This window comes from Pecten maximus, chromosome 10 (genome assembly GCF_902652985.1).
Source record: "Pecten maximus chromosome 10, xPecMax1.1, whole genome shotgun sequence".
NCBI classification, from domain to species: Eukaryota; Metazoa; Mollusca; class Bivalvia; order Pectinida; family Pectinidae; genus Pecten; species Pecten maximus.
In genome coordinates, this window is record NC_047024.1 from 5,323,037 (window position 1) to 5,452,410 (window position 129,374).

At 36.1% G+C, this 129,374-nt stretch overlaps 5 protein-coding genes across 6 annotated transcripts in view; 1 reads left to right on the forward strand and 4 right to left on the reverse strand.

Moving 5' to 3' along the window:
* Positions 1 to 21,741, reverse strand: part of LOC117336024 (transmembrane protein 117-like) — a 22,353-nt gene extending 612 nt beyond the window's left edge. Inside the window, exons 1-6 of one of the 2 annotated variants that reach the window (XM_033896350.1) lie at positions 21,529 to 21,741; positions 18,425 to 19,163; positions 9,699 to 9,934; positions 8,946 to 9,203; positions 8,116 to 8,239; positions 1 to 7,031 (exon numbers count right to left, since the gene is read on the reverse strand). The exon at positions 1 to 7,031 is cut by the window's left edge and continues 612 nt beyond it. In XM_033896350.1, coding sequence (XP_033752241.1) covers positions 6,445 to 7,031; positions 8,116 to 8,239; positions 8,946 to 9,203; positions 9,699 to 9,934; positions 18,425 to 19,163; positions 21,529 to 21,597 — 2,013 coding nt within the window. In that variant the 5' untranslated portion in view covers positions 21,598 to 21,741 and the 3' untranslated portion in view covers positions 1 to 6,444. Of the gene's footprint in view, positions 7,032 to 8,115; positions 8,240 to 8,945; positions 9,204 to 9,698; positions 9,935 to 18,424; positions 19,164 to 20,514; positions 20,757 to 21,528 lie in introns of those variants that run through there. The other variant, XM_033896351.1, reaches the window with a different exon arrangement.
* A 16,041-nt stretch (positions 21,742 to 37,782) lies between these two features.
* LOC117336245 (excitatory amino acid transporter 2-like) lies at positions 37,783 to 40,493 on the reverse strand. The gene is made up of 3 exons (XM_033896720.1): positions 40,303 to 40,493; positions 39,767 to 39,901; positions 37,783 to 38,688 (listed from the first exon to the last, which is right to left on the reverse strand). Exons 1-3 carry the CDS (start codon positions 40,491 to 40,493, stop codon positions 38,481 to 38,483), a joined length of 534 nt encoding a protein of 177 aa, XP_033752611.1. The 3' UTR covers positions 37,783 to 38,480.
* Positions 40,494 to 41,143: 650 nt separating this feature from the next.
* LOC117336294 (excitatory amino acid transporter-like) lies at positions 41,144 to 105,146 on the reverse strand. The gene is made up of 11 exons (XM_033896783.1): positions 104,827 to 105,146; positions 84,600 to 84,674; positions 83,536 to 83,658; positions 80,332 to 80,419; positions 65,430 to 65,472; positions 65,027 to 65,120; positions 46,747 to 46,873; positions 45,942 to 46,175; positions 43,664 to 43,858; positions 43,128 to 43,262; positions 41,144 to 42,049 (listed from the first exon to the last, which is right to left on the reverse strand). Exons 1-11 carry the CDS (start codon positions 105,017 to 105,019, stop codon positions 41,842 to 41,844), a joined length of 1,515 nt encoding a protein of 504 aa, XP_033752674.1. The 5' UTR covers positions 105,020 to 105,146; the 3' UTR covers positions 41,144 to 41,841.
* On the forward strand, positions 52,683 to 60,570 carry LOC117336293. The gene is made up of 2 exons (XM_033896782.1): positions 52,683 to 53,033; positions 57,520 to 60,570. Exons 1-2 carry the CDS (start codon positions 52,968 to 52,970, stop codon positions 59,410 to 59,412), a joined length of 1,959 nt encoding a protein of 652 aa, XP_033752673.1. The 5' UTR covers positions 52,683 to 52,967; the 3' UTR covers positions 59,413 to 60,570.
* A 3,986-nt stretch (positions 105,147 to 109,132) lies between the features above and the next one.
* LOC117335939 (carbohydrate sulfotransferase 13-like) lies at positions 109,133 to 112,133 on the reverse strand. Its single transcript, XM_033896224.1, has 3 exons — positions 111,588 to 112,133; positions 111,210 to 111,556; positions 109,133 to 109,869 (listed from the first exon to the last, which is right to left on the reverse strand). The coding sequence occupies exons 1-3, from the start codon at positions 112,129 to 112,131 to the stop codon at positions 109,651 to 109,653; spliced, it is 1,110 nt and encodes a 369-aa protein (XP_033752115.1). The 5' UTR covers positions 112,132 to 112,133; the 3' UTR covers positions 109,133 to 109,650.
* Between the last annotated feature and the right edge of the window lie 17,241 nt (positions 112,134 to 129,374).

Sequence of the window (129,374 nt, forward strand, 5' to 3'; positions counted from 1 at the left end):
CTATTTTAAGTACCATGTATTTCTAATAAAGGACTGGCATAGTATAGGACTAAATAGTTAGTATGATTTATCACCGGAAACATAGGCTGGTATAACGTAATTGTGTCAGCACCACATATACAGGACGCAACAGGGTTATACTTCAACATTTATATATTAGAATACGAGATGTACTAGTATGATATATTAATTCCTTATACAATGATTATAAAATATTTCTACTGATTCAGCTAATTACTTTGATTTGAGGGTCCACAGGTATTTATTGCTCATAGTAAGCATAAATAACAGCTGAATAATTAGTTTAACTTAAAACAACAAGCACGAAAGATGACAATTGTTTAACAAATGTGTAATGTAACAGAACATTATACACTTTTTTAAAACAAGTTTACTACAACACCAATACATTCCCTAGAGTAACACATATACTGAATACAGATAATGTGGTATGACAGTGACACTAGCTAGGCAAGGAAAAGTGGACAATATATTCTACTGATATTTCTATGTATTCTCCAATATCATTTTGATAAATGTCAGACTCCAGCATATTTTTAATGATATAAATAAATGCATTATATACAATAAAACAGGGAGACAACTCTGTGCAGTGCTGTGCAAACTTTCCAGGCACTTTTACTTGCCATTTCTCCTTGGCATCATAATGTTTAGCAATCCAGCAAAATCAAAAGTGAGTCGTCATATGCTGAGTGAGGTTATCTAGCAGACAGTCATACCCGACCACCATACCATTACCCGTGTGCATCTGCACTTCATCAAAAAAGTATATAAATTTTTCGGTTAACATTCAACAAAACGTTCCTGGGATTTTAAGTAGACACACCAAAGTAGCTGTAAGCAATGAACAATAAAATAATCACAGATAAGAAAGTCAAGATTACCTACAGCAGTGCGACATAATTTAGTTTGCAATGTTGAATTTTGCAATGAATTATTTGAATTTTCAACTTGTTTCTATAAATTACCTTGACTTCATTCATGAATATCGATTTTAATGAAATTTTGTGAGTTGAAAAAGAAATATCTTGAGTTTCCAAACACAATTTACAGGTGAAAATGTTTGAAGATATTAAAATTAACAACCAAACTATGGCATTGTGTTCCTTCATACACTTAGTAAATAACTTGATTTCTCTGGTTAGTGAAAACAGAAATTAATGAAAAATTTATGAAAATAAAGTTTAAACCAATATCTTTAAGGAAAATTCATTGAAAAAGTTCATACTGTAATTAAAATTTTATAGAATTAAATTTTGCAAACTCACTTTTGGCGTACAATGTGTAGATGTGTGTGACTACAGCTATCATGATTAAAACAATGATGTTGATACAGTTATATTGATGTTATGTTAACAATTCATTTGTAAATAAATGATCTCTGAAATAATTACATGACAAGAGGCAGTTTTCAGCAATCATAAGATGTATGACCATCAATCAATGGTAATCAATATTGACTTATGAACACAAAATGTCATTATAAACACATTGCAATATCAAAATTATACATTGTACTATATAATATGATTACCTAGTACATTTACATATCTCATAACAATATATATACAATAAACTACTTATTCATATCTAACAAATATATAGCATGTCAAAAACAGGGTAGATATTACCAACAGTTTATAGATTCTTGTTTATGTGAATTACTCATAAGTGTGTACAGAAAATATTAATTATCCACAAATGTACAGTACCATAGCCGATTAATTCTGGTCTGTGAATGATCCAGTAAAGGATACCTAAATGATCCGGAGAATCACTCGGGGACATTGTACCAATACAAATCGTAATAGTCTATATATACAACATGTTGAATTTCACCTCAGTTTTTAAAATAGCTTGTGGGGATAATGCAAAATGTCCGATTACTTTTTTACCCTTGGTTATTTTGGAGAAGTGAAAGATAAGAAGAGGGAGTCTTGATCACAAGACCCCCACCCCTTACCTCCCCTGTAATCTCTTGGACATTACCAAAATAGGGAAAAGGGCTGAAATGAAAACCAGTTGGAAATTTTTTTTAGAGCATTGTAACATTGTTAAATGAACAGTCATCTACTAGATAGACTATTACAGTAGTAATGGAACATCAAATTTCTGTGTTAAAAACATGTGAACATCAATCAGATTTTTGTTATAACTCAAAAATACGTGGGTATCAGAACCTGTTCATCTACCTAAACTGGTATTTCTATCTGATGTATATTTGAAAAACAAACAAAAAAACAACCATTGAATCATACTGTAAAAATCCCCATAACTTTGAAGTGATAGTCAATATCAATAAACCTTTACAGATGAAGGACAAACATAGGCTAACACTGCACCTTGTGTAATACATAGATTTTGTACAAAAATATTGTATGATTGACTGGTTAGATACATGCACTTCAATATTTTGGCCTATACACTCAATACATCCATACTATTGTATTAACATGAAGATCTTAATTAAAATGAAGATATTAATTAAAATCAGTCATTTTTGCAATAACACAAAGCATATATTTATAATAGTGACAAATATACTGTATTTATTCCAAAATAAGCTATCAGGTGGGCCTAATACAGTGATTTTGTACCCGGAGAAAAACCACCGGCCTACGGTCAGTACCTGGCAACTGCCCCACGTAGGTTTCGAACTTGCAACCCAGAGGTGGAGGGCTAGTGTTAAAGTGTCGGGACACCTTAACCACTCGGCCATCGCGGCCCCAGTACTGTGACACACATGGGTAGGCCTATTACCAGTAATACACATGGTTGGGCCTATTACCAGTAATACACATGGTTGGACCTATTACCAGTAATACACATGGTTGGACCTATTACCAGTAATACACATGGGTAGGCCTATTACCAGTAATACACATGGGTAGGCCTATTACCAGTAATACACATGGGTGGGCCTATTACCAGGAATGAGCTGCTGCAGTTAAATGTCTATAAACACAGCTACAACACATCACTAGTTAATGTCACAATGTGTGATGTTGTTGTTATGAGAATCCGATGTCTCCACACTTGAGTAAAACACATGACTTTCTCCAACCTTATACATGTGTAAACTATGACTATCTCCAATCTTGTGTAAACGATGAATATTTCTATTTCCAGTTTATCACTTAATTATTCCCAGGATCAATTAAATCTGTCAAGATTTACAACTTACATGTAAAAAAGCTAAGGTATTCAAAATAAATTTGTAGAGTTGGAATGACAGGAAAAACTTCCAAACACTGCTATCAAGGATTTTTTTTACAATATTTCAACTGGGTCAAGGGTCCAATGAATTGGGAATTCCTACGCGACAAATTGGGAAATTGGGAAAAACAAAAAATGGGTCCTTTTAACAGACCCTGTTTCTATTGTAGGAAAATCCCTGACTATCGAAGATACCAACATGATATTATACAGTCAATGAATGATAACATAGACAACAAACAGATGTAGTTATGGTATTATCACATGGTGCCATGACGGATGTTGACTGTGACAACAAACAGATGTAGTTATGGTATTATCACATGTTGCCATGACGGATGTTGACTGTGACAACATAGAGACAACAATCAGATGTAGTTATGGTATTATCACATGTTGCCATGACGGATGTTGACTGTGACAACATAGCGACAACAAACAGATATAGTTATGGTATTATCACATGTTGCCATGACGGATGTTGACTGTGACAACATAGAGACAACCATCAGATGTAGTTACGGTATTATCACATGTTGCCATGACGGATGTTGACTGTGACAACATGAAGACAACAATCAGATGTAGTTATGGTATTATCACATGTTGCCATGACGGATGCTGACTGTGATAACAGGACAACAATCAGATGTTGATATGATGTTAAGCATTACAGTTGATAGACTGTAACATACAACTAAAAATTCTTGACAATTAAATTACATTGTGATAATTAAAAATAGAACTACATGTACCACTACAAGTTGTCATAAATTGTCATAGCGATGCAATGTTTCATCATATATTCACCATATCCCGACACCAAGATCTGGCCAACCTTCTCGTACAAACCAGGGATGGAATTATGCCAATAAAGAGCAGATATATATTGGACTGTACAATGTATTTAAAAATGTCACAAAGAGGAGGTTCATACTTCATGCTATATATATAATCATAATTTTGCTACAATGTTATATCAATTAATCTAGCAAAAATTAACAGAACACCATGCTTCACTTGGCTCCAACAGTCTATTCCCTACACGGTATATAAACAGGACAGCATGCTTAACTCTGGCCAGACCATAACTACGATTAAAAAGTGCAATTTTTGAAAAGTGATTTGAAACCTGTTTGAACTTCAATAAGAACAGATTAAAAAAATATCCAGCAGAAAATACAGTACATATCATGGTAAATCAAGGGACTTGTATATCATTTCTATAAAACATATTATCTGTCTTCTATCCATAAAAAAATACACAGGAAATCAGACAACTTGTAAGGCATCTAGGGTACTCAAACATTATGCATTTTAATGTTCAACTATATGTCTGACGATTAAAAAACATAACCGCAACACGATTTAAAAATAATCAGTTTTTCTCATAACATCCATGTACAATTCTATGGTAATTATAGTATACGACTTAAACAATGTACACATACTACCCAGGGTATGGTAAATATAACACTCAGAAAGTCGGCCAGAGTAAGGAAGTGTAGAAAAATAAATGTTCACATCTGGTAGTAAAATACACAATCTAGACACCAATTTGTTTCATCACTGCTAATGCTGTGCTTCTAGTCTCTTATGGGACGATTGCTTAGAATTCCAATTACTGTATGTCTACTGAACCAATTACTGTATGTCTACTGAACCAATTACTGTATGTCTACTGAACCAATTACTGTATGTCAACTGAACCAATTACTGTATGTCTACTGAACCAATTACTCTAGGTCTAATGAACCAATTACTGTATGTCTACTGAACCAATTACTGTATATGTACTGAACCAATTACTGTATATCAACTGAACCAATCACTCTAGGTCTACTGAACCAATTACTCTAGGTCTAATGAACCAATTACTGTATGTCTACTGAACCAATTACTGTATGTCAACTGAACCAATTACTGTATGTCTACTGAACCAATTACTGTATGTCAACTGAACCAATTACTGTATGTCAACTGAACCAATTACTGTATATGTACTGAACCAATTACTGTATGTCAACTGAACCAATCACTCTAGGTCTACTGAACCAATTACTCTAGGTCTAATGAACCAATTACTGTATGTCTACTGAACCAATTACTGTATGTCAACTGAACCAATTACTGTATGTCAACTGAACCAATTACTGTATGTCAACTGAACCAATTACTGTATGTCTACTGAACCAATTACTGTATATCTACTGAAAACTAAGTGGTGACCACAATTGGGTCACAATGTTTGTTTATTGAAAGATAATAATCATATAAGTAGTTTCCATCACTCATATCAATTAAGACAGACATTAATTAAAACATGACCCAACCTTTAATGATTAAGAAGTTAACCAACAGCACTAGTATACGCGGTAGGTTGAACTATTCCTGATCTATACTAGATCCTAGATGATTCTGAGGACACAACATAATTATGAAGTTCTCACATATCATAATTTGATACAAATTCAAATGAACACAGACTGATTAATGTGGCTTGAATTTTCTCTCAAATTCTCTCTCTAATATGAAACAATTTCTGTTTCAGTATCGCTTTGGTTGAAGCTTACAAACTTTATATTGTGTAGATAGCATAGTAACTACATAGCACAATAATCTAATTAAAACTATAGACTATATTATTGACCTAACTACACAGTCACCATACCAAAGGTATTTAATTTATAAACTCATCAAGGACAATTATGAATTCAAACAGATGAATATATTTAATTTTCAGATAAAAATAATTGTTATATTTTAGGAGTGTCAAAATAATTCCATGATGATTTACCAATAGACAATTCTACCTGATAAAGTGATGAATGGTTACAAACGGTACACATACCAGTTATACGTATTACCATGGTATGAAAATACAGATAGTGTTTTCATTGCTTCTAAAGTGAACAAGGTATATATAAAATGGTATTTCAAAGATTTCAATTTCATTCATTATAAGAATAATATGACCTATGCTTCACTGTTTTGCAAGTTCTTGATTAATTATTGTAGTTGATTTCCGATATGTTGATTTCCGATATTTCAATCATCATAATCTATTGACATGTTAGAAAATATACATAAATCACCATGATATATGTAATATACATGTACATTACAATCAAAGTAATAATACAGAAATGTCTCAAAAATATAATCAATATCAAACAGGTATAAAACTGACACCAGCTTTAGGTTTCTCTATTTGTTGATGTCTGCTGGTGCCGACCAGTTTTCAGGGTATCCTGATCCATTTGAGGAAGGGTCATGATTAGGGCTTTGTTTACGACGGAAATGTAGCAGTTTGGGTACAGCTTGAACTTTTCTCCGCAGTTCAATTTTTCGGAAGGAACTAGATAAATTTCTAAGGGAGAATCTCCTCCTCTTTCTGCGCTTCTTTAACCGACCAGCATACGGATCATCCTTCGATGGCTTAAAACGGCCAAACATCCAAACAGTCACACCTAACACAATGAACGCCAAAAGGGCTGGGACGAATGCCAATCCCTTCAATGCTAGGCTGTAGTCATAGTAACGAGTGCTGACGACCATATCTCCCTCAAGGTAGGACGCATTGGTCACAGGATTTATTGTATTATTTCGGTACGACCAGGTTAGCAGACTCTCGTTAAATGTTGTAAGGCTGTAGTCGTCCAGCACTGTGTGGATTCTCCCCTCTGAATCCACGTACTGACCATAGTCATAGGGCTTGTAAAAGATCTGGTTCTTCCACATGTTTAGGTCAAGCAGCATAACGATAAACAAAATCCCGTAGTTAAACCATTTACCTATAGAAGTAGAAAACAAAATCCTGTAGTTAAACCATTTACCTATAGAAGTAGAAAACAAAATCCTGTAGTTAAACCATTTACCTACAGAGGTAGAAAACAGAGTTCTATTACCACTCAACAACTATGCCGCTCATCAAATATACAAGTATTAATCTGTAGATATGCTCTTCTACCAAAACTTGTAAATACAAAAATTGCAAAAAGAAATCAAATACCAGTATAGATAGTACATCACATCCCTGTGGTCTCCCATACAATTTTGTCACATAATCAGTCTGTTATCCAGTATTCTCCCATACAATTTTGTCACATAATCGGTCTGTTATCCAGTATTCTCCCATACAATTTTGTCATTTGCCCGTATGTCACTAGCGAGATATACCCTGGATCATTTTTCATTAGGCTGCGCAGTCAAGAGATCAATTGTAATGTCATAATATGGACTGTAACAACGACATTACATCATGAATGTTGAACAAAATCACTACCTTGATTCAATTAAGTCCTCCACATTTTGACTTTAAAATCTTCCAAAATTTAAGTTTTCTGAATTATGTGATAAAAGGTATTTTAACTGTTTTCATTTTATATGAGATTTTATGAAACTCGTCTCAAAATTGTGATTTTTACTCGCCTTAAGACTTGCCCCACAAAATCTCATATGAAATGAAAACTCCAAGACCCTATATGTATTGATTGCTATTCTGACTACATTTCTGGAGTTGTAACATTCATTTATAATAGGTAAATGATACTTTCATTTTACATTACTTTAGCAGTTACATACAACAATGTACATGTTGAATTGGAACAAAAATAACCACCAAAAGTATGATTTGAGTACTAAACAATCCTATCTGTACCACTTAAATATGATATTATGTGTCTCTGTTGACAAGTACTTTTATGATGTACCTAATAATTTTTGTAGAATTTTTTCTGACAAGTTCTGAACACTATATCCATAATTTTGACAAGTCTCAATGCTAATGGATATTTAGAGGGTCCCACAGGAAACCACTAGTCCCGGACTCAAACATCAGAGTTCCGAAAATCACTGATGGACCTACTTCCAACTCACCTGTAATATGCACCTGCCAAACCTCTTTCTTGAGACACTTGGGGATGTCAAACTTGATGTGTGCAGTGTTAACACCTGGCATTTTGATGTCAATGGCACTCATAAAATGAGGGAAATCCCAGTCCTGCCAACATTTATTTTATTGAAATGATCAGAAAAAAGTACCATGTCAGCTTCATGGGAATACAGAAAACTTACAACGTCAACTTCTAAAAGCTTAGTCAACAGAATAACAGACTAAAGGACACCCTGCTCCTAGTAAACCTTCCCTTACTTTGTTACAGGTAATGAGATAATTGTATCTACTTTAAAACAGTAAAATGTATCTACATTAAAAGATTATACAAATATCAGATAAATATCTGTATAAAACATAAAAATTGATCTAAAACTTGACGTAAAGGTAACATAGATACATCATCTAGAGTATACTAAGTCTTATCATTATAAAAATCACGAGATAAAATGTCAGTATACTTTCTCTTTGTGTCATGATTATGAATGCCTGTGAAACTTTAGGATAACGGTAGTAACGTTGATTCTGTATACATTTCTTTGTTTTTCAATAGATAACAAAACTGGGAAGATCAGGTAATGGAGGCTGTATAGAGAACTGTACGACATGAAGCGTTCTTTGTGTATAAACTCTTGTAGTTTTCATGGAACCACAAATATATATACATAAGACATTGTTGTATGTATTACTGTTATATTATCAATGCATAGCCTAACCATGAAAGCCTGTACCAAGAAAATAATATGAAATCTCCAAACCACAAAAGACAGTACACACGAACATTTCATATTATACAGAATACAATGGACATTACCTGACACACAATTAAGATATCCATAACCAGAATGAAGGAGGCCAGAAACGCCCTGGACAGTTCGTTAGTCGGCAGGAATCCATGGTTCAGCTTCTCCCACTGTATAAAGTCTGTGGCTATCACAAAGATCACGACGAGGGACGTTACTGAGGTGACCACCCAGAATAAGATGATACGATTGTATCGGTGGTTCCACCAGGTCCGCACTGGTTTGGCCCAGCCTGGGTAGAGCTTCTCTTGTAGCATCATATCAGTCACCTAAATATTCAACAAAAACATAGTTGTAATGAATCTAGTTTCTATGTCCAAAACAGCTGCTGATTAAACCAGTTTTTCTGTATTATTTTTTTCTTCCTTCATACAGTTTCACCTGCATATGATAGCTTCAATCCAACATGGGTGTATTCCTGGCCTTTACTAATTCTGACATTTAGATGATGTAAAAATATTATACATATTTAAAAACCTGTCAAAATAGTCTGAATATTCATGGGAGATCTAGTCATTATGAGCAATTATTTAATAAATTTAATGTGTGCATATTTAATTTAAAGTATATCATAATAAGTTTTTCGGCTCTAACACTCTATTCCCTATGCTCTTTTTCAATATGGTCTTATTTCATGTGTATTTTGTTTAGAAACTGTGTTAAAACCAATCATCTAGACAGAAAAAAGTTACCCTGTGTTAGTAATATTATAAAAACCTACTTTTGAGGCAGTGGAAAGTCTCCATGTTGGCACAAAAACCTACCATCCAAGCAGTGAAAAAGTCTCCACACCAAGTACCACAGGCAGCAGCCTTCATAAAAATAGAGTTGGAGAGTCCAAGGTCACCGGAAATCCGATAGGATTCTGTGCTATCACCTCCGGCTGTCAGGAATCCGTTGTAGATCCAGGACATTATAAATATGGAAATGAGACTACACAGGAACATTATCATCCATGATCCCTGGTCCTCTGTGAACATCTTCAGACGCAGCAGTTTGTCTAAAAAGGAAAATCATTTTCATTATAGATAGCCTGTTATCGGTACAACATAGAACATAGGCATATCTATATGTATGTACATGTAGACTACTGTATATGTTAGTACAGAACAATATCTACAACTAGCAGCCTCTTGGATATATAATACATGCAAATTATGAACTTGATGAATTTAAACAACCGGTGATCAGGCAAACAATTTTTCCTTCATCTCTTATGTTTCTGACAATGCAGTATCTATATCCACAGAAATAAACATACCAAGTACATTTTGATAACTCATTTACATTTATTTCAGGGCTCAAACCTGTGCTAAGTACATTGTACATGCAATTATAGATGTGTAATATATACATTGTATGTACATTAAGACACTGCTCAACTCACCTGGATCTTTTTTACGAATAATAATGAAATATTCTCCTGAAAAGTAATATTCCCAAAACAGGTAACCTACAAGGTTTGGACCAGTCCTAATCCTAGAAAAGCCACTAGCATTAGAACTGTAGTGAGTTACTGAGTTTGCGTTTCAATGCCGCACAGCAAATATAGGTATGTTTATAGGGATGCTGATCATATCTAGAGAGGGAGAGGGCTTACATGTATATATAGCCTTAATGATATTTTGTTTACTAAATAGTTGTTTGTACACAACATTTAAAAACCCCGTCACAGTCTTCATGTTAGTAAATATCTATTTCTAACCTCGCGCCTTTGATCACGTGATGTTCTTGACCAATGGGAATACGTCAGGGGATAGCGCCACCTGCATTCATTTTCAAGCAGCGTGATTATTTGTAGCAGCAGTGTTTTATTCATCATTATTTTCTCCTATTGTTTACTTTCGTCGCAACAACTCCTATTGACTTTTTGAACTTACGAGTGTTTTGCCTGGAGTTGTCGTCTCCTACGACAGGGAAGTACACACCAATAACGGTATTTACACGTGTGTTGTGTTTGTTTACATTTTTATCGACGTGTGTCGAGGACATTTCCTTTAGTTTACATTGACGAATGTCATTCGTCATCGAGCTGTGTATTTCCTATTTGGATCCTAACAGTCTTTATGCAACCACAATGTGTTCTCTTTGCTATCGGGATCTAACTTTGTGTGTGACTTATTCGTGCTAGTGGAAATCGAAAGACATCAGTTTGTAAACCGTCTCGGGTCATCTAACATGGCGGCCAAGCAGGTCAGGAACGCGTCACTACCAGCAGCTTGGTGCGCGATCCCAGGATTCCGTGCGGGATTCAAGATGGCAGCGCCCATGTCTTGTCGAACACTGTAGGGCATTGCATCGTCTTCTTTGGCGTTTACGGTTAATTTTGTAGGGGTAATTATCTGATTTAAGGAAAAATAATTAAGGACCTACACGTACAACATTATTAGTCTAGATTTCCATCTCGCGATATTACGACATGCAGTGTACTCGGAACTAACCGAACAACTTAACTAGTCGGAATTTCAATCTCCCGACGATTACGACATGCAGACTCCTCGGATAATCAACGAACAACTTTGATAACTACATACAGACGAGTCGGAAACTCACCGAACTACATTATGCGTTTCCATCTCCCGATGATAGCGACATGCAGATAAATTGGAAATCGTAGCATCAGCTTACTATGCTTCCAACTCAGTTGTCTTGGACTTTTCAGCGGTGAGATTACTCATCAATCTGTCTATTTTGACTTTGTACCTGACCAGACTTTGGTTACAGCGTGGATATCAGAGGAGCATTCTCGATACTTGTTACTCTAGTAAACATTTATATCTTCGCGTTCACACCTTCTATCTGTATCTAGCGTTACTGTTTTCTATGTACTTGTCACAGATATTTCTAAATAATTGGTTTACGGCATAGCTGTCACACCTTTTATCTGTATCTAGCATTATTGTTTTCCTTGTACTTGTCACAGATTCTTGTTTATACTTGTGCGGAATATATTATGCAACTGTTAAGGAGAGCTTTGTCATAGATATATATAGAGATGATGTTTCTTCCTCACTTTATTTAGTCTGTTACTAGATTGTTATTATCATGTACTAGGTTTAATTAGTTATCAGTCAGATCAAGCCTCTTCTATTACAAGTCAAGTCACTCATCTCATGAGTAATCACAACTTAAAGTCTAGGATCTTCTCAGCAGCCATAAGAAGTGAAGTTTTTCCTTACAATAGCCACCAACCTATGCCATGTTTTATTTGTTTATTTTGTGGGTAATCAGGTCATGTCTTCAACCACAATCAAGTCACTCTTCTCTTGAGTTGTCATAACTCGAAGTCAAGGGTCTTCTCAGCTGTGTCTGCGAGTCAAGTTTCTTCTCACGAGTCACTGAGACTCAGAGCCAAGGGTCTTCTCTGTAGCACTTAGGAGTCAAGTTTGTCATGCCACCAGCTACTACTTCGCTGTGTTTTGATTCGTTAGTTTATGCAGTCATGTCATCGCTTCTCCAATCATGAGTCAAAACTCTTCTCATGAGTAATCACAACTCAAGAGTCAAGGGTTTTCTCAGCTGTGTCTGCGAGTCAAGTCTCTTCTCATGAGTCACTGCGACTCAAAGTATGTAGTCTTCTCAGTAGCACTTAGTCAAGAGTGTCCCGCACTAGCTACCTACTACTTCGCTGTGTTTTGATTCGTTAGCTTACGTAGTCAGGTCTTGCTTCTCCAATCATGAGTCAAAACTCTTCTCATGAGTAATCACACTCAGAGTCAAAACTCTTCTCAGCTGTGTCTGCGAGTCAAGTCTCTTCTCACGAGTCACTGAGACTCAGAGCCAAGGGTCTTCTCAGTAGCACTTAGGAGTCAAGTTTGTCATGCCACCAGCTACTACTTCGCTGTGTTTTGATTCGTTAGTTTATGCAGTCATGTCATCGCTTCTCCAATCATGAGTCAAAACTCTTCTCATGAGTAATCACAACTCAAGAGTCAAGGGTTTTCTCAGCTGTGTCTGCGAGTCAAGTCTCTTCTCATGAGTCACTGCGACTCAAAGTATGTAGTCTTCTCAGTAGCACTTAGTCAAGAGTGTCCCGCACTAGCTACCTACTACTTCGCTGTGTTTTGATTCGTTAGCTTACGTAGTCAGGTCTTTGCTTCTCCAATCATGAGTCAAAACTCTTCTCATGAGTAATCACACTCAGAGTCAAAACTCTTCTCAGCTGTGTCTGCGAGTCAAGTCTCTTCTCACGAGTCACTGAGACTCAGAGCCAAGGGTCTTCTCAGTAGCACTTAGGAGTCAAGTTTGTCATGCCACCAGCTACTACTTCGCTGTGTTTTGATTCGTTAGTTTATGCAGTCATGTCATCGCTTCTCCAATCATGAGTCAAAACTCTTCTCATGAGTAATCACAACTCAAGAGTCAAGGGTCTTCTCAGCTGTGTCTGCGAGTCAAGTCTCTTCTCATGAGTCACTGCGACTCTGAGCCAAGGGTATTCTCAGTAGCACATAGGAGTCAAGTTTGTCACTACAGGGGTACTAGAGTCAAGTCGCTTCTCTATGGCTCAGTAGGGTCAAGCTTCTTCTCTAGTAGGACCTTTCAGTATGAATGATTTAGAGTCAAGTTGCTTCTCTTCTGTCAAGTAGAGTCAAGCTTCTTCTCTAAGTCAGGCATTTTAGAGTCAAGTTGCTTCTCTGCTGTCAAGTAGAGTCAAGCTTCTTCTCTAAGTCAAGCATTTTAGAGTCAAGTTGCTTCTCTGCTGTCAAGTAGAGTCAAGCTTCTTCTCTAAGTCAGGCATTTTAGAGTCAAGTTGCTTCTCTGCGGTTCAGTAGAGTCAAGCTCCTTCTATAAGTTTCGAGTACTTCATTTTCTTTCTTCACCGTGAAATACCTGGAGTCAAGTTGCTTCTCTGGAGTTCATCAGAGCCAAGTTTCTTCTCTGGGTGTTTCTCCAAATACTCAAGTCTTGTTAATTTAAGTTAGCTGTTTAAGCCCTGTACACCATTCAGTATCCTTATTGTATTTCTGCTGTTCAGTAGAGTCAAGCCCCTTCTTTAGTTTTGAGTACTCAATTTCTTTCTTCACTGTGAAATACCTGGAGTCAAGCTGCTTCTCTGGAGTCCGACAGAGTCAAGTCTCTTCTCTGGGTGTTTCTCGGAATACTCACATCTTGTTTATTTAAGTTAGCTGTATAAGCCCTGTACTACATTCAGTATCCTTATTGCATTAAGTACTTATAACTTTAATCGTATCTCCTTTTATGCATCGTAATCAGTTTGAGTGTTGGCAGGTTCATTATAACTACCTGTTCTGTGTATGTAAGTTCCTTAGTCTTGGCAACCAGTTTGTTGACTTTCTTAGGACATCTGCAACCCTTTCTTTGTCTATTATTAGTAGATATAGTTGACATACGGAGCTTGTTATCCTCTTACATCTTCAGGGTGCGTTCCCAGTACCTAATTATCATCCTTAACACTTTATCATTGGCACTGTTTCCTTAATTAGACCTCCATCAGAAGGATGTAGTTCTTGCATCTGTCTCATTCACAGACGCAGAATCTAGTGCTCCTTTAAATACTATCTCACTTTATAGTATTAGGTATGTTTTTCCTCTCTTTTTCAGCTTTATTCCATACGTGATATAACCTTTCAATCATTTGAACTCTTGTCATTACTTGGTTTATCTGCAAGCTTTATACCAGTTACTGTGCCACTGACCACATTTAACTTCTTAATGTCTCATTTTAGAGCATATGATAATTATGTGTGTATATATGTAATACGGTGCATTAATTTCTATAGGCAAATTTGTGCTTAGTTGTACTGATTATAATCAATAATTTTCTAGTTCATCATCGATTCACTTTATCTACACTCTTAAAAATATTACATTGTCATATCCTTCTTGCACATAATTTCTTTCTTGGGGGCTCTCATTCGGTTACTTTATTGTAACCTCTTCGATTTGGCCTTTTAAATTCGGGGAATTTCTTGCCCCCAATTCATTATATCATATTTTGTGTATTTATTTCTTATGTAGATGATATGCTTGGGATCGCCCAAGCTCGGGGGTCGCCCCATCTGAAACAGTCTTAGCAGAACTGCCTGCTTTTTAGCTACCAACTGCTTACTCTGTGGCTTGAGGTCGCTCAAGCTAGGTTTCTCTCCTCTCTATTAGTCATAGCTAGCTAAGCTATGATCGCTCTAGCTTGGGGGTTGCATGCCCCTATAGTATAATTAGTATCTTAATTGTTTAGGTGTATCTTTTGAGTAGCGAGTAAAAATTTATTATGTAATATTGTTAGTTGATGTTATTTAGTTGTAAGAATGAGCAGCCCCTAAGAATGCCAAAACCTTTAGATAATATTTAATATGAGCCTGAACAAGTTATTGGTTCCATTCAATAAATTTTTGACTTTCATACTGTTTTGGTGTGTTGTGTATAAAATGATATTTTGTTTACTAAATAGTTGTTTGTACACAACATTTAAAAACCCCGTCACAGTCTTCATGTTAGTAAATATCTATTTCTAACCTCGCGCCTTTGATCACGTGATGTTCTTGACCAATGGGAATACGTCAGGGGATAGCGCCACCTGCATTCATTTTCAAGCAGCGTGATTATTTGTAGCAGCAGTGTTTTATTCATCATCCACCATCCGCCCCACCTCCACCTTTGATAATTTGCAGTTTTCTTTACTGTGGTTTGTGTATAATTGTTTATATTATATTATAATTACCTTTTAATATTTATATACTGTTGTTTTGTTTTGATTGCCTGTACTTTTCATGTGTATATGTTGTTTTTATTATATGTGTTTACTTATAATATTTATATTTATTACATGTCTTTTTTACTTGTTTCGGGCTCATTTGTTTAGGGGTAAGTAAGGCCTCATGGTGAGACAACACCTGGCAAGCTGGTCTGAGCATTGGATAAACCTACCTCCCTGATTCAGGTTGGGGCAGCCGGCTCGCAGCACCTTTTTGTACATCTGTGTTGGTTAATTATAAGCTTTATTTTGTTACAATGCAAGCTGTCACATTTTTATTTTTATTTTGGGCTGCTCTTCTTAGTAAGGAATAGTTAGAGGATATCACTCACAGTAATGAATTTATCACGCCGTGATATTAGCACTTTTAAATTCGGGGAATTTCTTGCCCCCAATTCATTATATCATATTTTGTGTATTTATTTCTTATGTAGATGATATGCTTGGGATCGCCCAAGCTCGGGGGTCGCCCCATCTGAAACAGTCTTAGCAGAACTGCCTGCTTTTTAGCTACCAACTGCTTACTCTGTGGCTTGAGGTCGCTCAAGCTAGGTTTCTCTCCTCTCTATTAGTCATAGCTAGCTAAGCTATGATCGCTCTAGCTTGGGGGTTGCATGCCCCTATAGTATAATTAGTATCTTAATTGTTTAGGTGTATCTTTTGAGTAGCGAGTAAAAATTTATTATGTAATATTGTTAGTTGATGTTATTTAGTTGTAAGAATGAGCAGCCCCTAAGAATGCCAAAACCTTTAGATAATATTTAATATGAGCCTGAACAAGTTATTGGTTCCATTCAATAAATTTTTGACTTTCATACTGTTTTGGTGTGTTGTGTATAAAATATAATTTATATTCAATAAAATCTTTATGAAATTAAATGATCATATCTAAATTAAAACACATGGACTTTTACGTACATTTAGTAGAAATGAGATCTATAGATTCAGCAGTAACCTCTGCCAACCTTGGTCACATCAGGGTGAAGACTCTCCCTTGCCATATATATATATAGAAACAATAACCTTTTGAAGAATTTGTTGACAGGTAGCTGTAAACAGAGTGATGAGGCTGATGGACAACATGGACGAATGGTAGTTAATGCGTTGGGCCAGTGAGATAAAACATGACATAAGTGTGATTTTACTGCATGACACAGCGATCGTCATGCGAGACGTATAAATATGGAGCCAGTGAAATTGAGGGCAAAATGGTGCAATACACTAATAAATGGTGAGAAAAAATGTGAACGAAATACTACAAAACAGTATTTCACTTCATAAATGTATAAACATTTTAAAAAATGATGCAAACATTGTTTACAATACATGTTATGCGTAAAACAATGAATATTAACTGTAAAAAGTGTGAATGCATTATTATAGGTATATAAGGCAATGTGATGATATTAAAAGCAACATTTATATTGTCCATGACAAAAATGTATCAGGTTATATAATAATAGCATGTAAGCATTCATAACAAAGGGAAATAATCCACTAGCAAAGTCATTCCAAGCCTGGAAACCTTCAGGTGGTTATATGTTGAGTATTTGTATATTCACCCTGTCTATATGACCAATAATTAGCACAAATTGTTAAAGCAATACATATTTATTAAGATTATATATATACATGGCTGTAACCACATGTACACCTCAATATGAGGAGTAAATATATAAGGATGTACCGATTTTTCATTTTTTATCGTCAATTACACTATGTACAAGGTATAGACAAATGACACAACCGTCTTTACTGGTTTAAGGTTTGTATACCAACACTCAACATATATTTTCCATTCCAAGCTGCTTTTAAAGTCTTTACCTGTCACCCTAAGCTTACTGGAATGGTAAAATTATAAAATCTGTAGAGCAAGTGTCACTGACTGGTTCAAATCATACTAACAAACAGGTCATTTCTAATTATATTGTATTTAAATGTAATATATGTATGTTAACCTATATATTCAGAACATTTTTTTACAGAATGACATAAAACAATTGTCCGTTTTAAAAACTACGAATTCCAACACAAGGGATAGTCTTTTAAACAGAATAATATACCCAGATTAGTTTTGTAATTTTAAATTAATTTACAAAATTGAAATGTAGCTAATACTTATCAATGATACATATACACAGATGGGTGACCACTATATAATTATTTAATCTTTATGATACACATATCAATAGGCTTATCAAGATGTGTCTGGTAATTAATTTTGACAAGACATCACTGTATATTAATATATCACATGAAAATACTGATGATTGAAGATGGAATTTATTACCAACTTATAGGTGAGGGTCTACAGGGAAATCTATCGACACATCGATCACTGACCTTTTTGTAACATTAGCATATATGTAAGACCTATTATGTAGTAAGTTACACAATCAATTAGGCTGTATAATAGCTGATATGTAATCAGTACATCTACGTAGACATGATGTTCAAATCTACAAGTAGATCGGCATACAGGATTATGTGTACATTAATCAGTTAAGAGTGCCAAGTTCAATTTAACAAATAACTGGAAATTTGGAAAAAAGCAAAATCTTTTCAATAACACTGTATTCTTTGTGTTTGGAAGGGAAGTTAAGCTGAGGTAGGCCAGATAATTATGCAGTTATAATGTTCATTTCTATTCACTATCAATTTCTACAGGTTATATGCTTTTGATGTTTATTTTGTTAAACTGGCCAAAGCAGACAGAATGAGTATTGGCATCAACTGTATACATGAAGCATTTATATATGTAAATTAATCAATACTTACTCAACAGTAAGACATGTATGAGGATCTTCCCAAGGATACAGCCGATGATAATGGCTCCAAGCCACATGACTACTTTAAGGAGGCTGAAGGCATTAGGGGGATAGCGGGTACACACAAAAGCAAAGTCGTTTCCAATTAGGGGGATGTTACATTCCTTCATACTGTGTGCTACAGGATCTTCAGCATAGATCAGAAAATTGCAGAAGGTCACAAAGTAGGCTATGAAGATTCTAAGAAAGGGGTGCTGGAAATAATATCGCAAATCTCTCTCCATGAACAGAGATAAAACGCTAATAGCGTCTGTGACATCTTTGCCATCAGGTTTGTCAGTCTTATCAGCACCTGTTGTTTCTATGGTAACAACATGGTCATCCTCAATTGGTGTTATTGCGTCATCGTCGCCCCCTTTAGCATTATTGTTATCTACTTCTTTTCCAGTTGCTTTATCTTTCTTCGTGTCTTTTTCTTCCTTTTTCACCGGTTCTTTGACATTTTCAACATTTTCAGATTTTTCTGTTGGATTCATTTCTAGCTCATTGTTATCTTCCCTGTTTGAAGTTTCCTTCACTGGTTCTTCAGGTTTTTTATCCTCGCCTTCGTCCATTTCTAGGAGATGTTTAGTATCTTCACTGTTGTTGTCACTCTGGACTTTGATTAAGATTGGTTTTGGGGATTTGCGTACCTGTTCTGGGGTTTCTGCATCATGCTTTTCAAAGCTTCTTTCAGGATCCTCTATGATCTAAAATAAAATAAATTGAAAAAATACAATGACCTCATACAACTTACAATGTTCTCACTGGATTTCATATTAGATAGATTTTCAGAATTTTGTACTTCTACTATATACATGTAATGCTTTAATGGAACAGTGACGGGAAATTCTAGGAAAATGAAGTTAAGGTACAAGCAAAATTTGACTTTGGAATGGGAATAAACACTTACAGGTTGAATATAAGAGAAACTTGAACTTAAAACACAAATATAAGTACCCCCTGATATTGAACTGCCTTCTTTGGAAAGTCATTATCCCATCATTCTCCCTGGGTTGCAGACAAATTAATCATATTTTGCTAACGTGCATTATTCAATTATAATCCTGTGAGAATTATATATAGGACCAAAACTTTCCAAAATCAGCAGTTTAATGCTTAGTAAGGTATAGTAGTTGGGAGGGTACATAGGGTAGGCACTTCAAGCAAGGTGAAGTAGCAGGGCTTTGTTTGACAGGTTTAGTTGTGATGGTGTAGAAGCTTAATTAAGGGAGGGATAATTCTGTGACCAAGTTATTATAATTTAATCGTGATCAGGATCAGGCAGGGTTCTGGGGATAACTAACAGTTTCAACACTTAAATTAAGTTCCTGTACCCTAAATTTATAAAATGGCAATATTGTCAGTATTTAATCATAAAAGCCCATATTTGATGACAGTAATCTTAGGACTAATTTGTAAAGGGAAGCAAAGGAACAATAAACTATACACCTTCACTAACTGGGGCGCCAGATTAAATCCAAACTTCACACGCATAATTCAAGTAAACATTGATTAAGCAATATATGTGTTAAAAATAATGACAGTTTAGCTTCACAATTTAACCCGAACCTTTTCAGTACAGAAAATGTGGAGTATAGCTTTGTTGTAAAAGAGGGTGGGGTCAGAGACCCTTTGTAAATAGGCTGTAATCAGGCAGGTGTAATCTAAAGGCCGTGTTACATTGTATCATAGATAGGACAACATTTACTTAAGAGTTTATTAGTAAAATCAAGTCAAAATACTAGACACGGTTTAGGGTAAAGTCTGACAAGGGTGTAGGGAGCAGGAAGTTATGGCAGGCTGCAGGGGCTATCAAACAATATATATTACACTGTGGTATATACCAGGTTTACAAAACCAGCTTCACAGCATATGTGAGAGTTATTCTGAGGTAGTCATGATCAAAGTTTAAATGTAATCTTATTTTGGTCAAGCTCCGAGCCTTGTATTATCTATACAGAAAATGTCTGGATATCCTGGATTATGCATACATTATACATTCATCCAAAACAATGCATGATTCATAGTAATAAATTTATACACAGAATAAAAAGATACCTGACCGCAATCTGTCAGAAGGGGTTCCATTGCCGTCAAATTTGTCAATGAAAGTGCAGGGCTCAGATAAGAGAAATACCCTCCAATATCAATCAGTTTACATTACGTTACAATTCTTGTGTTTATCAACATTGGGCAGGACCTCACTCGGACTGTCATAAAATATGTTGTCAGTCAGCTTTATACACACAAAGTGTGTAGTTCATGATATGTTCCTTTTCATTGTCATGGTTCACTGATCAGACGGCCTACATACCTGTGTGATGGTCTATATAATACATACAACCAATGGTATCTGTATGTGTATCAGATTCTATGTAAAAACTTTCATTCAGTGAAGATATATCATGATCATCCAAAATTCTAGTTACAACTTACCGAAACAAAAATCCCTTGGGACAAAAACGTCCTGCCTTTCCTATTCCACTCCTCCCTTGTAAATGTCAACAGGTAAATGTGAACCGCATACGTAAGACATTATACTGTAATTATTTATAATATTCCTCGGTGTGGAGTTCTAGTACCGATAGCTAATATACCTGCGAGACCAGATCTAGAGTGACTGTTATATTAAAGTTACATAGATATAATGTACAGTTGTAATTATATACTTATCTAAGCTTACCTATAATCTGGTATCACGTCACGTGTACTATGTTTTAATAACATGACTACTTATCTTAGCTAACCCTGGTATCACCGTGTCAAATAAACATACACATTTACATGTCAGCCTTGAAACACACCTTAGGTATGACATCTACCACACAGCTATACTTCCTGCAGTACGATTTGCATTGTAATTGCAACTGGTTGAATATATGTATTGTCTACTGAACAATAATGCTCACTCTAAAACAATGGGTTAAGGTTACCTGGCACGCCCCGATTAAATGTTTACACGGTGTCAGATGTACCCGATTACGAGCGTCTACAATGTACATAGGCCTATTTTATTTGGGTGAGGTGTTTTATTCTTGGACATTAAATATCCAATGACCTTATTATAACCACCTGTGATTTCTCGGTGTCCTTTTTCCTTTCCAAGAAATTGATTTCTTCTTTTTTGCTTTTGACCGACATGATGATGTTCTATCGCCATTCCACTTCAGCTATGCAGGCCATGTGAGTCACGCGAGCGTAACCGACACCCGTGGGCGGCCTACAGGACTAGTACTGTCAGCGGGTCACCAACAACATCAAAATAATAATTGGCCTGAATGATTCAGTCGGTTTTCTTTGAGCGAAGAGCGAGAATCTACTGGAGTTATGTCCTTATTTAGACGTAGTTTCGTATTTTTGTCTCTGTCGATGTTACTTTAGTGTTAAGCTAGGCCTATTTCATCACCAAAGAATGGAAAAATAACATTTATAGTAAATTGCGACCGTATCAATGCAAACTAATTGCAATTTTAACAAATCGGTTATTTCATTATTTATACGAGTTAACTCCCTTTAACCACATTAACACGCACACTCACAGCACAGGTAAGGCTACTTGTGGACATAATTATGATGTTTTTAATTAAAATGTTACATTATAGACGAGTAAATTATGGTATTACAACCGCATGCTTAATTTGTAAATATATATATATATATATTGTACCTTGGTCTGATAAATATTCATACGTATCATGCGTATACTTTCGGTGCACATGATGTACTTCAGTACTTGATGGAGAGATTCTTAGCGCAGTATTATCATCATTTATTTGAACTTGCATGACTTCAGGGATACTTTTGAACTTGGACTCCAGTAAGCAATCATGTTCATGTGTCAGGACTATAAAAGTTTCATTCAAATTTGTTAATATGTTCAAATTTCATGTGTTTGTTTATAATGGTTTTAGTTTTATTATGATATTTTGAGCCGTGACATTTTTTTATAATGCTATATGTAACTGAGACATACCTGGTATACATAATTATTTCATTTTAATGAAAACATTCAAAATGAATGTAATTGTTATAACCATTTAACATAATCTATCATTGTTATCTGTGTTTCATATATTTATTGCTGATTTCTTAGGATTCATGGCGTTTTACAATTAGATATTTTTATTCGCGTTTGCGATCGACAACAGGCTAACTGTATCGTTGGTGCCTTTGACCAGAGACATATATACAGAGAGATTGGCAGCTCTCTATTTGCCCTTGTGTTTACATAGTGGCCCCTGACCTTCCCACAATCCTTTGCGGTCGCTCGGTTCAGTCTTCACTAGATGCCATATTGGAGAAAACTTGAAAACCAGACACATAATTATCGATAATTTCTATTTGAAATCATCACCAAGATCCAATTATGTGCTTTAATTTTATTAATATCAAAGTGCAGAAGTGTCATCAATATGAAATATATCACAATTTGCTGTCCAAGTGTTTGTATTTTGAGTATGAAAGTCAAGCACAACGCAGGAAAGATCGGCGGGAATCTCCAATTTTCGAAAAGTCCCTATGGGGTTTTCGAGAATACGGATAAATGACAACAATGTGCATGATAATCAAGACCACATTCCATAAGTATGATGGTTTTTGGTTAGTGTGGTAGCTTTTGAAGTGGCCTACATAAAACAATGTGCTTTTTGTGTGCGTTTAAAATTGACGATGTTTTGGTCGGACGTAATGGCTGCTTAATTACAAAACTTGGACATGTCGAATAGGACCCAATGGATTTTCGAAAATACGGATAAATGGCAACAATGTGCATGATCAATAAGACTATATCCCATAAGTATGATAGTTTTTGGTTAATGTGGTAACTTTTGTAGTGGCCTAAATAAAACGATGTGCTTTTTGTGTGCGTTTAAAATTGACGATGTTTTGGTCTGACGTAATGGCGGCTATTTACAAACTTGGACATGTCGAATAGGACCCAATGGATTTTCGAAAATACGGATAAATGGCAACAATGTGCATGATCAATAAGACTATATCCCATAAGTATGATTGTTTTTGGTTAGTGTGGTAACTTTTGTAGTGGCCTAAATAAAACGATGTGCTTTTTGTGTGCGTTTAAAGGCCGGGGACGGGGTATAAAAGGGAGACAACTTGGGAAAATGGAGGTTTATACAAATTTTTGGCAGCCTTCACTTCAGAGAGAGAATTTCCTCAAAATCATGTTTAACAAAAACTTATCTGACATAGATTTTGTTATGGTAACATATTTTTTTGTGAGGAATCTGAATATGTATACCATGTTATGCAAGAAAATCTAATTTGTTTGTTTTCTGATTAAATTTGTTTTTCTGATTCAATTTGCAAACTGTCAATCAAATTTTAATTTGCCAGTTTGCCTACCGGATGTAATTACCGGAAGTTGTGTTGTTGCTAAGGCCCTAGCTACGCATGCTGATTAAATACATTTTCCTACCTTATCAACATTTTGGCGGCAAGGTCCAGAAATAAGATCCCATATGCACACATACAGGAATTTACATTAATCCAATTAGCAGAGTCATATATAACAAGACATGGCACTTCCCTTGCACACAAGTAAAAGATAACTTACTCCCAACAATGACCAAAAAATTCCATATCATCAGGATTTGGAAACCAGAATCTGACCAGTTTGATAACACAATCTGGCATTATATCCCGCCTATGTCACACAGGTTCCCCTTCCCTTGCATTAATCCCCAATGCCTGCCTCTTCTTTTCCTGATATCGGGGATCTCCCCAGGCTCCTCTGTGATATAACATTGTCCAAAATCGTTTGTAAATTTCTTTCCTGCGAACATTATTTTTCTTGTGTTTTGGATTTGCTGTTAATTCCCACCATTGCTGTTTGTTTTTCTCATTTGTAATACAAGGTCTACATAAACAATACCGACATTCATCCAACTCGTCATCCTGGGGAATAGAAAATCCTGAACTTTCTATACTATTACTTATCACTGTGCTGTCCTGATTAATTTCTTCTGAGTATTCCCAATTTTGGTCTTGAAACAGTTGCCTTATAGCATTTCTTTGGTCCACATTCACAACCAAGGTAAGTGTATGTGTGTCCTTCGCGGCCATGTTGGCTAAAATCGGATGATGGTTGGGGGTATGTGGTGTTGGGGTGGGGGGTAAGAGAGTAACATGAACCTGTGGGAGAGTCATATTGCCCTCTGGGCAGAGAGTGGAATTGCGCAATTTATCAAGATTCCATTGACTAGAAGGGGCAATGCATGGGGAAATAAAACAAAATTAATATCATTTTAGGCCTTTGATTTTAAAATGGATTTTAAAGATATATTTTTATTAGGCTTAGAAAATGTTTCAGTTTCACATTACATGTTTTCTAATAGTATCATGACAAATGAAATACTATTAAAATGCAACCCCAACAGATCCTCATGTGGTCAAGATTATGTTAGATGATGGAATGCTGTAGAAAATTCCTGGGGAGTACCAATTTACTTATGCATCATATTATACTCCATAGTCATTGTAGTATTGGACATACAAATAAAAGTGTTAGAATGGAAAGAGGAAGAAAAAAGCCCCCAAATTTCAGGATAGAAATACCTGGGGATGAAAATGTGAAGATCAGAATTTTAGAAAAATTACAAAAAGTGAGATAGCCTCTTTAGACAGCTGGGTCATCCAGTTAATAACTGTGATATATTAGAAAGCTTACTGGACAAATATTTCAATGAGAAGGAAGGAAAAAACCGTGAAATGCCAAACTTGTGTAGCTATAAACAGGCAGAGAAGAAGGATGTTGATGAAAAAATATTTGTGACAGCAGAATCTTCTGTGGCAAAACTTTGTGAAGTAGCCGGGAACCATTCCAAAATTTGTGAGGGACAACTAGTAAACAAAAAAGTAACTCTTAAAGGTCATGCAGCTTCCATTCGACTTTCCTGTACCAAAGACAAACACCATTCTATACTTTGGTCATCTTCTCCGTATTTACCTGACAACGAATTTCTGGTAAATTATAGAATCTTTCATGGTATTGAATGCAGTGGGATGTTGCCAGTTCAATACAAAAGATTTACATAGGGAGCCGGTCTTGGTCAAATAACACAGGAAAAGAAAAGGAATTATTTCAGCAGTTACAAGGACCATGTCTGTTCAGAATATGAAGAAAGTGTCAGTCATGCATTGGATGAAGAGTGCTTCAGCTATGAAGACCGAGATCAAGGGATTGAAATCATGACTGATGCAAGGCACGGCTGGCGTAAAAACGCAAAGGATTCAAGTGTGGTGGCAATAGGGTACAAAACTCACAAAGTTTTGAACCATATTCATGTGACAACAAAGGACGATCCAGTATCTCAAAGACATGAAAAAATTGGAACCCAGATACTGTATGAGAAAATGACAGAAAAGGATGTCACAATAAATATTCATGCCCACGACAGAAATTTATCCATCAACAAACTTGTCAAAGATGCCGGTGTTACAAACCAAAATGACCCGTGGCATGCACTCAAGGCATTAAAAAGGGAATTAAAAGCAGTATCAACTGGCCCAGCTTACAAAAAAGGGAAAACATGGTCCCCTCTTCTGCAGGACAAAATAGAACCTGTTACTACCCATGTCCATTGGTGTCTAAAACATAGTGAAGGTGACCCTGCAGAGTTGAGGAGCAGTCTTGAAAATGTTGTAAAACATTACCAAAATGACCACTCAGCATGTCATCGTACCAGCAGGTGTAAAACAGACACTAATTATGAACCCTCCAGACAAGTCATCGATGATGTTGCATCAAAATTGTTGTTTGGTGTAATAAAAAAATCGGTTCTGTACAAGTACCCACAGGATTATATTTTAGTTCGTGATACTTTCTATGTAGAAAGTTTTAACAATGTGATGAACATTTTTCAAGATAAGAGGATATGCTTCAGTGATGATCAGTACTTAGTGAGGTCCAATTTGGCTGTTCTTCACTGGAATGACAATGTGGATCGGAAATACACCTCAATTTCTCACCCACGTGTACCCAATGCATGGAGATCATGTAGGGAAAAAAAAGCATATACAGAACCCGTGTATCACTATAGAACTAACATTTGGAGACGGTTTGTGGGTGCATTGTTCAACTATTAACTTTATACTAACTAGCCAAGTGATATATGCATTAGTGTATATACATATAATTGAGAACATAATTGACAAATCAATAGGCAAAAAAGTGACTTCACAGTTATTTGTATAGTGATATTTGGACTTGTTTACATCTCGGCTCTAGACCATGTGGTGGGTGAGTAACAGCCTAGCAACCCAGGCTACAGATAAGCCCCGCCTCCCTCCTCCCCCTCTTTAATTGCTGTCCGGTGGGATATTAAACTAGGTCGTTCTTGGCCTTTAAAATTGACGATGTTTTGGTCTGACGTAATGGCGGCTTAATTACAAACTTGGACATGTCGAATAGGACCCAATGGATTTTCGAAAATACGGATAAATGGCAACAATATGCATGACCAATAAGACTATATCCCATAAGTTTGATAGTTTTTAAACGAACATTAATGTTCGGTTATTGCCATCAAGAACTGGACTGAGAAATATGACCATATTTGGTAGCCACATTCACCAATACGCCATCTACTGTCTGTTTCAATGAAATATGGCTGCCCCCATTGCCTTACGCTTCAAATAATTTACTTGCAAAAACATCTTCGTTTTATGTAGTAGTTTTACCGAAAATGTTGAAATGTATTCAGTAGATGTTTTCAAGATGCATACGATTTGAGAAATGCATAACGCTAGCGAAATGTGAAGACTAAATGAACCTGAACTTTGCGAATAACTCCAGGTCAAAAGGGCCTATATTTATGTTAACAAATATTGCGCAGGCGCATTCGTCTCCGGATGTTTAGAAAGTTTTGCTCTTCCGTGTTCATTCCAAAACGGCTGACATTATAGCATCGGTCTGCAAATATGTCCGCGATTTACTTAAATGTGTATTATATATATTCTAGAATGTTACATCATTATCAACTAGATGAGTATTTATATAATTTAGAGAAAGAAAATCAATAACGGCATACGAGACGATACATTGTATCATACTATATAGGTTACTGTACAGTACATGTTTGCGAGAAAGGTGGATACTAGGTGGCATTTGTGGTCAGGGTGACTGGTCATAGCGTTAACATTGTCATCGATTTCCATATTCCATTTTCCTTTGACGAAAACGACCAATAAATCGAATGCAAATGATAATATCTTGTTGCCATGTGCACGGGATTAGTTGTTGTAGGCGATACTTAGAACGTATTTACTGTTGTAAGGGAGGTAACTGCAAGATTACGGAAATCAAACGTTAAACCAATTTGATTGGTCGATTCTTCCATGACTTTGGCAATGGTTTACAATCGAAGTGACAGATAACTACGGCAATATTCAGATGATATAAACAATAACACTTTTAGATACGTGTGGTCGGCAGTTGTCATGATTATATATATAGCTTGTTTTTATTTCGGCAAAGTCGAGAATATTTACTGAAACGGACCACAGGTGAAGCAGACTTGGAAATACCGAAACGAAGAAAAATGGGGCTTAATTATAATATAAATTGGCATTATTTTCAGAGAATTGACCCACATATATGTTTTTCAATGCCTAATTGTATCATATGTAAAATATTAGAGGTTTACGAATTTTAAATTAATTTTTCATTTGCGAATCGCGGCCCGATTGTCGTTAGAGTTGAATTACCGAAATGGCCGATAGTGGACCCAAATCGATATTTTAAGAGAGAATGGACCCAATATAGGATCTATTAATCTTTGGTGTTTGTATAGAGACCATATGCATTTTTTTCCTTTACCTGGAAGTATTTTGAAAGAATTTGCAAAATACCGAATTCACGATCAAAATTTTCGATTGTGACGAACTACTGAGACGGTGTTAAGTTCATGTTAAGTCAATCTGATTGAAATCAGCTGTTACATATGTACACTGTACACATGGCTACGTTTACTATGCAATACGCCTACGTATTTTTTTTTCAAAGACGGAAAACGGAAATACGGATTATCTAAAAACAAATGAAAAAAGACTTGTGATATTCACTTTATTTGACATTCAGCCATTAATTATTATTTGTAGTTTTATAACTTCTGAAATAGTGTGATCGATTCTCTATATAATATTGCTGTGGAACTTGTGTTATTTTTCAAACAAATTCATTTTGATAATTTGTTAATTTAGAACGTTCATCAAGTCATGATCAAGACTTTAAATTCTCGCTACACCATACTTCAAACACGGAGTAATCAATGAATTGATCAATTGAAAATTGAAGTCAAGCAAATGAGTTAATATTTACCTAAATAATTTTTCAATTATATATATACAACTTTTTGTGCCATGCTGTTACAAGATTTCAGTTACAATTCTAAAAGTCAAGCAAATGAGTTAATTAAATATTTACCTAAATAATTTTTCAATATATAACGCATGTTCAGATGACTATTTGTGCCATGCTGTTACACGATTTCAGTTATAATTCTAAAATTGAATTAGTATGTAAATATATGTTATACTGTCAATATCCACAAAGCGAGTGTAGTCTACTGTACTCGGTCATGCCGGTAGATAGCGGTACATATACGTACTGCTTACATCTCGTGCTTACTTGTGTGAACTATAAATCAATAACAAAAATGGTTCATATATTTCTATATATGACTTCACAAATTATGCGGTGTCTGAATTGATTTGATTTAAACATATTTTATTGTATCTTAATATATACATGGGAATTGGGCACAAGTTATCAAACTTATATTAAGCCCTTTCCCTATATAATTTTACATACATATAATACATTTATTTTACAAGATGACATATATTTACATATGAGAGAGAGAGAGAGAGAGAGAGAGAGAGAGAGAGAGAGTTATAATGAAGATATAATTAAAAAAAAAATCATTATGACTATAGATTATCAAATGAATAAACAATTCAAGTAAACTATTCCAATAAACTATTCCGATGCCGATAGCAGAAGTTCACACTATTCACTTTTCAAAACACTCTGCTGTTTCTAAAGTTCATCACATCCTGTGCCATGGTTAGCTCTCTCCGTTCGCTTCCTATGCCTCCTGGAAATTCGATTCTCTTTTGCCATCGGCATCGGAATAGATATGATAAGCACACATAAATTTACACAGATATATATAGAGAGATAAGGGGAATTAAAATCTATACGAATCAAGAATGTACTTCTGAGTGTTTTTACATATTGTAACATTATCCTCTATGGATAAATCACTGCTTCCATACAGTAATAGCTGCAGATCTAGCGGTATGAAATTGTTCAGATTTCGGTACAATTCGATTCTCTGTTCAACATAATTATTACAGACGAAGAAGAAATGATATGTATCCTCAATAGGATGACCACATTGACAGTGACTATAATCAATCAGATGAGATCGGAAAAGGTCATTATTTAAAGTACTACAACTATTTCTTAATCTTGCATGCAATATATTAGATTTTCTATTTCCAACAGAGTAATAATAAGGTACTTTTGATATATTAGTGATAGACTTTTTAAAAACTAAGTATGAGTTACTTTGCCTAGTTTCTAAATCTAATTGGTTCCAAAGTCGAATAGTAGCCGGGAAAAACGAAATATTGGTCAAATGAAGTCGGAAATTTGGTAAAGAGTAGTTATTGGCGTCTCGGAGGTTATAGTGAGAGTTTTCAGATACTAGAGGAGGCAGTAGAGTGGATAAATAGTTTGGTGTTAGGTGATTTGTGACTTTATAGAAAAGTTGCAGTTTTCTCCTAGTACGACGAGTTGCAAGTGGTTCTAAACCACTTTCAGAATATAATGAAAGTCTGCTAGCAAAAGATGGTAATCCAGTAATTATTCTTGCTATTTCTAAGTTAAGTTTTTCCAATTTGTCTGCATCACCGAGAGAACAACCGTCCCAAACCTCACAACAGTATTCAAATAATGGCAGAATATAAGACTTGTAAATTTTAATTAAAGTTTGTCTGTTTAAAAGATATTTGAGCTTTCGGAGGATACTTACCTGTTTTGATACCTTTTTACAAATGTTGTCAATATGAGTGGACCATCTGCAATTTGCATCTAAAGTAACTCCTAGGTGTTTATGATTATCAACAAATTCTACATCCACATTATTAAAGCTTATATCTACAACATGTTCGTGTTCATTGTTTGAAATAAGTAAAGCTTCCGTTTTCAGAGGGTTGAATTTCACCAGCCATGTTTCTGCCCAATTTTGAATTTTAACTAAGTCATTATTTATTTTCGTTTCAATTTCCAAGAGCGATCGACCAGAACATAATAAGGAGGTATCATCAGCAAATAATTTGGAAAGACTTTCAAGGTTATCTGATATGTCATTTATATATAGGATAAAAAGAAGAGGACCCAATACTGACCCTTGCGGAACGCCAGCATTAGTAGTTCTGACGGAAGATTTACTAATTCCTACGAAAACTTGTTGTTTCCGGTTTCTGATATAATTATTTAACCATTTTAAAAGTTTTCCGTTTATTCCATAATTAGCTAATTTTACATTTAGTCCCTTGTGCCACACACGATCGAACGCTTTGGAGATATCACAAAAAACTAGACACGTTGGTTGCTTTTTTTCCAAATTTTCACAAACAGTATGATAAATTTCTATCATTTGATGAACGGTAGAGTGACCAGGTTGGAAACCTGACTGGTATTTATATATAAGTGAGTTTTCAAGTAAATAATTATTAAAAAATTTCACAACTAAGCGTTCAAAAACTTTACCAATAGTACTGAGTAATGATATAGGTCTATAATTTGAAGAAACATGTTTATCCCCATTCTTAAATAATGGCATAACTATTGCTAATTTCCAATGTTCTGGAAAGACACCAGTATCCAACGAGTATCTAAAAATTAATGATAAAGGATAAGCTACAGATACTGCAGTATTTTTTAACATACTGTGACTAATCCCATCATGACCTACAGCTTTGTATATAGATAAAGATTTAAGTATGTATGTCTGATATAGTAGCGTCCGTCCTAAGTTCGACCCCTGGCTCGTCGATGTTTGTGTCGTCAATAGTAGAAATGGAAACAAAGTAATCATTTAGTATATTAGCTTTATCTACATCTGTCATTACAAGATCTCCGTTATTATTTACAAGGGGTGGTATAGTATTAACAGTTTCAGTAGATTTTATTAATCTGCGGACAACTTTCCAAAAATTTCTAGGATTCGAATCAGAAAAACGGTCTAAAATACCATTTATGTCCGCATAGAACTGTTCTTTTATGTGCTTTTTTTAGATTATTAACGTGATTACGTTGTCTCCGAAAATTCGTCAAGTTTCTTATAGAGCGATTAGATTTTAAAAAAAATTAAAAGTCTGTCTCTTTTCCTTATTTCACGTCGAAGGTCAGAATTAAACCAAGGCTTGTCATTAGGTCGTATTGTAACAGTTTTCGTAGGAATGCACTCCTCAGCTATGTCCAAATATTTTTCTGTAAACTTAACACACATGTCATCTGGGGAGTGCGAGGTAGAGAATAAATCAACCCAGTCTGTATCGTCAAGTTTACTATTAAAAAGTTCGTAATTAGCTTCATTGTAACATCTTGTGGTTCGTTTAAACGTCCTGGTAATTACTGTGCCTACAGTCAGTTCTACAGTCGTCGCTTTATGGTCAGATACCTCATCGCCAATGTCAATTACGTCAGAAAAGTTAGAAGTACACGTGTCGGAGAGTAAAATGGGGTCAAGTAAGGTAGAGCTCGTGCGTCCTATGCGTGTCGGTTTGTCGATTACATTAGTTAGGTGAAAGGTGTGGATAATATCATACACAGCGTGCGTGTTTTCTACAGTTAAAAGATCAACATTTATATCACCAACTAATACTATATTTGGGGTTTCCTGAATAGCAGTGTCTATAGAATTCTGTAGATGATTCCAAAAGGATTGTGCGATATTAGGAGGCCTATACAGAGTACACAGAAGATATTTTTTATATGGAAAATTGACCTCCGTCCAAATAACCTCACCCACATGAAATTCTAAGTCAGCTCTACGACGGGTGCACAAGAGACTGGATGTAAATACTGCTATCCCCCCTCCCGGGGTTCCCCGGTCCTTACGGTATAACTCGTAACCACCCAGGAGTATATCAGCGTCAGAAATAGAAGGATCAAGGTGAGTCTCGGTGACGCAAACAATATCATAATCAGAAGCCAAATTTTCTAAATGTGATAACTTATTTCTTAGACTACGAATATTCAAGTGGAAAATAGATATACAGTTATTATAATCTGGGGGGCCTGGGTTAGGATGGACATCATTACAGGACAGGAGGAGGAGCTGAAGTATCAAGAGAAAACTAGAGTTATCTGTTATGCTGCATAATAAAACACGTGTTACTAAAAATAGTTTTGTAAACATAAACATCACGCTAGATCTACAGCCATTGAGAACATGGGACATTTTAATATAGACGAAAAACGTCTGAAGATCTGAATGAAGTGAATAAACGATGTATTAAATTATTTTTATGAAATATTCAAGTCATAGATCATTCTTTTTTTTAAAATACTGATTTCAGGTCCATTTTGGTAATTCAACTATAACGGCAATTAAAATACTTCTCGTTTTTTTTTAAAGCCAGAAAACCGAAATCCGGATTATCTAAAAACAAATGCAAAAAGACTTGTGATATTCACTTAATTTGATATTCAGCCGTTAATTGTTATTTGTAGTTTTATAACTTTTGATATATTGTGATTGATTCTCTATATAATATTGCTGTGGAACTTGTGTTATTTTTCAAACAAATTCATTTTAATAATTTGTTAATTTAAAATTTTCATCAAGTCATGATCAAGACTTGAAATTCTCACTACACCATACTTCAAACACGGAGTAATCAATGAATTGATAAACTGAAAATTTACCTTAAATAATTTTTCAATATACAACACATGTTCAGATGACTATTTGTGCCATGCTGTTACAAGATTTCAGTTACAATTCTAAAATTGAATTAGTATGTAAATATATGTTATCCTGTCAATATCCACAAAGCGAGTGTAGTTTACTGTACTCAAAGTCATGCCAGTAGATAGCGGTACATATACTTACATCTAGTGCTTACTTGTGTGAACTATAAATAATAACAAAATGGTTCATATATTTCTATATATGACTTCACAAATTATGTGGTGTCTGAAGATCTGAATGAAGTGAATAAACGATGTATTACATTATTTTTATGAAATATTCAAGTCATAGATCATTCTCTTAAAAATATTGATTTCAAGTCCATTTTGGTAATTTTACTATGACGGCAATCAGGCCTAGAATGGCGAATAAACCCCTAATATTTTACATATGATTAATTTTGACATTGGAGAACATAAAATTGTGTCCATTCTCTAAGAACTGGTAGAATGTACAGAATAGAGCTTCATAAATATATTCTCAAAATTACTAATTACCCCGGTAAATATAACATTTTACATAAACCTCCCATGACTGATGGTGAACTTAAACTTGCAAATCTCCTGTGTCATTCCAATTTTGATATGTGTAAATATATACACGTACGGTATATAATTATATAGATATGGAATGCTTCACAATTTGCATACAGTTATGGAATCTTATAACACCTCCAAAAATGTTCTCTCCACATAAAAGGTGTGATTTGTGCAATTACATTGCTGAATTGTGTGGTTCAGTATGATTGGATGATCAACATTGGAAAAGGACAATAAATAGGGAATGTGTCGTCCCATCGAATGGACTGTAATCTTTGTGATCAGGTTTGAAGTTGAAAATGAATCTTGAAGTTTTCTTTTCCTGTTTGCTGAATTATTCGATGAAGATAGTCTTTATCTGGTTGTTATTCTTTATCACATTGTTTACAATACTGTAATTATAACAGAAGTTTATCTTCTCATATACAGATTTATTAACATCAAATGATTCCTGAACAAAAGGAGTCAGGTTTTTTTGTTTTGAAGTACCATAAATGCTTGAGTACAGTTTCAATAGGATACATTCCTAATTCGGGCCTTGATTAGCAGCTCTGGTTTTGGTTTTCAGTAATTCTTTATGTGTGTTTCATCATATTTAGTTGAAATACAACTATGTATGCCAAATTAACGATGGAACTAGCCAAAATTTAGTGCATATTAGAAGTTGGCATCAATAAGGTCACAGAGTCCTAGCTGTATTATAACTGATGATGCTTTCCCGAAAGAAAGAAGACATATTTTATTTTCATCGATCCAAGATAGATCAACAAACTTCCAATTTCAATTAGGACGTTACAGAAACATGCATGTGTACAATCAAATCAGAACAGCTGCAAACATTTCAAATTATTTGCAATTAATTCCTAAACCGATATCAGTAAATTTATCAACTTAAAACTAAGAAGATTACTGATTTTGCATTAAACAATAATGTTCGTTTACAGTACTTCCAGTACTTTGATTGGTTAATGTGGTAACTTTTGTAGTGGCCAAAATAAAACGATGTGCTTTCTGTGTGTATTTAAAATGACGATGTTTTGGTCTGACGTAATGGCGGATTAACCAGAACATGTCGAATAAGTTCCAATACTACGATACACACATGCGCATAGCCCGATTTACCTGCGCTCGCGTGTGTTTGATAGGAGACAGGACGCTCTCGATAAGGGATATGCTTGAGTGGTCACGAATAAAGGGAGCCACTATGTGTACGGGGAAATAGCGATGTTACTGATCTCTCTGTATATATGTCTCTGCTTTGACGACGTTCTGGAAAATTAAAAAAAAAGCTCTTTCCATTGATTAAGATAATTATTGGTCCAAAAGGAAAAGTAATAAGCTGTCATTTAAGCATTGAACGGCTTGTTCAATGCTTATATTTACCATCTGCGATTTTTTATTTGTCGTGCGATTTTTTTTTTTTGAAATTTTCAAATTCAAATTTCAGTTGGCAGTTCATAAGCCGGTGAACTCGCAACGGAATTGGTAGGGTTATACAGTGGCAGTGCCATACAATGGTAAATATAGTAAAATAATAGCCTTTTCATATATGTATCTGTAACAATCATTCCGAAAATTGTACATGTACACTATCAGATAATCAGTGTTCCTGAATCTACATTTCACGCATCGTGCGGACATCGTGTAATGTTATGCGATCACAACTTAACATTTTGCCCCGTTCCGACTGGACATTATTATGTATTTAGATCAGCAGACAAGCCTCAGCAGTACGACGTCATTAATATACGACGTATGTCGAGTCGCTGAACATTCAAAATCAAAATCTGAATGTCGTATGTTGAGGGGCTGAACATTCAAAATATGAATGTCGTATGCCGAGCCACTGAACATTAAGAAATTCCCTCGTTGGCTAGTGAAAACACAAGATATTAATATTTTGAATGTTGTACGTCGTATGTTGAGCGGCTGAACATTCAAAATCAAAATCTGAATGTCGTATTTTGAGCCGCTGATCATTCAAAATTTGAATTTTGTACGTCGTATGTCGAGTCGCTGAACATTCAAAATCAAAATGTGAATGTCCTATGTCGTATTTCGAGTCGCTGAACATTCAAAATAAAAATCTGAATGTCGTATGTCGTATGTCGAGCCGCTGGACATTCAAAAGTTCCCTCGTTGGCTGGTAAAAATACAAGATATGATTTTTTTTAAATGTTGGATGTCATAATAATTATGTCGTATGTTGAGTGGCTGAACATTCAAAATCTGAATGTCGCGTATGTCGAATGTTGAGTGACGAAAAGGTGATATCACTTATTGAAACTAATAGGTGATATCACTTAAAAAAAGTTCTTAAGTGATATCACCTATTCGAATAGGTAATATCACTCATTTGAATAGGCAATATCACCTATTTGAAAAGGTGATATCACCAAATGGGAATAAATAGTAAAACGGCGCTTCATAGTAGAGTCAATGCATTCTCTCCAGAAAGCTGGCTCTGGCAGCCATACTGTTAGTCCTTCAAATGTTTATACTTTTGTATATATGCAACAAGGAATTCGATTCGTCTGTTATTTTAGTCATTTTAATGCGTTAAAATAAAAGCTACGACTTTTAACGCGTTAAACTAACGAAGCTGTTTATCACGTTAAATGCTAAGTAATAAATTTAACGCGTTAAAATTCCAAGAAAACATTTAACGTGTTAAGATTTAACGCGTTAAGTTTTAACGCGTTAAATGGTAACGCGTTAAAGCTTTACGCGTTAAAGTAGACCGACCCTTCTGTGACGTCACAGACATGAGTCCGGCGATCCGGCGTCCGGCGATCCGCGATCCGGGCCCTTGATTATATTCACGAATAGTTACATCTGGTTTAATTTTCACAGGGTGCGGTCAAGAGGTAATATCAAGTCAGGAAGAGGTTAGCACATCTCCAATTTATGGCAATGTAGAACAAGAGGACACTTCATGGCGCACGGGCCGACGCATAGTGGAGTTGGGGACTTTGGCCGATGCTCTAAAATCATGTGCACTTTGCGGCAACCAACAATTATGTACTCCATCTGTCAGATTGTATATATTGTTATGTATGGGGCGCCGTTTTACTATTTATTCCCATTTGGTGATATCACCTATTCGAATAGGTGATATCACCTATTCAATCAGTTAAAAGTCAGTCATTAAAAAGGAAGAGAATGACGTGTTCATAAAATAAACCGTTACTAAATACGGTAACTCGTTTGAAAGATAGGGCTAATCTTCTTCAATGAATGTCCAAAGACCTTGAATGGTATTGTGGTTAACATGGACTACATATCTTGTAAAAAGGATTTAAAGCGGCTATTCGGGGACATAAACTTAGCCTAGATACTAGGCTAGAACAAAGGTTGTAGAGATATACTTAATAAAGCAATCATAATATATTGTTATTCATTTTACAAGATATGAGCAGATTTCTGTCGACGTTGCTTTGTTGTCAAAGTTGTTAATAGTTTTAGGCCGAAATCTCTTGGCTTAGGAAGCCATTTTTATCCCGCCAATGTTTAAATTCAGCAAATCGGGATTTTGCGCATTCGCAAAAATTTGTCGGGAAATTGCATGTTATATCGTCGATTGACATTGAGAGGATTCCTTAGTAATTTTTTTTTGATTCTAGGGTTTACATATCACCAAAATTTCAATCGGTATCTTCAAAACAAGAGTATTTTCTTCATTAATTTGCCGGTTTTTTAAGCATGACATATTTCCCCTGAATAGCCGCTTTAACAACAGTACACGTTTTTAGTCCGTCTAATACGTCTAAAGTTTATAAACATTTAAGATTGATCCGGTTTTATTTTTTGTTATTACAAGATAATTTGGCACTGATACGATGGCTTCTCAATGCATACCATCAACTAAAACACTGGTACGATAGTGGTTCTCAGTGTATGACATAAACTAAAACACTGGTATGATAGTGGTTCTCAGTGTATGACATAAACTGAACACTGGTATGATAGTGGTTCTCAATGCATGACATAAGCTAAAACACTGGTATGATAGTGGTTCTCAATGCATGACATAAACTAAAACACTTGTATGATAGTGGTTCTTAGTGCATGGCATAAACTGAACACTGGTATGATAGTGGTTCTCAATGCATGACATAAGCTAAAACACTGGTATGATAGTGGTTCTCAATGCATGACATAAGCTAAAACACTGGTATGATAGTGGTTCTCAATGCATGACATAAGCTAAAACACTGGTACGATAGTGGTTCTCAGTGCATGGCATAAACTAAAACACTGGTATGATAGTTGTTCTCAATGCATGGCATCAACTTAAATATTGGTATAATTGTGGTTCTCAGTGCATGACATAAGCTAAAACACTGGTACGATAGTGGTTCTAAGTGCATGGCATAAACTAAACTCTTATCAGGATGTACTTGAATGAATACAGTCAATGATTCACTTTCATTTCCTGCTCTCTCGAAATGGTAATAAACAAATTGTAAATTGGAGATATTTAATGTATCTTTAATAGAACAGAATTCGGGCCATCTTTGCTATCATCAGCCAGATCAGAAAAATCGCCATCGGTGTCAGCGCCACCTTCTCCCGTCGATGTTGTTTTACCAGAAGTAACCACTTCTAGTTTACCTCTACATAGCTTATCCACTAGCATTGTACATATAGTACTGGCCATGGCATTACTAGTTGATCGCAATCTGTCCCTGAAAAACGTATATGTATATATCAGGTTCTCGACATGAATATACATATCTTATAGAGCAAAACACTAAATTTCACATTGACCCTTGCCGATTTAATATCACAAAAGTAACATATTTTTTTTTCAGTTCTGCGCACATTTACTGTAACGTATATATTGTACAAAGATAATTGTGTATATCGTATATCAAATACTTTCCGTATCCAAATGTATATATGCATGATGTTGAATTTTCCTATTGTTATTTTTATGCTTGTTCATAGTTACGCTTTGAAATCTCAAAAAAAACTTTGTATTGGTTGACAAAGTAGCGCCAACTATGAATAATTCGTCAACGAGACGAAGTTTGATGCAGTAAACGTTCAGGAATTCGACTAAAATAGTATTTTAGAGACAGAGAGAGAGAGAGAGATAATTTAAACTCTAACTTAAAAGTGACATTCACTTCTTTTACATACATTCGATATGATAATCTATCAATAAATCATAAACTTGAAACTGTAAATATTTAGAGAAGAAGAGAGGTTCCTAATTCCATTCAAAAGATAATTCCGCCTGTATAACGATACCTCGTATTTTGTAGTATTGGAATATCTAACTCAGTGACGCCCACAATTACTTCAACTACACTGTACAAATCGTTTCTGTAATTCGACTCATGATCTGGACTTGTATTTATTATCATTACATTACGATCATTGCGTTCATATACTCCAGACGATTGGTCGCTATCATCATGCCAATGTATCATGGTCTTTATCACTGACACAGAAACGTTCCTTTTTAGGAATTTAGTCACGACGAAATATCATTTTTTAGATACTTAAGAAAAGTTGATTTGGTACCGTACATCTGTACGAGTCCAAATTGTCTTCCTTCGCCAAGTGTATATAAAGTTGGTTCGAGGATTGCATACAGCCCAAAGACAACAAGATTATTTCCTCGTAATATTTTCATTATTTAACATATACTTGTTTTAAATTGTAATTAATCATATAGAGTAAAGTCACTGTTTGTCCATTAACACACAGACCTTGTTAAACTCTGCAGTGAAGGTGTCATTGCACGTCAACACTTACGTGAACCACTCTAATGTAAAGAGGATACCCATCGCTTCCCCGTCCACATCAACTGACGTCAACAGGATGAGGACTACGACAAGGGAGGAGCTTGGAACAGCAGGAACAGCCAGTGAAGACAAGGAACACAATATCCTTCACCATAGAAATGTCCAAAGTCATGCAAAAAGAGGGCACAAAATATATATTACAGTACAGCGATACAGTATACAGGAAGCATACCATCAACTTGACTGCATCAGCAAACAAGATCATTGTCAAAGCAACAGGACAAGAGTTAAGCAGTTGAAGTCATTTAAGGCCAAATCAATGACAGGTGAATCATAACCCGCCTTATAACCCGTCAGGGTTTCAAGAATAATGGCGGCTAGCGTTGGTTAAAACAAACATTTATTTTTCAGTATTCAACCATACTGCACATACATAAAGCTTATACCAATTCCTTACATTCTAAAAAAAATCTCACATGTATGTCCGATAAATTTGATATGCATCTGCATCTTTTTTATTACCAAACCCAAGAACGTGATACTAACCAAACAATAGCCACTTGTAGAGGACTGAGACTGACACCCTGTACTGCGGCGATGAAGAGGGCAGACAGAGCAATGAAGTGCATGCTGCCGATTCTACACTCCGCGGCTCCAAACGGCACTGTAAACCGTGATACTCTCTTATCAACGTGGAAATCTTCTTCGCAAAGTCGTAAAATCTCTGGAATTCCCATGGCTCTGGAATCACATTTATTAAAAGAAGTTATATTATTCGTTATATCTTAGGAATAATTTCTAATACATTTAATATATAATGAAACTGTGTTTAAACGGTTTTTAAAATTTCCCCGGTTGAATGGTATTGTGGTTAACATGGACTACATATCTTGTAAAAAGGATTTAAAGCGGCTATTCGGGGACATAAACTTAGCCTAGATACTAGGCTAGAACAAAGGTTGTAGAGATATACTTAATAAAGCAATCATAATATATTGTTATTCATTTTACAAGATATGAGCAGATTTCTGTCGACGTTGCTTTGTTGTCAAAGTTGTTAATAGTTTTAGGCCGAAATCTCTTGGCTTAGGAAGCCATTTTTATCCCGCCAATGTTTAAATTCAGCAAATCGGGATTTTGCGCATTCGCAAAAATTTGTCGGGAAATTGCATGTTATATCGTCGATTGACATTGAGAGGATTCCTTAGTAATTTTTTTTTGATTCTAGGGTTTACATATCACCAAAATTTCAATCGGTATCTTCAAAACAAGAGTATTTTCTTCATTAATTTGCCGGTTTTTTAAGCATGACATATTTCCCCTGAATAGCCGCTTTAACAACAGTACACGTTTTTAGTCCGTCTAATACGTCTAAAGTTTATAAACATTTAAGATTGATCCGGTTTTATTTTTTGTTATTACAAGATAATTTGGCACTGATACGATGGCTTCTCAATGCATACCATCAACTAAAACACTGGTACGATAGTGGTTCTCAGTGTATGACATAAACTAAAACACTGGTATGATAGTGGTTCTCAGTGTATGACATAAACTGAACACTGGTATGATAGTGGTTCTCAATGCATGACATAAGCTAAAACACTGGTATGATAGTGGTTCTCAATGCATGACATAAACTAAAACACTTGTATGATAGTGGTTCTTAGTGCATGGCATAAACTGAACACTGGTATGATAGTGGTTCTCAATGCATGACATAAGCTAAAACACTGGTATGATAGTGGTTCTCAATGCATGACATAAGCTAAAACACTGGTATGATAGTGGTTCTCAATGCATGACATAAGCTAAAACACTGGTACGATAGTGGTTCTCAGTGCATGGCATAAACTAAAACACTGGTATGATAGTTGTTCTCAATGCATGGCATCAACTTAAATATTGGTATAATTGTGGTTCTCAGTGCATGACATAAGCTAAAACACTGGTACGATAGTGGTTCTAAGTGCATGGCATAAACTAAACTCTTATCAGGATGTACTTGAATGAATACAGTCAATGATTCACTTTCATTTCCTGCTCTCTCGAAATGGTAATAAACAAATTGTAAATTGGAGATATTTAATGTATCTTTAATAGAACAGAATTCGGGCCATCTTTGCTATCATCAGCCAGATCAGAAAAATCGCCATCGGTGTCAGCGCCACCTTCTCCCGTCGATGTTGTTTTACCAGAAGTAACCACTTCTAGTTTACCTCTACATAGCTTATCCACTAGCATTGTACATATAGTACTGGCCATGGCATTACTAGTTGATCGCAATCTGTCCCTGAAAAACGTATATGTATATATCAGGTTCTCGACATGAATATACATATCTTATAGAGCAAAACACTAAATTTCACATTGACCCTTGCCGATTTAATATCACAAAAGTAACATATTTTTTTTTCAGTTCTGCGCACATTTACTGTAACGTATATATTGTACAAAGATAATTGTGTATATCGTATATCAAATACTTTCCGTATCCAAATGTATATATGCATGATGTTGAATTTTCCTATTGTTATTTTTATGCTTGTTCATAGTTACGCTTTGAAATCTCAAAAAAAACTTTGTATTGGTTGACAAAGTAGCGCCAACTATGAATAATTCGTCAACGAGACGAAGTTTGATGCAGTAAACGTTCAGGAATTCGACTAAAATAGTATTTTAGAGACAGAGAGAGAGAGAGAGATAATTTAAACTCTAACTTAAAAGTGACATTCACTTCTTTTACATACATTCGATATGATAATCTATCAATAAATCATAAACTTGAAACTGTAAATATTTAGAGAAGAAGAGAGGTTCCTAATTCCATTCAAAAGATAATTCCGCCTGTATAACGATACCTCGTATTTTGTAGTATTGGAATATCTAACTCAGTGACGCCCACAATTACTTCAACTACACTGTACAAATCGTTTCTGTAATTCGACTCATGATCTGGACTTGTATTTATTATCATTACATTACGATCATTGCGTTCATATACTCCAGACGATTGGTCGCTATCATCATGCCAATGTATCATGGTCTTTATCACTGACACAGAAACGTTCCTTTTTAGGAATTTAGTCACGACGAAATATCATTTTTTAGATACTTAAGAAAAGTTGATTTGGTACCGTACATCTGTACGAGTCCAAATTGTCTTCCTTCGCCAAGTGTATATAAAGTTGGTTCGAGGATTGCATACAGCCCAAAGACAACAAGATTATTTCCTCGTAATATTTTCATTATTTAACATATACTTGTTTTAAATTGTAATTAATCATATAGAGTAAAGTCACTGTTTGTCCATTAACACACAGACCTTGTTAAACTCTGCAGTGAAGGTGTCATTGCACGTCAACACTTACGTGAACCACTCTAATGTAAAGAGGATACCCATCGCTTCCCCGTCCACATCAACTGACGTCAACAGGATGAGGACTACGACAAGGGAGGAGCTTGGAACAGCAGGAACAGCCAGTGAAGACAAGGAACACAATATCCTTCACCATAGAAATGTCCAAAGTCATGCAAAAAGAGGGCACAAAATATATATTACAGTACAGCGATACAGTATACAGGAAGCATACCATCAACTTGACTGCATCAGCAAACAAGATCATTGTCAAAGCAACAGGACAAGAGTTAAGCAGTTGAAGTCATTTAAGGCCAAATCAATGACAGGTGAATCATAACCCGCCTTATAACCCGTCAGGGTTTCAAGAATAATGGCGGCTAGCGTTGGTTAAAACAAACATTTATTTTTCAGTATTCAACCATACTGCACATACATAAAGCTTATACCAATTCCTTACATTCTAAAAAAAATCTCACATGTATGTCCGATAAATTTGATATGCATCTGCATCTTTTTTATTACCAAACCCAAGAACGTGATACTAACCAAACAATAGCCACTTGTAGAGGACTGAGACTGACACCCTGTACTGCGGCGATGAAGAGGGCAGACAGAGCAATGAAGTGCATGCTGCCGATTCTACACTCCGCGGCTCCAAACGGCACTGTAAACCGTGATACTCTCTTATCAACGTGGAAATCTTCTTCGCAAAGTCGTAAAATCTCTGGAATTCCCATGGCTCTGGAATCACATTTATTAAAAGAAGTTATATTATTCGTTATATCTTAGGAATAATTTCTAATACATTTAATATATAATGAAACTGTGTTTTTCTTACTAAATTTTGATGCATTATGTTATTTTATATATGTCTTATAAACTATTTAATGTATTATGTACTTAAATGCATTTTTATTGTATGATATATAATGTACTGGTATTATATACAGTATATCATTTGTATTTTGTATGACCATGTGATATAGCTAGTGTTCCGTATCGACCACCTTGGTATATCATTTGTATTTTGTATGAACCATGTGATATAGCTTGTGTTCCGTATTTACTACCTTGTTATATCATTTGTATTTTGTATGAACCATGTGATATAGCTTGTGTTCCGTATCGACCACCTTGGTATATCATTTGTATTTCGTATGAACCATGTGATATAGCTTGTGTTCCGTATTGACTACCTTGGTATATCATTTGTATTTTGTATGAACCATGTGATATAGCTTGTGTTCCGTATTGACTACATTGGTATATCATTTATATTTTGTATGACCATGTGATATAGCTTGTGTTCCGTATTTACTACCTTGGTATATCATTTGTATTTTGTATGAACCATGTGATATAGCTTGTGTTCCGTATTTACTACCTTGGTATATCATTTGTAATTTGTATGAACCATGTGATAAAGCTTGTGTTCCGTATTTACTACCTTGGTATATCATTTGTATTTTGTATGAACCATGTGATATAGCTTGTGTTCCGTATTGACTACCTTGGTATATCATTTGTATTTTGTATGAACCATGTGATATAGCTTGTGTTCCGTATCGACCACCTTGGTATATCATTTGTATTTTGTATGACCATGTGATATAGCTTGTGTTCCGTATCGACCACTTTGGTATATCATTTGTATTTTGTATGAACCATGTGATATAGCTTGTGTTCCGTATTGACTACCTTGGTATATCATTTGTATTTTGTATGAACCATGTGATATAGCTTGTGTTCCGTATTTACTACCTTGGTATATCATTTGTATTTCGTATGAACCATGTGATATAGCTTGTGTCCGTATTGACCACCTTGGTATATCATTTGTATTTTGTATGACCATGTGATATAGCTTGTGTTCCGTATTTACTACCTTGGTATATCATTTGTATTTTGTATGACCATGTGATATAGCTTGTGTTCCGTATCGACCACCTTGGTATATCATTTGTATTTTGTATGACCATGTGATATAGCTTGTGTTCCGTATTTACTACCTTGGTATATCATTTGTATTTTGTATGAACCATGTGATATAGCTTGTGTTCCGTATTTACTACCTTGGTATATCATTTGTATTTTGTATGAACCATGTGATATAGCTTGTGTTCCGTATCGACCACCTTGGTATATCATTTGTATTTTGTATGAACCATGTGATATAGCTTGTGTTCCGTATTTACTACCTTGGTATATCATTTGTATTTTGTATGAACCATGTGATATAGCTTGTGTTCCGTATTTACTACCTTGGTATATTATTTGTATTTTGTATGAACCATGTGATATAGCTTGTGTTCCGTATCGACCACCTTGGTATATCATTTGTTTTCGGTATGGACGATGAAGTGTTTTTTCTTTTGTGTATTGATAACCGTGGTCTATAATTTGTTTCTCGTTTGGATGTTGTAGCATATTTTCTTTTGCTTTTGACTAATTAGGTACATCATTTGTTTTCCGTATGGACGATGTTGTATATTATCTTTTGTGTATTGGCTGTCTTAGTGTAGCATTTGGTTTCCGTATGGACGATGTAGTATATTTTCTTTTGTGTATTGGCTGTCTTAGTGTAGCATTTGGTTTCCGTATGGACGATGTTGTATATTTTGTCTTTAACAAAGAATCTTCGTTTTTTTTACTGATTTCGTTTGATAGCACTGTTGAATATCGTTTATATATTTAAATATATTGTACAAAAGACACGGGCAAAATGAAGAATTTACAGATTAAGATGGCCAATGCGCTATAAAACATATCGGTAAACAAGTACAATGTTGACAAATGTATCTGTGCAGTGCAAACATATATTTACGAGCTGGGAGGACCAAACACCGCCATCCAAGCCTTGGCTGCTTTGAAATAAAAATATAGAGGGTTCATTCTGAAGATTATAAACAGTGCGGACGGATACAGGACAAGTTGTTGGAAAAGAATTCCTATTAAGAAGGCGGCCACCAGGAGACCTAGGCTGTTGAAGGTGTCCTCAATGTCATTGACCTGCGCCACTGATACGGCTATCAGACTAGCCACGCCTACTGGTGTCGACCTGTTTGAATGTAAATACCATGTATGTATGTGTAATACTGCATGTGCCATTTAATGCATTACTCTTTTTCTTACATAATATAACAAGTCCCGTGATTAGCTTATCATAACCTATCATTTCCATTAAATTCAAAGTAATTAATTATGAGTACGTTAAATCTAAAATTATTGTTATACAGTGTATATCGTGTTAAAATATGTTACGAAATCAACATTTAGTTAACTTTGCATTGACATCTATTGTGGTATTTATCTTAAACTTCCATTTATTAAGTGTTTAACTTAAGGGTTACATCTACTATGGTATTTACATTTCGATAACCATACATCCACATCTATAATGTTATTTATATTTGCTAACTTCACACCCAAACCTGGAATGGTATTTACATTTTGTTAAACTTACACTTACATCTATTATGGCAGTTATATTTTGTAAATATTACATTTTCAACTAAAAATAAGAGGTCAGATAAGAAAATGTTAAACTGTTGAAATAATATCACGCCTTTGATACAAGTATTAGTGCCAGAATGGATAAGGATATCATGATCAGAATATTATGTACTTACCACATAAACCAAGTGAGAATTTTAATAAATATCAATGAGAAAGCTTCGAACAGGTCTACAACGATCTTTCCTTTCTCGCCCATCTTACTGGTGGCCATTCCAATAACAGTGGATAGAAAAAGAATACCTGAAACGACATAATTGTGTACAGGAAACGCATGCTAATCCACACGACATCATTGTATACACGAAACGCATGCTAATCCACACGACATCACTGTGTACAGGAAACGCATGCTAATCCACACGACATCATTGTATACACGAAACGCATGCTAACCCACACGACATCATTGTATACATGAAACGCATGCTAATCCACACATCATTGTATACATGAAACGCATGCTAATCCACACGAAATCATTGTATACATGAAACGCATACTAATCCACACATCATTGTATACATGAAACGCATGATAATCCACACGACATCATTGTATACATGAAACGCATGATAATCCACACGACATCACTGTATAAATGAAACGCATGCTAACCCACACGACATCATTGTATACATGAAACGCATGCTAATCCACACGACATCATTGTATACGTGAAACGCATGCTAATCCACAGGAAATCATTGTATACGTGAAACGCATGCTAATCCACACGAAATCATTGTATACATGAAACACATGATAATCCACACGACATCATTGTATACATGAAACACATGATAATCCACACGACATCATTGTATACATGAAACGCATGCTAATCCACACGAAATCATTGTATACATGAAACACATGCTAATCCACACGACATCATTGTATACATGAAACACATGATAATCCACACGACATCATTGTGTACATGAAACGCATGCTAATCCACACGACATCATTGTGTACATGAAACGCATGCTAATCCACACGAAATCATTGTATACGTGAAACGCATGCTAATCCAAACATCATTGTATACACGAAACGCATGAAAATCCACACGACATCATTGTATACATGAAACGCATGAAAATCCACACGACATCATTGTATACTGGAAACGCATGCTAATCCACACGACATCACTGTATACGTGAAACGTATGCTAATCCACAAGACATCATTGTATACATGAAATGCATGCTAACCCACACGACATCATTGTATACACGAAACGCATGCTAATCCACACGACATCACTGTGTACAGGAAACGCATGCTAATCCACACCACATCATTGTATACATGAAACGCATGATAATCCACACGACATCACTGTATAAATGAAACGCATGCTAACCCACACGACATCATTGTATACATGAAACGCATGCTAATCCACACGACATCATTGTATACGTGAAACGCATGCTAATCCACAGGAAATCATTGTATACGTGAAACGCATGCTAATCCACACGAAATCATTGTATACATGAAACACATGATAATCCACACGACATCATTGTATACATGAAACACATGATAATCCACACGACATCATTGTATACATGAAACACATGATAATCCACACGACATCATTGTATACATGAAACGCATGCTAATCCACACGAAATCATTGTATACATGAAACACATGCTAATCCACACGACATCATTGTATACATGAAACACATGATAATCCACACGACATCATTGTGTACATGAAACGCATGCTAATCCACACGACATCATTGTGTACATGAAACGCATGCTAATCCACACGAAATCATTGTATACGTGAAACGCATGCTAATCCAAACATCATTGTATACACGAAACGCATGAAAATCCACACGACATCATTGTATACATGAAACGCATGAAAATCCACACGACATCATTGTATACTGGAAACGCATGCTAATCCACACGACATCACTGTATACGTGAAACGTATGCTAATCCACAAGACATCATTGTATACATGAAATGCATGCTAACCCACACGACATCATTGTATACACGAAACGCATGCTAATCCACACGACATCACTGTGTACAGGAAACGCATGCTAATCCACACCACATCATTGTATACATGAAACGCATGCTAATCCACACGAAATCATTGTATACATGAAACGCATGCTAATCCACACGACATCATTGTATACGTGAAACGCATGAAAATCCACACGACATCACTGTATACGTGAAACGCATGCTAATCCACACATCTTTGTATACATGAAACGCATGCTAATCCACACGACATCATCGTATACATGAAACGCATGCTAATCCACACGACATCATTGTATACTGGAAACGCATGTTAATCCACACGACATCATTGTATACATGAAACGCATGCTAATCCACACGACATCACTGTATACGTGAAACGCATGAAAATCCACACGACATCATTGTATACATGAAACGCATGCTAATCCAAACATCATTGTATACATGAAACGCATGATAATCCACACGACATCATTGTATACATGAAACGCATGCTAATCCACACGACATCATTGTATACATGAAACGCATGCTAATCCACACGACATCATTGTATACATGAAACGCATGCTAATCCACACGACATCATTGTATACGTGAAACGCATGAAAATCCACACGACATCATTGTATAAATGAAACGCATGCTAATCCAAACATCATTGTATACACGAAACGCATGTTAATCCGCACATCTTTGTATACATGAACCGCATGCTAATCCACACGACATCATTGTATACGTGAAACGCATGTTAATCCAAACGGCATCATTGTATACTGGAAACGCATGCTAATCCACACGACATCACTGTATACGTGAAACGCATGTTAATCCAAACGGCATCATTGTATACTGGAAACGCATGCTAATCCACACGAAATCATTGTATACATGAAACGCATGCTAATCCACACGACATCATTGTATACAAGAAACGCATGCTAATCCACACAACTTTGTATACATGAAACGCATGCTAATCCACACGACATCATTGTATACATGAAACGCATGCTAATCCACACGACATCATTGTATACATGAAACGCATGCTAATCCACACGACATCACTGTATACGTGAAACGCATGAAAATCTACACATCATTGTATACGTGAAACGCATGCTAATCCACACTACATCATTGTATACATGAAACGCATGCTAATCCACAAGACATCATTGTATACATGAAACGCATGCTAATCCACACGACATCATTGTGTACATGAAACGCATGCTAATCCACACGACATCATTGTATACACGAAACGCATGCTAATCCACACGGCATCTTTGTATAAATGAAACGCATGCTAATCCACACGACATCACTGTATACATGGAACGCATGCTAATCCACACATCTTTGTATACACGAAACGCATGCTAATCCAAACGACATTATTGTATACACGAAACGCATGCTAATCCTCACGACATCATTGCATACACGAAACGCATGATAATCCACATTACATCATTGTATACATGAAACACATGAAAATCCACACGTACGCGATCTATACTTGATTAAGTGTACGGGTTTTAAAATGGCATACATACGGAGCCCCTCGACTGACATGCCACACACTTATTTTATTTCGTTTTATCGAAATAACAATTCGTTTTAACGAAATGTTATTTCGTTTTATCGAAATATTATTTCGTTATATCGAAATGTTATTTCGTTTATATCGAAATATTATTTCGTTATATCGAATTATTATTTCGTTTAATCGAAATGTTATTTCGTTTTATCGAAATAATAATTCGTTTTATCGAAATATTATTTCGTTATATCGAAATGTTATTTCGTTATATCGAAATGTTATTTCGTTTTATCGAAATATTATTTCGTTATATCGAATTATTATTTCGTTTAATCGAAATGTTAATTCGTTTTATCGAAATAATAATTCGTTATATCGAAATGTTATACCGTTTTATCGAAATATTATTTCGTTATATCGAAATGTTATTTCGTTTTATCGAAATATTATTTCGTTTTATCGAAATAATAATTCGTTTTATCGAAATGTTATTTCGTTATATCGAATTATTATTTCGTTATATCGAAATATTATTTCGTTTTATCGAAATGTTATTTCGTTTTATCGAAATAATAATTCGTTTTATCGAAATGTTATTTCGTTTTATCGAAATAATAATTCGTTTAATCGAAATATGATTTCGTTTTATAGAGGAACTCTTCTGCATTGAAAACAAAATTTACGCGCTGTTTTCATCTCTCGCCGGCCGCGGATACGAGCTAGACCATCAGGCAGGCTTTCAGGTAGGTAATATTTGATTTGTTCAACATCGTTTGATGCAGGAGGTTTAATTATCGGTTATTCCTAGGAGCTTCAATGTTATTTGCTTGAAGTCATTCGTCATTTATTTATGTGTTTACGAATAAACGCCACATGATGCATTTTCGAATTTTATCGCTGATCATTTCTTAACCTACATTGTAGGTAAGATCTACTTTATTTTACGCTGTGTGTTTCAGTATAGACTGCATTTAATTGCTATTGGTTTTAAGGTTGTAGCTGGTAGCAACATGTAGTAGTAGGACAAGGTAGATATAGTAGGCCTATAGGGCCACGGTCGACGGACGTCCTGTCGGTTGGCGTCAGAACAAAACAATAGTCGGACATCAAGCTACAGTAGCTACAGCCTACTTGTACTGGTAGGCCATGGCATGGGTATAGATATTCCTCCGTCGGACAATTGCCAGAATTTTGTCCAATATTTCATGTCCATATAAACTCTAGACTACAGTATGCATGATGGCATACATATATAAATACAGTGCATCATGCATGCTTTTCTTTTAACAAATAGCCTAATCAGTAGAAGATTAAAAAGAGGCAAAACAAATAAAAAGTATTGTATTTGTTTCCATGCAGGTGTCATTTATTTTACTGGTATCCCCCATCCATGTAGCTACTTTTTCTGTCCATCAAATAATTATTTATTCACAAAATGTGTTTGATAATTTTAATATCCACAAATGCGCTAAGAAAAAACTACTTTTCAAACAGAACAGTGTCAATCTGGAATGAATTGCCAGAACAGGTTATATCAGCATTAAATGTAAACTCCTTCAAAAACAAGCTAGACGATCACTGGAAAAACCAAGAACTTTTCTTTAATTACAAAGCATCAATTAAATCATAAAAACAATGTACAGTAGACCGGACAGAAGTACTATATCAATCTCATGTATTATTTTGAGTCTGGTATAAGGACTTTAAAAGTCCTGAACCAGAAATAAACTTATCTTATCTTATCTTAATAAGATACCTACTCCAAAGGGTGTTCAGAGTCAAATTTTATTATAACTTAATGATGAAAGAGCTGTAACAAGTTACTATGCTACAAGTCTTTTGTTTTTATAGCATTTAAATTGATTCAGTTTAAAGGATTTGATTTTTTTTACTTAAAATCAGTAAACCAATTACACAACTGCAAAGAGAAACTGTTCTGATGTTACAATTGTATGTATTGCTTCTAATTACTGACACAATAGATGTAAGCATGTCAAATTAATGTATACCTTGTCAACTGTTTTGGGGAGGATGCAAAAATATGATAGCCATCATCAGACATCAGGGTATCAAGGGGGAGGGGAGATTGTGAATATATAGATATCAGGAGGAGGGATACATGTATGATATAGCTATAAAATGGGAGTGTCTGGGGTGGGGTGTGTGTAAGTTATATTAATGGGGATACATATAAATATGATAGTCATATCATCATAATCAGGGGGAAAACATTCATGTATACGTTACCATCCCCTCTCCCCTGTATGATAAACAGCTGTGTATAATGACATGGCCTTATAGATGCATTTTTGATGGACTTCATATTATGTCCTACAATATTAGATACTCCCCTATAGATACACAGAATTTAAAGTAAATCTTAATATTTGGAGAATTATGGGGGGGGGGGGGGGGGGGGGGGGGGGTCAAATATATTGTGAGTGCTATCATATCCTGAATTTTTTACTTGTTCAACAGACAACAAAGCTAGTAAAATTCCATTGTCTGGTGGCCAAATCCACTCAAATGGTCAAGTACATCCCTCAGCCCCAATAATAGCATATTGTATACTATACTGTATACCACAGTGCCACACAACACAAATAAATTCTGAAATTGCCAGTTCAAAATAGATGGATATAACCTAATATTTAACTTTTAATGAGACCACTGATGTTGCTAATGATTGTTGGTTTAATATCAACTTTAACTGTACAACATTTTTTATATATACAGGATGGAAGACTTTTTAAAAGATAGAGGTGTGGAAGGAGCAATAATTGAAAAAATGAAAGAAGAAGGTGTAAGTACTTTGTAGAATACTATTCAGTGGCAGATCTGTTGGCTTACATGTAGCTGGGGTACAATGTAGGTAGGGGTGATCCAAAGGCAAGGCGAGAGCTAAAAAAGCATAAAAGACTACACATATTCCTAATAGCAATTCAAATACATGTATACCATAAATATTGCATAGTGGATACAGTTTTAAATTTTTTTTTTGAGTTGAGATGAATTTGTCCACACAATAAAAAGACATTTTGAAGAAAAGGGGCATCTGCTGCGACAAGCTTATCATATGTTATAAAATGGCAGTAAATAAAAAATAAAACATACTGATTAATTGAAATGTATTAAGTTCCCCACCAGTACCTGAAAGGAGACTAGTAATTCTGTGTAGCATCCTTCCCCACATTATTGAGTCCTGGTTCAAGTCCTATATGTCACTGGAAATCACAGGATTGCTCATTGAGTGGTGTGTCATGTACCAAAAATAGGTCAGCAAGACCTAAATTTTGAATTTTGACCTATATCAAAAGAAATGTTTATCCAGAATCTAATTTCACATCCGTTGACAGGGAATTATATTAATTGTCTTCTTGTATATTGTATATTACTTATGTGTGTCTTATAGTCTTTAGCTCACCTGGCCTAAAGAGCCATCCCTTGTCCCTCATCGGTCAACAATTTCTACAAACAAATTCTCCTTTTCTCTTCTTTCTGAACAACTTTCTTCTTCCTAATGTCTCCCTTGACAATGCCTCACTTTTGGCCTTTAGTTGAGCGTTCGCCCCTGTGAGGAAGGCTTTGGGTTCTGTCCCCTAGCCGAGACATACCAGAGTCTTTAAAAATGGTAGTTGCTACTCCTGCTCAGCGCTCAGCATATTTGGAGTGGGACGACTGGTTCGCTCGTTGTCAGTATAATGTGACCGGGTGGGGTGTGCTGCTGGGTGTCTTCGGCAGTATGCTTCAGTGAGGTAGCACTATAAATCGGCAAAAGTTCCGGCCTATCACAAGGAGACTTAACACGAACATACCGCAGCCTCCCAAAACACACATACGCACTCACCACACGCATACATGTCGCACGCACGGGAGGCCGTCCTTAAATGACCTTAGCTGTTAATAGGACGTTAAACAAAATAAACCAAACCAAACCAAACCCTCTGGGGCTGAGAGGGGAGGCCAAAAAGGGACAATTTGACAATATTTATATACATCTTGTACATGACTTTTTTCTCTGAAATTAGGCAATGAATATGGCTCAGATTTTGCTTGTAGCAATCTCTATAGGGTGGGGATTCAAAATTATACAAATGTTGTTGCTGATCCCATGGGGACCTGAAGGGCAGGGTCAGTAGTCGTCAATTTGGCCAAATTGATTGAAGCAAGGCATATAATATAATGAAATCAATTGCATTGTACTTTTGTGGCAGATTGTGTTATAAATATACTTTAAATAGAAGTTTTGTTGGCAATGGGTATAAGTTGAAATATTCAAGTGAGAGATACAGGCCCTCTGTGTCTCTTGTTCATAATCTTTGTAGATTTAAACTGTTAAATTGTTAAAATCTAAAAATGTTTTATAAATATTTGAGATCCCTACCCAATACAGTACTTTGTGTTTTACCCTTTGGGTTCAATGACTTAGCTGGACTTTGGAAATATCTGAGATACCCAACCTATACTCATATTACTGTGCTTAATCCAGGTGAGCAATACAGGACTGGACTTCTTGTTAAATTGAATGACCTTGATCCTTATAATGTCTGCCAGACAAAGTTGGGGGACATGTTGCTTTTGCTATGATATCACGATTCTTGTTATTGTTATTATTATTTTTCTTGTTTCTTCTCATTTCTTCCGCTGCGGAGGTTTCCTTCACTTTTTTCAGAAACGACTTGGATGATGTTCATGACATGCATACTCATAAGGGGTGGGGGAGGGGTGCACATGTTTCTTTTTTTCACGATCAGAAATCTAAGATGGCCGCCTGAGCCGATTCAAGTTTTTTTCATTTTGGTCTCCAATTTCAGTAAAAATTGGTACATTGGGTTTTTTATTGATGCCGACTAACGCGCTAACATTTTCTGAAAGTTTGGTTGCCACGGTTACGGGATGGAGGCCTCTGATTAGTTCATACTAAGAAATTGTCAGACTAAAGTGAAAACTGGTATAGATAGGTTATGATGGATACCAGACACATTGGTATGAATGTGAGAGTGTTTGGGGGACATCTGTAATGGTCCCCATTACAATCAGTGCTTGTTCAAAACATTGACCCTCATTCAAGGTCACTGTAATAAGATGACTGTATCCAAATTGGATCAGAACACAAAATGGATCATTTTTAATAAAGAAATGTTTTCAATCAATACTTGTGTTTGTAGTAAGGAATATAGGTTTAAATTGCATGAGTATCTGCACTATAGATTATAGTTTATGAGTTAAAGGCCCACTATACATATCTTTGTGATTTTTTTTATGTCAAATTCAGATAAATTCTGAAAAAAAATCCAGTTAATAGCCACACAGAAATAAGACTAAAATGAAGTAAAGCTGAGTGGTAACTATTAGAGACTTTTAATGGAAAGGTCCAGAGGAATATAAGATATTTCAGGTAGGTCCCACTTAAAAATCACCAAAAGATAGAGTAGACGACCATCTCAAGAAATCTCCAAAACATACCACATGACTATGTATAAAGGCTTGGTGACAAACTGCATGTTCAGGTAAATTCCTCAAACAGTGGGTAATTATCAGGTCAAGTGGTGATCTCCTAAGTAAGAGTGTACCAGGTATTTAATGTATTTTAAGGTAATGATATTACCTACTTTTCAAGGAATTTACTCTTAAACTAATTAAGGCCACGCATGAAAGTGCAAGTGTCCTATCGTAATCTCTCTGTCCATCTGTCCGGCCTGCTGGCCGTTTGTCAGTCTGTTCATTTTTATTACCATGCATTAACTTGAGTTTCCTTGGGGCTGATCAAACTCAAAGTTCATACAGTGCTTTCTTATTGCACGTGTTTGATTGGGATTGCTTTTCGGTGTCTAAGGTCTAAGGTCAAGGTCACTGTTAAAAAAAAAAGTAAATCAGTTTTCAAGTAATAACTTTAGTTTCCTTTGGCTGATGTAACTCGAACTTCACGCAGTGCTTCCTTATTGAAAGAGCTTGCTTAGAATCGCTTTTTAGCATCTTGATGCAAAGGTCAAAGTCACTGTTACTAAATATAGATAAACAAAATCACCTATGCAGAATCTAGAGTTTGCTTAGGCCAATCTATTGACTCATGTAACTTCTTTCAGTATTTATACCATACCTAAAGTGTTTATTTAGAATTGATTTACAGTTTGAAAGGTCAAAGGTCAAGACCACTGTTACTATGATAGAAAATTTGTTTACTTGCAATAACATGAGTTTCCTTTGGGCCGATTGAACTCAAACTTCATACAGTTTTATTGAAAGTGCTTGCTTGTTCATGCTAAACATCAACCTTGGTGAGGGCAAATGGTTTTTGATGACTATGGAGGATAATTAATAGCCACATGGCAGGGCCTTTGCTGACCTGTTAGTGTTTTAATTCCTATATAGTGATGTTTACTTATAGCAAATTTCAACTGCTGCTGTACTAATACTCATGTAAGATTTCTTAAATTTTGCCGATACAAGTTAATCTGAGCTACATTTATAAATGTAATCAATATTATTGTGGGATTTTTACTTCAATTTCAACAAAAATTACGTACATTTGTATATTGGGCATTTAACATCGTCAATAACTCTACAATGAACACTTAAAAATTTCTGAAATAATTTTACGGTGCTGACATTTTAAAAATAACACAGTAGAAGCTTATGCATGATATAAATTCCAAAATCTTTTTATAAATAAAATGTGCAAGCTAAAAATCCCCCAAATTTTTTATCGGAAATGTTCATTATTGAAAAATAAAACATCCATATTATATAAATGCTAGTATTTAAACAAATGAATTCCTGTCTCATTTCAAAGTGTTCAAAATAGTTCACACAAAATAATTTTATTATTTGAAAAATCCTGTAATATCTTTTTTCGTGAATTAACTCAAAATGGTTAAGCAGCATAACAAAATCAAGCTTGAGTACTGTCATCTCATAATCAGCATGTATAATACATTGTACCCTTATTCAATAAGCACCCACAATTCATACATCTATAACAAATCATCAAAGTATTGTTTCTTTTGTTTAATTGTTCACTTTAATGGTTTCTACAAATGTAATATTCTTTTTAATTAATCTTCAAATTAGATTTTCCCCCAACGATGAATGGTAATCAAGATGGTAAGAAATGTTTATCATAACTGACTGTATAAGACTAGAATGTGTCCTTTTAAGGTCAAACACATTCTGTATTTCACTGCAAAAGGGTCCTTTCTGCCATGTTTGATTTCTAGCTTTATATAATTTTTGTAACACATGCACTATTTTTTATAGAAAGCTGATGATGATCTTTACATTTTTTACAGATTGATGAGGCTGTTGTGTCCACAATGACCGTGGATCAGCTCAACAAATACATCCCTCGATATGGAGACTGTTTAGCTGCTATTGCATTTTCGAAAAAACAACTGACAAGCAGCGGTATTTGTGAATCTGAAACTTCCAAAGGTCGCAGAATGTCACTGCGTGACAGACTCATGGCAAAATTGCAAGGGAAAAAGGGACTGGATGAACATACAAGAAGGTCAGTTCCTCAAGAAGGAAATAGAAATGCAAAAAAGCATACCAAGAAAATTGAACTTGGATGGCTTCATTCATATGGATCTTGTAACATTCTGAAACAGGTCAGGTCACCAAGTGGAGGTGGTACTAGAACAATAGACATTGATGTGAATTCAACAGTGTCAGAACTCTTGAATACAGCTATAGCCCTTTTTTTCCCTAATGGAAAGTCTAAAAAGGGTAATGAAAATGATTTCAACTTCTATATTGCGAATCAGACTCAGGAAAAACAGGAGGGCAGTTTGACTATAAAACAAATATATGAAAGTACCAAACTGAAGATCCTTCGATTTTATTTGGTAAGTTCTGCGGTTGTTACTACCTCAGCAGACATTTGTGGACATGAACTCCTACAAAAAGGCGAAGAAGGCTCACTGAAATGTATCCCTGATACAGACCCTGATAGAGAAACAAAAGGTAACAATTTGTCCAACGCTTTCGAGGAGTTACCAGACATTTGTGATACTGAGACTACATTGTATGTGATGGAGTCAGATTTACAAAGTCTTCATTCATTTACGATGAATGCAACTCAAAACGACATGCTAACAAGTCCTAATGCCAGTAACGAAACACTTTTTGACACAGATTTTTTGATTGATTCTCCTGTATCAACAATTCCTGCCCAAGAGCAACCACTAATTTCAACAAAGGTCGACATCAAGATACACAGAACTATTGTACAAGATGAATTGATCATGTTTTTTAAAGATCCAAATGTGATCAATCAAAATTTAACATTTTCGTTTGTAAATGAGAAAGGCCAAGATGCTGATGGAGTGTCCAGAGATGCATATTCAGAGTTTTGGACATCCTTCTTACTAAGGAATACAGATGGTGAGACCTACAGAGTCCCAGTACTAACAAATGATTACAGTCATGAGGAATGGGAAGCTATTGGTCGGATACTCTTGAAGGGATTTAAAGACCACAGATACCTTCCTATTGGCTTGGCACCAGCTTTCCTTATTGCAATTGTGCACGGGGAGGATGTTGTGACCCCACAGCAGTTGAAAAATTCATTTTTGCATTACTTGTCCTCATCGGAAAAAGACATCATTGAGTCTGCATGTAATGGTTCTTCATATGATGAAGATGAATTAATCAGTGTGCTCGACCGTTTCCAGTGTCACAGAATTCCCAATCAAGAAGAAATGAGTTCAGCAATTATTCAGATTGCTCATAGGGTCCTTATTCAAGAACCTAAATATGCACTTGATGCTATGAAAGGTGTCTGTGGGAATGCACTCCAGTTATTTCTACCGGATATCGAGTCTGTCAGTGCCTTATATGAAAGGTTAAACCCAAGTGTAGCAAAGGTGATTCGTTTGTTGAAGGCTACACCATCAACCAAGGAAGAAAACGCAAGCTTTGGATTTCTTCAGAGATTTATTCGTGGAAGAAATAAGGAACAGTTGAAACTCTTGCTCAGGCTGCTGACTGGCTCAGATGTTGTATGTGTTGACAAAATAGACATCACATTTGTGGTTCGCTATGGTAAAGGAAGGATACCCACCATACATACATGTGGACCTTCCCTTGAGTTACCATCCACTTACATAAATTTCCCAGATTTCAGAAGTGAGTGGGAGTCCATTTTGAGTGACAAGGACAGCATGAAAATGAGCATTGCTTGAGAGTCTTCTCAGAGTAGTGTTACTACACGTGCATCATTTATGATGAAGACATCCTTTACACTTGATTTAGTATTAATTTGGTTTTCTGATCACAACTGGAACTTTTTACTAACAGTAGGTAGAACTTTCATTACATTGGTGCTCTAATTGTTATTGTTTGTTTTTATCCCACGCCCAACAAAGTTGGCGGGGTATATATACAAATGGGTTCCATTTGTCGTTTGCCCAGTTCCCTCAATATTCCTAAACATACTTTATGTAAGAAAGGAAAACATTACAGAAGTGAAGGAATTTTCCTTAAGATTTTTTCTTAAATCCTGTTATGCTTTTCTTTGGAGAATTTTAAGTAAAGGACTTTCCTGAAGTTCAGAAATATTGATGAAGCCAGAGCCTGATAGTTTGTTCTCCTCCAATATTTGTTTAGATATGTTATTTTTTACATTAATGTTTTTTATCTTTGTTTCTTTCTGAGTGTCAACAAATGATTGCAAGTGTTGTTGCTGTTTGATCTTGTCACAGAGCCGTGAAGAACATGGATAATACAACTCTGTCTTAAAAGGCATGGTCACCTATTACATGTATATTACATACTACACATGGTATGATATGATCATGGTCCTCTCAACAGTCATTGAGTATCAACTATTTTGTATATGTTATCAATTTTTCATTCAAGTTTTTATGTTGTTGGATGTTTTAGAGTCACCAACTATAGTTTCAATAATTATTTACTTTATGTATTTTTGCATTGCATATTGTTTTTTATACTGTAAGATCATGTTATATTTTGACAGTGTTTATAGATCAAAATGAATGGTGGTGTTCTGATTGATATTAAGGTGCAAAATAAATAACGTGACTTGGAAGTATACAATATACATAAGGGACACTTTTAGAGGAAGTCAGTGACTCAAAGTTTCATAAATTACCATAACATAACTTTACATGCATGTAAATTTTAATGATTGACCTAAATTGTATAGGTACATTTGACATTGTATTATTTTAAGAGGACAGAAAGTATGATAGTCCTTTTCCAACCTGCTTCAAGTAGATGTTTTATTCCAAAATTATTTTCAAGTGATCTGTATTAATAAAAAATGGAAATCAATCTTGTTTGCCTTTACTTGTGATTTAACAAAATCAGTTTATTTTGTCTTTTCATCCCGGACTTTTTATTATTCTGGAATGATTTTGGTGTGGTGTGTTAATGATACAAAAAAAAAATAAAAAATATCAACACATTTGTCTATTGTGTGTTGTCACCAATCAACATGATAACTTTAGTATTCACAGATATATTTCCTAAAATGATCCTGAGATTAGTTGGAATGTTAAGGATGACAGTCAGAGCGACCACTTTAACATGATTGTGTAATATTTTAAACCTCTAAAGTTCCACCCAAGCTCAAATTTACCTTATTTTTATGAAATCCAAGATGGCAGTTAAAACCGCCATGTTGGAAAACATATTTAAAACTTCCTCAGTTCCACTAATGCAATTGATCTGGAAAGTGGTACTGAATGAAGTAAAGTGTTATCTTATAACATGGTTGCTCAATGAATGTTTGCCGGAATATCACCGATGAAAATTCTTTTTAAGTTCTATTAGAGATATTTATCTTTGACATATTTGGAAATGATCCTGAGATGGTCCTTTCCAAGTGTTGGTATTTTATCAAATCCGAGGTGACTGCATCCTTTGGAAAAAAATCTACCAAGTCTCAAGTGATCTAATCGTCCTTTGTCCGTCCGTTGTGCGTACTTAAACAATTTACATTTCGACTTCTCAATAGATGTAAAGCTCTGAAGCTGATACTGAACTGTACTATTCTTGGACAAGAAAATTGGACAAGTTTGTTCAGATGAATGCCATGTATTCAAGGTCATAGTGGCCAAATAGGCTAGAAAAATTCTCAATATCCAAGAGACCAAGAGAACTGACATTGGGCCTGTAGCATGCTGGGATAAATGGACACACAGTTTGATCAAATGATCACTTTGACTTTGACCTATTGTTGTACAGTACTTTTCACGGCCTCTTGTTAAGTAACAAGCTTGTTAACATTTCTTTTGTTGAAAAGAGCACCACATTAACTGGTATGTTCATCACTTAAAGACATATGGTTGGTGCTCAATTAAAAAAAATCAGGGTCTTGTCACCATGATAAAGTTTCCAAGAAATAAATAAACTACCCATTCCGTAGTCCTGAGATAGACAGCCTGCAATAGGAGAGAATTGCGAAGTTTCGTCATTTGAAAAAAAAAAAAAAAAAAGAAAAAAAAAATAATAATAAAATAAAATTATGGATTGATAATATTGATATTTATTCCATATTGATCTAATCACGCGTAGTCTTTTTATCGACATACTGTATGTAAACGTATCATATGCCTGTTTTTTTCTTCAATGAGTCCCTTTTTCCCATTTGGTAATTTTATCTATATGAACATATTTGCTTAAAGATATACATGTGTTAAGTTTGCTGTTTACGGAAAGCAGATGCTTAAATTTAAAACACGTCTGACGTTTACTTGAAGTACTACTTCTCGAAAAGGAATGCGTGAAGTATGTGTTTTTTCACTGTCAAGTTGTACTTCATCACGATATGTTACTATAGAAAATGTCAAGCTTCATTTCGAACATCTCCAAGAGTTCTTCACAGAGAGTCTATATTAAGATATCATGAATACACTGTCTTAAACTAGTGTACAAATCTACAGCCTGATAAGCGTCATCTGCAAGTGCAAATCCATTTTCGGACATAAGAAGGATACAAATATCGTACACATCTTCATCACAAGGTTTCTCACTTCGAAATAACGCATTGTTCTTGCATAGGAGAAGATCATTGTCGTCAACAACACACGAGTAATCATCAGCAGCATACAGTTCTGGAACTGCAAACATGATATTTGGTCGTCCACTAGGAACGAGGGGATTCGAAGATGGTCGAATAACATGGGAATCCCAAACCTCCGCAGTCACATCAAGCTCATTCTGAAGAGTTAAAAGGTTCCACGGATTAAATGTTTTTATATAGGTATTTTGTAATATTACAATGATACTTAAAACACTTACAACATGAGTTAATTTGTGAATCTCCTAAAAGAACTACGAAGTCGAATAGAACCTTTTGACGCACAAATCGTATTAATCTTTCACTTCATTTGAGAAAGTTTGATTATTTAATTACTTATCTATTAAAGTCATGTTTTCGATATATAACAAATGTAACGTGATTGTGCCAGATCCACTATACACCATTTACTTATAACTGCAACCGGAAGAAGACAAATAAACGTTTCACTTACCTGAATAAGTGGCAGAAAACAAAATAATATGAGGTTTTTATCGAGAAATCCGCCATCAAAATTGCCATCTGTTTTGATTTGGTCAAACAGAGCAAGCCAAAACTCCATACATTCTCTCCGCAAGAACCCCCACCAGCTTTCGATTCTTTGATTGCTGGTGCTGCGTCCATACATAAAACTACGTTCCCCATGGAAACTGTCATTGCCATTTCGTCGAAGAAAACGTTGGAACTGGCAAACATGTCCGTTTTCTGTGCCTCTATCACCACGAACGATCAGCGGACAGCTACCCAGCTTTTGTAATGCTTTTAGATAATATCCACCAATGACTCTAGGGTCACTACTTGTATGATAGGCGTTAAGCCAAATAATTTTGCGCGAAAATCCATCAAGACATCCGTTGATACAAATTCCGTATGGACGCAGCTTGTCATAAGAATCAAAATGCCATATGTAATTTGGCCCTTTTGAACAATAAAGTCGTCTCCTGAGTTTATGTTTTCGGCGAAGTTCTGTTCCTTCTGGGTCCAAAATACCCATCAAAATTCTTACTTCTTCCTTTCTTGCATTGATCCCATGACTTTTCATTTTTTGATACATCCAGCGATATCCATGCATTATTCCTGATCCATTATGTTCAGATTGTATAAAATCCACAACGTCCATAACGTCTGGTCCATGTTTATACCTGTACAAACCTTCACGGTGCAATATCCGTATCAGCTGTCTACTACTGAGGCTAAATCCATGTTTATGATTTAAGATCCAACAAATTTCATCATGCTTTAACCCTAATGAGAAATAATTTCTCAACAGCTCCAAACGAGAATCCGCCATGATAAAACATGTAGAGTACAAGACAAAATGATATTTCGATAAAACGAAATAACATTTCGATAAAACGAAATAACATTTCGATAAAACGAATTATTATTTCGATAAAACGAAATAACATTTCGATAAAACGAAATAACATTTCGATATAACGAAATAATATTTCGATAAAACGAAATAATATTTCGATAAAACGAATTATTATTTCGATAAAACGAAATAACATTTCGATTAAACGAAATAATATTTCGATAAAACAAATTATTATTTCGATAAAACGAAATAACATTTCGATATAACGAAATAATATTTCGATAAAACGAAATAATATTTCGATAAAACGAAATAACATTTCGATAAAACGAAATAATATTTCGATAAAACGAATTATTATTTCGATTAAACGAAATAACATTTCGATAAAACGAAATAATATTTCGATAAAACGAATTATTATTTCGATAAAACGAAATAACATTTCGATAAAACGAAATAACATTTCGATATAACGAAATAATATTTCGATAAAACGAAATAACATTTCGATATAACGAAATATTATTTCGATAAAACGAAATAACATTTCGTTAAAACGAATTGTTATTTCGATAAAACGAAATAAAATAAGTGTGTGGCATGTCAGTCAAGGGGCTCCGTACATACACCTTTGCCAAGCAACATACATGATTTTTATGAGCATATGAAATAAGCTTTAAATCAAATATGTACACTGCTATAACTTTGGTAGAATGTTTTTGATCAATTATCTAAAATTTAACGTGATCAATGTTCAGCAGCATATCATCCGCAAACTAGAAATATCAAAGACCAAAAGTTCAATAATCCATCAATAAAAGTACTTTTTACAGGGAATGTGCACTGACGATTAATTTTTTAGGATTAAGTTTAATATACAGGAGTGATAACAGAAAAAAATGGAGTGTACTCTTATAAAAACCGGAGTGTGCTCTCATCACAAAGCGCTTTGTAGTTTATTTAGAGTACAACCCATTTTTATCGGTTATAGCGAGACATGAATATTAAAAATGTATATCAGTACTTTCTCTAAACTTCATCATAAAAAGGGAATGTAAATAAGTGATTTCTCACAAATTATCATTAAGTACACTTCTCTTTTGTATTTACATTGTAAGCATCCATTGATATGAGATTAAAAAAAAAAATGATATCAGTTAAATGTCGTGACAAATATGTTTACGTACCCACTTTAATAACACAAGTTTATTTTAGGTATCATGTTTTTTTACCATTGTGGTGATATTTTTGCATAAGCCTTATCTAAGTAATCAAACCTTTTTTTTGAAATTAATAAGAATTAAATTAGTACTATGATTTTTGTGTAATTTTGAAATCTTTTTACTACCCATGCAAACATATCTTTATGCGAAACTAAATGTCTCTTCCCGTGTCCCAGGCTGATACTAAACCAGATCGGTCCACTTACCTAAAACATTTGTGCCAGCCGCTGTACCAATAGACCGGGAGAGCGTTGTATTGGTCGAGTTAAATTCTGTTTTAACATCGTATCTTGTCTGAGTCTGTTAAAAATCACACATACTTTAAAACAAAGTACAATGTATATGTGTGTGTTTGTTATTGTGTTACGCATGGATATATATTTCTTCCTTTTACATACAAATCGGATTGTGCAATTGTCGAAAACATCAATATCTATAAACATGTATATATATGGAGTTAGGGAGCCTTTCTCGTATTGCAGTGCTAACGAGAAGAACATTGTGAAAGATATTTTTTGTCTTGCAAAGTCTTTTTATATAACGGTCCTACGCGGTGTCTTTAAAGGATAAAATTATACGCAATGCTTCATGTAATTGTATACTTAGTACCTTTTGGAAACAGGCCGTCAGTATATTGTCTGGAATAATGTTTCTGTAAATATAATAATATAATAATTTTATTTGTAATATAGTATATAATATTGAATTGAAAAAGACAAACAGATCTGCAGATATCAATTTAGATATCGTAAATAACATATGCTGCCGAATTAAATAACGCTGAACCATAAACTGTTTCGTCCATGGTGGTCTTGTCACAAATGTTGTGCTTTAACCCTATGATTTGATATTTGCTTAAGACATTTTTGGTTATTTTGTAATTATTAAGCAGCATGGGTTACGTGTGTATATTCTGAACATATGCCACGATTGGTAAGAAATAAAGAGGGGCATGATAAATAACACAATAGAACCATATCTCGCACTTTAATCAAATATATACACATATCCCTGGTGTTCTTTTACTGATAGCTACTTCTAATCATTGCTTACCCTTCTGAAATGACGTTAAAGGATTTAGGCATGTTTAATTAAATCAACGATATACTTGTTTAAAACTTTCAACTAGAACAATTAAGGGGTAAGGCATACAGTGACAGTTATACGTTAAGTTAACTATTTTGACAAATATCCACCACCTCCTGGTGCATTGGTATCGACAAAACACAAGGTATCACCAAATGTATACAAATATCCATGTCAAAGGATTTTGAAGATGACGGAACTATGCGTTATATGACGACGATTCACCGTCTCTTGAAAACTCAAACTACAAGTCTCAAAGAGTTCTATGATTGCAATATCTACCTTAGCTGTGGCAGTGAACCCTAATTGTGAAATCTTTCTCAAGATAAATACACCTATTCTTTCGATGTAGACACTAACATACAGCTGAGTGGTATGGATGGATGTAATAACGAATTTGATAATGTGGTGGCAAACCCAAGTTTTGACAATATTTATCACAATTTTGATGAACACAGCTAAGCGGTATGGATAAATGTTATAACGAATTTGATATCAATTAACTTAGGTGTGGCGGCTAATCTTAGTTGTGACAATATTTCTCAAGATTTTAATGAATACAGCCGAGTGGTATGGGTGAGTGTTATAACGAACATGATGGTACAAAACTCGATTTTTTACTGTCCCTGCCGTTCCCTTCTCATGGACGGATGACTGTATAACTAGGCAAAGTTATCGTACCAGATATATTTCTTAACTGCTGGAAGTGATACAACTCACGAAACACAGTTAACACAGGAAGTCTGCTTTGATTCACCTCTAGTTATAGTAATCACTTAAAGGGAATGCTTTTTGTATTGAAGGGATATTTTTCCTTTCTGTTCTTCTTTTAATCCACCTAAAACATTTTCAGCCAGGAAGGTAAGCCAGAGCTAGGGTCCTAGCTGGGATCCCTCCATATTTACAATCGCCCAGTTACAGTAATCAAGTCATACTTCCATGATATAATAATACTATTCTTCATACTTTGATCATATAGATTTTTTCCTCTTCCACAAGAATTATGATATGCAATATGTTAATTTACTTGCAATTTGATAACTTTAACTTTACTCAATGTTTATATCAGACATGTTCCAACATCATTCTATATCAGACTTTAATTTCACAACTTGTATACTTGTACAAACTTACAATGAATGATATTTCAAATATCCCACACTTTTCCGTTGAAAAATACCATGTACAATGTATCACATATTCTGATACTGTAGTTCAGCATAAATATTATGCATACATAATTTTTTTTTGTTATATGATCTTATCTTCATAAAAACGTTTGCATCAAATAATTCCCCCATCATTTGATATTATGATATCCATATGATATTGTTTACTGGTCAATACCTTTATTTTCAAATTTTACCTCAATTCTTTGACTTCTGAAGATACTTTTGGGTAGGAAGAATGATGGAACTGAAGTTTAAATAGTGGTAGGAGAGTATGCACCGGTTAAAAATAAATGAATGCGATGTTGTTGAGACATACCAAACATTTATTTAAGATGGTACCATACAAATGTTTTTGTAAAACCTGACCTGTAAATTAAGATAAACTGAGCAAGTTTTTATTGGTGTATGATTTGTGACGAGACCTACAAGGATGTTATGATATCATGTTATGATGACAGTAAGATATGTCACACAGGGCTCCAGAACAGCTGACCAGGATATATGTCCATACATATATGTATAACATTAAAATCTGTCAGATTTGATTTGGTAGTTAAGAGTTCAATATAACTGACTACAAGCATAACTTCATCATTCAAATTAAAACTATGAACAATATAAGCGGCAGCTGTTAGGTCCTATATTGTTCAATCCTTTTATTCGACTTATTAACAACTGATAAATCAAAAGGGTGTACAATTTCTGGAAAACAATTGAAACCGTGTACAAAGTCAATACAGACCAAATGACTGATCAATGACTAGGCAAAATTAACAATTATATTATGTTGTAGATTTTATGATGAGCCAGATGTTCACACATAATCCCAAATAGGTAATTTGAGAAACAATCATTTGAAAAACGATACAAAATCACCTTAGCTATCCCTGACATATTATTTGTAATTCTACCACGTTTGCTATGCAACGGCAATTTTGATCGGCTTAAAATCGTGTATTATTTGCCAGTAATACACTCTCGTTTCAATAATACACGCTCGTGAGTCACGACTGTTACAATCTTTCCCCTCCAAAATCGTGCATTTGTAAACAAACACTGTGGCGCCAAAACGTTTGAACGTCGGAGACAGTGTATTTTACAACGGAGAAATGTGTTAATTTCTATCAACCCAGAGCAGACTTTCCTAAACAATATGTTGTAAGGTCAATTTCCCAAGGCAATCTTTAGAAAGCATTTCTTCATGAATTGTTGGGCGACATCCATGAAAGTTCTCGTAACGTTGCCGTCAACTTGCTTGGGACTGACGTCAGTTTTTGAATATTCATTAGTACGCGCTAACGATATCTCTTTATGTGAGCAATTATCGGCAATTAGTGAATGAAGGTGGCGGAATGCACCAATTGTAACATTCATGAATGCATAATTTCATAGTAACCCCATGATGAACAAATCATATGCATGTGTGAATTTTAAGTGTACACGGAACGATTTGCTATATAAAGCTTAGGTCATTTAGGATGAAACTGAAAATGCTGAAAGTGCTAAATGAAAAAGACTTTAGTTTTAGCGTAATTGCGATTTTTCTCGGAAACACACTCGAAGCCCCAAAACCGTTGACCACGTTTCGGTGACACCCCCCTCACGTACCTGCGATTAATGAACATTAGACAACAATCATGTAAGTGCTGAATAGATATTTCGAGTTACATTTTGTGAGTAAGTTAATAACAAGTGTTACCAAAACGAATCCATCAGGAGTCTTAAAATGCTAATATATTTCTAACATTCGGTACATCATTCGTTAGAAATGGATTTGTTATATGAATACCATCAACTTAGTTTATGTTTGCGGCATTTTCTATAATAACAGGCCGTATATAACATTTAAATTTTCTAATATAACGGGCCGTAAAGAACATGTTATATTTTAATAATATACTATTCTAACTTATAACGACTTGCATCACCCTGTTTATAGCCATGATCATGAGGTCATGGGCTGTTGCATACCCTTTTTGATTTCGACTATAATACTTCTAATAATAGAAGTTTAGAATTCATACAAGATGTGAAAAAGCAATTGATATGTTGCAAATCCACTTGAAGATACCGCTATCTTGGATTTTCCGATAGTTGTCCGAAATTGAAAACTTACCCATGAAAGGATAGTAAAACAGAAAAAAATACAAAGCGTGAACCATTTGACTATAGTGGTTTTCTTACCGTAATCCATGGTATATATGTGATGTTAAGGAGCCAACTTATGATAATTGTTTTAACTTCAAACTTTTGAGATACGAATTCTGATTGCTTGTAGAGAAAACGAAACTCGCTGAATCTAAATGTAAATATGTTTGATTTAAATAGAATATGAATTCCCTAAAGTATTAACGAAATTGTAAAAGAAGAAGAAAAAAAACAAAAACAAAAAACAAAAAAACAAAAACAACTCAAGCTTATTTATAAACAACTTGCAAAAGTATCAATTCGGAACAAGTTTGATGTGCAATGAATAATTGGTACGTGGCGATTAAAACGCCTAAAAGCACATACACCTGTGATGTTGTGACAGGTGTGACGAGCGTCTGGACCGTATTTTCACAGCTTGTAATTGATTAGCGGTATCCTAGCCCACTCGTAGTCGAGTACGCGTAATTGTCAGAACATGGTTGTGTACATATTTTTATACAGGGCAACCAGCATGGCAAGCTTGGTAGATATTTTACTAAGTATAGTAATAATTATAACAAAGACACTCAATTTGAATCGAATATGTCCGTTTATTCTATTAAACGACAAATGCTTCAGAGAATACCTCTTTCGATAACAACATATCATCTCCAAAAAGTCTTAGATGGCGGTCGAAGCCCGCAATAATGATTTCTGTAAATGCTTACAGTACACATGTTGTGTGTTGTAGAAATCATCCCCCATCCGCAGCAATAGTGGTCAGCAATATCTTTTTAGAAAGGTGAATGACATGGAAAATGTAAGCGTTTATTCCAGAACCAAACAACAAAATAAACTACCATGTATCGAACACAGGATTAAAGAACTCTGTCATTCGTTACTGCACACAAATCTGTTCATGTATAAACGTACGTTCCCTACCCAATGCCCACAAGTAGTGGATATACAATTCTGGAAGCTGAACATATTAATTTCCATGATATACCACCTTTACTTCCCGACCATATGCCCGGAAGAAATGGATGCTAAGTTAACAAAACAGATAGGAAAATGCCGAGTGTATACTACATCATGACAACTCAAGGTGGGTACAAAGTAGCATACAAAAATACCATGTTGCCTCCTCGACCCTGTGACGGTGGGTACAAAGAAGCATACAAAAAGACCATGTTGCCTTCTTGACCCTGTGACGGTGGGTACACAGTAGCATACAAAAAGACCATATTGCCTCCTCGACCCTTTGACAGTGGGTACAAAGAAGCATACAAAAAGACCATATTGGCTCCTCGACCCTGTGACGGTGGGTACACCGTAGCAAACAAAAAGACCATATTGCCTCCTCGACCCTATGACGGTGGGTACAAAACAGCATACAAAAAGACCATATTGCCTCCTCGACCCTATGACGGTGGGTACACAGTAGCATACAAAAAGACCATGTTGCCTCCTCGACCCTGTGACGGTGGGTACAAAGAAGCATACAAAAAGACCATATTGCCTCCTCGACCCTGTGTCAGTGGGTACAAAGAAGCATACAAAAAGACCATATTGCCTCCTCGACCCTGTGACGGTGGGTACAAAGAAGCATACAAAAATACCATATTGCCTTCTTGACCCTGTGACGGTGGGTACAAAACAGCATACAAAAAGACCATATTGCCTCTCGACCCTGTGACGGTGGGTACAAAGAAGCATACAAAAAGACCATGTTGCCTTCTTGACCCTGTGACGGTGGGTACAAAACAGCATACAAAAAGATCATATTGCCTCCTCGACCCTGTGACGGTGGGTACAACGAAGCATACAAAAAGACCATATTGTCTACTCGACCCTATGACGGTGGGTACAAAGAAGCATACAAAAAGACCATATTGCCTCCTCGACCCTGTGACGGTGGGTACAAAGAAGCATACAAAAAGACCATATTGCCTTCTTGACCCTGTGACGGTGGGTACAAAACAGCATACAAAAAGACCATATTGCCTCTCGACCCTGTGACGGTGGGTACAAAGAAGCATACAAAAAGACCATGTTGCCTTCTTGACCCTGTGACGGTGGGTACAAAACAGCATACAAAAATATCATATTGCCTCCTCGACACTGTGACGGTGGGTACAAAGAAGCATACAAAAAGACCATATTGTCTACTCGACCCTATGACGGTGGGTACACAGTAGCATACAAAAAGACCATATTGCCCAAGCAATAGGTAAGTGTACACAATAAAAACCTGTAAAATAGTTCTTTGCAAGAACTCTTTCGACCCTATCGCCAGATTGCACAATTTAGAATATATTTATGAAATACACCTTATATCAACTTGACTACGACTCTGTGTAAAATAACACGTTCTGGTGCAAACAAAAATGAGGCAAAAATACAAAATATTTATCATTGTGAAATATGCAAACAATGCACAAAAAATTACTACAGTACACTTCTCGACCCTATGCCCAAAAGCTATAATGCCACGTCCAGCTGGACCTATTACAACGGCTAAGAAGACCAAACTTCCTGACCCTATGCCCATAACCTTGATAACACAGAAATGGTCAAATATCATAGAAGGTTGGCATCTTGATGTATCGTTTAAAAGCTAACGAGTGCCAATTTGGGGTTTTTGTCTGGTGCACCCATTGCAGCTGCATGACTGCCTGCACCTCTTCTGAAACTGTGGCTGGAATATGGAAGAAGTGCTACTCCTGTCCAAACAATTACTAAATTATGAATAATTTGTATACAGTTCGGAAAACAAATGGGCCAATTTTATGACCGCGCAGCTTTAAAAAGTCATGGAGGGCAGCGACTGGGCAGATAGCAACATTAGTTGGTTTACATTGTACTGCTAAAAGGAAAATAGACCGTATGTTACAGCGACCCTTAAATGATTGGAAACGTGAATTCGAGTTCGGAGGGACAGCCATTGGAATTATGCAAGATTCTAGCTGAATGACGTGAGAAGCTGACTTATTATAAGGGTCATTTTTCCAACACGTAGTAACACATGAAATGCTAGTAGAAATATATACCTAAGAAGGTAAATCTGATAGTTTGTTTGACATACAAATGGAAGTGATGCCACTGACTTAATTAAATAGGGTTAGAGGTGAACGACTTTCTGATCGTGACTCTTTGTTAATAACTTATGATTAATGACTCTGTCGGATCAGAGCAGCCTGTCAGTTTATTCAGATAACCAATAGCTGCAATATACGCAGAAATCGTGGATGAAGATAGACCGATTTCATACAGATGGGTAACAAAATAAGCCAATGTACCCACTTTAGTAGGTATGATAGAAATAGCTTGATTGGTATTCACAAGGAACTGTTGTAACAACTGGGTACGCTCTGTTGTACGTGTGCCTTGTTTGGGGTGATGATGCTTTGGACAACAGATGTACTAATGACCTACTCAAATTGTCAGGAGGTGATCCGGAATTTGCGTGAGATGCCGTTCCATGTGAGGTGCCGCTTGTCGGAATAAGTCCACCTGTAAACGAGACAAATGGTCAGCCAAAACTACTTTTACCAGGAATGTGCCTTGCTGGGGTGCCAAAGTGGGATCTTTGCTGGTCTGTTTGTTGATACTATCGACCACAGCCATATTGCCACAGTGCAAACGACACATTAATTGCATTAAGACGGCCCCTAATTAGTCCCCTGCTGTTTGAAAAACGGGGGGACTTTAGGTTTACCCTCCGTCCGTCCGTCCGTCCGTCACGCAACAGTTGTCCGGACAACTTCTTCTAAAGTACTACTCCGATCTTAACGAGACTTGGTATACATGATCAGCATAACATGCAGTTGTGCATCCCACATTTTTTTTTTTCGAAAAAACCATTTTTCAAAATGGCCGCCGGCTTCTAATTGGTTGAGGCTTGTCCGGACAACTCCTCCTAAAGTACTACTCCGATTTTAACGAGACTTGGTATACATGATCAGTATAACATGTAGTTGTGCATTCCATATTTGTTTTCACAAAAACATTTTTCAAAATGGCCGCCCGCTTCTCATTAGTTGAGGCTTGTCCGGACAACTCCTCCTAAAGTGCTACTCCGATTTAAACGAAACTTGGTATACATGATCAGTATAACGTGTAGTTGTGCATCCCAATTTTTTTCCCCCGAAAAAACATTTTTTTCAAAATGGCCGCCGGCTTCTCATTGGTTGAGGCTTGTCCGGACAACTCCTCCTAAAGTTCTACTCCGATCTTAACGAAACTTGGTATACATGATCAGTATAATGTGTAGTTGTGCATTCCACATTTTTTTCCCGAAAAACCATTTTTCAAAATGGCCGCCGGCTTCTCATTGGTTGAGGCTTGTTCGGACAACTCCTCCTAAAGTACTACTCCGATTTTAACGAAACTTGGTATACATGATCAGTGTAACATGTAGTTATAAAAATAGGAAATAAATAGGTGCAGTCCTAGCTCAGGCAGGGGACTTTGTATTGCTGTTGCAATACTATCCATCCTTGTTTCAATTGCCAATACAATGGCAAACATTTTTTCACTGTAACTTTGGTAACAGGTAAAAGACGATGGCCAACCCCCCCCCCCCCCCCCCCCCCCCCCCCTAAAAACAGGATGTTTTGAAAGTGGTCCCAAAGCCCAGATTGCGTGCATCAGTGGAAAATTGCAGCTTTGGTACAGCAACCCATCTATCAGCCAAAATCATGAAAACTCCGTTGAATGAGTCAATGACAAATTTGCCATGCTGCCAGATAAGCTTTTGCCTCCCTAGACAGACGAATATGATGGCGATGTTTCTGCAGACCACGTGTCGGGCTAATCATACGCCGTAAAAAGTACGACCATGAGACACTACCTTACAAGCAAAGTTGAGCAATCCAATTAATGAGTGTTGCTCTCTTAAAATTACCTTCTTGCGACTGCTGTAAAAGTTGGCGAGCTTTGATAACTTTTTCTTTAGAAAGTCTAGCTTCCATCTTTACACTAACTCAATGCATAAAACGGTTAAGAAATTACAGGGGTTAACTGTTTTAATTTGTTTGATGGGAATGCTGGTCTGATGGCAAAAACTTTAAAAAAAAAGTGAGATCCCCCATACATTTAGTACTATAAACTGGTGGACGGACAAACAAAACATTATCCAGAATATGAACCATACCGGCAACCAGATATTTGTTTTCCATTACCCAATGTATTGCTGAGCTTAAAACTTCCAAAAAGCGGCATGAAATGGAACATCCCAATGGTAAATGTATCAAAATAAAATTTGCCATCAATCTGGAACCCTAATAGTTCATAGCCTTGGGGATGAATCGGGATAAGCCGAAAAGTCGACTCAATATCAGATGTTGCCTGTAAAGATTCAGAACCGAAGCTTTTGGTGAGAGAGATAGCATCATCATTAGTTTGGTAAGATAGTGTCATCTGAGTCTATACCACCATTGATAGACGATCCATCAGGATATCACAAATTGTTTATGACCAAGCATGACGGAATTCATTTGGTTCCTTTTTTTGGAACCAAGACTAATGGAGAAACCTGAAAATTTGAAAAAGGAGGTGAACCAAATGGGCTTTGAATGCGTCCTTGCCGAATTTCTTTATCAAGCTCTTGTTTTAAAACTGTGATGTTATCAAGTGCAGATTTTAGATTTTTCGAAAACCTAAAAGAGCGTGGCCTTGATACTGCATGTAATACAATCACGTGTGAGGTTTAGATTGGTTGGTTGAAGGTTTTAATCTTTGTTCACTCAAGTCAAGTCCGGTCCCAATCAGCTACGTCACGCACCCCTGACCGCCGGTCAAGATCTGTGTGCCACGGTGTAGCTACTTAATAGGCCTAATTAATCCCTTATATAATATATTAGGCTATACATAGGACGAATTGAATTCATAAGGTCATTTATTAAGTTTCATTCTTTATTTTTATAACTACATGTATGAACTTGTATAAATCGACAAGTTATTTTACATTCGTCCCATTTTCAAGGATTAATCAAAGTTCTTCAATAAGAATATAAACATCCTACCAACCTGTTTTCTAAATACCCATTACATTTTCCCCCATCACCAGCGTCCCCACTCGATCCTATTGTAAATTATTAATCCTGCATCAGATTCTTCCTTATAACGTTTAACGGACATCCTTTAACACCCTTATGTGTCAGTAAAATGTTTCGTCAAGGCTGGTGAATGTTCAACTCGTCAAGTCTGGTGAATGTTCAACAGTTATCTTGTAAGTCCAGTTATAGGTATATTATAGTACATACAATCATTAACAACATGTTACATATTTGAATAAATTACTTTCTACATGTTGAACATTTAGTTAAATTCAAAATTATTGATAAATGAGTTACATTTCCATAAAAGGTTAAAACCATTATATTAGTTATCGATCAACAAGCACATGTCCCGTCTGACATTTACGAGTTCCTGCTATAATGGCATTAAACCGAAGTTTCCACACGACATCTTGAGATGAAATAAAACACTTTAAACACACCTGCTATATACAACCTAATTAAAATATCCAATATCGGTAACACGTGGTTAAATTATTAATAATTATATACATAAAATATAATGTAAGTATTTACATAAGAATATGTCATTTTATGAAATGATTTAACAAGTTTTGTATCTAAAGTCAACTCTTGTGTTTGGTTTGTTGTGTCGATGGTTTGTGGAATAGGCAAGTATTTGATACAACCAACACGGAAACCGAACTATCGTGATTTTTAGCTAAACATTGAAATTGGGAAACCTTTAGATATAACAATGGAAATAAAAATTGTGGTGTCTGGTCTGTTGTATTGACCATCATTGGAAGTGATAAGAGTTGATATGACCAACACAGAAACTGAACTCTCGATATAATAGATCAGATGACCGTGTTCATGATTCATGAACTAATTCAAATATTTGAAAAAATAATTCAAATATTTGAAAAAAAATTGAATGCATAAAAAATAGAAAATAAATAAATAATAAAAATGAAGCACTATGATGACAAGGAAAAAAGGAAAACCATCAGCAAATATGGGAAAATACGACATAGGATATATATGACATTTTTAGAAATATATTTTTGAGACACACTCCTTACTGTAGACCCCTCTTTCTGACTCTCTCTTTGTCTCTATCTGTCTCTCTCGGTCTCTCTCTCGGTCTCTATCTGTCTCTCTCAGTCTCACTATGTATCTCTCTGACTGTCTGTCTGTCTATCTCTGTCTGTCTGTCTGTCTGTCTGTCTGTCTGTCTGTCTGTCTCTCTCTCTCTCTCTCTCTCTCAGTACAAGTTAACACCTCACTTTTCATCTCTCTCTCGTCTCAATCTATCCTGTTTTTAGTGTTATTTCTCTACTTCTCTCTCTTTTTCCTAATCTCTCCCTCCCTCTGTCCTGCACCCCTACTTTTTATCTCCCTCTCGCAATCTGAATTTATCTAATTTCTTTCTCCACTTCCCGCTCATTCCTATCCCATCTCTACCCCCACCCCCTCTACACTATCACACGCCCTCTCTAAATCTAACTTTATCTTTGTTTTCACTCTTTATTTATTATTTTTAAGCCCACAGGAAATTAAAAAAGAAATACGTACAGTATGTTTTATGTCACATTGTTACCATGCATTGATGCTGAAAATAAACCTTTTCCTGAGTGCGAAAAAAAAAGAAGAAGAAAAAAAAAAAAGAATATGTCAAGCCAGAAATTACATAATGAAATTCCTCTGATTAAAGTTCCACACTAAAATAGTATGTTATATTTACAGATGACTTCTCATTATAAGTGATCGTCATCATGGAAGTGCACTTCCAGTATAATCGCTGGCTCCGCAGCAGCTATAACACAGTTCTTCAAGGCTTTTGTTTCTCCACAAAAACAGTAATATTTCCTTGTCTCCCGCAGAAAGTAGATCCCAGAATTCCTTCCTTATTTAACCCCTAGTGTCCGCATGATGGATTTCCGACACGCGTGCTTAACATGTAACAAAAAAACCGTCAGTAAAAGTTCCATGTACAAATTGAAAGTAATCACTTGGATAACCTGTTAAATGTGAGAAAAAAAAAAAAAAACCTGGAGCATCAATAGCAGTATGGAGGTTATGGTTTGTTTGAGGTTTGTTTTGTGGGCGATGATTTGGGATTGTGTTGGCCTGCCCAATTTGACTACTTTTAGAGGTGGAGGATTGCGAAGTTAAAGCATTTTCTACCAATTCCCGATTTGTTGAATAACCAACAAATTCCCGTTGGAAAGTTGTTTCCTTTCGCTAGAATGGGATGCTGAAAAAGGGTGGGGGATCGTGTGACCTGTTTCAAACCCAATGGCTATCGCCTCAAAATAAAACTGTGCATATCACCCCATGACAAATTGCGATAAATTTGGTGCCAGTGGTGAAAATGAGTATCATAATTACATTCTTACAGCAATTCCCGACATCCTGTTGAGTGTGTGTATTATGTCAGCGTATTTCATGAAAGATGGAATATCGTACGCATGAAAACCACTGCTCAATGGTTATGATGATGATTTTTTTGCTTTGTTTTGGAACAATGGCCAATTCAGACCCATTCAACTGAATCTTGAATTGCTCACTATCTGATGATTGGTTTAAGAGTGATCCGAACCAATTAATATCCGAAATCTTTAAATTCGTCTGCGTGAATTTTGGCTTTAATTTTACTGTCGACATGATGATCGAGAGGTCATGAAATGCTGTTATAATTGTAAGAAGCACTAAACTGTCCTTGCATATTCTGTACTATCTCTGTATTGGTAATAGCACTGGGCTGAATGTTCTTAGGCACATATCCATTGGAATTCGGAAAGGAGGATTAGGTCGGAAGATGACCTTGATGGGCCACCTGATGCCTCCGCTGGAATGATTATTTGTTTCTGCCGATGTTGGTACAAGACCTGCTGGGCCATGGCAATCGTAGGCCATGAAGGGTAGAATTAAGTAGTAAAGTAGAAATACTTGTACATATCATGAGCAGCTAAATGGACACCATCCCTACACATATCCTCGAACACGCCATCTTTAAAACCCTTATATTTCCAATAAAAACAAATAGCCTTATTTACCAAGTCAACATTTTCATTTTATATATTTACAGGTGTAGATCTTGTCGTCTGTCTATATAATATAACTACATGAATCCAACCTGCGTAACTTGGAATCCTGCCAACAACCACTTAGGTATGGAAAATAGGTCGGTCACCCTCGTGTCCTTCACACTACACGATCTAGGTAAGTTCCTCCAATCTGAGGCAGCTGAAGGCTCATCGCCCTGAATAATGTTAAGATATCCACCGAGCATACATATGATGAATTCTACCACCATCCTGTCCAACACAGGTGATCTGAACTTGGTCGGAGACAAATTCACGATTCGTCCATGAACAACACAACGAATCGTCCAAACATTAAACGAAATTATGACCAAGTACAACAACATAAGCCAACTCGACACGGTCAAATACAAAGCTTACAATTGTAAACTACAGTTTAAATAAAAAAAACACAATTTCAGAAGTTGGCCTTGACCGTACGAACCTTACTCCACCATGTTTGTCTTCAGCCTCTAAGTTAGATCAACTGCGTGCTAGGTATTTATAGTGGTATAAAATAGCGACAAATTAATGCGCGACCGAGATACAATTGACTGCGTCACTCGTCCCTCAAACATGCCTCCTTCCATAATCAATACAATATTTACTACATAAGAAAATTCGTCTGCCTGCATAAATGACATTAAAACAAGTTTTAATTAGTATTTAAATCATGTTTGAAGATAAGACATGACTTGCGACATACGACTGGAAAGTAAAATCACAAGGATCTAAAGCACTTCATTTGAAAGATTAGCATATTAATATCAACATCCTTTCTGTGATTGAATTGTAAGCAATCTAACAAACAGTACAAAGCCTTGCCGTGACGATGATCAACATATCGCGAAAATGACGTCGCAGTAACATAATTGTCCTCAATCATTATCATCACTGCCTTTGACTCATTCGTAGCACATAGCGAAGCATTTCCGTGATGCTGATCAAAATGACGTTACAATCACGTCATGTGATCGTGACTGTATCCATAGGCTCTTAGATGCAGTTCAGATTTACTCTGAGGCAAGGGGAGACACAATAATAATGACATCATAATAAAGGTTTGGAAGTTATGGACTCGTAACCTTCAAGTGAGCTTGGTAAAGTTGTATAGTGGGGATACAGTGTAAATGTAAATATTCTGTGATAAACCAAACTCATTAACTCGCAAAACGTTACAATTGGCTGTGCAGCTCGCGATCGCCTACTGTATCATAACACTGACCACGGACGGCTGATCACGATCGACGGTGACAATTTCTAACAAAAACGAGAAAAGAGTAAAGGATGTTACAGAAAGGAAATTTATCAATCTTTTCAACGATCATACGCATATTTTTCTACATCCATCAGAGTTTTATTCATCGAGAAACGTAGGCGGGGTCAATTTTTGGTCAAAGAGTTCTTTATCATCCATCTGTATATAATGAACACCGGGGGTGCCATTTCTACCGAATTTTAAATCTAGCCCCTAAAACGTCTGTAATATGCTATATACATAAAGGGAAGGTCCAAGTACACGTGGACTGTAACACATTATCATGTCGTTGTGGATACATCGCATCAATGAGGTATTTTTTAAGTTCTCTAAATTCGCGATGCATGAACTGGGTTTTTTTTTTTTTATCTTGTCGATTTCTTGTGTATTTAATTATCCATGCAAGGAAGAAACAAAGATTTATGATGATGATGATAAAATGGTTTGTTGTATAAATATCATTATCAAGAAAGTATCTATGACCTTAACGAATTCTCGGCTTCACGGTCATATGCAAGACCATGAATGTGGCATGACTATAGGTCACGTGGTAGACGCTTTCAATTTCCTGTAATTTCGATTTGTTGATTTCGTAGTCCTCCAGCAATACCTTTTTCTATCTTTGCTAATGTTTTGTCTAATATCATGATGTAGAGTCATGGTTTACATGAACAGAAATGTAACGGTGACAATGACTCTACAACGGGAAATATCACAGTTACGTATAACAGGCTCCACAATAGCAACCCAACTCACCTTATAAGATCCGCGAACATATCGTGTGGCTGTACAGCTCTGCTGATAGTTCTAACGTGTATTTCATCGTCTATTGCCATTCCCTCACCTGGAGGAGAAATATTTGATATCCATACGGAAGATTGATTGATTTCATTGATTACTATTATTCCATATCAAACTGACAGTTAACCTTATTTACACAATATAGTAGACAATATAAATGCTATTTGAAATACATTCACAAAAATGTTATTAACCGGGTTAATAGTCAAATATGCTATTTACCCGGAATGAGCTACATGTATTTAACCCGCATTCAAATTTTTCGGATCGTCTCTACCGCCCTCCATCGTGATAAGATAAAGTCCGAAAGCGCTTTCAAATCGTTTTCGAGACCAAGACGAAGCTGACACAATCTGTTTACTAAATTGTTCTGGCTTTATCTACAATATTCGATAATCTACATGAAAAAGTGGTAGAAAGGATTGTTTATAAAAAAAATCATGATCAGCGCTTACACACAAGTATAAAATGTCTGTAAACTGAAAGACAATCTTCGGGGAAAAGCATTAGGAACACTGGAGGATATAAACACTGGTTCGAAAGATGGACTAATTGAAATGTGGTTAGAATAAATAGTTATTGTAAGGGTATTTATGGAAATAGCACTTTTATTAATAGTTATAATACGTCTCCTCCACAATTGAGGGAATGACAATCGAAATAAAAGTGCTGTTTCCCTCACACCCATACAATTACTGTATAATATCAGGGTGTCACGCTCGCATAACTAGATTGGTATATATGGTAAGTATTTTTGTGGTGTTTCTATGTGGGATGTATGTAGGGTTTGTATTTAGTGGTGCGCTACCTATAAGTCGGACCTCTCTGTCAGGTAAGTATTTTCGATAAGGCGCGAGAGATACCAGATGACGGACGATCGGTAAGGCACGCTCTGGACGGAGGATCGTTCGAGGTATTGGAGACATTGTTATATTTGTCTCATATGAGTGAAAGCACTGAAAGCTGACTGTGGTAAGTGTTTGCCCTTTTTGGTTTATATTGCCCATGTATTTATCCGATTGGATTATAGTATTTACCTGTAGGAGACCGGTCAAGCATTTATAGTTGATGCGGTCCACTCGTGCGTGACTGAGTTGTTTACGTGTATGTTTGAATTTCTATAACTGGTTATTGTTTTATCTATATGTTATAATGGTAACTATAGTATCAATAAGCTGTATAAGCAAGATATTTGTATATCAGTCATGTATTAGTTGTATACGGGCCAGTTATTGTCATGTATTTAGTGTAAAGTAAGCGTATGCGTTTTCTATAGGTATGGAGGCCCATAGGTGATAGACTGTAATTATTTATTGTACGCTGTGGACCCGCATGTTTACCTAACTGGTAATTCGCATAAGTATGCTATATTATTCAGTAATTATAGTAATATTTAAGTAATGTTATTTAATTATCATGAATTTATATATCAATTCTATATCTGGAAACCCCAGTTTGTTAGGAGTGTAAATGTATGGAAGCGCGTAAGTGAAATAAATATCTAGCTCTTGTATACGCGAAGAGACTTTTAAACTACCTGGAATATTACGGATTTCTAGAAACTATGTCCTATTTCTGTATTTACCAGCTTTCTACCGTGGATTATCAAGGGAACTGGGTGAGATGGACCAGCCAACACAGTAACAGTTTTGACCATGACAGGGTCATCTACATGTGATAGTCAGTGGCGGTATAACCCAGCCTTGTTTCCCGGTGATGCAGTTGACTCATAAAAGTCAGTGGTCAACAGTTCGACCTACATGTATACCTGTATGGTTTCCATGTGGCAGTGATGATGATTCCGATATCGGCTGATTGTTATGTTAACACTGAAGTGTTATGAGATACTGAAGTATCTACATTTACGCTCAAAGCTGGTAACTCATGTGACGTGATAAGGACAGAGGACCAGAGGAGTTGATTTGAAGGGAAGAGGACAGAACTTTTCAAAAGACTGTATATGTCTTTATGTGTAGTGTGAGTGCGAGTGTGTGTGCATTTTGTCTATATAATATTCTTATAAATACTGTAAATAAATATGTATATACTGTACAGAATGCTTTATTGTGTTATCAATACTGAGTATGGCTGTGCCGCTCTGACCACAGTTGCACAGGATAACGCGTCATTGTTGTAGCTCCGAATGTGGAGACGATATCGATGACTCAAGAATAAAAATCAGTCTTAGTTTTAGCTCACACATATGGACGTGGACGCTTGAAATGATTTGATGCAGTTCAAGTTTGGTATCTTACCGGATGTTAAGACTTTATAATAATTTCAAAGTGTTTTCTTGAAGGACGCTATACTGTTAACATCGTTCTGTTATATCGACTTTAGTTTCTATATGATAAAGAGCCAAGCCCCAGTATCATCAATATTCCTTCATCTCGAGGAAATTTCTTAATTTCCCCCCATTTTCAATAGGAAAGTATTAACAGAATTTAAGTTAAGCTTTTTGATAACGATTTTTCTCTTAAATCCAATAATACTTTCCTATGAAAACAAAGTTTAAGGGATTTCTGAAGTTAAGGGAAATTGGTGAAACCGGTGTCAGCTGGTACTTCATGAGTATCACATCAATCCGTATAACTATACCATACCTACCTGGTCGGACGATGTATTGATACTTACCTGGTTGGAGGATGTATTAATACTTACCTGGTCGGAACGATGTATTAATACTTACCTGGTGGGACCTGGATGGAGGATGTATAAACACTTACATGGTGGGACGATGCTGAATTACTTACCTTGTCTGATGATACTTACCTTGTTGGTCGATGCTGAATTACTTACCTGATCTGGCGATACTTACCTAATGGGACGATGTATTAAAACTTACATGGTGGGATGATGCTGAATTACTTACCTGGTGGGATGATACTGAATTACTTAACTGGTGGGACGATGCTGAATTACTTACCGGGTGGGACGATGCTGAATTACTTACCTGATGGGACGATGCTGAATTTCGTACCTGATCAGATGATGCGGATAACCTATCTGACTGGATGATGCTGAATTACTTACCTGATGGGACGATGCTGAATTTCGTACCTGGTTGGACAATACTTACCTGGTGGGACGATGCTGAATTTCGTACCTGATCAGATGATGCGGATAACCTATCTGACTGGATGATGCTGAATTACTTACCTGGGCGGACAATGTAGTAACAGATGATCCCGGTCAGTGAGCCCACAGAGTTGGCCAGTAATACCAACCCTAAAGATAGTAAGCTGATCCGGCCGTGAGAGAGAGGGTCCATGGTGGCGGTACCTGTAATACCATTACGACACGTATTGTATGAAAAATGGAATTCATTAGGCGCTTGGAAAAATTAGAAGAGTAACACATATCATTGCTATTAAGAAATCACACTGTTAAATACTCATCAGTCAAGGTAAACATCGGTAACAACATATAATTACCATGCTACTCAAACTCTATTTTTCAAACGTTGACTGCATTGTAGCTAAATTAACCATTAATTGCCAGACATGTAAAATCGTTATGACAATAAAAAAAACTATTTATGCTTTCTTTTGTTCAAACTGTACAGCACAGTACGTGTAAAACTGCTAATACTACACGTATTCTCAATGTTTATCAAATTATTCAGAACGGCACCATCAAAACTATTATACGTATCAACATACTTTATGCAGACACATTTAACACATCTAACCGAAGACATAATATTTTAAGCTAAATTGCTATACACGTTTCTACTTTGTAACATTATAAATTTGATGCTTATTATAATGCCTAATGGTTACGTTTTCACTAGCCCGTTTCCTTACTTTGATACCATGACATTGTTGAGGTCTGACCTAGATTAGCAATTCAAGTGTCACCAATAACGTTGTAGACGTTTACCTTCCTCAACCCATTTACTATCTTTGTACTTTTTTTCAATGTTTCCAATAGGATACTTTCGTGTAACTTCGATTTAGTGTCCAGATTTTATTGATGCGTGTCCATATCATCAGAATTGATCGGCTCGCTATGTTTAAGCTTGTTGGTTTCTTAACCTTTTTGCTGTTGACTGAATACTCGATGGTAGTATTTGTGTAGGTGAACTGATATAACGCTATATATTTTGATGTATTCTATGATGAGGGAATTCGATTATTTTGTCAGCGCGTGGAAATAGTTATGGAGACAATGAGTTGACGTCTGGGGCTAGTTGTACTACTCGCATGTGCAGGTTTACTCACCTTGAATGATACTACATACGATGACTGGTAATATAGTCACCTTCAACATTCTCATGAAAATCTCCCCTGGTAATCCTATAAAACAAAAGGCATGGTTTCAAAATTCATCCTTTCAAGCTTTCCGGTATGTTGGTACCAAAGATTTCATTACTATACAAATGTTTTTTTTATTCCCAAATCCTTTGGAGACACCAAAAGGGCCTGTAATTATTTTTTACCATACATAGGTATGCGACTGTGAGACCTTTTATTTCCATCTTTTGAACATATATCAAATTCATGTTAATGATGGATTCGTTATTGTTGATCATGATGAGGGTAGTGGTGGTGGTGGTTATGATGATGATGATGATGATGATGATGATGATGATCAGTTTTTAAAAATGAAATAAGGTGAAATGAATTTGCATCAGTAATACACGAATTAAGACAAACTACTGATAAGTATATGGTTATCTTTTACTGGCCTCTATCCTTCAATCTGTAGTTTTGTTGACCTTTCTAGGAATATCTTATTACTACCAGTATAGGTTTCTTGGTAAAAATCTCCCAATCACGTGAAACTGTGCCTATTTTATTAATTACCATTTTATAATTGGCCTTTCTGGCCTGGATAACTCGTTGTATATCATAACAAAAACTGCCAACATCTATGCATGATATGGTTAAAAAAGATACTTGCTTCAAAATGGAGTTTGACACTGGTCATCAATTATTTCTACATAATAACTTAACAAATGCAGTTCTTTGAAGACTATTCCTTGTTCAAAGAACTCATGGAATATCTCGACAATCCCCACGGCCCGTCCTGATTCTCTATCAATGTCTCATGCTGGGTACACATGCTTGTAAATATGATAGCGTGTGATGTAAACCCAGATCATCAAGGAAGGACAACCCTGAACCCTATACAATCATGTTGTCCTTGGTTTGTAGCCTTCATCTGGTCAGCAGATCCCATGACTTTCTTAGTAATCTTGGTACCATTTTCAGTGTGTTTGACACATACCTGTCCAGAAGAATCCGGAAGAACAAAACTCATGAATTTGACATATCATACTTTTTTCCCACCACTGCACAATGTCCTTTACATGTGAGTATCTGTATTTTTTAAACATAGATGTATGTTTCATCCAAGATGACTGCAACACTGTCGCTATAAACAGTTTTTTTGGCAAATTCACGGATGATATGCTCAGTACATAGATACTGTATGACCATATTCTCATTCTGTGCAGAAGCTACCATATGGAATGTTTTAGATACACCACAGTTGCCGATTCCCTTTAGTAACCCTAGTTGTGGCCATGGAACATTTATCTTTAGCCAGAATCAAACCAAACCCTTATACGAAGAGTCACATTTTGCCCTTGGAAAGATAGCTAACACACAAGTCGTATTTATTGATTATATCATCAATTGACCAACCAATCCATGCCTTGCAATCATCATCAGATATCATCGAACAACCAAGGCGATTTTTGTCGTTACCTGCAGTCAGTTTTTCCCCAAAAAGTTAAGGACGCATTTGATTCTAGCTTTTGCCTTGTCATCGAGATGATCTTTTAGTGGACTAAGAATTTCAAGGCTAACATGAACATCTAGATGTAAGTCTTTGTCAACAAGATGGCTCGGAGATCCACAAGAGTCAGCAGGACACCGTTATTTCAGTAAAAGCGAAAGACGCACAAGATGTATAAGTGATAGGTGAAAATGAATACATATTGTAAATTAATAGAACAATGGCTAATAAAATAATTGCTGAATTCGCCAACATTTCCTGCGGAAGCGGAAGAAGCAGGGTCACAAAAGTCTTCACCCATTGCTTGGGCTTCCTATCACACATCTTAAAACTTTTGCAACACTTTACTGTGTCAACATTGCTTAACATTGATTCCTGAATACATTCTTCTGAATGGAGAAAACAATGCTAGTCAGAGATACAAACAGTTTCGGGAAGAAAGAGAAACATCCTTAACAGGTACAGTACGATCCGATCATAGATATCCAATGACCATAACATTATTTGTTAAAAACTTGTTGTAAAAGTATATTAAGCATATAAATTCGTTGAAAAAGAAATGCTATAAAATGTTTCCCAAATATATCGCACACTATGGTGCTGAAATATGGAACATACACCTGAGAGAGCACTTACATATATGTCATTGATATATGGTGCTTTGTCAAGTCATGAACTCACCTCACATACCAGTATGAGTGGCTGACCAAGACACCCTTTTATGTACCCAGCATGTCTATACAACGTATATAGCCTATGTCTTATATGAATAACTTACATTTTACCCATTTACAGGTAATATGTAGGCAGAAGGACATGTGTACCCTTTTCCATTTAAACCCTGTAATATACATCATGTGTAATAAATTAGAAATACAAGTCATTGTATGTCTAAGTAAGGACCAAAACCAGTGAAATATAGGACATACAATATTCCTAATCAGATTATAAACACGGAAGATGTAACTTTCATACTCGGGAATATACGTCATCAAAAACACCTATATATGACGTGGGTTACAGTCATTAGTATCGCTCATGACAGAAACTGTACACTTTTTTTTTAAAAAACGTGACGATAAAGTTGCTCTTGGCATTACAAAAACCTCTTCTGTTGTGCGTAGAAGTGGGTACCAGAACCTTGAGTTGGGCTTCCTGCAAAAGGCTGGGTGCTTAATGGGTCAAATACAGGAAAAGTTATCTCAAGCTATACATTGTCGGATGCCTACACGTGCAATATAAAAGTGGATTACCGGCTCATCTTTCCTGTTTAAAACCAAACTGGGAAAAATGATATATGTTTTGGTGAGGCAACTATTTATAATTTGTATGATAATGCAAAGTTCGAGAGAAATCGGGATGTGAGTGAAAACAGCTGGATCTCCACATCTCTGTCAGTAAGATGTTTAGAATTTCAGATCAATTACATCCTTTTGAGCTAATTCTTATACAGCCCCCAAATTCATCTAGTCGCCTCACGAGACCACAAAAGAATAAGTTTTTAACCGCCAACTTTTGTTAAATATACACACATTTTAATGACTCTGAAAATAAAGAAGCATCCTGTCTTGTTTGTTTTTATAAACAATTGAAGGATATTGCCTCCAGTCAAGGCAAAATGTTATAGAATTCATTTTAGTTGTTAGTTACTATGATGTTAGATGGTGATGTACCTTTAGTAAAGCTGATTCTGGTCTTATACTACCCACTGTATCCCACATTTAATATCCTATTATCACTGAAAAGGCTTTGCATGATACTCTTCAATCTTGTTTATTAATTTAGATATCCAGGCCTTACATAATGCTCTTATAACGACTATATTAATTTAGATATCCAGGCCTTACATCATACTCTTGTACCTTGTATATTAATTTAGATATCAATGCCTTACATAATACTCTTGTACCTTGTATATTACTTAAGATACATTGTATCAATGCCTTACATAATACTCTTGTACCGTGTATATTAATTTAGATATCCAGGCCTTACATAATACTCTTGTACCGTGTATATTAATTTAGATATCCAGGCCTTACATACTACTCTTGTACCTTGTATATTACTTTAGATACATTGTAGCAATGCCTTACATACTACTCGTGTACCTTGTATATTACTTTAGATACATTGTATCAATGCCTTACATAATACTCTTGTACCTTGTATATTAATTTAGATATCCAGGCCTTACATACTACTCTTGTACCTTGTATATTAATTTAGATATCCAGGCCTTACATACTACTCTTGTACCTTGTATATTACTTTAGATACATTGTAGCAATGCCTTACATAATACTCTTGTACCTTGTATATTAATTTAGATATCCAGGCCTTACATACTACTCTTGTACCTTGTATATTAATTTAGATATCCAGGCCTTACATAATACTCTTGTACCGTGTATATTACTTTAGATACATTGTAGCAATGCCTTACATAATACTCTTGTACCTTGTATATTAATTTAGATATCCAGGCCTTACATAATACTCTTGTACCTTGTATATTACTTTAGATACATTGTAGCAATGCCTTACATAATACTCGTGTACCTTGTATATTAATTTAGATATCCAGGCCTTACATAATACTCTTGTACCTTGTAAATGAACCATCTTTAAATGACCGAAGGAAAAAACTTGCTCTTCAATATGCCGCCCAATTGAAATCCAACCCAAAAAACCCAGCTTTTGATCTTGTTGTCAATCCGCAATACCGAAACATATTCACTCAAAACCAAAAACTCTTACCAACATTTAGCATTAGAATTTCGAATTTTCTTCATGAACTTAACATAAGCTTAGACAACATAGGCGAATACACCGTATCGGGTGTACCGCCATGGCTTGTCGAAACACCGGATATTAACCTAACTCTACACGAGAGGGCAAAATCGAGTGCATTACCCGAAGAACACAAATCCTCCTTTCGGGAATGCATTAAAGATTTTCCCGATCACGTTCAGATCTACACTGATGGCTCAAAAGATGGAGAAAAGGTCTCTGCAGCATGCTACTCCGATCACCATTGCTCTTCAATCCGCTTACCAGATGGTGCCTCTATTTTCTCTGCAGAAGCATGTGCCATCGATTTGGCCCTCGACCATATCGAAGAACAACGCATTAGAAAGGCAATCATTTGTTCCGACTCTCTACCTGTCCTTCAGAATTTACAATTACGAGATCCAAATAATATACTCATACAAAACCTTGTTTTACGAATAACTCGTATTATAAAAAAATGCAAAATAACATTACTTTGGATTCCGAGCCATGTCGGAATTAAAGGCAACGAACTTGTTGACCGCCAAGCAAAACATGCTATAAATCTGCAACAAACAAATATCAAAATACCACATACAGGTTTCAAACCTGTAATTAGTTCTGCCATTCAGAGTAAATGGCAGCAACGCTGGTCTCTCGAGACAAGCAACAAACTTTTTAAAGTACAACCAAAACTTAAAACACCAACACCAAGTCGGAAGGATCGTAGAGAGGAAATAGTCCTTTCTCGGCTTCGTACCGGGCACACATATCCTACTCATTCATTCCTTTTGAAACGAGAGGATCCACCGGTGTGATATGCATGTGATGCTCAATTCACAGTGGAGCATTTTTTAATAGAATGTTCCGATTTCAAGCACATTCGTGATAAATACTTTCGAGTCCCGGATATGAAAACCCTTTTCAGTTCCGTGGATTCGAAAACAATATTTAACTACTTGAAATAAATCGATCTATTTTATAGACTTTGATGTCGTTTGCGTTACTCTCTTTGACGTTTTATTTATATCACAAAGTTCACATAATCTATTCCTACATATATATATTTTACCATTTTTAACCAACTTTTTTATCATAATGATCTAAATATACAATACGAATGCTTTTAAAGATGACAAATTTTATCTGATTTTAACTTTAAAAATAAAAAAAACGATAGTATATTGTTTGGCCCTAAATGACCCTAGTTGTCGATGGGCCGTAAAACATAAACAAACAAACAAATTATAGTATATTATTTTATATCATTATACTATATCATTGTAGTACATAATTTTATATCGTTATACTATATCATTGTGGTATATCATTGTATATCATTATAGCATATCATCATAGTAAATTACAAATGTAGTATATCATTGCGTTGATTATTAGACGTTTATATCAGTGATTTATTACTAAATGTATACTGAACAGTAAATGTGCTGTCATTTGCGTAATATCTTACTACCCTCACATAACATGAATTACAATTGCGCCCATTGACAATGTAACATCTGCATGGGTATGTTTAGCATATATAAAAAACTCTATATGAAATGACAGTCTGTTTTTTATCGTCCGGCTTAACTCGAAGATATAAGCGAAACATGTTGAAACTGAGTAGGAACGCCTAATCCATTGATCGCATATTGAATGTATTTTTATATTTTACACTGGAATAAATTTAAGAGCTTGTTATATTTAAACATATTGTTTGACCTTTTTGTCACGCTTTTTTGAGGCTGGAATGTTAATGGATAGTGTGTGGTGCAGATGTCATTTTCAAAATATGTTCAATTTCTTCCAGTTTTATATCGCCTGCCGTACAAACAGTTGCGAAAGTGCAACTGTGAGGGTATTTTTCAGCGACGAGCGACTTTGAAGTTTTGAATTTTCTGTATAGTTAGATAAAAAAGGGGCATATAGTCAAGAATTTCAGGTCCAAGGAAATGACGAGGTTTTAGCTTTTTCCACAATCGAAAGTATAACACTCCTCATACCACATTATCATACAATAGTATAGTAGAGAGTATTACACTCCTCATACCACATTATCGTACAATAGTATAGTAGAGAGTATTACACTCCTCATACCACATTATCGTACAATAGTATAGTAGAGAGTATTACACTCCTCATACCACATTATCGAACAATAGTATAGTAGAGAGTATTACACTCCTCATACCACATTATCGTACAATAGTATAGTAGAGAGTATTACACTCCTCATACCACATTATCGAACAATAGTATAGTAGAGAGTATTACACTCCTCATACCACATTATCCTACAATATTATAGTAGAGAGTATTACACTCCTCATACCACATTATCGTACAACAGTATAGTAGAGAGTATTACACTCCTCATACCACATTATCGTACAGTAGTATAGTAGAGAGTATTACACTCCTCATACCACATTATCGTACAATATTATAGTAGAGAGTATTACACTCCTCATACCACATTATCGTACAATATTATAGTAGAGAGTATTACACTCCTCATACCACATTATCGTACAATAGTATAGTAGAGAGTATTACACTCCTCATACCACATTATCGTACAATATTATAGTAGAGAGTATTACACTCCTCATACCACATTATCGAACAATAGTATAGTAGAGAGTATTACACTCCTCATACCACATTATCGAACAATAGTATAGTAGAGAGTATTACACTCCACATACCACATTATCGTACAGTAGTATAGTAGAGAGTATTACACTCCTCATACCACATTATCGTACAATAGTATAGTAGAGAGTATTACACTCCTCATACCACATTATCGTACAATATTATAGTAGAAAGTATTACACTCCTCATACCACATTATCGTACAGTAGTATAGTAGAGAGTATTACACTCCTCATACCACATTATCGTACAATAGTATAGTAGAGAGTATTACACTCCTCATACCACATTATCGTACAATAGTATAGTAGAGAGTATTACACTCCTCATACCACATTATCGTACAATATTATAGTAGAGAGTATTACACCCCTCATACCACATTATCGTACAGTAGTATAGTAGAGAGTATTACACTCCTCATACCACATTATCGTACAATATTATAGCAGAGAGTGTTACACTCCTCATACCACATTATCGTACAATAGTATAGTAGAGAGTATTACACTCGTCATACCACATTATCGTACAGTATTATAGTAGAGAGTATTACACTCCTCATACCACATTATCGTACAACAGTATAGTACAGAGTATTACACTCCTCATACCACAATATCGTACAATAGTATAGTAGAGAGTATTACACTCCTCATACCACATTATCGTACAATAGTATAGTAGAGAGTATTACACTCCTCATACCACATTATCGTACAATAAGATAGTAGAGAGTATTACACCCCTCATACCACATTATCGTACAATAGTCAAGTACAGAGTATTACACTCCTCATACCACATTATCGTACAATAGTATAGTAGAGAGTATTACACTCCTCATACCACATTATCGTACAACAGTATAGTAGAGAGTATTACACTCCTCATACCACATTATCGTACAACAGTATAGTAGAGAGTATTACACTCCTCATACCACATTATCGTACAATAGTATAGTAGAGAGTATTACACTACTTATATCACATTATCGTACAGTATTATAATACAGAGTATTACACTCCTCATACCACATTATCGTACAACAGTATAGTAGAGAATATTACACTCCTCATACCACATTATCGTACAATATTATAGTAGAGAGTATTACACTCCTCATACCACATTATCGTACAATAGTATAGTAAAGAATATTACACTATTCATACCACATTATCGTACAATAGTATAGTAGAGAGTATTACACTCCTCATACCACATTATCGTACAATAGTATAATAGAGAGTATTACACTCCTCATACCACATTATCGTACAGTATTATAGTAGAGAGTATTACACTCCTCCTACCACATTATCGTACAACAGTATAGTAGAGAGTATTACACTCCTCATACCACATTATCGTACAACAGTATAGTAGAGAGTATTACACTCCTCATACCACATTATCGTACAACAGTATAGTAGAGAGTATTACACTCCTCATACCACATTATCGTACAATAGTATAGTAGAGAGTATTACACTCCTCATACCACATTATCGTACAATATTATAGTAGAGAGTATTACACCCCTCATACCACATTATCGTACAGTAGTATAGTAGAGAGTATTACACTCCTCATACCACATTATCGTACAATATTATAGCAGAGAGTGTTACACTCCTCATACCACATTATCGTACAATAGTATAGTAGAGAGTATTACACTCGTCATACCACATTATCGTACAGTATTATAGTAGAGAGTATTACACTCCTCATACCACATTATCGTACAACAGTATAGTACAGAGTATTACACTCCTCATACCACAATATCGTACAATAGTATAGTAGAGAGTATTACACTCCTCATACCACATTATCGTACAATAGTATAGTAGAGAGTATTACACTCCTCATACCACATTATCGTACAATAAGATAGTAGAGAGTATTACACCCCTCATACCACATTATCGTACAATAGTCAAGTACAGAGTATTACACTCCTCATACCACATTATCGTACAATAGTATAGTAGAGAGTATTACACTCCTCATACCACATTATCGTACAACAGTATAGTAGAGAGTATTACACTCCTCATACCACATTATCGTACAACAGTATAGTAGAGAGTATTACACTCCTCATACCACATTATCGTACAATAGTATAGTAGAGAGTATTACACTACTTATATCACATTATCGTACAGTATTATAATACAGAGTATTACACTCCTCATACCACATTATCGTACAACAGTATAGTAGAGAATATTACACTCCTCATACCACATTATCGTACAATATTATAGTAGAGAGTATTACACTCCTCATACCACATTATCGTACAATAGTATAGTAAAGAATATTACACTATTCATACCACATTATCGTACAATAGTATAGTAGAGAGTATTACACTCCTCATACCACATTATCGTACAATAGTATAATAGAGAGTATTACACTCCTCATACCACATTATCGTACAGTATTATAGTAGAGAGTATTACACTCCTCCTACCACATTATCGTACAACAGTATAGTAGAGAGTATTACACTCCTCATACCACATTATCGTACAACAGTATAGTAGAGAGTATTACACTCCTCATACCACATTATCGTACAACAGTATAGTAGAGAGTATTACACTCCTCATACCACATTATCTTACAATAGTATAGTAGAGAGTATTACACTCCTCATACCACATTATCGTACAATAGTATAGTAGAGAGTATTACACTCCTCATACCACATTATCGTACAATATTATAATACAGAGGATTACACTCCTCATACCACATTATCGTACAATAGTATAACAGAGAGTATTACACTCGTCATACCACATTATCGTTCAATAGTATAGTAGAGAGTATTACACCCCTCATACCACATTATCGTACAATAGTATAACAGAGAGTATTACACTCGTCATACCACATTATCGTACAATAGTATAGTAGAGAGTATTACAGTCCTCATACCACATTATCGTACAATAGTATAGTGTAATACTCTCTACTATAATACTGTACGATAATGTGGTATGAGGAGTGTAATACTCTCTATTATACTATTGTACGATAATGTGGTATGAGGAGTGTAATACTCTCTACTTTACTATTGTACGATAATGTGGTATGAGTAGTGTAATATTCTTTACTATACTATTGTACGATAATGTGGTATGAGGAGTGTAATACTCTCTACTATAATATTGTACGATAATGTGGTATGAGGAGTGTAATATTCTCTACTATACTGTTGTACGATAATGTGGTATGAGGAGTGTAATACTCTGTATTATAATAGTGTACGATAATGTGATATAAGTAGTGTAATACTCTCTACTATTCTATTGTACGATAATGTGGTATGATGATTGAAATACTCTCTACTATTCTATTGTACGATAATGTGGTATGAGGAGTGTAATACTCTCTACTATACTATTGTACGATAATGTGGTATGAGGAGTGTAATACTCTCTACTATACTATTGTACGATAATGTGGTATGAGGAGTGTAATACTCTGTACTTGACTATTGTACGATAATGTGGTATGAGGGGTGTAATACTCTCTACTATAATATTGTACGATAATGTGGTATGAGGAGTGTAATACTCTCTACTATACTATTGTACGATAATGTGGTATGAGGAGTGTAATGCTCTCTACTATACTATTGTACGATATTGTGGTATGAGGAGTGTAATACTCTGTACTATACTGTTGTACGATAATGTGGTATGAGGAGTGTAATACTCTCTACTATAATACTGTACGATAATGTGGTATGACGAGTGTAATACTCTCTACTATACTATTGTACGATAATGTGGTATGAGGAGTGTAACACTCTCTGCTATAATATTGTACGATAATGTGGTATGAGGAGTGTAATACTCTCTACTATACTACTGTACGATAATGTGGTATGTGGAGTGTAATACTCTCTACTATACTATTGTTCGATAATGTGGTATGAGGAGTGTAATACTCTCTACTATACTATTGTTCGATAATGTGGTATGAGGAGTGTAATACTCTCTACTATAATATTGTACGATAATGTGGTATGAGGAGTGTAATACTCTCTACTATACTATTGTACGATAATGTGGTATGAGGAGTGTAATACTCTCTACTATAATATTGTACGATAATGTGGTATGAGGAGTGTAATACTCTCTACTATAATATTGTACGATAATGTGGTATGAGGAGTGTAATACTCTCTACTATACTACTGTACGATAATGTGGTATGAGGAGTGTAATACTCTCTACTATACTGTTGTACGATAATGTGGTATGAGGAGTGTAATACTCTCTACTATAATATTGTAGGATAATGTGGTATGAGGAGTGTAATACTCTCTACTATACTATTGTTCGATAATGTGGTATGAGGAGTGTAATACTCTCTACTATAATATTGTACGATAATGTGGTATGAGGAGTGTAATATTCGCTACTATAATATTGTACGATAATGAGGTATGAGGAGTGTAATACTCTCTACTATAATACCACATTATCGTACAATAGTATAGTAGAGAGTATTACACTCCTCATACCACATTATCGTACAACAGTATAGTAGAGAGTATTACACTCCCCATACAACATTATCGTACAATAGTATAGTAGAGAGTATTACACTCGTCATACCACATGATCGTACAATAGGATAGTAGAGAGTATTACACTCCTCATACCACATTATCGTACAATAGTATAGTAGAGAGTATTACACTCGTCATACCACATTATCGTACAATAGTATAGTAGAGAGCATTACACTCCTCATACCACATTATCGTACAGTAGTATAGTAGAGAGTATTACACCCCTCATACCACATTATCGTACAATAGTATAGTAGAGAGTATTACACTCCTTATACCACATTATCGTACAATATTATAGTAGAGAGTATTACACTCGTCATACCACATTATCGTACAATAGTATAGTAGAGAGTATTACACTCGCCATACCACATTATCGTACAACAGTATAGTAGAGAGTATTACACTCCCCATACAACATTATCGTACAATAGTATAGTAGAGAGTATTACACTCGCCATACCAAATTATCGTACAACAGTATAGTAGAGAGTATTACACTCCCCATACAACATTATCGTACAATAGTATAGTAGAGAGTATTTCAATCCTCATACCACATTATCGTACAATAGTATAGTAGAGAGTATTACACTCCTCATACATCATTATCGTACAATAGTATAGTAGAGAGTATTACACTCCTCATACCACATTATCGTACAATAGTATAGTAGAGAGTATTACACTCCTCATACATCATTATCGTACAATAGTATAGTAGAGAGTATTACACTCCTCATACCACATTATCGTACAACAGTATAATAGAGAGTATTACACCCCTCATACCACAATATCATACAATAGTATAGTAGAGAGTATTACACTCCACATACCACATTACCATACAATAGTATAATAGAGAGTATTACACTCCTCATACCACATTATCGTACAACAGTATAGTAGAGAGTGTTACACTCCTCATACCACATTATCGTACAATTGTAAAGTAGAGAGTATTACACTCCTCATACCACATTATCGTACAATAGTATAGTAGAGAGTATTACACTCCTCATACCACATTATCGTACAATAGTATAGTAGAGAGAATTACACTCCTCATACCACATTATCGTACAATAGTATAACAGAGAGTATTACACTCCTCATACCACATTATCGTACCATATTATAATAGAGAGTATTACAGTCCTCATACCACATTATCGTACAATAGTATAGTAGAGAGTATTACACTCCCCATACAACATTATCGTACAATAGTATAGTAGAGAGTATTACACTCGTCATACCACATTATCGTATAATATTATAGTAGAGAGTATTACACTCCTCATACCACATTATCGTACAGTAATATAGTAGAGAGTGTTACACTCCTCATACCACATTATCGTACAGTAGTATAGTAGAGAGTATTACACTCATCATATCACATTATCGTTCAATAGTAAAGTGGAGAGTATTACACTCCTCATACCACATTATCGTACAATAGTATAACAGAGAGTATTACACTCCTCATACCACATTATCGTACAATATTATAACAGAGAGTATTACAGTCCTCATACCACATTATGGTACAATAGTATAGTAGAGAGTATTACACTCCTCATACCACATTATCGTACAATATTATAGTAAAGAGTATTACACTCCTCATACCGCATTATCGTACAATAGTATAATAGAGAGTATTACACACCTCATACCACATTATCGTACAATATTATAATAGAGAGTATTACACTCCTCATACCACATTATCGTACAATAGTATAGTAGAGAGTATTACACTCCTCATACCACATTATCGTACAATAGTATAGTAGAGAGTATTACACTCCTCATACCACATTATCGTACAGTAGTATAATAGAGAGTATTACACTCGTCATACCACATTATCGTACAATAGTTTAGTAGAGAGTATTACACCCCTCATACCACATTATCGTACAGTAGTATAGTAGAGAGTATTACACTCCACATACCACATTATCGTACAATAGTATAGTAGAGAGTATTACACTCCTCATACCACAATATCGTACAATAGTATAGTGGAGAGTATTACACTCCTCATACCACAATATCGTACAATAGTATAGTACAGAGTATTACACTCCTCATACCACAATATCGTACAATAGTATAGTACAGAGTATTACACTCCTCATACAACATTATCGTACAATAGTATAATAGAGAGTATTACACTCCTCATACCACATTATCGTACAATAGTATAGTAGAGAGTATTACACTCCTCATACCACAGGGGGTGTTTATATCTCCATAGATTTAGTTTAGCTAGGTGTGTTTCTTTTACAAATACTCTCATATTTACGTTAAATTAATTTTCTAAGTGGTGGCGAAATCCTTATTCAACCAGAGGATATATTTCCTTTCTTTATCCTAATACTAAGGAATAAATAATAGGGAGTACTGTAGTTTTGTATTGTCTGCACAGATCTTTAAAATTATGTAAATCAAGTTTGTGAAAAAATCTATTTGAAGGGTAATTCAATTTTTATTTCCAATGGGTTTAAGCTTGTTAAAACTGGTATTTCGTAGTATGACCCTTATGTACTATTACTGGTTTTCCATGTATCGATTGTAGTAGCTATTTCCGGTGTTTTTATGGTCATATCCACTTGAGGTATTTTACCAGTATTTTTATCTATTCTAGTGCGTATGTTAGGGACATTAAGCATGATGAGATCGTTATCATTCAGCCTCAGTTAATTTTCCACTACTTCTCCCTGTATTCAATTATCGGTATTACCCTAAAACGGGCTGTGTCGTTAAAAACTCCTCAAATGGTGGAATGTGGCTATTAACTGTGGTGAACAACAGCATGTCTATTCAAAGTGTCCAGATGTGGATGAGCGATGTTGTCACAGTGTGTGAACACACGACGAACACAAGATACACGAATCTTTATACTAGGCTCAATATATGTCATAATATATATCGCAGGTGACGGGGACAGCTCCTACCTAACAGTTCTCTGTATTGAGGACAGGTGACTAAGACAGCTCCTACCTAACAGTCCTCTGTAATGAGGACAGGTGACTAAGACAGCTCCTACCTAACAGTTCTCTGTATTGAGGACAGGTGACTAAGACAGCTTCTACCTAACAGTTCTCTGTATTGAGGACGGGTGACTGAGGTACCTCCTACCTAACAGCCCTCTGTATTGAGGACGGGTGACTGAGGTACCTCCTACCTAACAGTTCTCTGTATTGAGGACGAGTGACTGGGACACCTCCTACCTAACAGCCCTCTGTATTGAGGACAGGTGACTGAGGTACCTCCTACCTAACAGTTCTCTGTATTGAGGACAGGTGACTGAGGTACCTCCTACCTAACAGTCCTCTGTATTGAGGACGGGTGACTGAGGTACCTCCTACCTAACAGACCTCTGTATTGAGGACGGGTGACTGAGGTACCTCCTACCTAACAGTTCTCTGTATTGAGGACAGGTGACTGAGGTACCTCCTACCTAACAGTCCTCTGTATTGAGGACGGGTGACGGGGGCACCTCCTACCTAACAGTTCTCTGTATTGAGGACGGGTGACGGGGGCACCTCCTACCTAACAGCCCTCTGTATTGAGGACAGGTGACTGATGTACCTCCTACCTAACAGCCCTCTGTATTGAGGACGGGTGACTGAGGTACCTCCTACCTAACAGACCTCTGTATTGAGGACGGGTGACTGAGGTACCTCCTACCTAACAGTCCTCTGTATTGAGGACGGGTGACTGGGACACCTCCTACCTAACAGCCCTCTGTATTGAGGACAGGTGACTGAGGTACCTCCTACCTAACAGCCCTCTGTATTGAGGACGGGTGACTGGGACACCTCCTACCTAACAGCCCTCTGTATTGAGGACGGGTGACTGATGTACCTCCTACCTAACAGTCCTCTGTATTGAGGACGGGTGACTGAGGTACCTCCTACCTAATAGTCCTCTGTATTGAGGACGGGTGACTGATGTACCTCCTACCTAACAGACCTCTGTATTGAGGACGGGTGACTAAGGTATCTCCTACCTAACAGCCCTCTGTATTGAGGACGGGTGACTGAGGTACCTCCTACCTAACATACCTCTGTATTGAGGACGGGTGACTGATGTACCTCCTACCTAACAGTCCTCTGTATTGAGGACGGGTGACTGAGGTACCTCCTACCTAACAGCCCTCTGTATTGAGGACGGGTGACGGGGGCACCTCCTACCTAACAGCCCTCTGTATTGAGGACTGGTGACTGAGGTACCTCCTACCTAACAGCCCTCTGTATTGAGGACGGGTGACTGAGGTACCTCCTACCTAACAGTCCTCTGTATTGAGGACGGGTGACTGATGTACCTCCTACCTAACAGCCCTCTGTATTGAGGACGGGTGACTGGGACACCTCCTACCTAACAGCCCTCTGTATTGAGGACGGGTGACTGAGATACCTCCTACCTAACAGACCTCTGTATTGAGGACGGGTGACTGAGGTACCTCCTACCTAACAGTCGTCTGTATTGAGGACGGGTGACTGAGGTACCTCCTACCTAACAGTCCTCTGTATTGAGGACGGGTGACTGAGGTACCTCCTACCTAACAGTCCTCTGTATTGAGGACGGGTGACTGATGTACCTCCTACCTAACAGTCCTCTGTATTGAGGACGGGTGACTGATGTACCTCCTACCAAACAGTCGTCTGTATTGAGGACGGGTGACTGAGGTACCTCCTACCTAACAGTCCTCTGTATTGAGGACGGGTGACTGATGTACCTCCTACCTAACAGACCTCTGTATTGAGGGCTGGTGACTGGGACAGCTCCTACCTAACAGACCTCTGTATTGAGGACTGGTGACTGAGGTACCTCCTACCTAACAGCCCTCTGTATTGAGGACGGGTGACTGAGGTACCTCCTACCTAACAGCCCTCTGTATTGAGGACAGGTGACTGAGGTACCTCCTACCTAACAGCCCTCTGTATTGAGGGCTGGTGACTGAGGTACCTCCTACCTAACAGTCCTCTGTATTGAGGACGGGTGACTGAGGTACCTCCTACCTAACAGCCCTCTGTATTGAGGACGGGTGACGGGGGCAGCTCCTACCTAACAGTCCTCTGTATTGAGGACGGGTGACGGGGGCACCTCCTACCTAACAGTCCTCTGTATTGAGGACAGGTGACTGATGTACCTCCTACCTAACAGTTCTCTGTATTGAGGACGGGTGACGGGGGCACCTCCTACCTAACAGCCCTCTGTATTGAGGACGGGTGACTGAGGTACCTCCTACCTAACAGTTCTCTGTATTGAGGACGGGTGACTGAGGTACCTCCTACCTAACAGTCCTCTGTATTGAGGACGGGTGACTGAGGTACCTCCTACCTAACAGCCCTCTGTATTGAGGACGGGTGACTGGGACACCTCCTACCTAACAGACCTCTGTATTAAGGACGAGTGACTGGGACACCTCCTACCTAACAGACCTCTGTATTGAGGACGGGTGACTGGGACACCTCCTACCTAACAGACCTCTGTATTGAGGACGGGTGACTGCGACAGCTCCTGTGTACTGAATGCAAGTCAGGTTTAGGAGGCAAATTACTGCTACTGACCAAATGTTTTGTCAGTAGGAAGCTACCAATGCAATATACACGCTATTAACATACAGTTTACCGAATAATGCAACCACATCTGGTATAAATTCAACACGGAGCGTTTGGTGTTCCAGCCGACGCGGTGATCTAAAACTTGATCTTTTTCATTCTATGGAAAGCGTCTGCGAAAATTTTAAAGAATGTGATATCAATAACAAGTTTAATTTATTAATGGATAATTCAGATATTCAGTATTTATTAGGTAAAACAATATTTTTAATGCTTCGTAGAAGAAGAGTGTTTTTAAAATAATGCGTCTTCTTATCTATTCAAATGTACATGTATATTAGTAGTATTCTATGCTTTTAGTCTATGTAATATTTTTAGATGCATATCCCTGTGTATTTGATGAAATATAGTTTTAATGACACAAAGTGTCTCGTAAGCCAGTAATGGCTGGATGTTGATATAGTTTTATGTATTTTGAAAAGTTGTAATTGATATGTGTATATATTAACATGTGACACTATAATAAAATATTTTATTTTATTGATTGGTGTTCCAGCCGACGCGGTTTACCGTGACGAAAATAAAAAAAAAATTGTTGAGTACTTTTCAAAGAATAGAAACTAACTCCTGTCGGCCATTTTGTTTTCTCAATCAGTCTGAAAATCCAATTGGCACAACGAGTAACCTATACATTGAAACCAATAAATATCCTTCTAGTACTTAAGAAATAGTAAGAAAGTTTTGTAAAAAAATTAAGCTTCCTTTCGAGCAGGAGATCTAACTGCGAAATTTTCGCTGCTGAAATAAGATAACACTCGCGACTACTTATTGCAGGTAATATACAGGTAATATATTGGTAATATACAGGTAATATACAGGTAATATACAGGTAATATACAGGTAATATAAAACTAAGGGAAACGAATGTTGAGCATAATTTGAACATGCTATATACACCACATACTTGGCATGACCAAAAGGTAACGTTTTCGTGTAAATAATAGTGTAATTAAATCAACTCTTTAAGGTTACAGAATTCTCTACGAAATAGCTAAATATGCAAATGAATAACAATAGCAATGATATACAATGATACATGTTTATAGTGATGTACCATGATGTGCAATTATATACAATTATATACAATGAAATACCATGATGTACAATGATGTACAACCATATATATATATTACCGGACAAATGACAAAAAGGCAACCTTCTGATTGCATGTTTCTACCACAATAGGTGGTCGTTATTCATCTCCAAAGCATGAAATAATTATTACAACTGTTGAATACCAAACTCTAAATGCATTTTGATTGGTTGACACTGTGACCTTTTACCAGGACTTTTTTTTAATCAAATGGTTCAATGCAATTTCATTGGCTTACACTTGAAGGCCAAGGCCGCTTAACGATATCCTGGAAATGACAACGCACAAAAAGTAAATCGCAGTTGTTTTGTTATATTCTAATAAATATACCCGGTATATAGATTTTTATAAATTGGTTGCTTTGAAAGAATAAACCTACTCATTATTTTGTTATGATTTGTAATATTTCTATGCATTTTCGAATTTTTCAGTTTTGTAAATTAATAAGCGGCATTTCAAATTAGGTCATATCCTTACATTACACCTGATGTTGTGAAAAGAGCACACACTGACACAAAAAAAAGGTGAATTCATCCCCAGAAAAGCTTTTCTATTATGGTAGAAACACGTCACACAAACTCGGGGTTGTTTTTATGGTATTTCTAACTTTTTAAAATAAAAAAAAAACTTTCTAAATTTTTAACATTATAGTCGCTTAATACTAGATGTTTACGTAATTGATAAACATGCTCCACTCCCCGTCTTCTCGCCCTATATTTCGCTTCGAAGCAGCTAGTATCTTGCAAACATTTCTTTCTGATTTTTAGCAATTGCTTTGTTTTACAACAATTACGAAACAAGTTATAGTTCATACATATTACGGCATCAAGTCCAACTTTATGAAAACTTATCTTAGGTCCTTCTCAAGGAATATTGATAACAAAGACTGTATACTGTCGGACAGAACACGGACGATTTAATGTTTGTGGACTAATAAAGAAGAAAAGACCGTTTCGCAACACTTGCAGGCTAATTTGTAGAACTTTGTATTTGTTTGGTAGACATGTATACCAAGACTTGTCATCGGTATCTGAATAAGATCAAGACCGCTCTGTTTACAATTTTCATATTTAGATTTCAACCAAGAACTGTTGCAGTCACTTTTGAATTTAACAATAAATAGAAAGTGTTAGTTTTGTTACAAACTCTTGGAAAATATAACGTTTTATATTTTTTTTCTCCTACTGATTTTCAACATTACAGTCGCCTAATATAAGATGTACAAGTAGTTGATAAACATGCTCCCCTCGTTTTTTTATTAGTTACCCGTGATAGCTGACTAGCCTTTACAACATTGTTATATAACCTACACAATTACATGAATATTTGAATATGATGCATGATGTAACACGAGTGATGTTGATATAACTATAAGATGCGCTACACTGAGTTTTAATTTTAACGATCTGCAGAATGAAAAACAGCACTATACTACAGCGTACTGCAATATCTCCATTTGAAATAGAGTTTTGATCAATTCATTTCAGCTATGTCTATTCTTTCTAGGCAAGAGATAGCTGGGAAGCTTGGACTACTCTACACCACGTTAACATCCACATTAACACACACGTTAACATACAATGACGAATTAGAATTAAAACCCGATATATATTGGGTAACGACAACCATCCCACATGTCGTCGAATGATTAACTAACAAACATGTAAGTAGAGGAAAATGAATTATAAAATCAGGAGTAACACATAAAAAATAAAACCAAGGAGTGATAATGTTCACTAGGACTGACCTTCTCCAGAGCTTCCATAGGGAACAACATTCCAACACAGAATGTCGGACATATCTCTATTACGGATGTGTGATCGCATCAACAAAAGTAACTTTAGAGTTAAAGGAGCTTAAACCAAATAATAAAAGGATGTTTATCTAGTTAATTTATATTAAAATAACCTATTTACCTGTCCACATAAGGACATCCGCCGAAATTTGTATTTGACGAAGTATGAATCCTAGTCCAAATCCAACCACCACCCCGCCGCACACAGCCAGGACATAGGCGTGACTTGATAGTCGTTCACACCTCTTAGGGACACGATCCCCCGGGCCGGTGTCCTCTTGACCACCATTTGTGAATTCATGCTTGTTATCCATCACAGAGTCCTGAGAGGCTGTATTTATGGGAGCCAAACTGACAACGACCGACTTGAGTCTCGGTTCGCTGGATTGTGTGGGGAGCAGTCAGGTATGACAAACCTGTATCTTTCCAAGTTCTACTCTTATAAGATCCCAACATCTAATAGAGTAGGTATCAAACACTAGTGTATTAAGTATCCCTCTTGTCGCAAAAGGTGCAGATATATCGAGAGATCAATGGGATATTTTATACAAATACACACGCGACGAAAATGTGCTGAAGGATTGCCGTTGACTCTTTATCTTTGGTATACTGTTGTTTTACATCGCTCTTCAATTACTTAATATCGGTTGAACTTAATATTGTACAATAATTTCGTAAACATGTATTTACTTTTAGCGACAATTTGTTTTCGTCACGAGCTCTTTTTTTTTTTAAATTATTGAATATCGATTGAATTTTAAATGGGAGGTATTCGTATAGATGTATTTATTTAAAGCCACGATTTTTTTCGTGTCGATTATTTCACGTAAACTTGTGTTTGATCCTTAACATAATCTTAACCGTAAAACTTTTAGTTTTATAATGGCAATCTGCCTCAGGATTTAATGTTGATATATGTGTTCATAAGTGATATAAAGAGACTTGAAACTTATTATGTCGGCAATGAAAAGAATACTTATTTTGACTTCGTTTATGGGTTTTCAATTAGAGATACGATGGTTCTTATGGTTGGAATTTTAGTTTTATTTTATTTAACGTCCTATCAAAAGCCAAGGTCATTTAAGGACAGATCACAGATAATAATCATACTATTTTCCCGTCAATAGGGTCCAGGGGGTAAGGTCCCCCGTGGTTCCTCACAATGCATACAAAACTTATTGATATTACCAGTTTATACACTTTCCTACATTCTTACATTAAGACAAAATATCACACTCATATTTCTTTTGTAGACATATTAAAACATAATTTGTGTCGGGACACCTTAACCACTCGGACACCGCGGCCCCATTATGGTTATAAACATGGGTCTGTGAATATATGAATATTTGAAGTGTTTATTAACACTATCCCAGTTCCAATTTCGAGAATATGACATGTTTTGGATGTAAACTAGATTTATATTCTGTGGTTGTCGTTCAGGTTTTAAAAGTTACCTAGGTCTTTCTTTCTGTCCTTTTCATTGATTGTCAAAGTTAATATTTTGCTTTCATTTTCTTTTCACAGGAAAGCATTACAGAATTTAAGGAGGGAAAGCATTACAGAATTCAAGGAGGGAAAGCATTACAGAATTAAAGGAGGGAAAGCATTACAGAATTTAAGGGAAGGAAAGCATTACAGAATTTAAGGAAAGATTAGTTTAAATTGTTTCCTTTAACCCAATAATGTTTTCCTATGCAGATTTTAAATTTAGGGGTTTCATAAGGTTGAGGAATGCTCACGAAACCGAGACAAGGATATACAAATTGTTTCAATGTTGGTATGTACACGTGATAAAGCATTACAGAATGTAAGGATGGAAAGCATTACAGAATTTAAGGAAAGGAAATCATTACAGAATTTAAGGGAAGGAAAGCATTACAGAATTTAAGGAAAGGAAAGCATTACAGAATTTAAGGGAAGGAAAGCATTACAGAATTTAAGGAGGGAAAGCATTACAGAATTTAAGGGAAGGAAAGCATTACAGAATTTAAGGGAGGGAAAGCATTACAGAATTTAAGGGAAGGAAAGCATTACAGAATTTAAGGGAGGGAAAGCATTACAGAATTTAAGGGAAGGAATTCATTACAGAATTAAAGGAGGGAAAGCATTACAGAATTAAAGGAGGGAAAGCATTACAGAATTTAAGGGAAGGAAAGCATTAAAGAATTTAAGGAAAGGAAAGCATTACAGAATTTAAGGAGGGAAAGCATTACAGAATTTAAGGGAAGGAAAGCATTACAGAATTTAAGGGAGGGAAAGCATTACAGAATTTAAGGGAGGGAAAGCATTACAGAATTTAAGGGAGGGAAAGCATTACATAATTTAAGGAGGGAAAGCATTACAGAATTTAAGGGAGGGAAAGCATTACAGAATTTAAAGGAAGGAAAGCATTACAGAATTTAAGGGAAGGAAAGCATTACAGAATTTAAGGGAAGGAAAGCATTACAGAATTTAAGGAGGGAAAGCATTACAGAATTTAAGGGAAGGAAAGCATTACAGAATTTAAGGGAAGGAAAGCATTACAGAATTTAAGGGAAGGAAAGCATTACAGAATTTAAGGAGGGAAAGCATTACAGAATTTAAGGGAAGGAAAGCATTACAGAATTTAAGGGAGGGAAAGCATTACAGAATTTAAGGAGGGAAAGCATTACAGAATTTAAGGAGGGAAAGCATTACATAATTTAAGGGAGGGAAAGCATTACAGAATTTAAGGAGGGAAAGCATTACAGAATTTAAGGAGGGAAAGCATTACATAATTTAAGGGAGGGAAAGCATTACATAATTTAAGGGAGGGAAAGCATTACAGAGTTTAAGGGAAGGAAAGCATTACAGAATTTAAGGGAAGGAAAGCATTACAGAATTTAAGGGAAGGAAAGCATTACAGAATTTAAGGGAAGGAAAGCATTAAAGAATTTAAGGAGGGAAAGCATTACATAATTTAAGGGAGGGAAAGCATTACAGAATTTAAGGGAAGGAAAGCATTACAGAGTTTAAGGAGGGAAAGCATTACATAATTTAAGGGAGGGAAAGCATTACAGAATTTAAGGAGGGAAAGCATTACAGAATTTAAGGAGGGAAAGCATTACAGAATTTAAGGAGGGAAAGCATTACAGAATTTAAGGAGGGAAAGCATTACAGAATTTAAGGAGGGAAAGCATTACAGAATTTAAGGAGGGAAAGCATTACAAAGTTTAAGGGAAGGAAAGCATTACAGAATTTAAGGGAGGGAAAGCATTACAGAATTTAAGGGAAGGAAAGCATTACAGAATTTAAGGGAAGGAAAGCATTACAGAATTTAAGGGAGGGAAAGCATTACAGAATTTAAGGGAAGGAAAGCATTACAGAATTTAAGGGAAGGAAAGCATTACAGAATTTAAGGAGGGAAAGCATTACAGAATTTAAGGGAGGGAAAGCATTACATAATTTAAGGAGGGAAAGCATTACAGAATTTAAGGGAGGGAAAGCATTACAGAATTTAAGGGAAGGAAAGCATTACAGAGTTTAAGGGAAGGAAAGCATTACAGAATTTAAGGAGGGAAAGCATTACAGAATTTAAGGGAGGGAAAGCATTACATAATTTAAGGAGGGAAAGCATTACAGAATTCAAGGAGGGAAAGCATTACAGAGTTTAAGGGAAGGAAAGCATTACAGAATTTAAGGAGGGAAAGCATTACAGAATTTAAGGGAGGGAAAGCATTACATAATTTAAGGGAGGGAAAGCATTACATAATTTAAGGAGGGAAAGCATTACAGAATTTAAGGGAAGGAAAGCATTATAGAGTTTAAGGGAAGGAAAGCATTACAGAATTTAAGGAGGGAAAGCTTAGTTTAAATTGTTTCCTTAAACCCAAAAATGTTTTCCTATGCAGATTTGAAATTAAGGAGTTTCATTAGGCTAAGGAATGTTGATGAAACCGATACAAGGACGTGCAAGTTATTTTTAATGTTGACATGTACAAGTGATAAAATACTGTTTAGTTATTACAATAAGCATGTAAATATATAATGTACTATTTTATTCATAGTCCATTTTGATAATTACAAAAATATGGGTTACTGCATCTTTTTTATCTTTAAGGTGACCGATATGCAAATTATAAATGTGTTTTATTGGTTGAGAAACCTATTCATTCTTTTGGAGATGTATCCCTCATAGACATCCATTAGAGCAATACAAGGGAGAGTTTGTCTATGTTGAATAACACGCATACATATTTAAAAAGATGTTTAAAGATTAAAAGAAGAAGAAAAAAGGTAGCTGTAATGCGTTTGCAGAGCAGATCAAGAACAACCTTTTTATTACTATTATATTCCTTTCCAGAATGAACAAGATTCTAAAAACAGAATAAAGTAACTACAATTGCATAAGATTATAAATGCAAAGTTAATTACACGTTAAATAATAATGTTGAAGATTTTTGAGAGGTACGTGTATGAGGGGACGCATTCGAAGTATACATTAGCTATGAAGGAGAATAACGTTATATATGATAGATAGATAGATATATGATGTAAAAAATCATTTTTATTTCTAAAAAATCAACACGAAATGTACCTGGTGCAAAAATTCTCTAACACACTTCTTGTAAACAACCACCTGTAAATATACACTTGTAAACAAATTATTATGACACATCTCTCTTCCAGAACGAGTTATACATTTTTGTAAGGGTTGTCTCCCTCTATTCAATGGTATACATAACAATGTAATTATGCAATTTATGTAATACTAATGAATCATACATTTTTCGCATGTTTTGTCGAATTTTACAACAGTAATCCACATGGTTAGTCATAATAATACTATCAACTGATCAATTTATTTCTATTAAATTGTACAACAGTATTGATATAAGGCTTGTAAAGTATTACTGGATATGGTATTTAGATAACCCTTAACTATACATCAAGCGTATACAAATGTATGTTATTTTGAAGAACGTTAAATAGTGTGTGGAGGAGACCGATCGTAGCCGAAGAGTTGAAAGTCCCGAGCGAATTTGTCTTGTACTCTTGCTATTGTAGCGGGTCTGACCCGATTATAAGCTTCTTGTACGGCACGTTTCTTCTGTAAGAACATCTGAGAATCTGTAAGTGGACTGGACAACATTTGTTTTAGTATGAACTCTGTCACTCTATCCGCTGTAAACACCGACAGTTTCTGGAAAAGTAAACATAATATATTGTGTCGGAGAACTCCGGCAACTAAGGGTATAAACTATTCGTATAGTGGGAAACGCAACATGCTATATTACAAAATGAGTAAATTGCTTAAGATTTCGTGTCTTTATTGCATAATTTCATTTATATTCGACACGCAGGCAGATGTCTAAGTATTGAAAAAAATATGAAAACTATTAAATGAGTTAAAATAACAAGAGGCCTATCAGCCTTAACGGCCACTCGAGCTTTCACATATTAAAGTAAATTTGACACATTTGGGCACTGCCCATTAGCCTGTGGGGTTAGTCGGGACCAACATGAATACACCATCAAACTGTCATCCCAGGTTGATAATGTTAACAAAGTTAGAATAAATTCCATTAGAAATCTTATGAATGACTGTCAAAAAAGTCATTTCCCTATATAAACCATAAAGTAAAGATTTCCCTCTCCCCAGGGGCAAACATGAGACCCCAGGGTCATGAAATTCACGATTTTGGTTAAGCATCTTAGGACCCTTCCATTATGAGGTATATTTGATTCTACTTTATTTGAGACTTGGGAAGATTTTTGGAATTTCAGTCAATTTGACTCCTTTTGGCCCTACCCTTCAGCCCCTTGGAAGTAGCGACCGTATAAGTCACAACTTCAGGTTGAACTTGAGTTTTGGTCATGGAAGATTTATAAAAAAAAAATGTCGTTGAAATTAGTTAAGGTGTTTCTGAGGAGAAGTCGAAATGTAAATTATTTACGGACGCATAATACACAATGGACGACGTACGACGAAGGACAAAAGGACGATTAGAATAGGTCACTACAAACTTATCTTAGGTGACCTAATAAAAGTACCATCACCTTCCTCCGTGATCCAAATACAGATAACAAAGTGCCAATAAGACAATAATAACAGTCCTCGAACGCAAGTGATGTTACAGTTATGAATTTAGGTCTAAGGCATACAACTCCCGGACGTAAATCCGATCGGGTACAAATCTTTGGTCTTTTATCAAATATATTAATAAATGATGTCAATTAAACCGTTTTCCTATTATCTCTCAGTCTCTGTTTAAAGCCTATCTTAAATGGTTCCATATGGATCCATGGTTGAGAAACTATTATAGAATATATGCTAGTGAATAATTCACTGAATATTCATAACATGGAATGTGATCATCCAATAATGTACGGAAGGAATAAAAAATAATTTACAAAAGGAGTGTAGAGTCACAGTGTTCCTATTTCTTTAGTTAAAATATCACTTTTTCAGTTTTATCGTGGTGATCTTATTGTTTAAGAGGGTGATATATAGACAAATCCACTTTTTTTTTTATATCTCACCTCAAATAAATCTGACGGGAACGTCAGAGAAGAGTTTATATATCCCTGAAGCTGCAACACATGCCAAAGTGTGTCCATAAATAATATTTTGTTTGAGCAATCTTCTCTAAAAATGTTAAAATACCACATATGGGAAGCGATCCAAGAAAAAATGGTATCCTTCACGGTCTTACTATGAATCCTTTCCACTATAGATTGTCGTTTCTGGTCGGTGATGTTCATCACTTCTAAGACGTGTTCGGTGTCCGAGGTAAGCGTCTCCTGTTTACAGATGACGTCATAACGTAAAGAGCAGGGATCACACAGACTCGACACAGGTAGAGTGTGTCTATCCTCCCTCCTCTCATCTACTCTTCCAAACATCAGTCACATAATCTAAAAACTCCTCAAATGATATATTGAATCCACAGAAACCCGCTCTCATTTTGCGGTGGTCTTTACCTATGTTCTTTGCCATTTCTCTACCCCAGATTCCGAGAATATAATACTTGTCTAAGTAGGCCGAGAAAAGTCTCGTGAATGGATCTCGTGTGACTAGAACCATCCTGATATCACGTTTGATAACAGTATTAAGAGTTACTTCATTTCTGCCATGCACAATTTCTCTGTTTACATAAAATATGTCTCTGTCCAGATCTTTCTTGTATTCCAGTGCCCGTACCACAATACCGATAAATGTACTCCCAGTTTTTGGTGCTTTACAAAAAGCCACATTATTGGATTTAGAGTAAAAGTATATTGGGGTGGTATTGCTAGGTTTTATTTTTGGTAATTCCGCACATTTCTTGTACAGAAATGATCTTCTGTCTCTGTAAGTCGTTGAAGGATCAAGAGACGGCGCGGATAAGTGTCGGTCAGTCTCGGAAGGGCTCACTAACTGCTTGGTGATGATAGAGGACAACTGTGGCGGGGTCTCTGTCATAAATATCCTGGTATCTAAAATCATTATCAAAACAGATATTCAGATCCATGTTTATGAAGAAAATTAAACTAAGATTTCGTAAATTTCTCCAATATCTTATATACATAACCCAATAATGAACTTGTTTTGTGTATACTATAAGCTATATGTAGCTGTAAGTCAAATTGTTATATATTTACCTACATAAATCCATGATGGTAAATGTGTGACATATTACTTTTTTTTAAGTCTACATTAGGCCGGGAATACTTTGTTTGTAACGTCTTTAGACAAGAATGAGATGCTGTTTTAAAAAGTAAATCTCTTCATAAAATGTAAATATAACCTGTTTAGTGATTGGAAAAATGAAAATAACACATAACAAATATGTATACCGGGAAGAAAAAACCGAGTGGTTGGAAATATTACGTAAATAGTTATACTTTATGTAGATTACGTATTAAAACATAGAAAAGACTAACCTGTCAGCCATTGGAATATTACGTAAATAGTTATATATTATGTAGTTTAAATATGACCGCATAGAAAATGACTTACCTGTCAGCGATTGGAATAGTACGTAAAAAGTTATACAAATCCATAACAGTATGGACAGTGGTAATATCTTCCTGTACAATCCCAACATCTCCTGTACCAGGTATTTATCTCCTTATGTTCTGATCTACCTTTACTGCGACAGATATCATTCAATATTGCCAATCTTGATATCGCTAAAGTCAATAAAAGTAGTAAAAAATCGCCCCCCTGCAGAGGTAATCCCACAACAATGGACCATTCCCCATCCGGTATATCCCAGCATCGACACTAAATATATACGGATTGTTATATGGTTTTCTTACAGCTCTGACAGTTTGATTTAAGCTTTTGTCTTCCTAGAATATATTAATGATTTGAAGATTAGATAACCCTACCTACATATATATGTATATATATAATATATGATAAGTGCCACGCCATCGAAGATATATTGATTGATCAGCGGAGTTATAACCTGAGAAGACTTTGGATATCGTGACTATTTATCCGGTTATTACTCGAAAGAAGCTGTTATTCCAATATTTAGCCGTTTACGATCTCTGAGAAAGCTTCCATCCTATCAATATTTGATGACACGAGCGAATCTTTGACGTACTTCATGTAACTATACATATGTAAATGCTCCCTATACCCGTGCATTATAACATGGATATTGATTACACAGTATCAGCTGATCATTGCTTCCTACCTGTTAGTAGGTAGACATTGAAACTCGTGGGAAATCTACAAGCGATATATTTAAAAATATACTTTATGGTATATACGAGGGTTGATTGATATGGTGTGAGCCTCATATTGAAGGATGTGAATTTTTGCCGGACATATTGAATTTTTTTCAACATAATCCCCTTTAGTATCTATACACTTTTGTCAGGGGTGTTTAAGAGCCTCAATGTCACTTTTATAGAACACTTTTTCTCTCTCTCATATCTCGCCATGTTGGATAGAGTTTGCCCATGTAAGATAGCTATGTAAGATAAATCTATCTGATGTGGCAGGATTGAATTTTATTGAATGTATTTGTTTAGTTAGTTGCGTAAAGTTATATTAACGTTATGTCCAGTATAGAGGTCAAGTCTAAAACTGTGACGTCAGTATATATATGATATCTGACTGGCTAGTTGGGTTGGCGCGCGAGACCTTTGTGTGACAATAGGTAGACAGGCGAGCGACAACGGCGAAGACTGACCAGAGTGTGAGTGAGGTATGAAATCGATTTCAACTAACAAACTAATGTATCTGTCTATTTTATTTGATCTTTTTCTTGTCCGGCGTGCGGTAATTTCCGTGAGCAGTTTCAGTATTATTTGTACGGCATTTTATCCTATTTTAAATAAAAGACGTATGTGTGCGTACGCGGGGTTTACCTGAGTGACCGCCATTACACTGGCTGGTACGATTGTGTTCATTTCTATTATTATATCTGACTATCTGTATCATTTATGTTTACAGATCTCAATTCTAATATATAGAATTGTATGAGCTGGGAATTAGTAAAGGCCTTCTGCCACACAGAGGTGATTATTATTTATATACATATTTCGCCATGTCTATGTACATGCTGAATATCCTATTATAATGTGTACGTGTGTGAATGGGTTTAACCATTCACACGTTTCAGTACGATACAGTAATGAAATCCTTGTAAAAGTAATTGATTATATATATTGTAATTGATAAATAAGGAAATACAGAATCTTCTATTTCCAATTCATCATTTGTTATTATATTATTCCCGGTTAAATGTACGTATCTTATAGTTAAGTGTTAATTGTCAGACTGCAACCGTATCTGTAATGTGTGTATCGATAATGTAATGTGTGAGAGTAGTAAGAGTCTTTGTTTTGTATCGTTGCAGGGTAAAAGATTTACTATAATAAATCACTGGTTCCAAGAAAAACTACATCGAGCTGGGTTATTATTTTCACCCATATTCCCCTCGGTTTCAATGGAGCCCCCAGTGAGGAACCAGAAAGATTTAACCAGTTTCTATACATGTGTCATTGTGAACTGTGATGTCTACGCTGATCGTCTGTCGTACGCGCCATGTACATGTTTTGCTTTGCTTTGTGTGTAGTCGCAGTCAGTCAACCACGACCAGCCAGGTGACTATCTATTGTGACAGGTATATATACGTAACGGGTACGTTCCACATGCGTAACTTAATGTGTTTCAAGCGTCTTCGAGACACCGACGATATAGTTTAAAACGCTGAAGTGATCAGTATTATAATCCAAGATGTCTGCGCCCATGTGATTTCATCAAACCACTTACCATTTGGAAAAAAACACTGTGTTTGACGACTAAACCCATGACAGTCTGATATCCATTTAACGATTACGCAGTGTTGACTAGATATTTTACGTTATAGAAGAGGATTATATCTAGATACTTTTTAAAACAACTTACCAACGGAACATTTATAGTAGATTTACAGAAGACGTCGTGCTAAGCTTGCTGTGTTGTATAGTGGCATTGTATTTAGTGACTGTCAAGTGTGTATGGTGTCGCTTTATTGCTATTTAATTTTATTTGCTTGCTTTGTTGTTGCATTATTTTGATTTGCTTATTGTAATTTTTGTGTGTGCATGTGTTTGCTAATTGGTGTTGCTATATTTGCCTTCGCATTGTGTGCTTTGTGTAGTGTGTATTTTTTTTTTTTTTTGGTTGTTGTTTATATAATTCCGGCGCACACGTCTTTACACGTTTCTGCTTTTTGTGTCATTCCATTATTTCCAGGTTACAGCTCATCTGTCTAGTACCGAAATTACTCAAATATTTTCTTTATTTTTTTTTTTTTGAGTGAATTTATTTATTTATTTATTTATTTATTTTGGTTGATATAGGTACATCTGTTACAGTTCCTGAATTTATTTATTTTTCTCAATCCATTCCTGTTCAATCTTAACTGATTAATATTAACATTTCAGACTGGTTGTGAGTGAGCATGTGATTAATTTTCTTTGACATTTGACATCTGACATTTGGGATTTTTTACGGGTAATTGCTAGTTGATAAGTTGTTGTTTTTTTAGTAAGTATTTGGGAATTATTTCCAATTAGATATTTTCACATTTATTGACTTAGACTTGTATACAACTTTACTTATTTGAAGTTATTTCATACTGTGTAGATTTAATAACCTGATCTTTGGCAGAACCGATCTTTGGTAAGTATTTGGTAAGTATATATACACAGGGTGTGCAGATTGATCATGATTTGATACAATTGTATTCTTGATATTTTTAGTTTCAGCTTCATAATTATATTTCAGGTGTTTATATTTTGTGATTATTTTGTGCATTGATAATATGTGGGGACATTGGACATTGTGAATTGCATCACCAAGGAAACTGTAGATTGAGTGATTGTTACACATCAGTATCCGGATTATTATTATTATTTTTGTGTGTTGTGTTGTATACTGTCATTGATTACAAGTCATCATGGCAGACCTTTCAGAACAGGAAGCAAAGAAGTTGTTGAAATATTTCAAGGACATGAAACTGAAACCAAAAGTTGATACCTTTGACGACTTTAAGGCCTTCATGGAAGGACATTTTGGTCAAGGGGAGGAAAGCAAGGAGATACCACCACTACCTTCCTTGGCAGACTTTAAGCATCATTTTCCAAAGTTGCCTAATTTCTCAGGAGACATCAAGAAGGATGTAGGCTATGATATCTGGAAAAGCGAAGTGAAGTTTATTTCTCAGCAGGGTTACTCGTCACAGACTGTTGGACAGGCAATCAGGAGTTCATTGAGAGGTGAAGCTCTTCGAGTATGGGCAAGACTGGGACCAGATACTTCAGTTGATGTTATCCTGGAGAAGATGGACAGCGTTTATGGAGATGTACAGCAGTCGGAGTTGATCTTGGCTAAGTTCTACAGCTCAAAGCAGGAATCTGACGAGGATGTATCAACATGGAGTTGTAGATTGGAGGATGTGTTAGCCAAGGCCGTAGTTGCTGGAGAGGTTCAGAGCACTAAGGTGGATTCTATGCTGAGGACCATGTTTTGGACTGGATTGCGACCAAGTCTCAAGGATTCTACTGGACACTTGTTTGAATCGATCCATGAATTTGATCGTCTGCGTGTGGCAATACGTAGAGTGGAGGAAGATCGCAGAAGTAGACAAGCAGATAGTGGCAAGAAGAAGCCAGATACAGCGAAGTCAGCTATTGCTGTACCTACCACCAGCTCAGAATCAGAGATGACACAGTTGAAAGGCGTGATACAGCAGTTGTCCACTGACGTGCAGTCATTGAAGAGTCAACAGCAGTATGGAAACCAGAGCTACTGAGGGAAACAGCGCAATCTGAATTTCGGCCGAGGAAGAAATAGACAGTATGGTGGGAACCGCAACCAGAACCAGCCGCAACAAGGTGATATGAAGGTGCAACATGATGCTGCAGATGATGCTGAGCCAGTATGCTTTAGATGTGGAAGGGAAGGTCATATTGCGATTGGATGCAGAGCCAAGGTGGGAGTCAAGCAACCTTTAAACTCCAACACGCCGGCGTCGAAGGGCGGACGTTAGGTGAAGAGAGGGCTAGCCCTAGGCAGCGAACACCTGAACTTGTTGGGACAGCTACAGAAACTCATGTCACCATTTGTGGAATAAGAACACCAGCATTAGTGGACAGTGGTTCTACAGTCTCTACTATCAGCCGCGCATTCTATGAGGAACATCTCAGCCATGTTGAGATAAGATCTATTCAGGATACGTTGAACATTGAATGTGCTGGTGGAACGTCTTTGCCATATGAAGGTATTGTGGAAGTGACCATTGATTTTGGAGAGACTGGAGTGGATAAGAAGGATACTTGTATAGAGAAGTGTTTATTTCTTATAGTTCCATCAACTCCATACAATGCCCATGTGCCTTTATTATTAGGAACTAATATCCTGGGTGTTCTCATGGACAGGACAGAGCAGCGTTTTGGACCAACATTTTTACAGTGTGCCAGATTGACAACGCCGATCTATCTTGCTTTCAGATGTATATTTATCAGAGAGAGGGAGTTGTCCAGACGGAACAACCAGTTAGCAATTGTTAGATGTGCAAGCTCTATGCCTGTGACCATAAAGCCAAACTCTGATGTTGTGATTGAAGGAAGTCTCAGCAAGAAAGTCAATTATCCGCAAGTGTGTGCATTAATTCAGCCCACAGAGAAGTCCTCGCTTCCTGCAGATCTTGATTTGACTCCTACCATGGTACCATACAGACCTCTCAGTAATAACTTATTGAAGGTACATATTAGTAATATGTCGACAAGAACTGTGAAGATTCAACCTAGAGCTATCTTGTGTGAACTTCAATCGGTTTCCGTGGAAGATATCTCTCAGCTCGAAGGGGACAAAGAGGAAGTTGGAGACATCCTAGACAAGGTTGACATACATACAGAAGGTCTTACAGAGAGCGAGTTGTCAGGTGGGCGCCAGCTTCTTGAGAAGTTCAGACCAATATTCGCCACCACAGACATTGATTTAGGAAGGACCAACTTAGTGGAACATCGCATCGAGCTGACAGATAATATTCCCTTCAAGCAGCGCCATAGACGGATACCACCATCCATGTTGGAAGAAGTAAGGAACCATATTCACCAGCTCTTGGCCGCTGGAGTGATACAGCGTTCCCATTCCCCATGGACGTCAAATGTGGTGTTAGTGCGTAAGAAGGATGGGTCTCTTCGACTTTGCGTAGACTACCGTCAACTCAATCAGCGTACAGTAAAGGATGCATATGCACTTCCTAGAGTTGATGAGATCCTGGACTCCTTAGCTGGGAACAGATTTTTCTCTGTGGTGGATATGAAGTCTGGTTACCACCAAGTGGAATTATTTGAGCAGCATAAGGAACGGACAGCCTTCACTGTGGGACCGCTTGGGTTTTATGAGTACACCAGGATGCCTTTTGGACTTGCAAACGCACCTGCCACGTACCAGCGTCTCATGGAGGAGTGTCTGTCTGGTCTTCATACCAGGATATGCTACGTCTACATCGACGATATTATAGTCTTTTCCCGGACGTATGAGGAACACCTAGAGCGCTTGGATAAAGTTTTCCAGCGATTGAAGGATCATGGGATGAAGCTGTCTCCACAGAAATGCCATTTATTCAAGAGGAAGGTAAAGTATGTTGGGCACGTTGTTTCTGAGGACGGCATAGAACCAGATCCATCAAAGATTGAGAAGGTAGTGAACTGGCCGCGCCCACAGACTCCAGAGGACGTCCGACGGTTTTTAGGATTCGTGGGATACTATCGCCGATTCATAAAGGACTTCTCACGGATTGCCCGTCCTTTGTCAATGTTGATGCCTACCACAAGGAAACCTAAGAAAGGAGCAAAGAAGGTGAAATTGGAAGTTCGCCAATGGGTTTGGGGAGAGGAGCAGGAAAATGCTTTTGAATATTTGAAGAAATGCCTGACCGAACCTCCTGTTCTCGGTTATCCAGATTTCGAGAAACCATTTTGCCTTCACACAGACGCTTCACTTTTAGGGCTTGGTGCTGTACTCTACCAAGAAGACAGCGGCGTAAAGAAAGTGATAGCTTATGCCAGCAGAGGATTGTCCAAGTCTGAGCAGCGGTATCCTGCGCATAAACTTGAGTTTCTTGCACTCAAGTGGGCAGTTACCGACAAGTTCAAGGATTACCTGTACGGACAGAGGTTCACTGCAGTAACTGACAACAATCCTTTAACTTACATTCTATCATCGGCGAAACTTGATGCCACGTCGCAGAGATGGGTAGCAGCTCTTGCCGCGTATGATTTTGATATCATCTACCGACCAGGTGCCAATAACTCGGATGCTGATGGGATGTCACGCCATCCTTCATTGAAGAAACCAGACGAGCAATTTATTCCGAGTGATGTCATAAAGGCTCTCAACTTTCAAGTACAGGCACCTTGTGTCGAGAGTGTTTCGATGTCAGCTGATGTACTACAGCCATTGACAGATGACCCTTTCACGACAGACACCAAGATGGTTGCTGAGGAGCAGATAAAAGATCCAGACCTTTCTTTTTGGATTCCGTGGGTGAGCGAAGGAAAAAAACCACGAAAGGACGAGATTCCATTTTCCAGGATTCACTCAGTCTTGAGAAGCAATTTTGACAAGATGAAGCTGGAAGATGGTGTGCTATACAGATACAGGTCTGTAGATGGAGAGGAGAGAAAACAGCTGCTTTTACCTCGCTCCCAAATTCCAACAGTGCTGTCGATGGTCCACGACAAAATGGGTCACCTCGGACGGGACAAGACACTATCCTTACTGCAGGACAGGTTTTTCTGGGTTGGGATGATGCGTGATGCCGAGGAATGGATAAAGGTTTGTCGACGTTGCGTACTAGGAAAATCTCCGACAAACAGTTGTGCTCCACTTGTCAACATAAGTTCATACCAACCACTGGAAATTGTATGCATGGACTTTTTGTGCCTTGAAACCTCCAAGGGCGGATACAATGATGTCCTCGTGATTACGGATCACTTTACGAAGTATGCTTTAGCAATTCCAACAAAGAACACTACTGCCAAGACGACAGCAGATGCTTTCTTCCATAACTTCGTCGTCCATTATGGTTTACCGAAAAGAATTCATTCGGACAGAGGACCAAACTTCGAAAGTCAGCTGCTGAAGGACTTGTGCAAAGTAACGGGTGTCGCGAAGTCCCACACCACGCCCTATCACCCAATGGGAAATGGACTTTGCGAACGGTTCAATCGCACCTTGATAAGTATGCTTAGGACACTCGAAAACGACCAAAAGAAGGACTGGAAGACACATATCTCATCGTTGGTCCATGCATATAATTGCACTCGCCACGAGTCAACTGGACAGTCACCTTATTTTTTGATGTTCGGGAGAAACCCGCGTTTACCAGTCGATCTTGCTTTCGGGCTAGATTTCGGCCATAAGGAGAAATCTATGACTGCCTATGTTGGAGATCTGCGACAGCGTTTGAAGAAAGCCTATGAACTGGCTTCTGCCAATGTGTCCAAGGCACAGTCAAAACAGAAAAGGAACTATGACTCCAAAGTTCGAGGAACTACCATTGCTACCGGCGACCGTGTGCTAGTGAAAGTTGTTGCCTTCGATGGAAGGCATAAGTTGGCCAACAAGTGGGAGGAAGAACCCTACATTGTGACTGGACAACCCAACGCCGATATACCAGCATACATTGTGAAGAAGGAGAATGGTGAGGGAAAAGTACGGACTTTACACCGGAACCTCCTTCTTCCCATCAGCTATATTTCCGGTCTTGATCAGCCTGTACCAATGCCCCGAGGGACAAAACCCCCAGTGACGCGTTCAAAAAGGGCTGCTAAGGACGAAGATTCTGATAGCAGTTCTTCCTTTTCTTCGACGTCGTCTGATGAGGAGGTACTCTTGGTGGCTGTTGACCATCCCACAGATGTTGCAGCCGACGCCACTGCTGGAGATACCTCAGGGGATCAAGAAGAGTCGGAACCAGAGTCGGAAGGAGATGGGGACGCCCAAAGAAGAGATTCCGCTCTGGATGAAAATGCAGTGTCTGATCAGGAGGATTCAGATGTCTCTCCACCACCAGTTGTGACTCGACAGTCGCAAAGGACAAAGGTTAAGCCTCGGTGGATGCGAGGGGATGAATATGTGTTTTCACATCAAACATCGACCAGAGAACCAGAATGGAAAGAAAGAGCCAGATTTCTGGGAGAACTAGCTGCAAGTGGCGTCTTTGATGGCAAGGAAGACAGTGTGAAGACGACACTTTTGCAGATAGTTTCTGGAACCACATAATGGCATGGTCGTACTTTTGAAATGTTTATGTATAACTGATGTAACAGGATTTTATAACAGAATGAAAGAATGTATGATTGAATTTTATTATATGTTGATATCGGGGACGATATTCTTGGTCAGGGGGAGGATGTGGCAGGATTGAATTTTATTGAATGTATTTGTTTAGTTAGTTGCGTAAAGTTATATTAACGTTATGTCCAGTATAGAGGTCAAGTCTAAAACTGTGACGTCAGTATATATATGATATCTGACTGGCTAGTTGGGTTGGCGCGCGAGACCTTTGTGTGACAATAGGTAGACAGGCGAGCGACAACGGCGAAGACTGACCAGAGTGTGAGTGAGGTATGAAATCGATTTCAACTAACAAACTAATGTATCTGTCTATTTTATTTGATCTTTTTCTTGTCCGGCGTGCGGTAATTTCCGTGAGCAGTTTCAGTATTATTTGTACGGCATTTTATCCTATTTTAAATAAAAGACGTATGTGTGCGTACGCGGGGTTTACCTGAGTGACCGCCATTACACTGGCTGGTACGATTGTGTTCATTTCTATTATTATATCTGACTATCTGTATCATTTATGTTTACAGATCTCAATTCTAATATATAGAATTGTATGAGCTGGGAATTAGTAAAGGCCTTCTGCCACACAGAGGTGATTATTATTTATATACATATTTCGCCATGTCTATGTACATGCTGAATATCCTATTATAATGTGTACGTGTGTGAATGGGTTTAACCATTCACACGTTTCAGTACGATACAGTAATGAAATCCTTGTAAAAGTAATTGATTATATATATTGTAATTGATAAATAAGGAAATACAGAATCTTCTATTTCCAATTCATCATTTGTTATTATATTATTCCCGGTTAAATGTACGTATCTTATAGTTAAGTGTTAATTGTCAGACTGCAACCGTATCTGTAATGTGTGTATCGATAATGTAATGTGTAAGAGTAGTAAGAGTCTTTGTTTTGTATCGTTGCAGGGTAAAAGATTTACTATAATAAATCACTGGTTCCAAGAAAAACTACATCGAGCTGGGTTATTATTTTCACCCATATTCCCCTCGGTTTCACTTACATAGCATTTCACGCGCCTGGATTAATCTGCGTTCAAGGGGGACAACTCTCACAACGTCGTCTGCTTGTGTTCACATCCGACAGTCCTTATCGTCGGTGTCAGTTTTGAAACGTTGGACTTAACTTTAAAAATACATACATTCTTAGATAAATATATATCATATCAGCAGTAAATCAATAGGGCTACACGGTTAAACGATTAGACATTTCATCTGAGCGAACATATAACTCCGTTACTGTAACAAACAGACTACGCCTACAGGCCTGTTGTAACAGTTACAGTACAATACAGACTTGCCTACCCGACAGATTTGTCATTAAAAACATGTAAACACACACAATCAGCTGGCAATGACAGGAAGTAAAATAAAAGCCATACATAAAAAAATATAAAAAAGAAAATGTCAAACGTCACAACCTATGAAATGGTTCCGTTTGCGTCAGCATGGGGCCCTGGAATTTGTTTACTCTAGACTAGACTATACTGACCAGTGCTCGAACAGGACCAGTGCTCGAACACTTTGTTTATTTTTGCTTCTCATTTCCTAAATCGTACTTTCCGTCCGTTCTTTCCACATGAGTATTATGGAGTGTAACAGCACTTTCTTACCTCCGGTAGCGATAGCTCTCTATCAAGGACGATAATCCAAATTTGAGCAGACGCCAATGGTCATCATATAGCGTACAATCAAATATCATCAAACAAACATCGTTTCCGGAAAGGTTAGCATTCATGGAAAAATCTGTATTTTGAAAGAATTATAGCAAAATACATAATTTAAAAGAAAAGTAATGATTCAAATGTAGATCTGACACAGTTTTGAAAAAAATATCAAAATGACGGACGAAGACAGATTCTGAGTTGGGTGCGACAGCAGGTACCACTACGATTGTCTACCGTCACTTGTCCCAACAAAGGTTGACCTTAGCTTGATTGTCGACGAGTACCAATGGTTGTGTACCAAATGTAGACAAGAGGAATAAGTTTTGACATTTCTAGCAAAATATAATAGGTATGGGACATCTTTACTCGTCAATGCTACTATGATCTGAATCGGAAGATATGCGCACTGGTCCAAAATGTCAGCTTCCGCTGTGTTCCGATCTATTTTTATCCCACGGGATGTTTGATAATCTGAACAATATTTTTTAAGAAAGGATGTATGTACATTACAATATAAACGACTTTACCACAAAAAAAACAACTGAAAACAAACGTTTTATAGGGGTGTTCGAGCACTGGTCTGTACTTACGTAAATACCCACCATTGCACAGGTGTCATGTGACCTGCTGCCAAAAATAAACCAACGTGCAAAAGTCACGGTGATAGGCTTGAAATTACTAACGGTAAGTCCGTCCTGTATAATCACAATTAAACTTTAACTTTTCAATAGGTATTGGAAATAAAACAACAAAAAACTATGTTTTGTGTTCGAGCACTGGTCGGATGAGTCTACTGTACTGTCAGTAACTGTTAGGCCTACTCAGTAACCTGTGTATTTGGAAGTTGGGAATTGGCTCTTAAATGAACGAACATTCGGTAAAAATGACACCCCTCAATGTTCATATAAAAATATTTATTTTAATTGTAACTCAGATTCTATATTTGTGTAGAGTAACCATGAAAACTAACTGCCATCCTAGCCTTTCAATATATGATCATCGTTAGCCTATCGACTGACCTACCTTCGTCATTCCATCAAGACAACCGGTTAAACACATATAATCCTATGTCACAGAAAAGATCGAATACTCGTATAGAGTCACTGTTCGCTGGTTCACACACGAAGTTGCCAAAATCACAGTGAATTTAAAATTACAAGCCACGAAACATCGCCGCGTCATGGCGATCGAGATCGACATCACTCTCAATATCCTTGAACTATGAATGGAATTCCAATGACAGTCGTGACGTCATGCAGTGCATAGTATTTTATAAAAAAAAATTGACTTGACATTTAAAAGTACAGTGTGTTCTGTGAAATGATTAAATATGTCGAGGTGCAAATCAAATTATATGTGAAGTTGGTAAACTCATTTCAGCGTTGGCTTTCTCGGATGTTGACAATTTGATCACGGCCACGTAAAAGTCGGTCAAGTTACGGTAATTTTTTATCGGCGAATGGTTCATTCGTTCATCACTTAACCACAAAATGAATGAAATTTGTGTGCAAACATAGTTTGCCAGAATAGGGTATGATCTTTCAGAATATTACAAGTATATTTAGTAAAAACGTCAAATAAAGAAATTAAAAAATTGAAGAAAATGGATGGCTGAGGGACACTTTCGCCAGAAATTCGGTAATGATATGAGAGAAAAAGACTCTTTCATTATGTGTGTATGTAGGATAGGGATATTCAACCCTCGGGATCACAAAATGTGGTAAAACCCTCGGCAATCCTCGGGTTTCACCACATTTTGTGACCCCTCGGGTGGAATATCCCTATCCTACATATACACATATGAAAGAGTCCTATAATCTTCGCTGTTCAGAAAGTCATCCACTGCATATATGGCGTCATCATCGGACTGAAAGCGGGTGCCTGAAATAGATGTTTTCAGTTTTTGAAATTGATGGAAGACAGATGGAGCGAGATCAGGTGAATAAGGCGGATGCTCAATCAATTTCAAACCACAATCTTGAATTACAGCCGTAGCAATGACATACTTGTGAACAGGAGCATTGTCCTGATGGAATAACACACCTTTAATGAGCTTTCCGCGGCGCTTAAGTTAAAGATTTTCCCGTAACTGTCTCAGAAATGAAGTATAGTATGTGCCATTGCTTTTTGGAGATAATCTATCAGCAGAATACTATCTACATACAAGAAAACAGAGGCATAACCTCCAAGCTCATGGAACAGACTTTGCCTTCTTTGGCGGGGGAGAGAATGGTTCTTCCATTGTTTCGATTGTTGTTTGGCCTTTGGGGTAAAATGATGCACCCATGTGTCATCCATAGTGGCAAATCTCTGAAGAATGTTGGCAGGGTCATCCTCCAATAGGTTTAGATTGGCACGCAATAATGTACATGATCCTAGGTCAGAATGGAATGTATTCTTTCCTATGAAATGTCAACTCTACTGTCTATATATCTTTCTGTAACTAGTCTGTCAGCCATAACAATATCATCAATTTTATTAACAATACTGGGGTCGCAACATTGACAGGCTTTCCAAGACGGGGGTAATCCTCAAGCCTCTGTCGGCCGCACTTAAATTCCGCCAGTTTCCTTTTCACTGTAGCATATGAAAGAGCATATTTCCCTAGTGTTGCTACTATGTCATTATATATATCCTTAGGTGTTAAACATTTTCTATGCAAATATTGGATCAATGCTCTTTCACCAATTTTGTGCCTTTTGCAAAGCCGCTTGTCTTGTTTACTTTAGAGTGCTACCTCGTCGATATGAACTATCCAAATGAGACTAGTCCTTAGGTACACGGCCCTATATAGTCAGATAATAGTATGGCTTAAAAAGAACATCCTTGAGTACATCCTTCAATACAAGGCTCACAACATATCAATAAGCTCTCGTTCTATGATTTCATCTGCCTATAGATGGGTTTTCGCGTATCTCAGTTTAATTTTCTTATCCAAGCGAATTAAGTAAAGAAAGCAAATTCTTAATAAATGTCTTTATGAAAAATTTTGATTTAAACATAAACATGATTTTTATTCATTTCAGCGTCATTTATTGACGTCATCTCTGGGAATTGTGATTTGTTTACGGCAATGCGCTAGACAGTTTTATTACGTTAAGGAGACATAATTTTGGTTTAAATATTTAAATCCAACAGAAATCTTTCCATTATATTACTTATACTTTAAGTTATTTTTAATTTAGGCTCATAATTTGAGGAATAATAGTAAAACGAAATTATGAAATTATAAGAACAATTTCACACGGGGCCAATCTTTACTGATATAGATTACTGCCTTCTATATCTAGAAGGCTATGGGCTACGATTATTGAAGTCAAACATAGTCTAACCGCCGACCTTGTGTCATTTTCAGTTTGTTTCGATGATACAATTATTAGTCAGGCCTTAACGACGATCGTTAGTGCCCTTTTCTGTCGGTTTGATGATGCAATTTTCATTGTTTAATTGAATTATAAATAAAAATGTCAACTTTTTTTTTTTTTTTTTTTAATTTTTAATTTTTAAGACATTTTTAATACATAAATACATAAATACATGAATAATCACACACACATACATACATCGATTCCAATCAGTATGTTTTTCACACTATCATTTTCACCATCATCACAAACTGTCTTTCATCATCATCATCATCATCATCATCATCATCATCATTATCATCATCAATAATCATCATCAAACTCTCATCATCATTATCATCATCTCTTCATAATATTATCATATCATCATTACATTATCAAACTAATCATAACCATTATCTTATCATCAAACTAATCTTCATAGCATCATCATCATCATCACAATCAGCATTATAATCATAATATCATAATCATCTCATTATCATAGTATCTTCATCAACATCATATTCTCATCATCATACTAATCATCACAATCTTATAATCTTTTCATAATATCATCATCATTTTCATCATCATCATGGTCATCATCATTCAAATCATCATAATTATCATCATTGTAATCATCATCATACAATCATCATCATCATGGTCATCATCATTCAAATCGTCATAATTATCATCATAGTAATCATCATCATGCAATCATCAAAATCTCATCATAATCTCATCATTTTTTCATCATCATCGTCTTCAACAAAACATCACAATCATCATCACATTATCAAACTAATCATCATAGTATCTTCATCATCGTCCATGAACCATCATCATCATCATCATCATCATCATCATCAATAATCACAATCATCATATCATTTTCAACAAACATTTTCATCATTGTTTTCAAACAAACATCATCATCATCATACTCAGCAATAACAATCATATATCATCATCCATCAACAGATCATCATCTTCATCATACATACTCATAATCATGAATATAATGACAAACATACAGAACATACACACATCCTCATACACCGACACAGAATATACAAACACACACAAACATATTCAGTTTCCTGGTAGCCTGATCAATCATGTCAAGGGCTAAGTGTCTGTGTTGGTCATATCAACTCTTTCCACATCAACAGAGTCATTGACATGATTGACCAGGCTCCACACTGATTCAGCCGATTACATCTATCATATCCTCTCACAAAAAAAAAAGGTAAATAAAAATAAAAAAGCAAAACAACATACTGTACATCACATTCAAAACAATCTTATTCACGTACACATATGAGAGAGAGAGAGAGAGAGAGAGAGAGAGAGAGAGAGAGAGAGAGAGAGAGAGAGAGAGAGAGAGAGAGAGAGAGAGAGAGAGAGAGAGAGAGAGAGAGAGAGAGAGCTGGGCTAGTCAATACAATGTTAGGAATAGAGTGAGCAAAGTACTTTATTAAGGGTTCTAGACAGAAAAAGAAAGAAACAAAAATAACACATGATGGAAATACAAGAAAGAGAAACTTTTATCAGTAATTAAAAGGAATAATTAGATTTAGTGTATATGAAATAATTAACTGGCTGCAATTTCTAAAAGTGGTTTCCATTTTCTCCATTCATTGTCCAATATTGCTTTTTCCTGCTCTCCTTTACTATTAGCTATATATTTCTGTACTATGTAATAATCTTTCAAATAATTAATCAGAGCATCTGGACTTAAAGTTTTATGTAAACATCTTGTCCTATATATATATAAAATTTAATGATAATTAATACTTCATTATCAAGTGCGTTACCTATGGCAGACTCATTATTTATAAATAAGCCAAAAAGGAAAGTTTTTTTTATTAAATGAGAACGGAATAAAAAATGCATCTAACAGAGTTTCGATACTTTGTAGAAAACTCTGCACCTCTCGACATTCCCACATGATATGTAGTATTGTTTCTCGTTCTTGATTGCAGAGTGTACAAAATGGGTTGTTCACTAGCCCTACTTTAAACATTAAGGAATTTGTAGTTAAAATATGGTGGACTAATCTGTACTGAAACCATTGCAGTTTTGTATTCTTTGTCGCCCTGAAAATATTTTTATAAATCACTCCCCAGTTTAAATCATTTAATTCCATTATGGCTTCCCATTTGTTCCTACCAGTTGAAGCAATGCTATTTTTCACCATAAGATTATATATATCTTTTGTTCCTTTTGTCTTCTTTATGAAACAATCAATATTACTTGGAATTATCGGATAAAGCAATTTATAATTTTCAAAATCAACCCTTGCTAAGTATGTTTTAATAGCAGATATTACACCTTGATATTGGAGAAAGTGTGTATTTATTCGATAAATTTGAATAAATTCTTGGAGTGTGTAGAAAGTATAGGTATTATTATCTTTAACAAGATCATCTACTATTGTTACCCCTTTATTATACCACGTCTTGAAAAAAATACTTCTTTTTCCAATGGTTAAGTCTTTATTATACCATAATGGGGTTTTCCAGATATTTTTCTTCTTAATTTGTTTTACCCTATCACATTCATCAAATCTTATCCAAGCCCGAAAGACATCTTTCCAAAAACTATTTTTACATTTCTTTAGACACTCCCGAATATATTCATTACCACAGGTGGATAGCATATGTAGATCAATAATAGTTTTTAAAATGACTTGCCATTTACCTGACTTCTGAAATAGCCTTCTTACCCATCCTAGCTTCAAAGAATCAATAAAAAGTCTAATATCTACCATTTTGAGTCCTCCATCACAGTAATCCTGTATTAATACATCCCTTTT

Excerpts from the sequence above, each read along its gene's own strand:
- LOC117336245 (XM_033896720.1), bottom strand. The coding sequence starts at position 40,493 with ATGGGAATTCCAGAGATTTTACGACTTTGCGAAGAAGATTTCCACGTT. Across the intron at positions 39,902-40,302 it reads CTACAAGTGGCTATTGTTTG|GATATTGTGTTCCTTGTCTT; the intron begins GTTAGTATCACG and ends TCTATGGTGAAG. Across the intron at positions 38,689-39,766 it reads TTTACATTAGAGTGGTTCAC|GGACAGATTGCGATCAACTA; the intron begins GTAAGTGTTGAC and ends TACGTTTTTCAG.
- LOC117336293 (XM_033896782.1), top strand. The coding sequence starts at position 52,968 with ATGGAAGACTTTTTAAAAGATAGAGGTGTGGAAGGAGCAATAATTGAA. Across the intron at positions 53,034-57,519 it reads AAAAAATGAAAGAAGAAGGT|ATTGATGAGGCTGTTGTGTC; the intron begins GTAAGTACTTTG and ends CATTTTTTACAG.
- LOC117336294 (XM_033896783.1), bottom strand. The coding sequence starts at position 105,019 with ATGGATAACAAGCATGAATTCACAAATGGTGGTCAAGAGGACACCGGC. Across the intron at positions 84,675-104,826 it reads GGATGTCCTTATGTGGACAG|GATTACCAGGGGAGATTTTC; the intron begins GTAAATAGGTTA and ends TTTGTTTTATAG. Across the intron at positions 80,420-83,535 it reads TTACTACATTGTCCGCCCAG|GTGAGGGAATGGCAATAGAC; the intron begins GTAAGTAATTCA and ends TTTCTCCTCCAG.
- LOC117335939 (XM_033896224.1), bottom strand. The coding sequence starts at position 112,131 with ATGACAGAGACCCCGCCACAGTTGTCCTCTATCATCACCAAGCAGTTA. Across the intron at positions 111,557-111,587 it reads TATATCATTTGAGGAGTTTT|ATGAGAGGAGGGAGGATAGA; the intron begins TAGATTATGTGA and ends TTGGAAGAGTAG. Across the intron at positions 109,870-111,209 it reads TCCCGTCAGATTTATTTGAG|AAACTGTCGGTGTTTACAGC; the intron begins GTGAGATATAAA and ends TTACTTTTCCAG.